General features: G+C 51.8%; 7 protein-coding genes across 14 annotated transcripts; 4 read left to right on the forward strand and 3 right to left on the reverse strand.

Annotated features, from left to right (window-relative positions):
* Positions 1-16,275: 16,275 nt before the first annotated feature.
* C1QL1 (complement C1q like 1) lies at positions 16,276-23,874 on the forward strand. Of its 2 annotated transcripts, none has more exons than XM_030848985.2 (2): positions 16,276-17,108; positions 22,669-23,874. In XM_030848985.2, exons 1-2 carry the CDS (start codon positions 16,512-16,514, stop codon positions 22,846-22,848), a joined length of 777 nt encoding a protein of 258 aa, XP_030704845.1. In that variant the 5' UTR covers positions 16,276-16,511; the 3' UTR covers positions 22,849-23,874. The 2 variants fall into 2 exon arrangements, with proteins under 2 accessions (XP_030704845.1, XP_060146439.1); XM_060290456.1 differs by lacking the exon at positions 22,669-23,874 and adding an exon at positions 20,554-20,735.
* Positions 23,875-41,188: 17,314 nt separating this feature from the next.
* On the forward strand, positions 41,189-52,741 carry KIF18B (kinesin family member 18B). 2 transcript variants are annotated; one of them, XM_060290434.1, is made up of 15 exons: positions 41,189-41,501; positions 42,077-42,234; positions 42,572-42,676; positions 42,884-42,994; positions 43,076-43,273; positions 43,574-43,750; positions 44,371-44,445; positions 44,596-44,696; positions 45,090-45,276; positions 45,639-45,766; positions 49,015-49,220; positions 49,445-49,997; positions 50,939-51,028; positions 51,500-51,576; positions 51,913-52,741. In XM_060290434.1, the coding sequence occupies exons 1-15, from the start codon at positions 41,189-41,191 to the stop codon at positions 52,017-52,019; spliced, it is 2,586 nt and encodes an 861-aa protein (XP_060146417.1). In that variant the 3' UTR covers positions 52,020-52,741. The 2 variants fall into 2 exon arrangements, with proteins under 2 accessions (XP_060146417.1, XP_060146418.1); XM_060290435.1 differs by having other exon boundaries at positions 45,126-45,276.
* A 7,053-nt stretch (positions 52,742-59,794) lies between these two features.
* Positions 59,795-69,841, forward strand: GFAP (glial fibrillary acidic protein). Of its 2 annotated transcripts, XM_030848888.2 has the most exons (10): positions 59,795-60,269; positions 61,991-62,051; positions 62,245-62,340; positions 63,294-63,455; positions 64,632-64,757; positions 64,944-65,164; positions 65,729-65,772; positions 66,129-66,254; positions 67,502-67,587; positions 68,218-69,841. In XM_030848888.2, exons 1-10 carry the CDS (start codon positions 59,821-59,823, stop codon positions 68,257-68,259), a joined length of 1,413 nt encoding a protein of 470 aa, XP_030704748.2. In that variant the 5' UTR covers positions 59,795-59,820; the 3' UTR covers positions 68,260-69,841. The 2 variants fall into 2 exon arrangements, with proteins under 2 accessions (XP_030704748.2, XP_030704749.2); XM_030848889.2 differs by lacking the exon at positions 66,129-66,254 and having other exon boundaries at positions 59,796-60,269.
* Positions 69,842-70,394: 553 nt separating this feature from the next.
* On the reverse strand, positions 70,395-71,865 carry FAM187A (family with sequence similarity 187 member A). Its single transcript, XM_030849007.2, has one exon. The coding sequence runs from the start codon at positions 71,863-71,865 to the stop codon at positions 70,621-70,623; it is 1,245 nt and encodes a 414-aa protein (XP_030704867.2). The 3' UTR covers positions 70,395-70,620.
* Positions 71,866-71,874: 9 nt separating this feature from the next.
* DNAAF19 (dynein axonemal assembly factor 19) lies at positions 71,875-76,382 on the reverse strand. Of its 4 annotated transcripts, none has more exons than XM_060289921.2 (4): positions 76,326-76,382; positions 74,533-74,684; positions 74,000-74,132; positions 71,875-73,325 (listed from the first exon to the last, which is right to left on the reverse strand). In XM_060289921.2, exons 2-4 carry the CDS (start codon positions 74,673-74,675, stop codon positions 72,894-72,896), a joined length of 708 nt encoding a protein of 235 aa, XP_060145904.1. In that variant the 5' UTR covers positions 74,676-74,684; positions 76,326-76,382; the 3' UTR covers positions 71,875-72,893. The 4 variants fall into 4 exon arrangements, with proteins under 4 accessions (XP_060145904.1, XP_060145903.1, XP_030704869.1 ...); XM_060289920.2 differs by lacking the exon at positions 76,326-76,382 and adding an exon at positions 76,180-76,196; XM_030849009.3 differs by lacking the exon at positions 76,326-76,382 and adding an exon at positions 76,126-76,196 and having other exon boundaries at positions 71,876-73,325.
* Positions 76,367-109,408, forward strand: EFTUD2 (elongation factor Tu GTP binding domain containing 2). Its single transcript, XM_030849006.3, has 28 exons — positions 76,367-76,570; positions 79,578-79,686; positions 82,383-82,548; positions 83,207-83,285; positions 85,619-85,694; positions 86,176-86,241; positions 87,003-87,038; positions 88,176-88,266; positions 89,199-89,281; positions 91,271-91,437; positions 93,871-93,995; positions 97,441-97,504; positions 97,889-97,979; positions 99,443-99,578; positions 100,605-100,732; positions 101,634-101,827; positions 102,796-102,907; positions 103,318-103,458; positions 104,107-104,208; positions 105,394-105,476; positions 106,015-106,101; positions 106,316-106,442; positions 106,647-106,734; positions 107,356-107,474; positions 107,613-107,707; positions 108,170-108,323; positions 108,494-108,601; positions 108,933-109,408. The coding sequence occupies exons 2-28, from the start codon at positions 79,582-79,584 to the stop codon at positions 109,026-109,028; spliced, it is 2,919 nt and encodes a 972-aa protein (XP_030704866.1). The 5' UTR covers positions 76,367-76,570; positions 79,578-79,581; the 3' UTR covers positions 109,029-109,408.
* Positions 109,298-111,780, reverse strand: HIGD1B (HIG1 hypoxia inducible domain family member 1B). 2 transcript variants are annotated; one of them, XM_030849012.2, is made up of 5 exons: positions 111,628-111,780; positions 111,400-111,550; positions 110,639-110,773; positions 109,886-109,996; positions 109,298-109,572 (listed from the first exon to the last, which is right to left on the reverse strand). In XM_030849012.2, exons 2-5 carry the CDS (start codon positions 111,497-111,499, stop codon positions 109,469-109,471), a joined length of 450 nt encoding a protein of 149 aa, XP_030704872.1. In that variant the 5' UTR covers positions 111,500-111,550; positions 111,628-111,780; the 3' UTR covers positions 109,298-109,468. The 2 variants fall into 2 exon arrangements, with proteins under 2 accessions (XP_030704872.1, XP_030704871.1); XM_030849011.2 differs by having other exon boundaries at positions 111,400-111,780.
* Between the last annotated feature and the right edge of the window lie 7,010 nt (positions 111,781-118,790).

Here is a 118,790-nt window from a genome sequence, read left to right on the forward strand (position 1 = left end):
ATGCATTATTTTTCATCCAAGTGACAGCTCTGAGCATCTCCACTGGAACTGTCACACAAAAGAAATGGCATGTCTAATATTATTACGGAACGGGTGTGCGCACACGTGTGCGCGCGTGAGTGTGTGTGCCGCCAGTGTGCACCTCTGCAGGGTGGGGGCCCTGCAGGTGAGCCCGCAGGTGACACGTGTGTGCGAGCAGCGGAGGGGAGGGCGGTGTGTGCAGCTGCAAGAGAGGAAGCTGTGACGGAAACTGTGGGAGAAACTCTGAAACTGTGTGTGATGGGGGGTGCAGACTGTACAGCTCTGTGTAATTGGCTATGTAGAACTCTGGGTGCGTGAGACATCGCTGGAAAACTTGTATCCCCGGAGATGTGTGGGGTGAGCACGGGGGCGAGAGGGGCTCGTCCTCACAGGTGAGGCTGCATAGGTACGAGGGGGAGAGTGGGCTCGGTGGGGACTCAGAGTCGAGCCCCCAGAAGGTGGTGGGGAAACGGGAGGGTGAGGGCAGCCCTGAGCCCACCTACCCTGTCCTGAAGGGAAGGCGAGACATGGCGAGACACCCCTCACCACCCCGACACTCACACTGTCCCTTCTCTGACCCTGCTGACTTCCTGGCCGGAGGGACGCTGCCCGCGGGTGTGCGTGCAAAGTTCTCTCTCTGACCTTCAACTCTGGTAAGTGCTTCAGATGGTCTCATAGAATTATCGTCCCCTCTGGTGAGGTAGGTACTCTTTTTTTTTTTTTTTTTTTTTTTTTTTGTGGTACGCGGGCCTCTCACTGTTGTGACCTCTCCCGTTGTGGAGCACAGGCTCCGGACGCGCAGGCTCAGCGGCCATGGCTCACGGGCCCAGCCGCTCCGCAGCATGTGGGATCTTCCTGGACCGGGGCACGAACCCGCGTCCCCTGCATCGGCAGGCGGACTCTCAACCACTGCGCCACCAGGGAAGCCCGAGGTAGGTACTCTTATTATTCGCATTTCATGAGTGAGGTGCTCGCGGGGTGACTCAGACTCAGCAGGGCCAAGCAGCTTCCCTGACGTCGCCGAAGGTGGCAGGAGGCAAAACGTAGATTTGAACAGGCCTCCCGTGAGCCTCCACGTCTCAGGGCTGGAGAGCTGAGCGCAGGGGGTCGGGGTTAGTGGGAAGGGGTCAGCCTGGGAGGCTGTGACTGTGACCTTGGGCTTCCAGGAGCCTTCCCAGGACTTCTTTGGGGTTCCTGGGAGCCTGTCTGGACCACAGGCGTCCAGCGTGGGAAGGGGGCCCCGGAGAGCTGGTGGGATGCTCCCGAGTGGCCGGCCGGGTGGGGTGTAAGGAGATTCGCTTCTGTCAGCCACTGAGCGGTGGCGCGGGCCCTGCCGACTTGGTAACTAAAGCCAACCTCGTAAGTGGCTAATTGATTTCTGTTCCCAGATTAAACGTGCAGCACTTTACATGGCAGCAGAAGGAGGTCAGCGCTCCCCCCACTTCTCCAGCGCCGCGTTCAGAGAGACAAAGAAATTGATTTTCCAATCGATGCTCTGAGCAATGATTAAATGTTCTCTTCACAGCGGGCCTAATGAGTCCCTGAGGGGCGTGCCGGTCTTTTAATTAGAGACTCCCATGGGGGCCGGGGTAGGGGCTGCCCTAGAGAGAGGGGTCCGGCCAGGGAGCAGTCCTCACCCCCAGGGATCGGTGGGCGGCACCTCTGGGGGAGCACCGTGGCCTAAGAGATGCTGTCTAGGGGTTCCTGAGCATAGACACCCTGTGGAGGGGTCCCTGGTTGCTCAGGCCCATGCCAAGTCCTCCCTGCCTCCGCCCTCCCTCAGCATCCAGGTAGCCAGGGTTCTTCTTTCGGTCAGTTCAGCTCCTCCATCCTGGTGGAGACAGGGCGAGACAGGAAATGAATCCCCTGTAAGCAGCTGCATTTTCATTACCCAGCTGCCCCATTGGAGGACCGGCTAAAGACTTTAGAAATTCAAATGAGGCTCTCGGGGGAGAGCGGGTCTTAAACATTCCCCTGCGCAGGCGGCTTTATTGAAGGAATAAACTATTTGCAAAGTAAGATATTGAGGCTGTCAGTTTCTCTTAGGGATATAATGAGATCCTGGGAGGGAATGAGGCCGGCAGGATGGAGCCCCCGAGGGCAGGAGCCCTAGCCAGAAGCTGGGGTGAGCTGCCTGCCATGGGCCAGGCAGAATCCCTCCCCCCCCCCAGAAATTCTGTGACCACTACCCGGTAGAACCTATCCCCTCCCACACACCCACCATCCTCACCTCCCTTGTCGGCGCTCCCGAGAGAGGTGAAGGCAGGAAGGTAGTCAGAATGGCACTGCTGGCCATGGACACCCCAAGAGAGCGGAGCCCCCTGAAGTCCCAAACACACACACACATACTTCCCCACCAGCTCTCTTCCCCTGTATAGAGCTCCGCTCTCCTGGGGCAGAAGTAGAGGGCAGGAGGCAAGACTTGCGGGGGGGCTGGGGCGGAGTCTAGGCTCTGCTATTCGCTAGCTGTTGACCTCGGGCAAGTTGCTTAACCTCACTGTGCCTCAGCTGTCTCATCTCTAGAATATTAGTAGCTGCCTCATAGGGTTGTTGGGAGAATTAAATGAATTATTTCATATAAAATGCTGAGCATGCATCTGTTTTGTGAATGACACTCAATAAATAGTAGCTATTACTAAAGAGGTGGGGGAAGATGTAGAGGAAGGTAGTGACCAGTCAACCTCTTTCCCTCCAGGAGGTCCTACCTTACTCTGATCATCACCACCACTGTCACCACCACCTCCACCGCCACTTCCATCATAACCACCACCAACATCACCACCAGCAGCATCACCGTGACTCAGACAGAGTCAGACACATAGCTGTGAGAGTGAAGGGACAGTCAGAGGGAGTCAGAGAGAGCAGAACTATGTGGGGTGAGTCCCGGCAGGTTTCCTGGGGGAGGAAGCCTGTGGACAACGTACAGTCTGGGCACAATTCTTTCTCTCCTCTTCCCTTCTTCACTAGCTCCTGGGGGTCAAGATGGAGCTACCCATTTTTTTGAGCAAGAGACTAAGGACTCAGGTGCAGGACCAGAAAAGGACGAGGACCAGACCCCCGAGCTCACCACCTCGGAGCTCAAACAGGGCTGAGGGCTGAGGGTGACATTCCCTGGCCCTCCAGCTCAACGCCAGTCAGAGCGGCTGTAGCACGGTGTGCAGGCCAAAGGAGGCCCACGGTCAGATCTGGGGGAGGGGTGTCAAGTGTAATGGGTCAGGCAGCAGCTGGGCGTCTGTCACTCTCACTCTGAGCCTGGAGAAGGAGACTGAAAGTGACAGTGTAGACGGTCAGGAGGACAGCAGATACAGCAGCTCCCCCAGGGGCCTGAAGAGGTCTGTGCTCTGTGCCTCTCTCAGGGCTGCGGGGGGGATACACTGGTGGTCCGTCCATCCTCCTCAGTAAGACCTCAGCCCCAGCTGAGATCTAGAAGTCCAGAGAAAACAGCCAGGCTCTGCTTCTCACTACTGCATGACCTTGGGTAAATCAATCAACCTCTCTGGGTCTCCATTTTCCCTACTGTGACATGTGGGTGGCTTCATGATGGCAGAAGAAGGAACATGGGGCTAGGAGTCAAAGGACCCAGGGCTTAAGTACCTCTCCATGTCTTACTAGCTGTGAGCAGGTAGCCGGGTCACTTGTTCTCTGTGGCCTCAATGTCCTTATCCGTAAAAGGAAACAGCAATCATGCGTTGCTGTAGAAACGAAGTGAGCCCCACAAGGGCCTGGCACATAGTAGGCCCTCAACGGATCATCTGGAACTGAGCTCTCTTCCAGCTCTTAAAATCTGAGCATAAGATTCTGAAATGAGCTCCTATCACCACTATCACCACCTATACCACCAAAACCATCATCACCTCCACCATCACCTCCACCATCACCACCATCACGTCCATCACCACCTTCACCATCACCACCAGCACCACTAATATCGTCACCTCCACCATAAACTCCACCATCACTTCCATCACCACCTTCACCATCACCACCACCACCACTAATATCATCACCTCCACCATCACCTGCATGACCACCACTGTCACCACTACCCCCACAAATACCATCATCACCTCCACCATCACTTACATCACCAGGTTCACCATCACTACCTCCACCACCACCATTCCACAACCACCACACACACAAGAATGCTTTTTTTTTTTTTTTTAAGTGGTACGGGGGCCTCTCACTGTTGTGGCCTCTCCCGTTGCGGAGCACAGGCTCCGGACGCACAGGCTCAGTGGCCATGGCTCACGGGCCCAGCCGCTCCACGGCATGTGGGATCCTCCTGGACTGGGGCACGAACCCGTGTCCCCTGCATCGGCAGGCGGACTCTCAACCACTGTGCCACCAGGGAAGCCCCAAGAATGCATTTTTATAATTGAGAGCCAGAGAGGGGAAAGTGAGATGAAGAAAGGGGCTGTTTTTCTGGAATATGCAGGTGGTCCAGGAGGCAAAGCCAGGTCTCTCCACCCTCTTACCTGCAAATAAAGAGGCTTCCCTCAGAGCAGAACCGGACTCCCTGGGAGGACTGCATGAAGTACAGATTCATGGTGCATGGATTGCCGGGACTTCCCACACCCCTAAACCTCCCCCAAGTTTCCTCCCCCTGCCAGTGCAGAGAGATGCAGTGCATACTTCTGGCAAAGGGGCAGGGGAAAGGGCTGGCATGAGTCGAGGCCCCCACTCTCTGCCAGGCACCATCTTTGGTGCTTTATGTACTTAATCTCATTTGATGCTGATAGTACCCCTGTGATGGGTACCAGTCACTGCGTTTTAACAGAGAAGGAAACTGTGACTCAGAGAGACGACTGATTTGCCTGAGGTCACCCAGGTAGTGTGTGTCCAAGCTGAGGTTCAGTCTCACATTCACGCTTTTCCCACCATTCTTAGAGGGTTTGGCTGCCCAGGAAAGCAGACCTGCAGAGGCAGGAGAGGGGTGAGAAGGAGATGTGATCCTGGGATGAGAGAGGGATTCTGTGTCATTTTCACAACATTCAGCTGCAAGACCAGGACATCTGGGTCCCCATGTGTGGCACCTGAATACTGCTCCCTGGCCTCCTGGGGGCACCAGGCTTTGTCGTGCATTTGTTTTTCTTCTTTGATCAACTCTAAACAGTGTGCAGGCCAGAACTGGCTGGCGTTTGCACTGGCTCCCAGGACGCAGCACAGGACCTGGCACCTGCGTGAGTAATCGTTGTTGAGCAGTTACTTGAAGGAACCTGTGAAAGCATGAATCAATCAGGACGTAAACACCTGATGGAAAGCTACACTGACGATTAAAACACAGGAAAACTGCAGTCAGCACAACCTTCCCTGCTTTTCATTATTATTATTTGTTTGCCTTTCTGATTTTATAGAAATGGTTGCTCCCAGATTGCAGAGCACACGCTGACCAGTTGATACCCCGGAACTAATACCCTGAGACAGACCCAAGGCGAGAAGATGATTATTTAACGCAGCACACAGGGGCACCGGGTGTGGGGACATCATTCTGTGTGCGGTAGAACAAATGGAATACAAAGTTTATGCCCAAAACATGTTTCGTTCCTCCTAGTGACCTTCTTCCCCAGCCCCCTCCTCAAGCCCCTGCCTCAGGCACCGGTTCCTGTCCACGTCTGGTGGGTGCCTGGGTGCCCAGGAGCAGAGAGTTGGTCCTGCTTCCCAAGCCCAGCTTCAGGGTCCGGGGACCTGGACAAGGTCTGGTTTCACTGCCTGCTTTTTGGAGAAGGAGATCCAATTGCCTCCCTCCCCCAACTTTGGCCCTGCAAGGTAAGGACAGCCAGGCAGGTCACTGGTCTCATCTGGGTCCCTGTGGGCGATGAGATGGGCACTGATGGGTGAGTTGGCAGCAAGGCTGGAGTGGCACAGCTCGCTGCCCTGGGCACTGCCTTCCCTGCTTGTCACCACTCCTGGCTGCCCAAGCAGCAAAGAAAACCCACAGTGACAAGATCCAGAGGGGGAGAGGCTCCAGCTGGGGGTTGCTGGTCTCACAGGCCACTGGAACAACAATGTGACAGTTTCTCATGGGGGGGGAGGGGGGGAATCCCTCTGTCCCCAGCTCCTGCCCCATCTGCCTTGACCCTTGTCAGTCTCCATTTCCTTGGCCTGCCTTTGCCTCTCTTTTTTTTTTCTTTATTTTTATATATTTTATTTTTTGGGGGGCTGTGTTGGGTTTTCGTTGCTGCCCATGGGCTTCCTCTAGTTGCATCGAGCAGGGGCTACTCTTCGTCGCGGTACGCGGGCTTCTCATTGCAGTGGCTTCTCTTGTTGCGAGCCACGGGCTCTAGGCGCCTGGGCTTCAGCAGTTGTGGCTCGCGGGCTCAGTAGTCGCAGCACGCAGGCTCAGTAGTTGTGGCTTGTGGGCTCAGTAGTTGTGGTGCCCGGGCTTAATTGCTCCGCAGCGTGTGGGATCTTCCCGGACCAGGGCTCGAACCCGTGTCCCCTGCACTGGCCACCAGGGAAGCCCTCCCTCTGTCTTACTTCAGTTATGGGCTGCTATCAGCTCTGAAGGGCTCTTGGTCCACACCTCCTCCCTCTCCCTCGTCCCCTGACCTCAGGGCCTATTCCCTCCTGCTACACACACACACACACACACACACACACACACACACACACACACACACACACACACGGACACAGACACACGCGCACGCGCACACACACCTCAGGCAAAAAACAGAAGGCTCTCTCCCAGGACCTGTGATTAAGACCTGTGAAGAGTAACTGGGATCTGGGGCTCCAGTGGGTTTGTGAGTGTGAAGTGGTGTATGTGCAAAAGTGTGAGCAGGTGTGCGTGAGAGTGAGCATCAACGTGGATGTGGGAGTTGGAAAGCGTGTTGAGGGCGGAGTCGGAGTGGCGATGGGTGTGTGAGTGCACGAGTGGGTGGGGGTGAGGGTGGCAGGATGGGAGTGACTCTGAGTGTGGAAGCAGAGCCCAGGGGCAGATGGACAGATGCATCCTCTGAGCTGGTGTTTCTCAGTGTAGAGGCTGCCGGGACCACGTCCTACTTGATCACCCCCATCTCTGCCATCCTGGGCTCCCTCAAATCAGGTCAGGGGGTGGGGAGGGGGGGTGAAGCCGCTGAGCTCCAGGCAGGGCCCCTGCCCGCTCCTTGGGCCTGTCAGCCACTGATCTGTTCCATGTTCCTATAAATATTTACAAATCCCAGCTGCTGAGGAGCAAGACATCCTCCGCCAGCTGGGGCTCCCAGCCTGGGAGCTGATGGGGAGGGAACATGGGGGAGGGGGAGGGGGCTGCAATGGAGAGACAGGCGCCCAGGACCCCCGGGTTCAGCTCCTAGTTTCGACTCAGGTTAGCCCGTGCACCTCTGTGTCTTCCTCAGGGACTGTGGAGCCAGAAATCTCCTCCTCCAGACCTCGGCCTCAGGAAGCCTGCACCCCTACCCGATGGAGAGGGGGGCCCCCTGTACAGCCAGCCTCCTGCATCCTATTCATGTCTCTCAATTTGAGGTAAGGGGAAGGGTCTTACTTTTTTAAAAACACAGAGGATTCTCCCCGAGTCCCTGGAAGGTATTTTTTTCTCTCCACTCAAAATCTTCCCCAGGACACTTTGATAAATCCATCTGGATCTTTCTAAGTTAGAGGCTGGAGGAGCTGTGGTTCAGGCACCCCCATCGCAAGAGCCCCCTCCGTAGACCCTGAGGAGAGCTGAAGCATTTTCAGCTGGTCTCACACGCTACCCCCAGGCCGCCCAGTCACTTCCAGAGCTGGCCTGGCTGTGGGAACCGGGGGAAAGGGGAGCTGGGTGGGGAGGGCTCCCTTGCCCCAGTCTGTCAGCACCATGGCCCAGGCTGGTGGTCAGACACCCTGGCGAACCAGCCCAAGACAGTAGCCCTTCTCAGGCAGAGACTGATTACCGATTATTGATCGACTCTACCTGGCGCCCGGCACAGGCCTTGGGCATTTGCATGGATTCATCGGCCATGTGCCTGGATCTCCAGGGCAGGTTTTCCCGGTAGGACTTGGCGGCAACTTCCGACTGCTAGTCCCACAAGGCATGTGCCTGACAGATGGCACCAGAGTCCTGGGTGTCCTGGGTCTCCCAGCTCAGGCAGGCCCAGCACAGACACAGGACACCCCGAGCTCTTCCCCTGTCTTGGCTAAAATTTCAGATTTATAAATGCCGGACCTTCCTGGCCCCCTGTGGGACACCCCTTGGCCTTGCCCAGGTAATACGTACATCCTGGTGTAGGTTTGTCCAGGAAGCCAGACACTGGAGTGGGAGAAAAAGAGGGACAGGGAACCCCATGATACGCTCGGCTGCGTGCGTGGAAGCAACTGGAAACTCAGCCCAAATGCGGCATTGAAGTCGGGTCGGTGGCTGGCTGCTGCTCTGCCGGAAGGTGGACGCCAGGACTGTGGCTTCCCATCTTCCTCTCTGGGGCCCAGATCAGCTGTTTTCACTAGGGTGGGGGAGCCTAACTACCCCAATTTCATAAGATGAGAAGAAGGGGCTGGATGATGCTGAAAACGGCCAATCTCCTTAGCGCAGAGCTGTGATGAGGGGGAGGGGGAGGAGGTGCAGGGCTCAGAGGCCAGAGACAGCCACTCTCCTCGTGAAAGGCAACTGGCCCCACCCCCGAGAAAACTGTGTCCTTCTCAGCCGCCAGCGAGGAAGAGCAGGGGCCGGGAAGGAGGGATCAGGAGAAAGACAGTCTGGCGCTGGCACGTGCTCAGGAAGAGAAGGCCAGTTATGGCAGTGGCACAGGAAGAGTTAAGACTGTTCCTAAAATAGCCCAGCCAGAGCCTAAGCCAGCCGGCTAGGGCCTCTCCCAGAGAGCCGATCTATAGCGGGAAAAGTCAGCCTGCTCTGTGCCCACCGCCTGCTGCCTGGCTGGGGGTGCTAATTAAGCCTCCCCGCCTCCACCAGCCCCTCCTGGTCCTGTGGGGTGGGGGCGGGACTAAGCAGAGGGGCCACATCTTCCCAAGAGACAGCTGGGACCAGGAGTCTTGTGGCAGGGCATCCCCCTGCCACACATCCTGGCCTGGGTCAGTGATGGGCAATTGAGTGAGTGATGGGTCAGCGAGTGGGTCAGTCTTTGGAGGGTGGGGACCGCCAAGAAGCTCATTGAACGCCAGCTTCTCCCAGCTCTGTGCTCCGCTCTACGTGGGGCATCTAGGGGTGAAATTGGGGCAGGGAGGGGCCAGAGGAGCCCCTCCGAGAACAAACCATGTCTCTGTTTCAGGGGCAGGACCAGCTACATAATTTACAGGCCTGCACGAAATGCAACTGTGGAGTCCCTTTGTTCAAAGATTGTTAAGAACTTCAAGATGGTGACAGCAGAGCCTTAAACCAAGTGCAGGTCCCTTCTGAGCGCAGGGCTTTTGTCAGTGAACAAGTTGTACATCCATGAAGCTGGCACGGTCAGGGTCTGTTTAACTAACGTTTACTAAACAGGCACTGCTCTGTTCCACCGCTCTTCCGGCTCTGCCACCTCAGAGCTCCCCTCTCACTCACTCCTGTCCTCAAATGCATGGATGAGGTGCTCAAAGACCGCTCTGAACTCGGAAGGGAGGCTGGGCCACCTCCGCCCCTGGCTGACTTGGGCTCTCCAGAAATATTGCTGCAGCCAGGGTTCCAGCCTTCACACCCAGCTGCCAGAAGTCTTTGAGCCGAACCCTCCACTAACACCCTGAGGGTCTTTGGGGACCACCTAGGACAGGGATGAGCAATCAGCCCCTCTTCCTCTTGCCCCCTGACCCCCACCAGTGGGGTCCTGAAAAGAGCCCCTGGGGGTCCCATCTGGCTGTGCCTCAGATGGGCCTCTGACCTAGGGCAAGCCAAGTCCCCTCTCTGGGCCTCGGTGTCCCCCTCTGTCAAAGGAGAAGTATCTAAGATATTTCCAGACCCTAAGTTCTAGGTCTCCTGGGGTGAGAATGGAAGGGAAGGTTTTTTCCTAGAAGAGACAGAGCTTCCAAAGAAAAAGCCCTCCCCAGTCATCCTGGGGATCACGAGCCTTTCTCCCTTATACCCCCATCCTCAGACCCGGGGGTGTCTTCCCCAGAAGCCAGGAAAACCAATGCCCCACTGCAGCCCGGTCCCTCCTCCACCGCCCTCTCCCCACTACTTCTCCTCCTCCCTGCCTTCCCCCAGTTTGCCTGGGAGCTGGGGCTGGGGTGCTGGTGGGTCTGGAAGAGTCAAGGCCTGAGGGAGCGGGTGGGTAGCCTGGGGACCGCGCTGGCCAGGCCGGGCGCTCCCTCTGCTGCCTTTGCAAGAGGCTCAGCACAATTGCACTGCCTGTCACTCCCACTTCCCACTATCTGTCTCTCAGGCTGACCCCGTACACCGGCCATTATATTGGTTCCTGCTGGGGCTGCGGAACCTCATTACTTATACATGCAGCTGGGAGATGCAGGCTGGGCTGAGGGTAGACGGTCCCTCCGGTTAGGTCTCCCCCCCCCACAGGAGGGGCCTTTTCAGAGCTGCCTCCCTGGAGCTGGATTGGGCTGGGCTGCCTCCCTGGAACCGTCAGGCATGAGGCCCAGAGTTCTCTGGCGAAGGGGCATCGGAAAACCTACCTGTGACCTGGGTACTTGGGCTCTGCCCCCTTCATCCCGCTCTCTCCTCCTAGGATATGGGGCTGGGGGAGGGGCTCCTGAAGGAGGTTCCTCACCAACCTGAGTCCCAGCCTGGTGTGTCCTGGCTCCCCCACCCCAAATCACGACACAGCTTCCATGCTCCCAAATGCCCCTTCTCCAAAGAGGGGCTGCGATTACGGAGGCTTTTCCCATGGAGGATCTGCAAGTGTCTGAGTTAAAATGTCATGAAGGGATTTTAAATATTTTAACAGACGACAATGAGGAGTTTTCTTTCACGTGAGAATCACAGCCTCTCTGAGCTGCCCTAGGCAACTCTCCAGCCCACAGAAAGAAATGCGAGGCTCTAAAATGTGATCAGAATCCCCAACACCGTGGCAAGCTGGTGGCCTAACTGAGCCTCAAGAGCCAGTCTCGGCCTCTAGATGCCTGGCTCCCCACCCTTGCCCAAGACAGGGCTATAGACCAGTGGCTTCAACCAAAACCCAAAAATATGCCTTGTATATAATTGAGCCTTAACCCAAGCTTTTCTTTCTCGCTAAAGGACCTAGCTTTGCTTTATCTACCGGGTATGCACCTGCTGGGCCGAGTGGTGAAGAGCCCCCACCCAGGGTCAAACAGACCCAAGTTCTCTCTCCTACTAGCTGTGTGATCTCAGGCAAGTTACTTTACCTCTCTGAGCCTCAGCATCCTCATCTCCAATATAAAGATGATAATGATTATTCCTTAGACTTCCAGCGAGTATTAAGTGAAATAGAGTATATAAAATGTCTGGCACATATTGGTGCATAGGTAATGGCAAAAACACTCATCCACCCTTCATTAATTTCATAAACATTTCAAGATCTTTCCAGAAAGCTGAAAGTCTCCTGCTCCTCATCCCACCCCCATCCCATCCAGATCAGGTCACTATCAGCTCTCGCCTGAACCACTGCAACCTCCTGCTACCTAATCTCCCTATGACACTCTTACTCTATTTTAATCCCTCCTGCCCAAAGGATATCTGAAAAAATCTGATTATCGGGCTTCCCTGGTGGCACAGTCATTAAGAATCCGCCTGCCAATGCAGGGGACACGGGTTCAAGCCCTGGTCCGGGAAGATCCCACACGCCAAGGAGCAACTAAGCCCGTGCACCACAACTACTGAGCCCCCGTGCCACAGCTACTGAGCCCCTGCACCTAGAGCCCGTGCTCTGCAACAAGAGAAGCCACTGCAATGAGAAGCCCGTGCACCTCAATGAAGAGTAGCCCCCGCTCGCCGCAACTGGAGAAAGCCCGCGCGCAAAAACAAGACCCAACGCAGCTAAAAATAAATTAATTAATTAATTTTAAAAAATCTGATATCGCTCACTCAACACTCTTCTGTAGTTTCTCATTGCCCTTAGGATAAATTATACACTCCTTGCCACAGCCCACTGAGGCCCTGCAGTCTTGTCCTTAGCACATGCTGCTCCCTTTGCCTGGAATAAGCTTCCCTCCCTCCCTCTCTCCTCCATTTCTGGCAGTCATCCTCTTCACCTTGCTATCCTTTAATCAGGGCTTAACTAAAATACCACCTCCTCCAGGAAGCTTCCCATGATTCCCTGCCTCCAGATGAATTTAGGCAACACTGCTCAGTGTTCCTATAGCATCCCACATATTCCCAGGCAGTTTGTCAAGTTGGATAGCAGTTGCTTGTTTAATTGTCCAGGTTTCTACCATATGCTGTAACTACATAAGGTCAGAAGACTTTTCACGCTCATCACTGTATCTTGTGATAATAAGTCATCAATTAATATGGGCTTATAGAATGGATGGAGGATGGATAAGTGGATGGATAAATAGATGGGAAAAAAATGATACCTCCCCTCTGTAGAGTCTTCCTACAGTCCTCTGGGAAGGGAGTTTTCCATCTGTGCTTCATAATACCTAGTGCAAACCTCTACCCAAGCCTTAGTCTCCTCAGCTATAAAATGGGGGAAATAATAGTATCTACCTGGTGGGGTTATCGAAACGAAATTATATAAGCCATGTAATAGTTTTAAATCAATGATAATAGGTTGTTACATTTAAATGAGGTAATCCATGCAAAATGCTTAGAGCAAGTTCTTGTACTACTAAGCGCTCAAAAAATATTCATAATTATCATAGCACTTATCATTTCTTCCTGCCTGTGTCCCCTGCCAAAGAGTGAGCTCCTTAGAGGTGCTGCTTAGGTCTTGATCATTTTTGGACACACCACCTCTACGGCCTCACAGTGCCCAGCTCGGTGCTTTCAGTAAATGTTTACTGAGTGAACAAGTGAACAAATGAACACAGATTTGCCAGCCGATGAGTCAGGGCACTGCACTCTTTTTCATCACTCACAAACCCAGACACACACTAATGCAAACAGTCTCTTACAATTCACACCCACTCACATTCATTCAAAGAACCTCAAAATACCACAGAACAGCCACCCAGCTTCCTAAAGTCAGCCATGCATCAAAGAAGAGACTCACCCACTTTCTTACACCCACCATACAGCACCTCAATGCCCAGTACCCCCTCCTCACCTCTGGAATGATGGGGGCTGTAGGAGGGAGGGAGCTCTCACTCACAGTAAGGAAGGCAAAGCTGGACCTTCAGCCCCCAGCACTGGCAGTACCACAGCTACAGATAGCACTGCCCTCCCTCCCTTCCCTGGGCTCACCTCTTTCCTTTTCTGAAAACCTGGGTCCCTGGGCTTGGCAGGTGGTTGAGGAAGAGGCCTGGGAGCCAGAACTCCTGGGTTCCTTTCTCATTCATCTAGTCTTGTCTCTGAACCCGGAAGCATAGGCCATTGTCCTCCTCTCCTAGGGCCAAGCACAGCAATTTGTAGGAAAAAAGGCAGGATGAGGAGATCCCATGCCCCGGGGTGGTGGAAGGGTCTTGCTGTGAAATAATTATATTAGCCATCCTTTACTTGGCGCCTAATAAGGGTCAGATACTGAGGCCAGCGCTTTGCTACCTTCATTATTACTCATTTAATCCTTATAACAACCCCTTTTCCAGAGGAGAACACCTGAGACGCTGCTGGTTAGTCTGTAGCCTAAAATCACCACCTGGGACTGGCATGCAGGTCTCTAACCCCGGAATCATCAGCGGCCAGGCTTTAGAGAACTCGGGGTGGATGGGGTAGGAGGGCTGGAGGTCCTCAGGTATTAAGCTGGGGAGACGCACCCCCGTCCCAGACAGTACCCGCCCCCCAATCAGCCAGGCCCTCTTGTCCCGGGGAAGAGGGGCTCGGAGCGCCGCGGCGGAGGACCCTTTCCCGCGGGGACCTGGGCGGGGCCGGGGCGGGGCCGGCGAGCCTGGGGGAGGCGCGGAGCCGGTGGCCCAGGCTCACAGGCCAAGATGGCTGTTAATTAAAGTGCTGGCACCGGCTCCTCTCTGCAAAGTTTGAAGCCGTTATTTTCCACTCCAGCGAAGCGGGGAGAATCCGGCTGGTCTGACAGCGACGCCACACCGCGCTAGGGGAGCGGGCGCTCTTTCGGGTCGGGGGGCGGGCCGCCTTGCAGCGCCGAGCGCGCCCCTGGACGCCCCGGCGAGCGCCGGGGGTGCGTGCTCCCGCCCCTCCGCGGCCTCGGGCGACCAGCCGCAGTTTCCCCGGCGGATTCGGGAAGGACTCCGGGTGACAGACGAGCCCCAGCGGCACAGCAGAGGAGAGAGCCGTGTGCGCGCGAACTAGGGGGCGCGGGATTGTACAAATCATACGCCGACGACCGCGCACTTGTCCCTCGGGTCACCAGCCCTGTCGCTGTTGGGGGAGTCATACTGGGGAGACCGCCGTGGGGGACGGGAGGCCGGACTGACAGCCGAGAGTCGGGACTACTCTTCCCGAGCCTGGGGGGGGGGGTGTCTAGCTGTCCTCCTCCGCCTGCACTTAACGCCTTCCTCCCTCTAGGAAGTAAACGGTACCTAGAGACCCAACTGGGTGGCGGTTAGAAGAGCTTGGAGCCAGGCTGGCGGTTTGCATCCCGGCTCTATCGCTTATTAGTTGTGTGGCTTTGGGCAAATCTCTTAACTTCCCAGAGCCTCAGTTCTCCCGCTGTAAAATGAAAGTAATGATGGGCTTTACCTCCTTGGATTGCTGTAGAGATCTGGTGTGATGGCCTCTGTGAAGCAGTCAACACAGGGCCTGGCACACAGAAAACCCTGAATAAATGCTATTGATTGAATTTTTAGCTCCTTCCTTGGCGAGGGGATCACTCTAACACGGGCTCGGCGGTGCTTGAAAGGTCCTCTCTCACAGCCCCCACCCCCCCGCCCCCGACATCCTCCTGTTCTTGTCCTCCTCCCAGCTCAGGTGGGGTTAATCAATCTCAGCTTTGGGAGGGGTCCTCTCAGGAGAAAGGAGAAAGGCTGGAGGGTCATCCTTTAGCAGCAGCTCGTGGCCTCTGCATGGCAGAGCCCTCCCGGGTAGGCTGGATAAAGGAGGGTGAGAAGGAGCAGCGGAGCAGCACAAACTGGGCCTCAAATAACGTGACAAATATTTTGATGGAAGCAGACCCCTTCTCATTTATGCAGCCTCAACACTTTACTGCACTTGAGGAAGAGGAGTGCCTTATACAGCCTGATGGGGAAAAGAGTTAGGAGCTCAGGAGGCTCGAGCTTGGGTAGGAGTGGAGAGCTGAGGGACTGGGAGAGATCAACCCCTCCTCTTGGAGCCTGGGAGAGGGGGTCACCACCCAGGGATGTGTTTGTACTGTCAGAACGGAGAAATTACCTGGGGTGCCCACTTTCTTAGGGCCTCGATTTCTGCCTTGCCTAAAAGCAGGGAGAAGGGAAGTGACCAGAGTAAGATGGAGGGGCCCCCGGCCCCACGCCCATCCCCAGGAAAAAGCAGCCTGACCTGGCCTGGAGCGCAGGCAGGAAGGAGCAGAGGTAAGGAGGTGTGGGTAGAAGATCCTGCTCCTCCTGGGGAAAGGCGGTCCCGGGAACATCCAGGAGCCAAAAAGAGAGGAGGGAGCGGCAGATGTTAGCACTCGGGATTCTGCTGGGCACCCTGACAGGCATCCCACCACCACCCCCATCTCCCGGACAGGTTGTCTGCGAGGCCTGAGGGCGGATTGGCCCCCTCCCCATCCTCCTGCCTTCCCCTCTTCTCCCCCCTCATAACCCTCTTCCTTGTCCTTCCTTCTTGCTCCCCGCTCCTTCCTCTTCTCAATCGCTCTTTGTCCCCTGAAGACCGGGGTGCCCTATCCAGCCCCTGCGAGCCGTGGCCCCTCGTGCCTCCCACTGTCTCTCTCGGCTTTCCTCGTAAGCGACCCTCGAGTCCTCTCCCTCCCAATCTCCCTCGGCGCTTTCTAGCTCTCCCTATGACCCTCTCTTCCATTCGCTTTTTCGTCCCTAGTCTTCCCTTCTCTATGCGAGCCTCTCCTATGTCTGAGACTCTAGCATCCTCTCCATTTCCGAGGCCCTGTCTCCCTCAGTCAGTCTCCCCTTTCCTCTCCCGGCTCCAGCCCTCTACTCCGCGGCCCCGCCCCACGGCCCCGCCCCTCTTGGTGGGCGGAGCCCTACCGTCCGCGGCCCAATTAGGCGCCGGCCCAGCCCTCAGCCCCACCCCTCACGGGCGCAAAGCTGCGCTGAGCGGGTGGGGCTGGATAGGGCGGAGGGGGCGGTGGCTCGAGCGCGGGGAGGCAGGAGGAATCAGGCAGGAGGCGGCGGCCGCCGCGCTCAGTTCTGCCGCGCCGCGGGAGGGAAGCGCGAGGTGGGAGCCGGCGGCTGGGCTCGGCAGCGCATCCAGCGCAGCGCGGCGCCCCGGGCCCGGCCCCATGCCCTCAGACCCGCCGGACCGCCCTTGAGCACGGGCGCCCTGCCCGCGCCCCCCGCCCGCCGGCACCATTGCCCCGACGGCGCGGCCTGGCGGCCCGGCGCTCCCCAGGCTCCGCGCCGGCCGGAAGACGCTCCTGGCAGCCGCCGCGGGCGTGGTGATGCTGCTGGTGCTGGTGGTGCTCATCCCCGTGCTGGTGAGCTCGGGCGGCCCGGATGGCCACTACGAGATGCTGGGCACCTGCCGCATGGTGTGCGACCCCTACCCCGCGCGGGGCCCCGGCGCCGGCGCGCGGCCCGACGGCGGCGACGCCCTGAGCGAGCAGAGCGGCGCGCCCCCGCCCTCCACGCTGGTGCAGGGCCCCCAGGGGAAGCCGGGACGCACAGGCAAGCCGGGCCCTCCCGGGCCCCCGGGGGACCCGGGTCCTCCGGGTCCTGTGGGGCCACCCGGGGAGAAGGGTGAGCCGGGCAAGACCGGCCCTCCCGGGCTGCCGGGCGCGGGGGGCAGCGGCGCCATCAGCACGGCCACCTATACCACAGTGCCGCGCGTGGCCTTCTACGCCGGCCTCAAGAACCCTCACGAGGGTTACGAGGTGCTCAAGTTCGACGACGTGGTCACCAACCTAGGCAACAACTACGACGCGACCAGCGGCAAGTTTACATGCAACATTCCCGGCACCTACTTTTTCACCTACCACGTCCTCATGCGCGGAGGCGACGGCACCAGTATGTGGGCGGACCTCTGCAAGAACGGCCAGGTGGGCCCGGCGGGGGCATGGGGCTGGCCCGGGGGCAGGGCATCCAGGGATCCCGGGGCCGAAGGGTACGGAAGGGCGCAGATGGAGCCCCTGGAGCGGCTTAGGCATTACAGGCGGGGATGGTCCAGGCTGGCTGGCACCCCTAACTCCTCGGTTCCTGGGCGCCAGCTCCAAGGCAAATGCCGCTGGGCACCCGTGGTATGGAAATGAGGGAGATAAATCCAACTAATAATCAGAGCGCAGGGCTCCCGGGCGCGCGGACTGGCCCTTGGGGGCTTGGCCCTTGGGAAACAGCATCTGAGAGCTGGGATTCTGGTTGATACCAGCTGGTGATGAGGGGACGGATCAGGATGGGCTCTGGGGAAAGGCAGCATCGGCGCCCACGGGCGCCTGGGCGCACCGCTAGGCGCGCAAGCGGAGAAGGCGAGCTATAGGATATGTTTTGCGCACAAAGGCAAAGGGAGCCGAGCGCATAAAGCCTTAGCTGCAATACATCCCCCGCCCTAAGAAAGGGACCACTGGGCAGATCTGACACCCTTTGCAAAACCCGGGACTGCGCGGCCCCTTCCCACCGTGTCAGAGCTAACCGCACAAAAAGACGGCCTGGGGGGGAAAGTTTTTCCTCCTGAGGCAGGGCAAAGAGGTGGAAACTCCCCCTCTTCTTTGCCTCCCAGCTGCAACTCCTGATTCCTGGGGTGCCGGGGGATCCTCTTCCTTCCCTATCCCCGTCGGAGAGACCAGAGTGGCAGGCACCAAGCTCACGAGGTCTTTGGTACCTGGGACCGGCAATGCCTCCTACTCTCCTTGGAACTGCTGCCCTGGGACCAATCTTGACCTAACCCTGCCCCAGGGTGACAGTTTTACGCAGCACCCTTCGCTTTGATTCCCCCTCCCTTCTCAGTGCTCCCAGACCACGGTGGCCTGGGGCCCCTGGGGTAGTCAAGCAGAGCATCCTTGTGGAAGAAGGTGTCTGTGCCAATCAGAACTAAAGCTAGGCTGATGGGAGTTGGGAAGGAATCTCCTGCGACTGAGACCCAAGATCCTGCTGGAACCCCTCCCACTGCAGCACTACCCTGAGGCAGACCCTGGCTTGCGGGGTGGGGGAAAGGACAGGCCTGAGAGTCAGCAAAAAGCCTACCAGGTACTTGTAAGTCTGCCCCCTGCCCTCTCTGCCCTCTCTCCCATGCCTGCTGTGTCTGGTTTCTGCCTCTCCCCTGCCTCTTTCTCCTATCTCTCCATCTCTTGTGCTGGCCTCTCTCCTGTGTCTACCAGTCCTCTGTCTCTCCCTGGGTTTCTGTTCCCTCACCCCTGGGTTTAGCCCCCCCCCTTTATTTCTTTGGTGTCTATCAGGCTTCCTGTGTCTCTCCTCTTTGTCCTTGGTTCTTGACCAAATGGGAGGCCCTAGTATCCAGTTAGGGCCATCTCTGCAGACAGTCCCACATTTCCCCTTATGAATCGCCGGTAAGGGATGCAACAATGTCACCTTCATTGATGGAATTTCTCCCTTTCCTAAAGGAAGTTTGGGCTGGCATGAAGTTGAGGTTTCAGGGGGCTGGGGGCCCAGCTTGCCTGAATAGGGAGGTGGTCACCAGGCCGCCAGTGGGCCCTAGACCCTATGCTACTTCAGGAGGGTGCCGCAGGGCCCCAGAGATGAGACAAGAGAGGCCCCAAAGGTGGTGTGTGCTTGGGGCAAGGACACTTGCTGCTGTCTCAGGGAGGTGAAACTGACCCCAAAGCCTCTTTTTACCCCCCGGGGCAGGACATCGACAGAGCCTGACAAGGAGGTGGCACCGCAGGCTGGTAGAAGAAATGAGGTGGCTTTAACCAGGGGTTTCAGAGACCCAGCATTTTAACAGTTACTCAGACCGTTTCCTCCACACACATAAAAAAATCCAAGCAGTGGGGTGATAGGCTCTGGTCCTCCCCTACATCCTTTGTGACTTCTTCCAGATTGTCCAAGAGATTCCTTTACTCTCACTGGTCATTCTTTATATTAGTTTTGAGCCCCTACTAGGAGCCAGGTTTGGGGTTCCAGAGGTTCAGTCTGCTTGCCCTCCAGAACCTTGTGGTCTGTGCAGGGGAGACAGTAGTAAACACACAATAACACAGCCCAGCGATTACTGAGTGGGAGAAGGATAGGGAGACCACGGGCACTCCTGTCCCCAGATGTGTCGGCTGGAGGGAGTGATTCAGTGGGGCCTGCCCCAGCTCAGACCAACCTGCTCTGGGGAGAGGAAGGTGAACCTGGGTCCCCAAGGTGAGGAGACACAACTAGGGAGAAAATGAAAAGGTCAAGTGTAGGGAAAGGCTGGCTCAGAGGTGGACATTCAAGTGAGCGGAGAAAAAAATGATGGGGCTGGGCAATGGGTGGGACCAGAAAAGAGGAGCTTGCTCCTCCCACGCCTTCGAGTCCAGGGGTGACCCTGGGCTCTGTGCTTTTCCTTCCTGGCTTCCTGCCCTGCAGAGAGGCTTCCAGAATTTCCTCCAGAAGGTAGAGCTGCACTGGGGCCCTGGCCCTTCCCTGGGCAACATGGGGAGACGGGGCATCACCACCTTCCTGCCCGGTGCTGAGACCCCCCTCTCTGTCCTTGTGTGAGGCCCACCAGCCCCTCTATCTAGGGGTAGCTTTGAGTCACCACTGCACAGCCTGATGGCACTAAGCCTGAGTCATCAGGACATGGGCACCGGAGGAGCCTGAGGAAGGGTCTCTAGGTTGGGGCTGGTGCCCTGGGTGAGGTGAGCCCCCTGCAGCTCCCCCTAAGACCCACAGTTCAGGGACTTCCCTGGCTGTCCAGTGGTTAAGACTTCATGCTTCCAGTGCAGAGGGCATGGGTTCGATCCCTGGTCCCTGGTCGGGGAACTGAGATCCCACGTGCCGGGCGAGGACGCGAAATTGATAAACAGGGCTAGAGAAGAGGGGGCTGTGTGGGGACAGGCCAGGGCCTATGGGAAGGCAAGTATTACAGATGGGCAGGGGCTTGGACACCAGAGTTTGAGTGAGGTGAGAAGTGGTGGGGTGTGTAAATTGGGGACCATGGTATAAAGACCTAACTGGAGATCAGCCTCTCTGATGGGAGGAGAGGGGCCCCCTGCTGTCCTCTCTGGCCTCTAATGCCTTTCACAGCACAGAACGAGTGCTTGGCATAGTAGGGACCCAGCAATGGTGTGAAAGCACAAGTGCCCTGTGGACCAGGCTGGCTGCCTGTGGGAGCCACACATGCACATCCCAAACCCCAGCATTGCTCTGGGGGTAGGGGCACATTTCCTGGGTTCTCTGCCCCCACTCCACCCCCACTCCAGGCCCCTAATCGGACCACTGCCTCAGTTTCCTTTATTGGCAGCCCTTGAAGAGGTGCTTCTATAGCACCCCCTCCTGAAAAGCCCCAGACTTGCTTTCCTGCTTCCAGGACAACCTCAAATCCCCAAACTTCCCCTCTGCCCCCAGGAGGAGCTGGATGCCTCAACTGTTCCCAGTCTTGTGCAGAGAATCAGGACCCCTGGGTTCCATTCCTGGATCCCCCGCTGTCTAAGGATGGAAGAGCATTAATTCTCCCTGCCTCCGTGGACAGTCAGGATAATCACAGCAACAATCATGGTGATGAATAAATAATAAACATAAGCGTAACAGTTCTGATGCTTGTCACATCACCAGGAGATTCCTGATGACAGATGACGGTATTCTAATGGATTTGCCTATTAAGAAGCACACTGTTTTAATGAGTTAAGGCTAAATTAATCTGGGTAATAAAAATAATTGTTATTAATAGTAATTTATTAGCAAAGATAATGAAATGCATGTGTAATAATAAATACTACCAGGATTAGGGCCCAGGGAACAATACAGGAGTTGGCTGCTTGCTTTTTTCAGCTCTTTCCTAGTAGCTCAAAGCCCATCAAGATTAAAAATTGTTTCCTTCACTGTCAAAAAGCTTCTACACTGGTGGCAGTGGTGAGGCAGGATCTTCTCATCCATTTTCTAAATGGAGAAACTGAGCTCCTTGGCAGACGGCGTCTCTTCCTCATTTGATTTTCCACCACCTTTAGCTGGACCAGGAGTTTTCCCAACTGAGTGCCCCAAACAATTCCCTCCCGGGTTGGGGAAGAAGAGCTTGAGGGGTGAGAAGGGGCTGAAAGGATCTGGGCTTTAACTGGCAGACTGCGTGCAAATATGTCGGGTCCTCCTGGTGCAGCATTGCTGCTGAGTCAGCAGCTTCGGCACAGCTGATCTACAATTCTGCCTTCCGTCCAGGAGGGAGGATGGGCCCCTCCCCTAATTTGCCTTGGTCCAGCCCTGACTGTCAGCCCTTGGGGGAGTTGCCTTCGGTGAAGGGGCAGGATGGAGAGGGGCTGTTGAGGAGCCTGGCTGAGAGAACCCCATTCAATGCAGCCTCCCCCCAACACAAGCCGGAACTTGAAGATGGTTCCTCTCTTCCCATTCTCCACCCAGAATATCCCGGAGAGGCCCCAGGTCAGATGGCTCAGGACTTGCGCTGGCCTCAGCGGTCGGAAAGGAATGCCTGGAGGGAATTCGTCCACCACCCCACATCCTCGATATCTTATGATTATAGTCTGAGCCCCCCAAATGATGTGTCAGGCTTCAAATCCAAAGGCTGGCACTCCCCTGCCCCATCGTCCTGCCTGTCCCGCCCCTCCTCCATCCAAACAAGGAGCAGCAAAGATATCAGATCAGACTGAGGATCACAGAGGGATATAAGGCTTGGCTCCCTTCTTCCCATCCACTTCCTTTCTACCACCGTGGGGTGACACAGGAGGAGCCGGAAGTCCTCTTTGGGTGGGGGGATAGTCACAGGTATAGCTACAGCTCCTTGGAGGCGGGATGCAGGCCCAGCCTGAGCCTTGGGAGGGGAAGGCCTTCCATCTCACTGCAGGTCTTCCTGCAGGCCTTCCATCTCACTGCTCTGGTGTGAAAGACTCCAGAACGGACTTCAGACAAGGCGTCCACAGAGCAGGCCCTGGTACTACGGTGGTTGCTTTCTAGTAGCCTGGCATTGATCCAGGCCCGAACCTGTAAGGCCAAGGGGCGCCCTCCTGTCCATCCACTGACATAAGAACAGGTGGATGTGGCTGAGATGTAAGGCATCATTAGCACAATAAGGCAGAGAGGAACCAATGGTGAGAGAGGGGATGGCCCTCCATCCCTTAGGGGTCCAGAGAATTCCTCTCTGCAAGGAGGGAGTTCCAGGCTGAGGCATCCCGGAAACATTGTTGAAGTCAGACAGTGAGACCTAGGGGAGTTAAGGAGGCCGATTACACCTTGACTGCCAATTCAGACCCAGATTACACCTGCCCTAGAGATCCAAGGCTCCTCTGTAACCCCTTCCCAAAACACACAGTTATGACTGGACAGGGCAGTGGTGGGATGATGGGAGAAAAGCAGGCTGAGAGCCCTGATGGGGCTGGAGGTGGGGCTTTGGGGGCTTCCAGAGGTAGCTGCCTTACCTCTGACGGTCCCCCTCCCTCCCCGACCCCACCTCTCTCCCTCCTCCTCCCCTACCTTCTCACACACACCCCTCTTCTCCTACCCCCACCAACCCCGCAGGTGCGGGCCAGCGCCATTGCCCAGGACGCAGACCAGAACTATGACTACGCCAGCAACAGCGTGATCCTGCACCTGGACGCGGGCGACGAGGTCTTCATCAAGCTCGACGGAGGCAAAGCGCACGGCGGCAACAGCAACAAATACAGCACATTTTCCGGCTTCATCATCTACTCCGATTGAGCTCCTCGCGACCCCTCCATCCCCTATACCCCCGGAGGTCCCCTCCCGGCGGGGCAGAGGATGACCCGTCCCCCTACCCACACCCCCTCGCTGCCCGCCACGGCCGCCGGCTTCTCCCGGCTATGACGCCCCCGGCCTGCCCTCACCACCGTCCGGGCCGCAGCAAGCCCTCCCGCCGTCTCGCCACAGAGCCGGGTCCAGCGCGCCCCGTCCCGGTTCCCCGGGAGGCGGTGTCGACCGCCCCTGCCCCGGCCCGCACTGTATATTTGTACAATAGGATTGTTTTTGCCCACCTGACCCACCAGCCCGCCCCAGCTGGGGGAGAGATCTCGGCGGGGTCGCTCCCCGTGCTCGGATGTGCTGCCCACCCGCTCTGGGGTGGCGCTGCCTGGGGGAGCGGTGTATCGGGGGCTGTATGGCTTCCCAGCTACAGCCCTGGCCGGCTGAGCCCCGTCTGACCAAAGCTATAATAAAACACTTCCACCCCGCTGGCTTTCCGACTGTGCCGTGGAGAGGAGTTGCAGGAGGGGACCATGAACCCTGCCCTCCTCCAGGCTGGGAATGAGTCTGCTGAAAGCTTCTCACGGATCCGTGGGGAGCCAGGCTCCAGAGCCAGAGCTGGTCCCGGAGGAGGTGGGCCGAGGGACCCAATGCCCACCACAGCCCAAGTGGGCCTGGGCAGCTGGAATAGGAAGCAGTTCAGTTACATCATCATTTTCCAGGGTGGAAAAGCTCCATCTTTTCGACCTTGAAAGTGGCATCAGCATTCCAAAGGCATAGCAAGTTTTAAATTGGGAAACCCAGGTTCTGGTCCCAGTGCCACGGTTTAGAATCCTGGCCGTGCCACTCTTTTCTGACTCAGTTCTGGGTTAGTGACAGCAGTGAAAGGAACAAGCTTTGCATTAAATGCTGGTTGACCCTGACCCAAGCACTTCACCCCTGGGCCTCAGTTTTCTCATTATAATGTGTAGGTGAGGAGACCTAACCTACCTCACTTGACTGAGAATTAAAGAGGTATCATGTATATGCTCAATAAACACAACTTTTATTATTTATGCATCACTTTAAAGTTTGCCAAAGGCTTTCATGTATGTCGTCTCACTTGAGTCTTCCAAGAGCCCTGGGAGGTTGGATGAGTAGATTTTATTCTTTTTCCAAAGAGGTTAAAGAGCTTTTAAAATAGGACACAGGGACTTCCCTGGTGATGCAGTGGTTAAGGATCCACCTGCCAATGCAGGGGACACGGGTTCGAGCCCTGGTCCAGGGAGATCCCACATGCCGCGGAGCGACTAAGCCTGCGTGCCACAACTACAGAGCCTGCGCTCTAGAGCCTGCGAACCACAGCTACTGAGCCCACGCAGCTAGAGCCCATGCTCCGCAATAGGGGAGGCCACCGCAATGAGAAGCCCACGCACCCCAACGAAGAGTAGCCCCCGCTCGCTTCAACTAGAGAAAGCCCACACACAGCAACGAAGATCCAACACAGCCAAAAGTAAATAAAATAAAATAAATAAATTTATTTAAAAAAAAAATATAGGACACAGTCCCCAAGTTCTGTGATTGCACTTGAATCCAAGAAGCCCTTGCCTCCCTGGAGACACACTAAATCTCCTTGCCTTGTCACTGCCTCCCTCACCTCCTATTACTGGGACCATGACGGTTGCACAGTTAGGGATTCCTAAATCATAATAGCTAATATTTAGAGAGCACCCACTCTGTGTCTGACACCATATAGGAACTTTTTAATTGTTTAAATTTATTTTTGGCTGCGTTGGGTCTTCGTTGCTGCACGCAGGCTTTCTCTAGTTGTGACGGGCAGGGCTACTCTTTGTTGCAGTGCACGGGCTTCTCATTGCGGTGGCTTCTCTTGTTGCAGAGCACGGGCTCTAGGCGCACAGGCTTCAGTAGTTGTGGCACGCGGGCTCAGTAGTTGTGGTGCACAGGCTTAGTTGCTCCGCGGCATGTGGGATCTTCCTGGACCAGGTCTCGAACCCATGTCCCCGGCATTGGAAGGTGGATTCTTAACCACTGCGTCACCAGGGAAGCCCCATATAGGAACTTTATAAATATTATCTGATGGAAATGTGTGTGGGGTGGGAGTGGACTGGCAAGAAATGCTCCCATGCCCTTTAACATGGATGCTGTTGTCTTATCCATTTCAGATGAGGGGACTGAGGCTCAGAGAGGATAAATAATTTGCCACGGTCACAGAGCTAGGAAGAGGCAAATGCCAGTATTTGAGCCAAAGACCATGCTCTTACCCAGCATGCCCTATTACATAAAGACCTGGGATCTCCGAAGCAGAACGGAGGAAGGATGGCTTGGGGGCAGCCCAGCGCTTCCACTCCAGCGCTGCCCTGCAGAGCCTTGATGGGATTTACAGGCATCTGCCCTGGGCAGCAGCCATGGGGTGAGCCTCTTGGAGAATCCCAAGGTTCTGCTTGAGGGAAGGGTCCCATCTGGCCTCCCCTCCTCCTGCTGGCTCAGCTGGAGAGACAGGAAGGAGGGGTGGCCTCCCTCCCAGTCAGGCCCCATGTATGGACCCTTGTCAAGGCTGGCGGACTTGAATGACTTTCTTTATCCTGTCTTCTCTCCCCGACATCCCCCTACTGCCAGCTGTGGCCATTTAATAAAATTAGCTTAATACTTGTTCCTTCCCTGTGGGGTCTGGAGATCGAAATCTGCGGGTTCCCACAAACCCAATAAAATCCCTGGCAGGTCTAGCTGGAACGAGAGTTTCCTTGGGAGAGTGATTAGATTAGCCAGCACCCCCCCGCCCCCCCACCCAGTGCCACCCACAACCCCCTGTGATTCTTTAATGGCCAACTGGCCCCAAATTACCACCACACCTGGGCGTGCTCCCCAGCCCTCTCCAGAGGCCACAGGGACTGGTCTAGGACCCCTGCTACAGCAAAAAGCATGTTAACCATTTTTGTAGGGAGAGCCAGGCTGGTTGGCCTGCTTTCTTTTCTTTCTGGTAAGTGGCTGTTCCTCATGTCATTCTGAGAGATGGGCCTGAAATCTCCATGTCGCAGATGAGGAAATCATAGTCTGAAGAAAATCTGTGACTTGTCTATGGTCACGCAGCAAGTTTGTGACACAACTGGGACAGGACTGAAGCCAAGAACCTTTTCTTCCTTTGCAGGGCACCAGGGGTGTCCGGCAGTGCCAGTTGCCAGCTGGTTGTCACTCAAGCGGCATCCCAGCTGACGGGGAACATGTTGGGGTAGTGTCTCCCCCACGAGACAGGGGCTCCCCAAGGGTGGATCTATTTTTTCCCCCCTCAGACTTGGGACACCTGAGAGCAAGGACTATGTCTCCATCCTCAGAATGGGAAACTTCCTGAAGGCAAGACTGTGTCCTCCATCAGCCTGGGTGTCCTCAAAGACAGCGTTTTGACTGAGTTGAGGGCAAGGTGTGTATCTCCAGAGACTGGGGATGAGGAGGGGCCGTTTCCTAGTTGCAAAGATTGTGGCCGTCCTCTCAGTGGCTCCAAGGGTAGACACTGTGCTTTTTCTATTAAACTAGCGCTTTCTGAGACCAGACCCTGGGACTGGAGGTTCCCTGAAGGACAAACTCTGTCTCCTCATGCAATTGGGGTCTCCTTGAAAGCAGGGTACGTGTCTCGCCTCTTCCTCTGTCAGGGGCGTGTCTGCCACAGAAACATTCCACAGGGCAGGGCTGGCTACGTGGTGGAAAGGAGGCTGGACAGGCAGAATGGTGAGCCCACTCTGGAGGAAGGAAGGAAGAAGCCTCCCCAGGCTGCCTCCCCTTTAGAAAGATGTGTGATTAATTAACGAATAATGTCCCTGCCAAAGGGGTGTGAGGATGGCAGTGCCCCTGGAGCTCACCCACACGAGAATTGGCAGGCCATCCTGTGCCCAGGCAGCTGCCAGCCCTCAGAGCTGGTGTTGCCCTGGTTTCCGGGGTCAAGGGGAGCAGAGGGGGCAGCAGGAACCCACCGCTGGGGGCTACCCTAATTGGATGACTTTGCAGGAAGGCCAGGCAGGTGCGCTCGGCTCTCCGCTTCAGCTTGCTGCAAACACATCTGCCATGGTGAGGTCTAGGGGTTAATTGCCTCCCGCCTCACTCCTGGTAACCGATATTTCATTTACTGCTCAGAGGGGGAGCTGCCTGGAGAATCAATCCTGGACAAGCATCCAGGGGACAGGGGAGGCGCGGAGGCACGGGAGCTGTGTCCTGGAGGATCTCTGAGCGTCAGAGGAGGAGGCAGGAGGCAAGGACCAATTGCTCAAGGCTATTCTGGGGCTCACCTGCATTCTGCTGACGCTGACAACAGCTCCAGGACCCCAAAGAGCTGGGAGAAAATCCGAGGGGTCCAGAGGCTGCACTACTTCAGCTAGCGGTGCTGTTTCCCCTGCCCTGGTTCCTTCTGCATGTACTTACCTGGGTACCCCTGTAAGCTGTAGCAGGTTAGATGCAGTTAATAAGGTTATTCTCACAAGCGATGAAGGTATATTTGAAAAGCGGAACTGGAGGTGTGAGCTCCTCACTTCCTTCCAGGTAATAAACCTTAAAATCCTACAAATGGGACTTCCCTGGTGGCGCAGTGGTTGAGAGTCCGCCTGCCGATGCAGGGGACACGGGTTCGTGACCCGGTCCGGGAAGATCCCACATGCCGCGGAGCGGCTGGGCCCGTGGGCCATGGCCGCTGGACCTGCGCGTCCGGAGCCTGTGCTCCGCAACGGGAGAGGCCACAACAGTGAGAGGCCTGCGTACCGCCAAAAAAAAAAAAAAAAATCCTACAAATGAAGTGATAATAAAGTGGAAGTAAAAAGTCTATACATGTTTGGGACTGGGTGGGGTTGGAAGGGTTACTGAGAGAGGGCAGCTGGGGCCTGGAGAGAAAAGGGACCAGAGGGCTCCCTGCCACCCTGCTTTCCACATGCTACCCATTTGCCCCATCTGCCAAAATTGAGAATCAAAGCCACAGAATGGGCAACTCTCAGTACACAGCTGGAAAAACTGAGACCCAGAGATGAACCCAAGTTTGCTCGGGCTGGTTCAGGGCAGAGCTAGAACCTGAGACAGCAGGACCCAGCAGACATGCAGCAGTTGGAGTCAGAAGAATTGGGCTCAAGTTCTGGCCCAGTTCAGTGTTTCAGGAAACAAAATCTCACCTATCTGAGCCTTGGGTTCTCCATCTAAAAAATGGGCCTAATAAAAATATCTACTTGAAGGGCCATTACGAGGCAGTAAGAAATTATTAATATTTTGTAAGTTGTAAAGCAAAGTACAGATGCAAATCTCCCAAGCCCTGTGATTTAAAATTCTTTTGAGGACTTCCCTGGTGGTCTAGTGGTTAAGAATCTGCCTTCCAATGCAGGGGACATGGGTTCGATCCCTGGTGGGGGAACTAAGATCCCACATGCCACAGGGCAACTAAGCCCATGAGCTCTAGAGCCCAGGTGCCACAACTAGAGAGCCTGCGCCCTGCAACTACTGAGCCAGCGGGCCCCGGAGCCCGTGCCACAACTAGAGAGAAGCCCACGCACCGCAACAAAAGATCTCACAGGCCGCAACAAAGATCTGACACAGCCAAATAAATAAATAAAAATAAAATTCTTTTGGCTGCACTTCAATGTGTGGGCCGGTGATGATCGTCACTGAAGAAAACGAAGACATCTGGGTTTTCTCCCACCCGAAGTGAGTGTGGGGCACTAAGGGAGAGATTGGTCTGAGGTACCCAGGATGGAGAGCTAAGTATTAAGAATGGAGTCTCCAATGTGGATTCTCCCACCATTCTGCTCTGTGGCCTCCAGTTTGGGGTAAGAGCACAGGGATGCCCCAGAGGACCTGGCCAACCCATCTGTTTGGTCTCTACTTGCTCTGCTCATTTTTTAAAAAATATTTACTTATCAAACAACCCATACATTGTTAGTATACACATCATGCAAGGTTAAAACATATTCAAACATCAAGATCCACATTCAGGGCTTCCCTGGTGGCGCAGTGGTTGAGAGTCCGATGCAGGGGACGCGGGTTCGTGACCCGGTCTGGGAAGATCCCACATGCCGCGGAGCGGCTGGGCCCGTGAGCCATGGCCGCTGAGCCTGTGTGTCCGGAGCCTGTGCTCCGCAGCGGGAGAGGCCACCACAGTGAGAGGCCCATGTAAGTTCTAGAGGCTGGAAGTCTGGGCTCAAGGTGCCAGCGGGGTTGGGCTCTGGTGAGAGCTCTCTTCTTGGCTTGCAGATGGTTGCTTTCTTGTTGTGTCCTCACAGAGCAGAGAAAGAGAAAGAGAGAGAGGAAGAGGAGTAAGAGAGAAAGAGAGAGAGAGAGAGAGAGAGCTTGCTCTGCTCACTTTAACATTACTGAATACCTCATCTGGGCCAGGCCCTAGCTCAGTGTGGAGGAGCCAGAAAGTGATAAGAAACCACCCAGGGCTTCAAGATACCTACAGAGATCATATAAATACATCCAGGACACGGTGCTATTAGAGAGGCAGGGAAGGCTCCCCAAACTGTTAACAGTGGTTACCTCTGAGGGAGCTGGACTAAGTGGAGGCTTACATTTTTTTTTTTTACTTATATAATGTTCAAAATGGTTTTACAACAATTCTCCCTCCAAAATCTGAGACCCCAGCCCCACCCCAGCTGTAGTTGAAGCTGTCCTTTTTGGAATAGGGAAGGGGGCAGAACCCAGGCAGCTGAGGGGTTTCTCTTCTTTTGTCCAGGGGTTTGGGGAATATTGGAGCTGGAAGAACAAATATACTCTCATCTCCGTATCAACAACTAAGTTATAACAGTAGCTTATGCACCATGCGCTGTTTTAAGAATTTTGCACGTATTCGTTCATTTTAATCTCACGATGATTCCGTAAGGTAGTTACTATTATCACACCCATTTTTTTGGATGAGAAAAATGAGGCACAGAGAGGTAAACCTTGCCCGAGATCACCAGGCTTCATCTTTCTGACAACAGCTCTCTTGACTGTCCATTCCCTGGAGTAGGGGAAGGGTTGAATCTCACTCCCTCCCAGCCAGAGAAGTCTTTCATCCCCTAAATCACTAGACATTTCCTATAACACCTGCCACCTGGGCAGCTTGTGCAGGGGCGGGGTTCCTGTCTCTTCCCAGACAGTAATGGGCAAATTCAAGGAGTTCTTCCCAGGCCCCCAGGGCTCAAGCCCCTTTGCTCCCTGAGTGAAGAACCCCAGCCAGCATTAGGACAACTGCCTAGGCCAGTAGAGTTACAGACCTCTCCCTGCCTGCCCAGAACCAGGGATGGGTCTGCTAGACCCTGGGCTACTTCAGCTGCCTGCAGAACACCTGCTCTTCCATGAAGCCTTCCTGGACTTCCCCAGCAGTCATCTGCCATCTCCAAGGCCATACTGAGAGCATCTTCCAAGTGGCTCACTCAGTACCTAACACGGCTTCCTCTAGTTGAGGCAAGTGGGGGCTACTCTTCGTTGCCGTGCGAGGGCTTCTCATTGCGATGGCTTCTCTTGTTACGGAGCACGGGCTATAGGCCCTCGGTCTCAGTAGTTGTCGCATGCCGCCCTAGAGCACACGGACTTCAGTAGTTGAGGCACGTGAGCTCAGTAGTTGTGGCGCACCAGCTTAGTTGCTCTGCGGCACGTGGGATCTTCCCGGACCAGGGACTGAACCCGTGTACCCAGCACTGGCAGGTGGATTCTTAACCCCTGCGCCACCAGGGAAGTCTCCAAGGACCTTTTAAAATTGGTCTACACCCGAAGCAGTGAATGCTACATCCAGGTGCAAAGATGTGCAGTGACAAGGGTACAGGTGAATGGACATGCCTCCTCTCTGCCTCCTTTGAGCACCCAGGGTTGGTAGTCTTGCCACTTGCAGATAGTGAGACATCCACACACCTCACAAGAGCACAGAGCCTGTGGCCTTTCACACCCCCAGCCATGTCAGCCCAGAAACATCTGCTGCCAGACAAGGAAAACTCCTGCACCCAGCCCTCACGTCTGGGTTCTATGCTTTGAAGTTCTTGTTAGGCCAGTACCAGGCTGCTCTCCCCTTATCAGCATCTGTGGTGTAGGGCCCAAGGGTTTTCCATTTGTGTCCACTAAGGTGGGCCTCACCAGGCCCTACCAAGCTCTCTCAGCATCACTGGGCTTGGTTGACTCCCTCACCTGCAGAATCCTTTTCCCTTGGCCTCTAAGATCCAAGGAATGGCTCCACTCACCAAACGAGCTCCACTCCTCCTTCAGACCTCAGCTTGCAAGTCACTTCCTCCTGACACCCTCAGATGTTCTCGTTATAGCCCATCTCTCATGTCATTGTTAGTCATTGTTTAATAGGCCAATTTCTCCCATAGCCTGGAAGCTCTATGAAGGTAGGAGGTGACTGTTTAGCACGCACCACCCTATCCTCTGAGCCTACTTGTCTCATATCAGTAAATACTTGTTGAATGAATGAATACGAGAACACCCATTACCACTTCATTGAATGTCTGCAAGTTGCCTTCCCTACATTATTTCTCATCTTTGTAACAAGCTAAGTATTATTTTATCCTCTTTTTTTATACAACTGCAGAAACTGAGGCTCTGAGAGGCTAAGTGACTTGCCCCAAATGATCAAGCAAGTAAATGTCCCCTTTCCACTGCCCATAGCAGGGCCAGCCTCTGCTCCTGGCCTCACCGTGACTCACCTCACCTTCTCCAGGTAATTGTCAGAGGCAGAATAGGACCAGGGCAAGACTTGGCTTACAGGGCACAAGAGGCTCCTATTCCCCTCGTCTCCTGGGCACCCCAAGCTTTCAACCACACTCCAAACCTCTGTTATAATGCACATCCCTGTGAGGGGGGAGGAGATCCCTAACCTGGAAGCCATTCTCTTTTTTTTTTTTTTCTTTTTTGCGGTACGCGGGCCTCTCACTGTTGTGGCCTCTCCCGTTGCGGAGCACAGGCTCCGGACGCGCAGGCTCAGCAGCCATGGCTCACGGGCCCAGCCGCTCCGCGGCATGTGGGATCCTCCCGGACCGGGGCACGAACCCGCGTCCCCTGCATCGGCAGGCGGACTCTCAACCGCTGCGCCACCAGGGAAGCCCTGGAAGCCATTCTTTAACAGCTTATTTCTCCTGGGTAGTGGAGATGGCAAGAATACCCTGGTTTTCTGGTAGCTTTACAATAACAGCATTTTTGCATGGTTGTTTCATTTTATTCTCACTAAACCAGCAGTGCTAGCTCACTGAATAGAGGGCGGTAGAGGTCCAGGTAGGTGAATGGAGTTTGGGCCAAATCAACCAGGGATTAAATAGTGACACTCCTATCTTGATGGCAGGCCAGCCAGGGAACTTTGCCTCCTGCTTTCTTGCATGCCTCAGACCTGTTCATGGTCCCAGTGTGGGGACAGATCATTAGAAAGTGGTGAGCAACTGACTCCCGGCAGCCATTGCTGCTTCATCCTAATCAGACTCATAGAAAGCTTACATATGCTGGAAGTTAAGAGGGTTTTCCAACCATGCTCTTAGGAAGGGCAGGATATTTGCCCCACTTTATAGATGAGGAAACTGACACCCAGAGAGGAGAAGTGACTTCCACAGTCTCAGCACTAATTAATGATACAGGCACTAGTGATTGGAATCAGACTTTCCGATTCCAGGGCAAGGCTCTCTCTTCCACCGCCACAGCCCCCGGAGCTGGGGATGAGCATGAGGGTGGCCCACCAGAATCCAAGCAGCAGACCACTGTGGAGGATAGAGACACTGCGGCCCAGCGGTGCCCTAAGGGGCCGCCCCTCTTATTCAACAATCCGTCCATGATACTCCTGGCACTGTCAAAGCCAAGCAGGTGCCACTCTCTGCCTCCACCGGTTTCTCCACATCAAAGCTTGAAGTTCATTCTTCGGATGGTCGCGGAAGAGAAGAAACCCTGGAGAGCGGCTGAAACTCCTTTCTTGGGTAAGTGGATGCCGACTTAGCCCACAGAAAAAGCAGGTTTGAAAACGTGTTTGATGTCTGGTTGCTGCATTTGGTGATGAACTCAGTCCCAGGGACAACTGAGACGGGCCGTAACCCTCCCCTTCCCCCTCCGTACCCCAACCCCATACTGGTTTCTGCCGGTCGGTCTGGTGGCTCCAGCCTCAGAGACACTGCTTCGAACCTCCAGCCAGCAGGAAGGGGAAGTGCGCAAGCGCACTGTTGACAACTCCCGCCACCTCGGAGCAGTACACTGTTACTTAGGAAACAGCCAATCAGCCATCCGGACTGTGACCAATGGCAAGCGCCGATGAGCCGACCCGGCTAATTTGAACACTCCGCGCGGGCAGGAGGTTGGCGCCGGTCGGGTGCTGGAGGGGCGGCGCTCTCCGGTGGTCAGGGTTTCCTGTCTGCTGCGGCTGGACCCGGCAGCGAGGGGCGACACCAGCGGCGGGGAACCGACGAAGGGTAAGCGCTGACCCACGACGGAGGCGGCCCCTCGGGCTCCTGCGCTCAAGTCTGGACCGGCGGACCCAGCTGCTGACGGCGGCGGAAGCCGGAGCCCGGCCTCTTTTGTGCGGGACATGGAGATGCAGCGTGAAGACCGATCTGGTCCCGGGCGGCCCCTTCCGAACAGGGTGGGGGGAGGTGCGGGGAGAAGGCCCTTCCTTCTATACCTGCACGGGAGATCGGGACCCTCTGCTGATTTGTACAGGACCTAGACTGGGCCCTCATGTCTGCATCCGGGCCCAGCCCTCTGTACATCCGCTCTGAGAAAGGTACCCCTGCTCATACGTAAGGACGAATTGGGTCCTCCCGCGCACTAGAACTAGAGACGTGGGATTCTCTGCACATCTGTAAGGAGTAGCTAAGACCCTCGCTGCACATCTGTGCAGAACTGATTGCAGAGCTGTGCCAGGGGCCGTAACTTAGTTACTGGGGCACCCAGTAAATATTTGATTGAATAAAGGAAAGAGTGAAAGAAGATCTGCATGACGGAAAACCAGGCCTTCTGCTACTGTTCCTAGGATGCCTTTCCTCTTAGCTTTGACCCTTTAAGGTACTGAAGTGACACGGGAAAGATAAGCCTGGTCTGTGTCAAGGAAAATAGGCGATTTTACTGCAGATGGTGGTTCTTCTGGTAGGGGGCGAAATGCTAGTATGTCATATCAATTCTAATAATGATGGCTAACATTTATTGAGCACTTACCAGGTTTGAGTTAACTCATTTAATCCTCACAACAACCCAATGGAATAGATACTAATATTTACATTTTACAGGTTAAGAAACAGAGAAGTTAAGCCTAGCTAAGAGGAGAACATCCACAAAATTTTTCTGTATGAGCTTCTCGTGGATGTTACACTGCTTTCACCCGTCTTATCACTATTCTTTTTCCTCTCCGGTCACACAGTCCATGCTTCAAACAACTACCAAAGTATCCAGTCCTTCTCTGCCTATTTCATGATTGAATTCCCCCACCATCAGAGAGAGATTTTAAAGTGTCTCAATTTGTTGGTTTTATGTTAACCAACCCAGCTCCATTTTATACCTTTTTTTTTTGAAAAAAAGTATGCCAGTAGCATATTTTTAGAGGTCTTAATAAAAATTATCTCTATCTGGCTACAGAGCAAATCTAAACAGTTATCAGAGTATTGTACAAACCATATTCTATTTCCACAAGCAATTAAATTTAAAATATAAAAGAAAAAGAAACAAACCCACATTTGGATATTTTTTTTAAAAAAACATTTAAATAACTCAGTCAAATAGGATATCATTATTCTAATTAAAATGTAATTAGCATGAAACAGTGATAATGCTATTTATAAAATGTGGGGAATGCAGTTAGAGAATACTTAGAGGGAAATTTATAGTCTTAAAGACTTACATTAGAACATGTATTTTTTCAATCTGAAAATGAGGCAAATATTCAATTTTAATAAGATAGAACAGAACAACAGAATTAAAGTGTAGAAAATAAAAGAAGTTGAGAGCAAAAAGTAATGCAATAGCATTTTCCTATATAATAGAGATGATTAACTTAGCCAAAAGCTGTATCTTTGAAAAGACTAATAAAAAAGCCAGACCTCTGGTAATATTGATTAAGAGAAAAAGAAAAGAAACATGGAAAAATGACCTTAGGAATGTAAATAGGGACATAACTTTGGTTACTGAAAGATTAAAAGAGAGAGAAAGACTTCAATGGAAACTCTTTTTGATGATGCTTTTGGGCAATTTTCTAGGAAAAACAACTTACCTAAACTGATTCAAGAAGCTATGGAAGGTACTTCCCTGGTGGTGCAGTGGTTAAAGCATCCGCCTGCCAATGCAGGGGACACGGGTTCGATCCCTGGTCCGGGAAGGTCCCACATGCCACGGAGCAACTAAGCCCTTGTGCCACAATTACTGAAGCCCTCGTGCCTAGAGCCCGTGCTCCACAACAGGAGAAGCCACTGCAATGAGAAGCCCACGCATCGCAACAAAGAGTAGCCCCCGGTCACCACAACTAGAGAAAGCCCACAAGCAGCAATGAAGACCCAACACAGCCAAAAATAAATAAAATAAAATTAATTAATTAAAAAAAAAAGAAGCTATGGAAATTTTGAACAAACCTAGGACTACTGAAGAAATTTGATTAGTTTAAAATCTACCTTCACACACATCAAAAAAACCCACCAAAAATATACAGGCAATTGAAATGATTCTAATCTTCTAGAAACTCTTCCAAAAAAAGAAAGAAAGGAAGAAAACATTTACAGTCTATTTTTGGGGGGGAGGCGGGGTGCCGCGCAGCATGCAGGATCTTAGTTCCCTGACCACGGATCGAACCTGTGTCTCCTGCAGTGGAAGCTCAGAGTCTTAACCACTGGACCGCCAGGGAAGTCCCCAGTCTATTTTGTGATACCAAAAATGAGGCAAAGAAAATTTCAAGCCAATCTCTTTTATAAATGTAGTTGTAAAACTCTTAGATAAAATACTAGCAATCAGAAGCCAGTGTTGTATTTTTAAAAACTGCATTATGACGAAATTGGGTTTATCCCAGGAATGTGAGAATAGTTTAACAATAGAAGATCTATTAATACAATTTACACATTTACAGATTAAAGGAGAAAACATATCCCATTAGGTACAGAAATAGCATTCAATAACGATTTATGATTTTTTTCAATGGTAAACTAGAAATAGAGGTAAATTTCCTTAAACCAACAAAGAGCAAAATGAAAGCAGGAAAGAGACAAGATTGCTCACTATTGCTGCTTTCAATATTGTACCCGAGGTCCCAGCCAGAGCTGTAAGACAAGAAAAATAAATAAAATTGATTAGAAAGGAATAAACAAAACTACCATTAGATACAGCCTTATGATTGTCTATCTATAAAACAAAAGGACACAGCTCCTTCCTCTTTGCTACCACCCATAGAAAGAAACAGCCATCTTTGGACGTTTTTCTGTAGGTACTAAGGTGAGGGGGATTAAGAGCTGCAAAAGCCCAGGTAGAAGGCAGAGCAGGCTAGGATGAAGAGTAACGCCTCTGATGACAGAACAAAGTCAAGGTCTGGCCTTGCTACTTACCATCCATGAGACAATTTCCTTCCTGAGCCTCAGTTTCCTTTGCAGAGTAGGGATGTAACAAATGTATCAATAACTGCAGAATGAGATTGCTGTGAAAGATAAACGAAACACTTGTAAAGCACTTAGCATAGTGCCTGACACATAGTAAGTGCTCAATAAATGTTAGCTATAATTGTAGTCATTTTTAGGCTTTTGGCTTCAGACTGCTTTTCTCTGGCCTCTATTCATTCACAGGACAGATATTATACAGCATCTACTGCATGCTGGATCTGGCTCCTAGGCATCTGGGGTGCACAGACTATATCAGAAGAGGGTCCTGCTCTCTTGGAGCTTAAGGACCAGAAACACAGTGTACGATTGTTGTGAAGGAGCAATGAAGGAGACCACAGTAACCGCTATACAAAAATACAACACCCAAGGGCTAAGCACTTTCCCTGCCTTCCGAGCTCCCAATATCTGCAGGCAGACCCCCCTCAAGTCCTCAAAAATTCTTCTCCAGGGGCTTCTGAGGACCTTGGGCTTGTTCTCTCTGTCCCTATGAGGATGGGCAGAGGAGGCTACCCTGAAAACAACTGAATCTTGGCTTCCCAGCCTCAGCTCCGCGGCGAACTAGCCTCCGGGTTTTAATGAGCTGCCCCAGGTTAGAAACAGGACGTGACTGTGGCTGGCTCAGAACCCTGAAGATCTTATTAAAGAATCATGTCCCTTGTACTTTGGGCTGAAAAGCTCTTTCCAACCGAGGATCAAAGCAAACTTGACAAACGTTTTCTCATTAATCTCCCATCCCCCTGGGGCAGGAGCAGATCGGTAGCTGTTCTCTCTGGCTCTCGAAGGGAGATGATGTGACATCAACGTGGTGTGGCTGGTGGAAAGACCTCCCCACCAGTCAGAGGCAAAGCAGAGACCAGGACCCAGGTGTCCTAACTGCGGCCATGCCAAGTGTCACCCTACCCGCTTCCCACTTCCCACCCCACACCCTCAGCACTGTCTCTGGAAGAAGGAAAACATCTCATTAGGCAAACAGTCAGCCTCACTGGTCCTCAGGAGGTGGAGAGGAGAGAACTGTAAAGGTTAGGCGCACTCCGCTGCCAGTGCCCTTTTTAACTTCCTGCTTTGAATGTTAGGCTGCTCTGTAGCTCCAACTCAGCTAATACAGTGTAGACTCAGATGGTGGGACCAGGCACCCTCTGGCTTCACTTTCCTGGTCACAAGAGTGGGGTTCCTGGGAATTCCCTGGCGGTCCAGTGGTTAGGACTCCATGCTTTCACTGTCGAGGGCCGAGGGGTTCGATCCCTGGTCAGGGAGCTAGGATCCTGCCAGCTGTGAGGCACAGCCAAAAAAAAAAGAGTGGGGTTCCCTGGGGGTGGGAATGCGAGGATGGGAGACAGGAATTCTGAGTGTTGAAAATTAGGTCTAGTCCACTTATCCGAAAGCGTTTGAAGCATACATAATGCTAGTTACATAAAAGGGATTATAATTATTATACAAGCATAAGGGACTGTTACAACAATGTGATCATGAGGGTGTGATATATAACGTCATTCCAAGGCAGTATCGCAGGCTCTATGGGCAGACTGCCCGGGTTGGAAGCAGGATTCATCACTTACTACCACTGGGATCTCGGGCAAGTTGCTTAACCCTCTCTGTCTCAATTTTCTCATTGAAAAATGAGTATAATAATAGTAGCTATCACGTGGGGTCATGATGGGGTTGAAAGGAGGTGAAACGTGTAAGGCGCCTAGAACAGTGCCTGACAGAGTGGACACTTACCTGTTATGTTTATTATTATGATGAGCTGATTACTGGGACAGGAATAGAATTAATTACACACAAGTAAAAAGATGATTATTGGTTGACATCTCTCCTTTGTTTTGTGTGGGGAAGAAATTAAGAAGTTTGGGGGTGAAGGACAGGAGTTTGAAGTCAACTCAATTCTGCCTCATTCCCCAAGGAAAAAATGAGTTGTTTGCTGGAGTTTTAGGTAGAAATCCCGTGTTTCTTTGCTGAATGACCCTGGTAATTGTGACCCATCAGTGGGACCTCATCTTTCCTAGGAAAGCATTCATCTATTCCTATCCCCCAGGAACAGCCCCCTGTTTCTTACCCCTGTTAACATATCCCTAGACTTGGGCTGAACTTTTCCAGGATATCTGTGACTCCTGCATTGCAGAAATTCCATCTCTACCTTTGGTAGGCTGGCTTGAAGGTGAAATGAAAGAGGAGAGAGGTCTGAGGGGAATTCAAGAGAGAATAGGCAAATAAGCTTTCGGGATTACTACCAGGGCAATATTAGGAAATCTATCCATGTCACCCTCTACATTAACAGACTAAAGGAGAAACACTGTGCGATCATCTCAGCGAGTGCCAAAAAAGCATTTGATAAAATTTAGCACCCATTCCTAATGGGTAGTGGAGGGTGGGGAACTAAATAAAGAAGAGCTAAAAATAGAAAGTAACTTATTATTACTAAGTAACCTAAGAGAATCAATGACAATCTATTAGAACTAATAAGGGTGTTCAACAATGTGGCCAGATACAAGATCTGCATACAGAAATCAGTAGCTGTCCTATGTTCTGTCAAAATGAATTAGAAAATGTAATTTTAAAAAGAGCTTATTGGGCTTCCCTGGTGGCGCAGTGGTTGAGAGTCCGCCTGCCGATGCAGGGGACACGGGTTCGTGCCCCGGTCTGGGAAGATCCCACATGCCACGGAGCGGCTGGGCCCGTGAGCCATGGCCGCTGAGCCTGCGCGTCCGGAGCCTGTGCTCTGCAACGGGAGAGGCCACAACAGTAGGAGGCCTGCGTACCGCAAAAAAAAAAAAAAAAAAAGAGCTTATTTACAATATAACAAAGACTATACAGTAACTAGTAATAAACCTATGAAGAAATGTACAAAACTCATGTGAGGAAAACAATAAAATTTTACCGAAGATTATAAAGTTGTGAATAATGAAAAGAGATACGATATTCCTAGATGGGAAGACTTCATACTGTAAAGATGCCAATTCTCATATTAATCTATAAATTCAAAATAATCCCAATTAAAGTCTTAGCAGGATTTTTCATAGAATCAGTTTCATAAGCTGATTCTAAAATCATGCACAAGACAAGATGCCCAAGAATAGCCAAGAAAAAGAACAATAAGGTGATATATTATAGAACCACAATAATTACGAGTTACGGGAAAAGGAATAGACATTTCAGTAGATCAGAATGGAGAGTCAGAAAACAAGTTCATGTTTATATGAGAATTTAGTTATGTTAAATGTGGCATTTAAATTAATGGGGGGGGACTTCCCTGGTGGCCCAGTGGTTAAGACTCCACCTGCCGATGCAGGGGAGACAGGTTCGAGCCCTGGTCCTGGAAGATCCCACATGCCGCGGAGCAACTAAGCCCGTGAGGTACAACTACTGAGCCCACGTGCCTAGAGCCCGTGCTCCACAGCAAGAGAAGCCACGACAGTGAGAAGCCCACGCACCACAGCAAAGGGTAGCCCCACGCTCTCTACAACTAGAGAAAGCCCACGCGCAGCAACAAAGACCCAACACAGCCAAAAATAAATAAATTTATTTAAAAAAAAAAACAATACAGGGATGCCTATTATCATTCAACATTGTTTTGGAAGTTCTAGGGAATACAGTAGACAACATATGAAATATTTAGTGTAAGTATGGAGAAGAAAAAGTTAAAAAAATTATTTTCTGATACATAATTGTATACTCAGAAAACTCAATGAGCTCTAATAAGAAGCACTTAAAGTCAATAAGAGAGTTTGAGGGAATTCCTTGGTGGTCCAGTGGTTAGGACTACACACTTTCACTGCTGAGGGCCCATGTTCAATCCCTGGTCAGGGAACTAAGATCCCACAAACCTCGTGGCACAGCCAAATAATAATAATAATAATAATAATAAGAGAGTTTGAGGATGGTGGGTATAAGGCAAATATATAAAAATCAATCATGTTTCAGGACTTCCCTGGTGGCGCAGTGGTTAAGACTCCACGTTCCCAATGCAGGGGGCCCGGATTTGATCCCTGGTCCGGGAACTAGATCCCACATGGGTGCCGTAACTAAGAGTTTGCATACCACAACTAAGGAGCCAAGTAAGGAGCCCGCCTGCCACAACTAAGACCCAACGCAACCAAATAAATAATTTTTTTTTAATCAATCATGTTTCTCCATATTAGCACCTGGAAATAGGGAAGGTGTTCCATTCATAAGAGCAATAAAGTACTTAAGAATTGTATTAAAAGGACAATTATAGAAACTATCTGAAGATATAAAAAATACATGAACAAATAGAAAGGTAATAGCCATATTCTTGTATGAAAACATTTCATATAAAATAAATATGTAAATTTAATATAATTCCGATTGTAATCCCAATAGAGTTTTTTTTTGGGGGGGTGGTTCTGGGATGGGGATGGAATTGATAAAATGTTCTTAAAGTCGAATAGAATAAATGACTGAACATAGCCAAGAGAATCATGAGAAAGAAAGCTGGGGTTGGGAGGGGTGTCTTGCCTTGCTAGACAAGAAGCAACTGTAAAGGAATGGAGTGGAAACAGTGTGGTGCTGGCACAGGAATGGACAGATTAGTGGAACATAATAGAAAGCCCAGAATAGGCCTCTGAAAGATATACAGTCATTGGATATGACAAAGACGGTCTTTCAGATGAGAAAGATATCTGTCAATAATCGGTGCTGGCATCAGTGTTCTCTTGAGGTATAAAATGGAGCTGAGCTGCTGAGGAGGAGGTGGGAGAAGGCCCTGAGTGCTAGGCTGAGGGCACCTGGTCAGGCCTGGGTCAGATTGGTCCTCATCTCCATCATGTCTCTGCCCAGGTGTTGCCATGGTGATGGCGGTGGAAAACAGCATGGTGCGGGTCGTGGTGCGGGTGCGGCCCCCCACCCCGAGGGAGTTGGAGAGTCAGCGGCGGCCTGTGGTTCAGGTGGTGGATGAGCGGGTGCTGGTGTTTGACCCTGAGGAGCCTGATGGGGGCTTCCTTGGCCTGAAATGGGGCAGCGTCCATGATGGCCCCAGGAAGAAGGGCAAAGACCTGACGTTTGTCTTTGACCGGGTCTTTGGTGAGGCGGCCACCCAACAGGACGTGTTCCATCACACCACCCACAGCATCCTGGACAGCTTCCTCCAGGGCTACAACTGCTCAGGTGAGCCCGTCTCCCCCTCTGCTGGGCACTGGTTGAGGAGGGCTCTGGCCGTGCGTTCTCTGTGGGCCCCCCATTCATTCTTCTCCTGTGTGGGGACCACTCCACTGGGCCACGGGATACAATAGCAGATCAGGCAGACAGCGTTCCTGTATGCGTGAGGCTTACAGTCTAGAACTGGGAGAAAACACATCACAGAATCACACCCACAAGTGTGTGGTTAAAAACCAAGAGAAGTGATATGAGGGAAAGAATTGTGGGCCTTCCACAGAGGAAGCTACCCAGGCTGGAGAAGGCTTCCCTGAGGAAGGGATAAGCTCCTACTCATAGTGGAGACCCCTTTGCCCTCAAATCCACAAGCCTACAGGGGCACCAGGAATGGACACGGAGAACTCAACAGCTGTGAACGTAGGGGATGTGGGTGGGTGGGAGGGAGCAGTGGAACCGCGCATGTGGAAGGAAGGAAAGGGGCTCGGGGAGAAGGGAAGGGCTGACCGGATGGAAATGCACTGGGGGAGCCCCTGGAGAAGGTGGATCTGGCCCTGCCGCCACCCTACTCCCTACTCTGTCTTCTGTAGTGTTTGCCTATGGGGCCACTGGGGCCGGGAAGACACACACCATGCTGGGAAGAGAGGGGGACCCTGGCATCATGTACCTGACCACCATGGAACTGTACAGAAGGCTCGAGGCCTGCCGGGAGGAGAAGAGACTCGAGGTGCTCATCAGCTACCAGGAGGTAGGGCTGTTTGCACCCCAGGACTGGGCGGCCCCATCTCTCATTCTCACAACCACCTAAAGAGGGAGTGGGGTGGAGTAAGCAGGAGGGGGGAGAGGGTGGTAGGGAGTGGGCAGACGGGGGCCCAGAGGGTGGACGCAGCTCCAAGAGAGACTGCGTGTGAACTGACCCCGCCTGTCCTACTCATAACGTGACATCATCCAGCAGAGTGCCACTCACCACGGCGTGTCTCATCATGCTTCCCTGACCCAGCAACTCAGCTCTCCCCAGCGCCTAGGGGAGAGGCTTCCTGACCAGCCTCTCCCTCGGGTCTCTCCCTGGCTTCCTTTCTCCTCAGGTGTACAATGAGCAGATCCACGACCTTCTGGAGCCCAAGGGGCCCCTTGCCATCCGTGAGGACCCCGACAAGGGGGTGGTGGTGCAAGGGCTTTCCTTCCACCAGGTAAGGGGCTGGGCTCAGGTGGGACGAGCAGCCCCACTGGTCCTCCGGGATCCCCTCCCCGGGTAGTTTGGGGATGTCCTGGATCCTGTTGGGGCAGTGGTGGTGATAGCAAGGGGGTAACATGGGTCCTGAAGAGCAGCCCTTCTGTTGGGGGAAAAGTCCCCACTGGGGAGACCACAGCCCCCTTCCTGCACATCTCATCTGTAGCCGACCTCAGCTGAGCAGCTGCTGGGGATGCTGACCAGGGGGAACCGTAACCGCACGCAGCACCCCACTGACGTCAATGCTACGTCCTCCCGCTCCCATGCCATCTTCCAGGTGAGGAGGGGTCACAGGCCAGGGCCTGAAGCTGGAGCTCCTGGTGCCCAGTGGCCCCTCACCCCTGCCATCTGCCCCCAGATCTTCGTGAAGCAGCAGGACCGGATCCCAGGTCTGACGCAGGCCCTTCGGGTGGCCAAGATGAGCCTGATTGACCTGGCTGGCTCGGAGCGGGCGTCCAGCACCCACGCCAAGGGGGAGCGGCTGCGGGAGGGAGCCAACATCAACCGCTCCCTGCTGGCCCTCATCAACGTCCTCAACGCCCTGGCCGACGCAAAGGTAAAGCTGCACGGGGCCAGGCTCCTCCCCAGACAGCGACCCAGTGCCCAAGCCAAGGCTCCCTCCCTCCAGCCCTGGGCCGAAACCTATCAAGTCTAAATTTCCTGGTGGTCCAGTGGTTAGGACTCGGTGCTTTCACTCCAGCGGCCCGGGTTCAGTCCCTGGTCAGAGAACTAAGGTCCTGTAAGCCCAGCAGCGGGGTCAACAAAACAAACAAACAAACAAAAAGCAAAGGCTACCGAGTCTAGCCTGGGTCTGTGTAGTCTAGACACTCGCTCCACGCCCACCCACTGTCCCCAGGGCCGCAAGTCTCACGTGCCCTACCGGGACAGCAAGCTGACCCGCCTGCTCAAGGACTCCATCGGGGGCAACTGCCGCACGGTGATGATCGCTGCCATCAGCCCCTCCAGCCTGGCCTACGAGGACACTTACAACACCCTCAAGTATGCCGACCGGGCCAAGGAGATCAAACTCTCGGTGCGTGCCAGCTGGGAGGGCCACCACCCTGGAGTGGGGGTGTAGGGGTGTCGGGGGAGCCCCCAGGCTGGGAGGAGGAGGGGACAGGACCCACTGGCCTCCTCTGGTACCTGGAGCAAGCGTTCCCGCAAGGCCGAGGGAAGAAGTGCTTAAAGGGGTCCTCGTCCTTAAAATATCACAGCGCTGGGACGATTGAGGCAGTCTTCTCAAGAGGGAGGCAACGGAAGGGAGTGGCCGAGTATCAGCCAGTGATCTTTGTCAGCCTTGTTTTTAGCAGCAGGCCCATATTTTTGGCAAAACAACATATAACACAGATAAAAGCAGAGTTGCCCGGTTTCCCCCGCCTCCTCCAGGGAGCCCCGGTGCTCCAGGAGCCGCTGCGGCAGAGCCCCTGGCCTGCAGAGAGCATATCGGTCAGGGAGCCGGGGTCTCGGGTTCAAAGGCAAGCTCTCCTCTTGCTGTGCTAGGAGAGCCACTGGCCTCCCTGTTCCCTCAGTCGTGAGGGTGCCTCTCGGGAATGTGAGTGAGGTGTGCCTAGCGCAGCGTCTGGCCGCCGGAAGTGGTTGCCGAAAGCTGCTTTGAATGAACAAACAGATCCCTCCCCTGTGCCCCCATCTCAGCTGAAGAGCAACGTGATCAGCCTGGACTGTCACATCAGCCAGTACGCCAGCATCTGCCAGCAGCTCCAGGCTGAGGTGAGGAGCCGCCCCGGGAGCTTGGCCGGGAGGCAGGGCGCCCGGCTCGGGGGCAGGACGGGACCGCCGGCGCGCGGCCAGGGCGCTCTGCCTGCCCCCTGCCTCCTGTGCTCACCCGGCGCTCTGAGGGGCTGGGCTGCTTCATTCCAGGTGGCCGCCCTGAGGGAGAAGCTCCGAGTGTACGAGGCAGGAGCGCAGGCCCCACAGCAGGACTCCTCGCAGCCCCCCATAGCGGACCCTCCACATCAACCGTGAGTTCTGCCACCCCTACCTGCCCCCATCCTTTCTCCAGCTTCTGCAGGGCTAGGACTCCTCGCTTCTGTTCTGGCACCTGGGGTTAGGGGTTCCTACTCACTGCCCGGCACACTGACTGTCACCTAGAATGGTCTATGTCAAAGGAGTAAATCACACCCCAGCCTATATAAGCAGCATCTACTCTTCAAAAGAAGGTGCATTTAAGGGGCGGGTGTCATTGTTTCCTAAACTAGAAAATCCCTGACTCCTTCTCCCACGCTCAGCTACTGCCCTATTATTACCCAGGCATCCACCCCTTATGGACCTGGAGCCACAGAGACCCTGCCGCCTCCCTGATTTTCCCAGCTGCCCCCGCTTCCCCCCTTTCAAACCTCTCCTTTCCGCCTTAGCCTTCCCAGCTGCCCCTCGCCATCCCGCCTCCCCAGCCAGCCCTGCACCCCAGAGCTACGCCCAGGGTCGGCGGTCCTTCAAGAGGAGAGCCTGGGGACAGAGGCCCAGGTGGAGAAGGTCGTGGAAGGGAACTCTTCAGAAAGGGAGCAGCTCCCAGAGGACAAGGACGAAGGTCCGGCTGAGGAGGTAAGACTTGGAGCTGGTGGAATATTGAAAGAAATGCCCCACCCCCAACTCACAGGGTCCCTTCAGTCCCAGCTTCTCTACCTGGATGTCTTACACCTCAGTCATTAGGAGGCTTTCAGATCCTGCGCAGGAAGAACTAGTCTGTCAGATCCTGTGTGTCTGGAAATGGGGAGGCTGAGTGTTAACAGAAGGGGAGCAGGGAAGGAGCACGGGGACCGGGAGAGAAAATGCCGCTACCAGGACCTGGTCGTTCCAGGAGCTGTCACTCCCAATCTTGGAGGAGGGACGGGTTGTAGGAGCTGCTCACGTAAAGCGAGGGAGGCCGTCCTGGGCCCTCGACCTGTGACTCCCTTCCTCTCTAGGTTCCAATCCAGGTGCCAGCACAGAACCTCAGACACCCATTGCCCGGCTCCCCTGACCTGACCCTGCAGCCCAAGCCAGTCGCGGACCACCTCCCACCACAGAACCTGGGCAGCGACCGTTCTAAGCAGTAGGTATCTTCTTGCTCCAAGGCGGGAGGCGATGGGTTCCAGGCCTCCTGGGGTGGGAGCTGGCGCTAAGTACATCACAAAAGCTCTGTTTCTGCTCTAGTTAAAGAGGCAAGTCTTTTCTCATCAACATTGTCCCTTACCTGCTGTCAACAATTAGATATTATCACCTACTCTGTTTATGTAGCATCCTCTCTATTTATTACTCCGTGTAGCTGGCAGCCCAACAGGAGGGAAGCAAAACACCGAATTCCATCCAGACAGCTGGCAAACACCGAGCTAGGGCAGGGCTGCCTGGGCTAGTGCTTTGCTCTCCAGTCTGAAGGCCAAGCTGCCTGTGCTCAGCAAGGAGCCAGCTGCCAGCAGCTGAGCAAGGGACAGCTTTCCTGAGTCAGGTGTTCGTCGTGTGTCTTCATCAACAGATTGACTGCTGCTCCTCTCCTCTGAAGTAAATACAAACCCAAAGAGAAATGGCTTTTGGACCATTCTTTCCGTGCTTAATAGAGAGGTGCAGCTAGTATTTTCTTCCTTGGCCCCCAGAACATAAATCCCCTGCCACTTAGCTTTGCTGCTGCCAACCCTACACCTCCCTCCCCAGCACGCTTCACGCTAAGCAGTGTATTTAAAGCTTCCGGACAGAAGGGCCTGTTTAATTTTATTTCTTGTTGGGGAGTGCCTGTTCCCGACTCAGCAAAAACTGCTGCAGCCTGAATAATCAGCGGCTCATTATCTGTCTCCTGCTGCCGACTCCCCGGGGCCCTGGAGTGGCAGGGATGTACTGGCGGGATGTCCCCTTGGCCCCCAGGGAACAACCATGGACTCCCACTGATGACTCAGGGTCTCTCTGCCTGGAGTCCTGCGTTGCTAGGACACTAGGGTTCTCATTTCTGCTCTGCCTCTGATTTTGTGGTTTCTGACAAGTTGCTTCAACCTTGGCTGCGATTTGGGCATCATGGTCCTCATTTTCCTTACTTCTTAGAGTTAATAATAGATACTAATAAACTGTGATGGAAGACCCCAAGTGTCAGGGGCTGCAGAACATTCTAGATCTTCTCCATGCTTGAAAACAACCTAACAACCAGATCATCGAAAATAATTTTGCTTTGGCCTTAGAGTTTAGAATCTTAGACCACCAGGGCACTGAGTAGATCTTAGATTTTCCAGTTCAGTGGTTTTTCGGAATTTTTTTTTAGCGGCAAAGCCCTGTCTTCAAATGAAATCTTATGCTGAGGTCTAATATGTAGAATGGATAAAGCAGAGCTGTTCTATTAAAAATGTTCTCTGATGGGTTTCTTGAAACCTGAATTGAAAACCCATGATATAGACTGACGGGGGCTACACGGCAAGAGGGACGGGGCCAGACCTGGGTCATCTGACATCCAGGCCAGTGGCTTTCTCCCCAGACTCCCACTTTTCTCTCTCTAATTTTCATATAATGTGTGGCTCAGGCAGATATAGAATGAGTTTCTGCTGTGTCCTTTTTAATTTATATCCTGCCTTCTTTCAAAAAGGCCTTGAGGCTGCTTTATAAAATGAGTTTGGGTTCCCTGAGCACACACTGAGGACAGAGCAGGGGGCTCAGAGATGTCCAGGCAGGTAAATGCTACCCAGGGATAAATGACTGGCCATGAATAATCCCCACCGAGATAACTGTTTATCCTTTAATCGTGGGTGTGCCTCACAGAAGGAAAATTTGCTTTCTTAGAATCTAAATTTACAACATCAATAATTACATTACCCTCGTAATTTCCTTTATTTTATTTTTTACATATATATTTTAAAAAATAAATTTATTTATTTGTTTATTTTTGGCTGCATTGGGTCTTCGTTGCTGCGCGCGGGCTTTCTCTAGTTGCGGCGGGCGGGGGCTACTCTTTTTTTTTTTTTTTTTTTTTTGTGGTACGCGGGCCTCTCACTGCTGTGGCCTCTCCCGTTGCGGAGCACAGGCTCCAGACGCGCAGGCTCAACGGCCATGGCTCACGGGCCTAGCCGCTCCGTGGCATGTGGGATCTTCCCGGACTGGGTCACGAACCCGTGTCCCCTGCATCGGCAGGTGGACTCTTAACCACTGCGCCACCAGGGAAGCCCGAGGGCTACTCTTCATTGCGGTGCGCAGGCTTCTCATTGCGGTGGCTTCTCTTGTTGCGGAGCACGGGCTCTAGGCGCGCGGGCTTCAGTAGTTGTGGCACGCGGACTCAATAGTTGTGGCTCGCGGGCTCTAGAGCACAGGCTCAGTAGTTGTGGCGCATGGGCTTAGTTGCTCTGCGGCATGTGGGATCTTCCCAGACCAGGGCTCGAACCCGTGTCCCCTGCATTGGCAGGCAGATTCTTAACCACTGCGCCACAAGGGGAGTCCTTCGTAATTTTCTTTAAATAGCCCCTCAGTGCATGTGAAGTATGTGTTAATACACACATACTCTTTCAGCATCCCAATCACTGAATAGAAAGAGCAGACTGAATGCATTTTTGAGGGTCTCCTCGGAGCCAAGATCAACATGGCCTATCTTATTTAATCTCATTAACCTAACAAGGTAGATGGCATTATTATTATTACTATTAGAGAAAACAACAGTTAACTAACCTTATAGTGCTGGGTATGTGCCAAGTACTCTTTAAACACTTTATATCTAAGATAACCCATTTGGGGAATTCCCTGGCGATCCAGTGGTTGGGACTCTGTGCTTTCATTACTGAGGGCCCGGGTTCAATCCCTGGTCAGGGAACTAGGATTCCGCAATCTGCCTATTTCATCTCCCCAGCAACCCTGTGAGATGGCTGCGTGTGTTGACCTCATTTTAGGGATGCGGACACTGAGGGTAGGAGGTGATCCGAGGTCACGCAGCTGGGATGTGTTGGAGCCGGGTTTTGAGCTGTTAGTCTGACTTGAGCCTGGCTCTTCTCTGCTACCTCCCATCGCCCCTCTGGGAAATGGACTTAAGATCACAGCACTTGTAGGTGGCAGAGCTCAGAGGAAACTCAGACCTTCCGAGTCCAAGGCCACTTAGTGCCCTTTCCCTACTTCCCAAGTACTGTCTTTGTCAGGGGACACGTTTAGTGAGTGAAGCCGCCCACCATTACCGGGGTCATCTCCGCCAGCCCTGGTCTTCAGCACGGCTGGAAGGGTGATGAGGCCAGCCAGGCAGTCCGGGAGGGCCAGTGCACGTGTGCTGCTCACCACACCTGGAGCCCTGGGGCTGGGTCCTCCAGGCAGGTCTGAGGTGGAGTGGGGATCCCCTTCTCTCTGTTCCAGGTTGGCTCTGAGGGTGTTGTGCCTGGCCCAGCGCCAGTATTCCCTGCTCCAAGCAGCCAACCTCCTGACCCCTGACATGATCGCAGAATTCGAGATGCTGCAGCAGCTGGTACAAGAGGAAAACACTGAGCCTGGAGCAGAGGCCACCGCGGAGCCTGACCCGGCCAGGGGGCCACCTCTGGCTCAGGAGCTACGTTCAGAGTCAAGTGAGTCTCAGCCCTGCTCGGCCTCTGTCTTCTGGTGCCAAGGGGTGGCTGGGGCCCCAGGTGCAGGGTTATAGTTCGGTCAGAGACTGGACCCCTAGGATCATGGACTTCTGCACAGAGAGGCCCCAGGGGTCACGCAGACCCGAGGAGTCAGGGGCTCCTGCCTGTCCGGTGTCTCTCTTCCCCAATTCTACACATTCTTCCTTCTGGCCAATCCCTGATCTCCCCTCAGCACCCTCCTCTCTGCCCAGAGTCTCCAGGATACTCCGGCCCTGTGACCCGGACCATGGCAAAGCAACTGAATGGCCTCATACACGCTCTCGGCGTCCCACCCGGGCCTGACCGCACCTCAGCTCAGGCATCCCAGCGGCCCACAGAGAAGAAAAGGAGGAGACCGAGCCCCTTGGAGCCAGACAGCCCCCCAGACCCGAAGCCCGGGACCAAGCGCCGGCGCCAGTCCCTCCTGCCCTGCCCGAGGAGGGGGACCCCGCCTGAGGCTCGGCTTCCGTGTGGGCCCATCACCCCCACGGGGGGACGGGCCTCCTCCCCCCGCCATTCCCCCAACTTCTGCCCAGCCACAGTCATCAAAAGCCGGGTGCCCCTGGGCCCTTCCACTCTGCAGAACTGCTCTACCCCTCTGGCCCTGCCTGCACGGGACCTCAACGCCACCTTTGATCTCTCTGAGGAGACCCCCTCAAAGCTGGGCTTCCACGAATGCATTGGCTGGGACAGTGTCCCCCGGGAGCTGAACAGGCTGGATCAGCCCTTCATCCCCAGGTGGGTCTCCCTTCTGGCCTCCCAGCAGGGGGTCAGGGGCCACAAGGGACAGAGGTGCTGCCCAGGGGAACGGAAGACAGCACGCTCTTGGAATTGGGACACTGCATCTCCTTCCCTTTGGTCTGACCAGCATCCAGGCCCAGGAGAGCAGAACGCGCCGTCTCTTTGGAGGCGTCGCTCCTCTCCAGGCCCTGCCTTGTCCATCTATACTTCAAAGCCGCCAGCTCTGTGCTGGTTTGTCACATGCCCCTGAGCAGCTCACAGGCGCCGCCTATGGGGAGGGTCAGCGGGGAGGAGGAACTAACACGGGGTGCCCGGCCCACTCTGTTCCTTGGCATAACCTGGGCCTGGTCTGAGTTCTGTATCCCACTGAGAAATACCTGTTTCTACCACTTCCACCCCAGACTTTACCCTCCAGCCCAGCATCTGGAACCGGGAAGGGGATCCTGAGAAAACTTTCTTCAGCATTTTTCAGTGGGAAGATGCTCTCACCCTCGGCTTCTGCCCGCGTGGCAGGGAGGGGGGAGCAGCGACCAGCTCAGGACGGTCCAAGGCCGCGAACAAGCAGCAGACTGACCTGGACTTGGGAGGCCGAGGGTGGCAGGCTGCCCACTGCTCCCCCCACCTCTCCCACAGCCCAAACCCCCTCTCAGTAACAAGCTCAGAGCCAGGCAGGTAGAAGGGTGAAACTGTCTGAACTCCAGTTCCCCGGACGCGCCAGAAACTGACACCTGGATGTTCTCCCAGAGCAGGCCTGTCGCTCAGCTGTCAGCCCAGACCGAGTGAGGCAGGGAGGGGAGTCCACCTCTTAGGAGGAAGAAACCGCAGAGGTCACCTTGTCTAACCTCCCTGCCCCGCACGCCGGGTGCCGGAGCGGGAGGTGCTGGCACTCTTCTCTGGTTCCCTCCTGATGTGCCACCTTCATCCTCCTCCCTCCCCAGCGGACCCAGGCCCCTGTTCACCGTGAAGGGCCCCAAGCCGGCAACTTCCTTCCCTGGGACCTCAGCTCGCAAGAAGAGGCGCGTTGTGAGGTGAGGCTGGGGAGGTGTGGGCAGAGGAGAAGAAGGAGCTGTCACCAGGGCAGCAGGTGCCTGGGCCAACTACAGCTGGTCCTCTGGCAGGACCAGCGTCTGGTTGTCTGAGGTTCCCTGGGCTCTTGCTATTACAGGATTATATTAGAGATGTCTCCCTCCTTTGGTAAAGGCCACAGACCCTCTCTCTACGAGGGGGACATTCAGTGTTCACTGGGTAATCCAGGGAGTGGACTACCCACCCCCCTCACCTCTACTTCCCTCCCAAACCGCACTCAGCTCCCCTCCCCTCTGCTGCCTCTCCCACCCTCAGGTCTGGCCTTGGCCAAGTGCTTCCTACTGTTGCTCAGCCTCCCCCCACTCCCAAGGCTCCGTGTCTAGCTCTTACCCTCCCACCCCCACCGCCCCCCCCCCATAGTCCAGAGGCTTGGCCGTGACCTTCCTCCCTTCTTCCTTCCTTCCCTCCCGCAGTTCCCGCGGCCACAGTCGCATCGCCCGCCTCCCCAGCAGCACCTTGAAGAGGTCAGCTGGGCCCCTGGCAATCCCAGGTGACTGGTATTTGGGGGCAGGGATGCTCTGGGTCAGAGTGGCAGATGGGGACAAGAAGTAGGAGGGGAGGGAGTTCCCTGGCGGTCCAGTGGTTAAGACTCGGCGCGTTCACTGCGGTGGCCCAGGTTCCATCCCTGGTCAGGGAAGTAAGACCTCGCAAGCCGCCAAAAAAAAAAATGTAGGCGGGGACAGGCGAGAGGAGGGCATGGGGTACTTCCGAGCATCTCAGGGACCCTGGTGAGAGAAATGGGGGATGGGGTGGGGGAAGGGAACGGTGGGATACAGCCTCACTTTTCTCCTTCCTCCCTGCGTCCCCTCATCTAACTGGCCTGCAGAGCCCCCCTCCAGTCTCCACTCCCCTGGCAACCACAGGAGCCAGAAGGAACTGTTGAGGGTTGGGAGAGCGCTGTCAGCTGGGAGCTGCTCCGCCAAGGTGTCCTGACCGCCGGCCCCTGTTGGTCCCTGGAGCCGCCTAAACCAGGAGCCCTGACCTGCCTTCCTCGGCTCGGAGCAATTAATGCCAACGCCCTCTTCCTTTACTAACAGTCCTCCCCCAGACGTTCATTCTGCTGCTCACCCTCTTTATTAATCTCTTGTTACACTCAGCTTCTCAGCGTGTACTTATTCATTTGTGAGTTTTAACGTGTTGCTATTTTAAAGGGTGCTGCCATCATTCCCCCCTGGTTTATAACACCCTCCATGCAGGAAGGTGGCTTTTGGGGGCCTTGTTGCCCACCCCCCATCTAACACAGGGCTCTGCACAGTGATGCCCGCTGTGCAGTTGAGGAGGGGTGGGCATGGGATGGGGGCATGAGGGAGTCCCAGCTTGGCTCTTCCTGGCTTTGAGAGGAAGGCGTCTTCAGCCCCATCCCCCCAGCCTGGAGTAAGAGCCCCAACCCCATGCCACAGTCCTGGCGATGATGCAGATGATGGTGGTGCCTTGATTTCCAAATAAAGAGAGTTTATCGTTTTTACCCTATTGTAAACAGGATACACACTCAGTGTAAGAAGAAGTGTAAACATTAATGCTACCACCTAGACGTAAGAGCTGTTAATACTTGGGTTTATATCTGCTGATCCTTCAGTTCTGCATGTATATATATATATATATATATATATGTATATATATATACATATATAGTTTTTTAATTATAATGACTAATAAACCACCTCCATCCTTGGTGTGTGTTTCTCTCTGTACACCTAGGTAGGATAGCAACCCCTTCCTCCTCTTCAAGAAACTTCTGAGTATAAAAAACATGCCCCCTCTGCCTCCTCCTTCAGCCTTACAGGTGGGCCCTGTCCCTTACTCCGCAGTCCCACCTTCTGCTAAGGGCCCCTGCTCCTTAGCAGGTGAAGAAGCTATCACCCCTGGAGGCCAGGTCCATCCTCCTACAGCCTGCGTGTGGTGGGTTGCCAGGAGTCCTGTCGTCAGAGAGAGCATCTTAGTGGTCCCCAGGTCTTACAAGGCTCCAGGCTGAGCCTCCACCTGCTGGAACCCATTGCAATCTTCCTCCCACAGCTCCGAAAGCTCCCCTCCACCCCCATTCGTGGCTTTCCTCTCCACTCATTCGGATTGTGACAGTTCAACCCAAGCCTACCTCTTTTTCCCCAGGAAGACGTGGCTGGCTGCATGAACGAATGGCATAACCAAAATTCCAGGAATCTGTGTTTAAATTGCTTCTGAAAACAAACACGTAAAATGCATTTAGCACTTTGTGAGTAGTGTGTAAACAATGTCGCTAATTTCAAGTGAGGCCTCTGCTGCTCTGGGTGAGCAACCTCCCCCTCTACCTGGGGCAGCCCTCCCCGCTCAGTTTCCATGCCTTTTTGGAGGAGTGGAGAGCACAGAGGGGAGCGCCGCATTCCTACCGGCTGCAGGCATCTCACACGACTTCACGACCTTATGAGGTATAATGAGGAAATAGACAAAAAGGTTAACAAAATGTGCCCGGAGTTAAGACGGCAAGTGGCAGCGCCAGGACTCAGACCAGGATCTGGTTGCACACGTGACACCAAGCTGCTTCTGTTTAGAAGTGAACAGACATCGTTTCTTTCCGCGTGCCGGGAATTTCCTCCTCTCCAATTAGTCTTCATGAGTTTCCTTCCCCTGGGTACCATGATCCCCCAGAAGCAGTCACCGCCTCACATCTGTAGCCCCCAACGGCTTGGTGTGGTGCCTTTGACCTCAGGAGACCTCGCCGCATGCTGGTTGGATCCAAATTGAATAAGTTCCTCATTTCCTGGGGCCCTCACATCTATTATCTCATTTGATCGTCACCATCACCCCTGCAAGCGCAGAGGCAGCAGGCACAGGGCAAGGTGGCTGGTAACCAGGGCCAGGAGGGCAAGCTTCGCCCAACAGGCTCCGTTGCACGAGGGCTGGGGGCAGCTTGCAAGGGGAAGAGGTCACTCTTGACAAGGATGTTCTGCAGCTGACCATTCGCTCAGCAAACGTTTGTGGCTCCGTGGTGCAGAATGTGCTCTCGGGTGACCCATTAAATGTACAAAGACTCTGCCAGTGGAGTTAAGCACACGTGGCTCCTGCCCTCAATCACGGGAGGTTGGGCTGAGATGGGCCGCTCACAAGGAGGCAGCCTGGCTGGTCCAGGGAGCTGGCAGGGGCTGAGGGGGGCAGTGAGCTGACGGCCGGCTCCCAGCTGACCCCCGTGGGCAGCGATGAGGCTCTGAGATTGGACTGTTCTCACATAGAGTCATCCGCCAGAGGCGGCAATAGATGTCTCCCCCGTCCACTGCCCTAGGTTCCCCCTCCCGGCTTCAGCCTGCCTCTTCCGCCTTGAGGGCCTACGCAGGGCCCCTCCCTCTACTTCAGGGAGTTTAGACGTCCTCTCTTCCCAGGCTCTATGCACCCACTCCAGGCCCCGAAGCTCAGGTCTGGGCTCCACCCCGGGGGCACAAATTCCTGCCCAGTTCAGAGAATCAGGCTCAGTGTCAGGAGCTGCAGACACAGAACAAGACATGGTCCCTTCACACAGAGTCAGGATGCAGTCCTTGTCACCTGAGAGTAAACCAAACCTCCGTCAGTGTTAGGATGTGTCAAGAGGAAGGGACTGGGCTTTTCCCACTGGGTCCTCCCACCGCCAGCCATCGGCTTGGCACCCACAGGGGACATCCTCACCCCATGGGGATCCTTCCTCCCTGGCAGCTGCTAACTCAGGCATCCTGCCTCCCAGACCCTTGCTCATCTGCCTCCAGTTTCCCCCAGAATGTCTCTTTGGCTCTTGGCTAGGTTTGGGGGATCCTGCTTCCCAGACAGAGTCTAGTTTCTGGCTATCTTCCCCTTCTCCACAGTTCTTTTGTGAATAGGGACCTAGAAAGTCTTGGGATGGAGTTTGTGGGTGGAGGAAGGGACCAGAGTCGTACCCAAGAGCCTGGAGACCATGGCTGTGTTTTCTAGCTCACCCCAGAGCTCCCCTGGGCTCACCCGCAGCCCTACCCCCGGCTCTTCCTGCCCATTTGAAGGACCACTGGATTGGAAATAACAGGCCGCCGGTCAGCCCTCTCCTCCCTCCAGGGACACATCTGGTCCCCGCCTCTCACCCTCCCAAAGGGACACAGTCAGGCAGGGAGACAGAAGGGAGCAGGGAGCAGAGCAGACCAAGGAAAGCAATTAAAGAGCTGGTCTCAGGGTTAGAGGCCGGGAGCAGGCTTGAGCGGCCCCTGGCTGGGTGGGGAGGCAGGAGTAGAGCAAGGCCCCGAGCTTATTAACCCCAACACAGCAGCCTGGCCCCTGGGTCTGTGAAGGTGAATGAGCTGGTGCCTCCAACGGCTGAGGGGCTGGGGAAGAGAAGGGGAAGGAGTCCAGGGGTTCAGCCAGGAGCCCTTCTGCAGCCACAGGAGTCGGGCGCTTTTAGCCGACAGAGCTGGATGGACACAGGCTCAGGATCGGAGAAGGAACCATCCCTGGCTGGAGGCAGCCATCCTCCAACCGTCCTCCAACAGAAAGGGGAGACCCCTGCGCTCAGGGAGCTCCCAGTTGACAGTGAACCATGGGTTCTCCCATTAGCTGGCTCCCATCCAAGGGGAAAGGGCAGCTCCTGTCCTGTGGGTGCCTGAGTCTGAAAGGGGAGACAGACCATACCCTTAGGTGCATCCCAGTCTGATGGAAAACATAGGTCTAGCAACGGGAGGACCCCATCTTCAGGGGGTCTTGTCCTTGGGAAGCCTCAGGCTAAAGTGCAGAAGAGACTCGCACCCATGGGAGATGCTGACACACCAAGAGGTTCTCAAGCCAATGGAGCTGTGGGTCTCAAGCCCACAAGGGCTGGGGAAGGGCAAGGATGGAGCGACAGAGCCCACTGTGGGAGTCAGGGAGGAGAGCAAGCAGGCTGGGAGACAGCCTGTACTCTGAGTCTCCTCCAGAACAGGGGGACATAACTCTCACATGTCTCCTGGGAGACCCAAAGCCACAAACAACTAGTGATCTGGGGGCAAAGGGTGCTGCCCCCTCCCCACATCCTGTCCACACTGCCAGGTAACTGCCCTTTGCAGGGGGGGCCTGCCCACATGCTGTCCCTGCCCCAACCCCAATGGAGTCAACAGGACATGGCCGCTCCCCTGGAAGACCCAGCTCCCAGCCCCCCAGGTCCACCCCATCACAGATGCGCTAACATGGAAACAGGTGAAGCACCTGGTAGGTGTTATTAAATGGAAGCTAGGATTTGTCGAGCACCTGCTGTGTCCGGCTTTTCACTGATTTTTATCTCACAACTACCTTGGAAGTAAATATGTCTAGACCTCATTTTACAGATGGGGAAATGGAGACTCAGCGAAGGTTCCAGAGTCATCCAAGATCATACAGCTATTGAGTGGCCATGGCCTTGCTCTCTCCCCTAGACAGCACTGCCACAGCAGTCAGAGGCAGTTCTAGTGAGCCCTCAAAGTGATGTACATTTGGGTTTTAGAAAGCCTGCCTAGAGCTGTGAGACCAACTTTCTTCCTGCCTCCAAAGGGCTATGTCCACCCGGCCACTCGGACCTGGTCAGCTCAGCACTGCCATCTAGTGGCCAGTTTCCTTCCTCAGAGATGGGTCACTGAGTGGATGGACTGGTCAGAGATCCATGTTCTCTCCATCCCACTCACTCTTGTTGACCACCGTGCTGTGCCAGGCACTGGGAGAGTGGCAGGAGCATAAGCGGAGTCAGTGGGCAGCAGTCAAGGGACAAAAGGGCCCCTTGAATTAGAGGCTGGCAGGTTTGGAAAACACTGGGCACTTTGCGTGCAGGTTGAGGCCGGGTGACGTGTTGATCTATCCTGGGATCAACTTGGGTCTTGTAGGCAGGAGGGCATCCTGGCAAGTTCTGACGTAGAAGATGGGCACAGGGAGTGGGAGGTCATCTTGTCCCCAACTCAGCTTGCAGTGGGGCGCAGCTTGGCCGAAGGCCGTGTGGAAGGGTGTCCAGGCATCCTCTTCTTGGGACCCGCAGCGTTCTGCCGTCTAGTCCGGAAGTCAGTCTAGGAACTGGCCCGAGGCTTTGGATGATGAGGCCCTCAGATTGGGGAAGCAGGAGAGGAGGCGCCACAGAGAATGGGGCCTGAGTCAGGCTGGGAGGAGGCGGGTAGAGGTGGAGGCCGGGAGCTGTGTCTGCCTGAGGCAGATGTGCATCACGGTGTGACCTAGAACAGAGGGAGAGGGGACATAACTGTCCAACAACAGGGCTTGGTTACGTTAATGCACGTAATGGAAAACCATGCAACTGTTAAAATGATGATGTAGATAAATATTTACTGATATGGAAAGATGTTCACAACATATTGTCTAGTAAAAAAAAGCAAGTTACAAAATAATTTGTACAGCATGAGCCTACTTTTAAAAACTGAATTTATATGTGTAGAAAAAAATCCGGTAATGTTTATATCTCCAGGTGGCAAAATTATAGCTAATTAAATTTTGTTTTGCTTATCTGTATTTGCTGATTTTTCTACAATGAAGGTATAATAAAAAATAATGAAGGTTTGACAAACAACCATGACTGAGTCTATCTATTTCTTTGCTTTGCTGTGTGGACAACTTCAGATAGTTAAGGGCTGAGTGTGGAGCTGGGTCTGAAGGTTGGATGGGAGTTGAAGATGGAGGGAGAGGGCCTGGGTGGGTGACAGGGGCCCAGCGAGTGGCTGAAGGGGTTAAAGAGGGGGTCTCATCTGCTGCTGCCGAAACGAGCTGAGCCTCTGTCTCCCAGACACAATTACTGAGAGTCCCTGACAAGCCCTTCCTGCTCTATTACATCTTTTCCCTCCAGTTCCGCTTTGCGCTCATTTCAACTAGATTTCACTTGTACAAAGAGAGAAGGCCACACACTGTGACTTGCCCTGCAAGCTGGAAGGGCAGCCTCTCCAAGCCACGGAGAGGAGTTGGGGCAAGGGTTTGTCCCCAGTCTTGTTCTTCCTTTAATGTCACTCCCCACCCCCATCCTTCCCCGGCCCCTCAACCCACAGCAGGATCAAGTGACTGGGTGCCCCCTCCTCAAGATTCAAGATTCCCCTCCCCATGACACTGCTCAGGCCCAGGGTCAGACTCTGCTAAAGAATTAGGGATTCTCACCTCCTCTCTCTGCTTGGGACTCATGGGGAAGTCTTGGCGAGCAGCCTGTAACCTGCCCGAATGAAAAGCATCTCCCCTGGCGTGGACGAGAGGGCATTGCCCAGACAGGAGCTCAGGGGCTGCGCTGGCTCTGACAGCTGGGGAGGAGGCGAGTAGCCAGACCCTGTCTGCAGAGCTGGAGACCTGGCAGTGCTGCGCTACCCCCAGGGCTTCCCCTTGTGCCCACTGAATGACTCACCTTGGCACAAACACAATGGTCAGGGGTGGGCACAGAGCCTGCTCCCTGCTGCACCCCAGCCCCCATCAGATGCTTTCCGAGAAGCTCTTTGAGCAAGGGGCTTGGGCTGCACCCCACCCAACAGGCTGGCATCTTGGGATAAAAACAGCACAGCCCCCTGCAAGGGCTGCCCTTGTCACGCGACACCCTCACCGGCAGTGGAGAACAAGGCTCCATTCAGCAAGTGCTCGGGAAAAGGCATCAGAGGCCCAGGCGTGGGCAGTGGGCAGTGGGGCGGTGCGGGGGGGGGGCAGGAGAGGAAGGCTGCCCACTTCCCAGAAGTCCAGGGACACAGATGGGTGAAGGGCCTGGGCAGGACCCCAGGGGACCAGATAGAAGGTGTGATTGGATCTGAAATCTCAAGGGGCAACAGGGCCCAGGCCCCAGGCTCCCAGTTCAAACCCACCGGCTCCTAGGTTCCCAAACCCACCCATTCCCCAGAAGCCTTTCCCAGCTTCTCAGCTCGATGCGTGGGAACTTGAAGGAGATAAATCTCCAGTGTGAGAGTGAGGTGGCCAGGGAAACGGGGTGTTACAGGAACAAAGATGGGAGTTGGGACAGCCAGCTCATTCATAAGTGCTTTGTGGAGCTGTCAAGGCCTGCGCTCTGGGAGGGGGTGTGGGGAGGCTGGGCAAGGGAGGGGTGAGCCCGATGAGGCTGAGGCTGGGGCTTAAGGGTGACCCGGGGGAGGGCCAGAGAGTACAGCGCCTGCCCCCACTTACCCTGTAAGGGGCTCCACGTTCCTTCCATCATTCCCCCACTGCTAGACATAGGCCTCAATTGACTGACCCTCCAGACAAAGGGCGGTTCTAATTCCGGCCCACAGCCCCGCACCTGCAGATGGGGAGAAAGCAGGAATGCAGAACATCTGTATTCAGAGGGGAGGACTCCAGGAATCTGTTGGGAATGAGGCTGGCAGGAAACTGTAACATAGGCTGTTCCTTGAAGATGTGGAACAGGTTTGTCTTCCACCAGATTCCCAGCATCTAACAGGCACTGAGTGTGCCTGAGAATGCTGAGTGAGGAAAGGCCTGGGTCATAGGATCTAAAAGTTAGAAGACAGGTCAGAGGTCATCTGGTCCAGCCCTTCCTTGACCCACCGTCCCAGTGAAAGGGTCTCCTTGTCCAGTGGTCAGGGCCCCAGACGCAGCATCGGCCCCGGGAACTGCCCACTAGCACCTCTGTCTGGAGCCAGGCTGGGGCTGGCATGCTCAGGAGGCCCTGTCTCTGGGCACAGTGACCTCGGTGGGCATGAGAGGCACTCTCCTCATGGCTGGGCTGCGGCCCAGCCCCACCCACTTAGGCTATGCCAGGGGGTGTTGCCAGGGGCAGCCTGGGCCGGGCCAGGCCAGGTCCTCCTCCATAAAGGCAGCACATCCCAGGAGCAGGCAGAGCCAGGACAGGATGGAGAGGAGACGGGTCACCTCAGTGGCTCGCCGCTCCTATGTCTCCTCCTCAGAGATGGGGGTGGGGGGCCGCCGCCTGGGTCCTGGCACCCGCCTGTCCCTGGCTCGAATGCCGCCTGCACTCCCGGCCCGGGTGGACTTCTCCTTGGCCGGGGCGCTCAACTCCAGCTTCAAGGAGACCCGGGCCAGTGAGCGGGCGGAGATGATGGAGCTCAATGACCGCTTCGCCAGCTACATCGAGAAGGTGCGCTTCCTGGAACAGCAGAACAAGGCGCTGGCTGCCGAGCTGAACCAGCTGCGGGCCAAGGAGCCCACCAAGCTTGCCGACGTCTACCAGGCGGAGCTGCGCGAGCTGCGGCTGCGGCTTGACCAACTTACCGCCAACAGCGCCCGGCTCGAGGTGGAGAGGGACAATCTGGCGCAGGACCTGGGCACCCTGAGGCAGAAGTGAGGAGGGGGCCGCACAGGGGCGTCACGAACAGGGAGCACTGAGCCGCCCCCCACCCCCAGAGAGGGAGCACCTGCAGGCCTGCAGGGTCTCGGGCAGGGGCTCTGCCTCCCTGCTCCCCAGTTTCCCACCTCTGGGAGGAGAGGGTGGCCCTTGCTCCCCAAGATGAGGGTGGGCCTGGGAGGAAGCCCAGGATCTCAGGGATCGGATTCCCAAAGACCTTCAGGTACTCTCAGCGCCTCCCCGCTGGGGAAAGCTGTGTGGGACAGTCAGGGACCCCCAGCGGGGAGGGTCTCTGCGTCTCACTCACTGCAGGGCCTTGTTACTGCGGTCGGGGAGCGCACCTATTCTGAGCCTGGGTCTGTCTAGAGGGGGAACCGGAAGGGAAGGTTGGTATGTACCAGGAGGACTGGGCTGGGGCTACAGGAAGAGAGGGAAAGAGCAGGGAGAATAGCGGCTTCAGAATACAGGAGACTCTGCCTGTCGCCAGCTTATGACCCTAGTCAAGACACTTCAACTTGCACAGCTGTAAAGCGGAGATCTTAATAAAACCCATTTCCAAAGGTCAGAGGAAACCCCAAGGGCATGGTCCTTGCTGGGCTGGCAGGGCATGCCTGTGTGACTTCAAGTGCGGGAGGCCGTGTGTGTGTGTGTGTGTGTGTGTGTGTGTGTGTGGTGTGTGTGTGGTGTGTGTGTGTGTGTGTGTGGTGTGTGGGTGTGTGTGTGTGTGTGGTGTGTGTGTGGTGTGTGGGGGTGTGTGGGTGTGTGTGGTGTGTGTGTGTGGTGTGTGTGGTGTGTGTGTGTGGTGTGTGTGTGTGTGTGTGTGTGGTGTGTGGTGTGTGTGTGGTGTGTGTGTGTGGTGTGTGTGTGGTGTGTGTGTGGTGTGTGTGGTGTGTGTGTGTGGTGTGTGTGTGGTGTGTGTGTGGTGTGTGGTGTGTGGTGTGTGTGTGGTGTGTGTGTGTGTGTGTGTGGGGTGTGTGTGTGTGGTGTGTGTGTGGTGTGTGGTGTGTGTGTGGTGTGTGTGTGGTGTGTGTGTGTGGTGTGTGGTGTGTGTGTGTGGTGTGTGTGTGGTGTGTGTGTGGTGTGTGTGGTGTGTGGTGTGTGTGTGTGGTGTGTGTGTGTGTGGTGTGTGTGGTGTGTATGTGGTGTGTGTGTGGTGTGTGTGTGTGGTGTGTGGTGTGTGTGTGTGGTGTGTGTGTGTGGTGTGTATGTGGTGTGTGGTGTGTGTGTGGTGTGTGTGTGTGGTGTGTGGTGTGTGTGTGTGGTGTGTGTGTGTGGTGTGTATGTGGTGTGTGGTGTGTGTGTGGTGTGTATGTGGTGTGTGTGGTGTGTGTGTGTGGTGTGTATGTGGTGTGTGTGGTGTGTGTGGTGTGTGTGTGTGGTGTGTGGTGTGTGTGTGTGGTGTGTATGTGGTGTGTGTGGTGTGTGTGCGTGTGTGTGGTGTGTGTGCAGCAGTGAGTGTACATTGGTGGAAGCGCCTGTGTGAGCAGGAGCAGGTGCAGCAACCCTGATAAGGCACCTTGGTAATGAGTTAGAGCAAAGGCCCTTGTCTGCTCACCCACCTGGCCAAGTCCATCTGCCCCTCACTCCTCTTGCCACTCACATTGGTCCTGGGAGGGAGCGGGGGCGGTTCTCTGGCAGCCACCTCCAGGGAGGTTAGGGCAGGGGTCCAATAGTCCTCAGAAGAGCCCGGACCCAGGAATGTGTCCCCCTACCCCAGGCTCCAGGATGAAACCAACCTGAGGCTGGAGGCTGAGAACAACCTGGCTGCCTATCGACAGGTCAGGGTGGTAGAGGGGAGGGGCCGGGGGGGGGAAGTGTTGATGGCAGCCCACCCAAACACAGCCCCCAAGCCCAGCCCTCCAGAGCAGTGTGCTGCTCCCGGCAGCCACAAAAGGAGGGATCAGATAAGACTAGGGAGTGGGGTGGAGGAGTCTGGGGTCAGAGGGGCCCTTTGCTTCCTCCCTACTCCAGGAGGCAGATGAAGCCACCTTGGGCCGTCTGGATCTGGAGAGGAAGACTGAGTCTCTGGAGGAGGAAATCCGGTTCTGGAGGAAGATCCATGAGGAGGTAAGGCCAGGGCAGAGGGAGGAAAGGCCAACAGAGAGTGGAACTGAGGAAAAGAGACAGAGAGACAGAGACTGAGACAGAGATATTCAGACATAGAGAGGAGACAGACTGACAGAGAGAGAAAGAAAATGAGAGAGAAAAGACAGAGAGAGATACAGAGAGAGACTAAGGGAGATAGAGATAAAGACAGGGCCTTCCCTGGTGGTCCAGTGGTTAGGTCTGTGTGTGTCCACTGCAGGGAGCACGGGGTCCATCCCGGGCTGGGGAATTCACATGCCTCGTGGTGCGGCCGGGGTACAAAATGATAGACAAGAGAGCATCTCCCGCCCCTGGTAAAATGCACACAGACACACACTCCACTTACTGAGAATTACAACGGGCCTCGTTGCCTCCTGTTTTTCTTCACTACAGCCGTGTGAGATAGGGACCGTTCCAGTGTTATCTCCTTTTCACAGAGGAGGACACTGAAGCCCTGAGATGTTAAAGAACTTGCTAAGGTCACACAGTTAGTCTCTCTGACTCCATTCCCTCTGCCATCTGTCTCCATTTAAATGAGAGCCATACATAAAAACACACACACAAACAAACGAACAAACCCCCTGCCCTCGCTGAGCTCTGACTTCAGATAATGGATGCGGAATCCAGGGCCTCAGGGAACCTGGGAACCCACAGGCACACCCACACCACAAGGACTCAGTCACTCTCCTACGAGAACACAGGCACACTTTCAGCGCTCCTGCCTTCCAGGCCTGGGAGGAGGACACCATGAGACCCCCAAACTACCCCCGCCTCCCTTAGCCTGGGCCATGCCATTTCCTCCAACTAGGAATGCCCATCTCCCTTAGCCAAATTCTGTGTCCGAGGGACAGACAGAACAGGGCATGATGCTGTGGGGAAACCCCAGGTGCAGCCTGGTCCCTGAGCCCTGGCATCCCTTCTCTCACCCTGGCCAGGAGGTGCGGGAGCTCCAGGAGCAGCTGGCTCAGCAGCAGGTCCACGTGGAGATGGATGTGGCCAAGCCCGACCTCACAGCAGCCCTGAGAGAGATCCGGACACAGTACGAGGCAGTGGCATCCAGCAACATACATGAGGCGGAGGAGTGGTACCGCTCCAAGGTAGCCCTGACTTTGGGCCAGCCTGCCTCCTCCAGGCAGCCCTCCTGGCTCCATACAAAAGAACTGGGGAAGGAGGGTGGAGGAAGCTGGGGGAGGATCCTCTCTGAGTGACTGACCTTCACCAGAGAAGTGAGGTGACTTGCCCAGGGCTACACAGGCACTATTATTTCCAATAAGTACTTATTAGTACTTATTGCTATTACTATTAGCCAACACTCTTGTGTATTAGGCCCTGTGCTTTGCATGGATTATTTTACCATGAAGTAGGTACTGTTCTTTGATAGATGAGAGAACTAAAGTCCAGAGAGGTTAACCAACTTGCCCAACGTCACACAGCTCCTAAGCAGTAGAGCTGGATTTCTAACCCTAGCTATCTCACTTGGAAGCCTGCATTCTTGATGTGTCTGTATCCTGGGTTATTGAGCATCTACTACATCTCCAGCTCTGCCCAGGATACAGAGACATGTCTGACCAGGGAGATGTTATGTCACTCAATAACGAGGTCTACGGAGAACACAGCAGGGCAGAGTTTATATACAATGTGGGGACAGGAAGGATATCATAGAAGGGAGGGCACTGGGGCCAGGCAGGACTGGAAGCCTGTGAACATAAAGTAAAGAGGAAAGGGGCGTTCAGAGTGCAGGACAGAGCCTGAGTAGCGGCCGAAAAGCACAAAGAGGTAGGGGCCCAGAGATCCTGGGCCAGGGCGTGGAGCTGAGGAGTGTAAGTGGCAGGAGCCAGTGATGGTTCTGAGCAGGGCAAGACGTGATGGAGCCCTGAGGGCTTCACTGCAGCAGGGCTATTAGAATACAGAGCTCTGCTCACCAGAATCCCCTGTGTAAGGTGGAGAAGGACAGGGTTCGGTCACGCGGATGGAGCTGCCAGTGCTGGAGATTCTGGATTCCGCGGCAAACACTGTTCATTCCTGCATTCCCTGACCAGTCATTGTGCTAGGTGCTAGAGGCGTAGCAGTGTCTTCTGTGTCCCCGGTCCACGGGCCGCAGTCGCTGCGAATAATCCCACCCAGGGCCATTGGCTGGGGTGAGCTGAACAACAACCTTGGGGTCCCGCCCATCTCCCTGATCCTCCAGACATCTTCCTCCCCACGGGCCCGCACAGCTCCCGCCATAAGCGTCCCCAGCCCTCCCCTCAGCATAAAGCCCTCTCCCCATTTAGTTTGCGGACTTGACGGACGCCGCTGCCCGCAACGCGGAGCTGCTCCGCCAGGCCAAGCACGAGGCCAACGACTACCGGCGCCAGCTGCAGGCCTTAACCTGCGACCTGGAGTCCTTGCGCGGCACGGTGAGCGCGGGCAGGGCCAGAGGCGGGGCGGAAGGGGTCCGCGAGCGGAGGCTGGCGAATCGGAGGACGGGACCTGCCGCCCTAGGAGGTGCTGGAAAAGGGCCAGGGTCTGGGACCAGGGCTGGGGGCGGAGCTCTGAAGTTACTCGGGGCGGGGCCTCGAGAAACCAGCCGACTCCACCCACAGAACGAGTCCCTGGAGAGGCAGATGCGGGAGCAGGACGAGCGCCACGCGCGGGAGGCGGCGAGTTACCTAGAGGCGCTGGCCCGGCTGGAAGAGGAGGGGCAGAGCCTCAAGGACGAGATGGCCCGCCACCTGCAGGAGTACCAGGACCTGCTCAGCGTTAAACTGGCCCTGGATATCGAGATCGCCACCTACAGGAAGCTGCTGGAGGGCGAAGAGAACCGGTGAGGCCTGCCTAGCAGCCCTCCCTGCTGGCCCCTCCCTGGAGTTGCTTTGCTCCCTTCAGGGACTGTCTCATTCAGTCTTGCGTCCAGCTCCCTCCTATCCCAGTGCCCAGCACAGTGCTTGCCTGACACACAGTTGGTATTCAATGAATGTCTGATGAATGAGTGAACGGATTCAATTCAGCCCATGTTGATTAGGTCCCAGAGTAAGGACTCCGGTAACCTCCCAAACTGAGGCTCACTCCCCACCCTCCCAACAAAAATCGGACTTCTTTTCCCCTGACCAGTGTCTTCTGCCTCCTGGGAATTCTCTTCGCCACTCTTCTTTCCCCTCTGCCATCCTCCAGGCATCCACTCTCTTTTGAAAAGAGATGTTCCCCTCACAATATCCAGGCCCCTTGCCGGCTTTGGTAGCTCCAAGGAGTGTGTTTGCTGCTGGGGAAGCTGAAAGATGGGGTCGGCCTTTCCTGGCAAGGAAAAAAGCCTCAAAGCTGTCATGAAATCCTGGCCTGGGGATATCCTCGGGCAGCCTGGTCACCCCTCTCTCTCTCTGCTGTCTTTCAGCATCACCATTCCTGTGCAGACCTTCTCCAACCTGCAGATCCGAGGTCAGTAGAACAGGGTCTTGTGGGCAGAGTGTTGGATTCCTGCCCCCTTCCCCAGGCCTGTGGGTTGCTGTTCTGGCCTGGGGCCCAGGACCAGGGCCTGGGGCTCTCCATGGGGACCTTCATGATTCACCGCAGAACTTCTAGCCAGAACACACCATCCCAGAGCATTCGAGGTGGGGCTTGCAGCCTGCTCTGCCCTTTGTCCCACCCCACACCCCCATCCCCACCCCCCATTCCATTGCAGAACTGGGTGACGGTCTCAACCTCTGTCCTATCTGCAGATCCCTGATTAAGCTCTGCCCATCCAAGTGTTTGATGTTTGTGTGTTTTTTTTTTTTAACTGCTTATCACTACAGGGGGCAAAAGCACCAAAGAAGGGGAAAGTCACAAGGTCACAAGACACCTCAAAAGACTCACAATACAGGTTATACCAATACAGGCTCACCAGATTGTAAATGGAGCCCCCGCCGGCTCGGCTCTCGGTTAGCTGCCTGCCCTGCCTGCCTTCTAGACACGGTGCTCTTCCCAGCTTGATAGGGAGCGAGCCTCACCAAGCCCACTTTCCCCATCCTCTTGGGCTCCCTCCTCCCAGGTTTCCTTAAAGGGCCAAGCCTGTGTCATTTTCCCAGCAACCTCAGCACCCAGCCCAGGACCTGGCACAGGGTAAATGTAGGTTAAAGTAGCAGAGTTGGCCGGTGTTCAAGGTGATCAGTCCTCGGATGCGCAGATGAGATACTCGGGGGCCTCTGAGCAAATGCCAGCCTCTGCCTCACCTCTTTCCCATCCCTGGGAGGGCCCCTAGGGTCTCGCTGTGCCCGGCGGCCAGGCTCTCTGCCTGATTTGTCTGTCCCTGAGGCTCCATTGCTCAGCTCAGTGATGATTCAACCTAGAGGGTTATTTCCCCCTGGACTGCTGCTCTTGGAGTGAATAAAGTTTTATGTCCCCTGCTCTTAATTTTAACTATTAGTGAGTGTGACATGTCATATTTTTCTCTCTGAGGAGGGGAAAAGAGAGTGTATGTGGCCCTCAAATGATTCTTAGCTAAGGAAAAATAAATTCTTCTTTCTTTTGGGCTAGAAATTTAGGAACACTAGCTATGCATGTCCCAGGGCTTAGTTCAGCATCAGAAGGGTTAACCAGGCAGACCAGGTAAAGGCAATACTGCCAAATGCCAGATAGAAAAGGCTCACTAGGGCCCAGAGAAGAGGCAGAGAGAAGTAGGAAAGAGGAAGGGGGACAGGAAAGGGACCCACGTGTATTGAGCACTAATATGTGCCCGTTGTTTAACTGACTCCTCACTCCCACGTAGAAAAGTAGACAACAGCATCCCCATTTTGCAGATGAGGACACTGAGGCTGGAAGAGGTAAATTAACTTGCCCACAGTCACGTGGCTGAGCTGGGACTCAAGTTCTGGCCTGCCTGACTTCAAAACGCACATGCTCCTTCCTTGGCACGGCGCTGGGTCGTCAGGAAGCCAGGGGCCAGGTGAGGGCTTGCAGAGGGGCTGAAGTGCAGCCAGGCCAGGAGAGTGAGCAGGGCAGCAAGGACTTGCCCAGCACCATGGGGACTTAGGAGGTTGCCAGCCCCTTTGGAAGAGCCTATGCCCTCTCTGCCTGATTGGCTAGGCTTTTGTACTCATGATTGGGGCTTTCATGGTGAAACCGAGGGTGGGAGAGGATGTCTAGTGCCCTGAAAGCCCATGGAGGCCTCCTCTCCTCATGCCTGCAGAAACCAGCCTGGACACCAATTCCGTGACAGAAGGCCACCTCAAGAGGAACATCGTGGTGAAGACCGTGGAGATGCGGGACGGAGAGGTGAGGAGGGTGGATCCCAGATTCTGGCCCCAGCAGACTCTGGAAGAAAGCTTGACTGGTACATAGAAGGTTGTTGATAATTCGCAAAGAGCTCCTCTGGGAGGCTCTGCAAGAGGGGAAGGAACCCGGATGTAATTCATTTCCCCAGCCCCTCCACTGGCAGTTCTAAGGGGATCCTGGGTGCCTAGACCACTGGATGGGGTCCTGACTCCAGCTTTCTCCCTGTCTCACCCTCAGACTCAGGTGCCCCCATGCCAGGCCTGGGGGAGAGAGAAAGAAAATTAAAGTTAGTAGCTTTCACTCCCAACTTTCAACTTGCAGCTTGGTGAAAGGAACCTGGCAGAAGAATGGGATGGGGGGATTGGTCATAACCCCCTCCCCATCACACCAGCAACAGTACCAGCTAATCTTACAAGATCAGCTCACCATGTGCCAGGCACGGTGCTAGTTGTTTGCCCGTGTTACCTCATCTCCCCCTCTGACTGCTGCATGGGTGTGTTCCGGCTACTATCATAGAAAAGATGACCCAGGAAGGCGGGGGACTTGTCTAGGTCCACAGCCTAGCTGTGGTGGACCTGGAGTCTGTGTGAGCTCCTAACCTAACCGTGGCACCTTCTCTGTCCCCTGCAGGTCATTAAGGAGTCCAAGCAGGAGCACAAGGATGTGATGTGAGGCAGGACCCACCTGGTGGTCCCTGCCCCACAGTATGAGGGGCCTGCAGCAGGAGTTGGGGTAGTTGCCTCTCCTCTGCTAGTTAATTTCCCCAGACTTGAGTTCCCACCCACCCCAGCTGCTCCTTTTCCCCCTCAGTCTCTATGTCAGCTTGCTGCCCTAGGCTCCATCAGCATTAAGCCTGTCAGACAGCACCCACCCAGCACCCAGCAACTCTAACAGGGCACTCACTCCAAAGGGGCAGCCTGGAGGGGCATGGCCAGCAGTTTGGGTTAGAATTGGGAGGGAGGAGAGAAGTTGGGGAGGGCAGGGAGACCTAATAAATCACCCTCCGTATCCCGAATCCCTGTTGTCATGCCAACTGTTGCCAGAGCCGGAGGTGTCTGGGGGTATCTGGAAATGGGGCCTTTGAATTTCCTCAGGCTGGTGGAGGAAATCCGAGACTCTGAGACAGGCAGGGGAATCCCCACAGGCAAGGAGGCCTTGGCCAGGGGCTTATTCTTCTAGACTGACTCTGACCAGTCTGAGGATGGGTGGGGCTATCCTGCCACCTGGAGTAGTCGTCAGACAGAATTCCTGGGCTGCCCAGATTGCAGAGGGGCCTCCTGAGTGAGGGTTCAAGCGGCTCAGCCCCACTGAGCTGCCACGTGGGCATGCCGTGGGCCCGTGGGAGCTTGATTCTCAGCATTTGGGGGAACTACAGTGTAAGTGGTGAGGGAAGGGGTGCTGGGAGGGAGTAGAAGGGGGCCTGGCCCCGAGCTGTGGGCACAGAGAGGTCAAGCCCAGGAGGACTCCCCCCACCCCATACAGGTTGGAGGGGGGCAGGTAGAGATGGTAGAGGAGGCGGTTGGGATGAGGCCAGACATCAGAGTGGGGGGCTGTGAGTGAGCAGTTACACTTGGCCTCTGGGTCGTGGGAATCAGGAAAGTGACTCATCCTCTTGAAGATGGTGAAACAGGAAAGAAAGAGGCTGCTGGTCCTGGGGGCAGGGCCCACTTTGTCCCAGCTCTAAAGGCCCTCTCCTGGCTGCGTAATCCCTGTCCACCCAGGCCTGGGAGCCGCTGCAGCTGCCGCCTGACCCCAGCAAATACTGCTAGGCAAAGCCTCTGCTGCACGCCCGAGCCCCTCCTCCCCACAGTGACCGCTGCTCTCTAAGCCAAGGCCCCTGTTGTCCCCTCATAGTCAAATACAAAACGTACCCCCGTGTTGTAGGTAGCACCCTATTTCATAATTTGGGAACCCGAGACGCACGCAGAGTGAAGACACTGGTTTGTGTTCCTGAAGCCTAGAGGCAGGACAGCTTGGGGCAGAGACTTTCACCCCGAGCACCTGTTCTGCGGCCCATGGGAAGACTGGCGGGCACGAGATGATCAGTGCCCACGAGAGGAGCTCAGAGGCCCGCTCCAGGGTCCCCATCTCCCTCTAAGGCAGAGGGAGGGAGAAGTAGGAGTCCCTCCCTCTTTCTAAGACTGGTGCCCTTCCCCTACTCCCTCCTGCCACCCACTGCTGCTAACCTTCGGGGCACCATTGCTGCCTTTAGTCACTGACATAAATAAAGACAACTGCTGTGGCTTTCCCCAGAGTGGACTCTGATCTGTTCGGCAGAGGCTGGGGCTGGGGGAAGGGGGCAGGAGGTAGCCTTGGACAAGACACAACTTGCTTCTTATCACTGATCATCTTGGGACACCCAGCCACCCCCAGCAGTGGCCACATGACAAATCCCATCTCCAGCCCTGCTCTGCCCTGCAGCCCTGCTGCCGGCCCCCCACAGCCTTTGCTTCCCACCCCTTTTCTCACCCCCAGCCCCCGGCCTGGGTGCAATCCGGCAGGAAAGTCCTGAATTCAGTCTCCAATTTCCTCACCCATTTCCCCTGTTGTAGTCTCTACCTGTATTCCCAAACTCACCATTTCTACCTGCCAGTCCCAGGATGAGGCTGGGAAAGAGGATACACACCAGGTACCCCGACTCTTTTCTTCCTCCCTCTGCTACCCCCAATTCAAACCGCCCACTTAGCAATCCTCGAAGGCAAGAAAATAAAGCACGTTAAACACTGTTCAACACCAGACAGGTGATAAATGTTAGGTTCACAAGAATTCTTCCTTCTCTGAAGTCAGAAGACACGTGCACCCTGGCTACTTCCATCTCGCTCCAGTCCCCCATCTCCCACCAGCCTCGGGCCTCCCCACTTCCCGGATTGGGTCTCAGACTCGCTCATGACAGCAGGGAGCAGGTTATAGCTAACAACTTTGTCCACATGCCCTGCCACACATCCCAGCTCAGGATGCCTATCCAGAGGCATCTGGTACCATTTAACAAACACATTTGAGCACAACTGGTCTTCAGAGCTGGGAAGAGAGAGCCTAGGGGGAGAAGTTGGGATAACAGCGGAATAAGTAACAGCAGCAACGACAGAGGTGAATAGTGATGAAGACTGCCGTGATGAGCAGGTAGCCTATCAGGGTGAGCACCAGGGCAGCCCGAATCTCGGGGTTGGAGAACGAGACTGGGTAGCGGCCTCGAGATGTCACGCCCAGTCGGAGCCCAGCGATGCGCACGCCCTGCCGCCAGCAATAGTAGATGCCCCGGTCTTCCAGCTGGGTGAAGCGGATGTGGAGATGGTTGCCGTGGTCGATGAACACCCTCATGGACCTGTTGACGCCCTTTAGGTACTGCGTGCGGTAGAGGTACTGTTGGTCCTTGTCCCAGGCCACGGCATGCTCCGGCCGGGCCCCGGGACAGGAGATGATTAGTCCATGGCCCAGCCTCTGCTGGTGGAACTGAATGGGCACCGGGGGCAACCAGGGCCGGCTGCCCACTTTGGCCACGTAGCTGAAGAGGGCCATCACACCCTCCTGGATTTTCTTCTTCTCCTCGCAGGGCACCAGGCAGCTCCGAAGCAGCAGCTCGGGGACGTGGTCTCTGGCCTTGGCCCGGAGCTGCCTGGGCACAGCCCGTGAACCACAGGACACCACGTCGGGCAGTGTCTTGCGGTAGCGGGGGGAGAGGCCTGGGCTCTGCAGGTAACACAGGCCAATGCGCCACTGCTCCCCGCGCACCCCGCAGCGGTCGCAGGGGGTCCACTCCCAGAAGGTGGTGAAGACACGGAGGCTCCCGTGGTACTCATCTGCAAAGGGCTCCTGGCCCTGGTCCTCGAAGGTGGCCACCATCCTCTCACTGCTCTGGATGTCCACGTCGTAGGCGTAAAAGTAGTCCCCCTTGCGGGTGCCGCAGAAATACAAGCCTGAGTCCTCGGGCTGCGCCCGGAAGACCAACAGGCTGAACATGTGGATGCTGAAGCGGACCAGCATGTCGCTGCCCACGCGCACCTGGGCTGCCTCCGTCAGGACCCGCCCATCAAAGTCCGTCAGCACTTTGGTGTGGCCGCTGCCGAGGTGCTTCTGATAGTACCAGACGACAGCGGAAACCTCCTCGGGCTTGCAGTGGCAGGGGAGCTCGAAGCTCATGTCAGCCAGGTAGGCTGCATTGTCAAACATCAGGAACGCTGGGCAGGGGGTCCTCTGAAAAATGTTCTCCTTCTCCACGATTTCAAAGGCCTGGAGGCTCCCCAACACCCACAGGAGCACAGTGGCCTGGGCCAGGTTCATGCCTGCGCGAGGGAAGAGTCAGAGGGGGCGGGGCAGAACCTAGGCACTAAAGGCCTATGAGGCTTCTAGAAATCACTGCTGGGAGGAGGCATCTAGATGAGGAAAGGATTCAGCAGCCAGGAAAAGAAGCAACAATCTGCAGAGGAAGCTGCCACAGACAAGGCAATTTATTCCCAGTGGATGTACAAGATGCCCTTCTAACGTTCCGGACGTGATCTTGAGGGAAAACCATTCTAGAACCTGGCCCTTTGTCCCCTTTCTAGAACACTGGCACTCACTCAAGAATGGATCAGGGGAAGCCAGAATAAGAAGCAAGGGCCCAGGTACCAGGACAGGGGAATCTCTGCCTCTCTGTTCCAGGCCCTGCCCTGCCTGCCCGGTGGAAAGGTCCTCCCTTTGGTTAATCCAGGAGTTGAAGGCAACCCTCCTACCTGCACATCTGGCCACCTGAAGATGCCTGGGAGGCTGGCCAGGCCTGAGCTGATGGCTTGGGGTTTTCCCAGGCTCAACCTGCACGGGAACTCAGCCCCTGGAGCTGGAGAAAAATACTGCACCTCAAATGAGGTAGCATTTGATCGTTTATTGATTAAATGTCCATTCTGTTGGTTTCCAGTTACAAATACTCTTGTTAAGAGCTATGGAGATCAGTATTAGTTTATCATGGAAGATTAACAATTTTGCTTTTTCCTTTTTTTGAGTGGAGGCTATAACTGGTGGTACCGGTGTTTGGTTGAGTGCTCACCCACCTCTCAGGGCCATGGGCTAGCAGACTGGCAGACTCTAAGGGTGGGAAGCAAACGTCTTTCAACTTCTTGGGCCCTTGACCATCCTGTGGATCTAACAGTTCAGAATATGGAGCCCCCAAGAGGCTGGAGGAAAAGGGAAAATTCAGTTACTGCTTTTGTTGTGAAACTTCCAAGACCAGAGGGAGTTAGGTGTGGGCTCTTCACTACAGTCTTGCAGAGCCCTCGAGACAACGAAAAACGCCTCCAGTGACCACTGGGGGCCTCTGAAGGTAACTGCTCCCATCAGTCCACATGGTACAGCCTCAGCAGCTCTTGCAGAAGACTCTCCTCCTCCTGAAGCCCACCAGGCTGCTCCCCCAGATCCCGCCCCTCCAGGCTGGGGGTGCCCATGGCCTGCAACTTCTGAAACAAGGCTCTGCAGCGCTCTCTCTCCGCATGGCTCATCAGGCTCAGGTTCAGGGTGAAGCGGCCGGTGCCGGCCAGGCTGCGCAGGATTCCCAGCACCACCCACCGGTCAGCTGGCCTCACGTGATCAGCCAGCGCCATCAGCATCTCCCCTAGGAGTCCAAACCCCACATCCATCTGGAAGAGGCGGCCCAGCTTTGGGCCCCCGAGCTGCAGCAGGGCCTCGTAGCGCTCTGACCCACTCCGCAAGTATCGCCGCCAATCACGGTAGAACTCAGCCGAGGTCTCGGGCTGGAGGCGTGTTTTCTCCTGGATCGCAAAGGAAGGAAAGAGAGTACAGAGCTCCTCCAGCTGCTCTGTGACAGTGAGAGTGAGGGGAGCCTGTGGATTTTCATCTGAGCTCTAGTATCACTCTCTGAGCACTGGCAAGGCTGCGGTCCCTGTGGGCCTCATTTTCAGATGAGGGAACAAGGGATGGGATGGGGAGGGAGGGTCCCAAGGAACCCAGGCTGTGATTTGAGACTCTCAGTTGTACCAGACTTTTCCTACTGATGAATGTGGACATAGCCCTGCTCTGTAAGACTAAGTCAGAGTTTACTCTGGGCAGGGCAGGAGAGGGGGTAATTGGAAACCTCGGGAGGAGAGAAAGGAACTCCAGATGAGTATTAAGGATATGACAGGCTGGATCTCCTTCCCGACACTGCCAGAGGGTCACAGGCTCTATACCATAGAACTCGAGGCAGAGCAACCCAAAGCTGATCTGGGAGTGGGACAAGGACTGAACGACAGGGGCCTGCCGAGCCCACATTTCTGACTTGTTCTGGTTGGTTTGGGCCTCACCACCCGTTGGTTGCTTTTCTTTCTGGGATTGGAGGCAGAAACCTGCCTCTGTTGGCTTTACATGAGAAATAAGGAAAACATATGTGTTATAAGAAAACAGGGTTGGAGGTTTAAGGCAGAGAATCCTGCTGGGCCTCACCTACCGGGGAGATTTCAGTGGTTTCATCCTGGGAGGGCCTTCCCTGAATAGTGTGACAGTTCCAGGGCACAGTCTTCTTTCCTCCTATCTTGTCCTTCGGCTCCAGCGGCTTCAGATGTGATGCAAGGACAATACCCCTACAGGCAAGGGACAGAGATTAGGGGATGGACCTAATGCCATCTGTAGGTGTGAGGTGGCTGGACTTTGCGTGATACCGGCTGAACCTGTTGGCAGGCCAATATGACAATGATAATAACAACAAGAGCAACAATAGCTGACACCTTTTGAGCACTTTCCATGTGCCAGATATTGTGCTCAGAATCTTATGTGCAATAACATTTAATCATGACGGTGGTTACTCTCTCTTATGGATGCGGAACAGAGGCTCAGATAGGTTAAATAACTTGCACAGGATCACACAGGTAGCAGAAGGTACGGCCAAGACTGAGCCCACAATTGTCTGACTCCAAGTGCACGCTCTTATCCACTATGGTAAACCATAACAGGAGAGCCTGAGAAAAGTGGCAGTAAGCCGACCTGAACTCCTCATAGGAAGCCACCCTCTGTTCCACTGCCCGTAACTTGGCAGCATTTTCCCGTTTGTACTTCTCATCAGCAGTGAGTGCAGCCTGCAGCTCTTTCTCCAAAGCCTTGAAGTCAATGATGTCATTCCTTTTCATGGCCTGTGCCTGGGAAGGCAAAGGGAATGAATGTCAGCAGAGGGTGAATAGCAGGGGTGGGGGGTTGCATCTGGATTCTTTGCCAGCCCACAGAATGACCCCAAAGCTGTCAAACTCTAGATGTCTAGTCACTTATCTTGAGGAGGGTGTTATAAAAATCTAGTTCTCTATTTTACAGAGGGAAGCTGAGTTGCACAGTGAGGTCTTGCTTAAGATTTGTTGCCACTGAAAATAGTCTTGACTTTCAATTTAGTGCCTTGTCTTAATTTTGCTCTCTGCCTCTGAAAATATTTTTTAATTAAAGTATAATTGACATACAATGTTATATTAGTTTCAGGTGTACAACATAGTGATTCAACATTTATATACATTACAAGATGATCACCACAGTAAGTCTTGTTACCATCTGTCATCATTTAAGGTTATTACAATAATATTGACTATATTCCCTATTCTGTATATTACATTCTCATATATTTTATACCTGGAAGTTTGTGCTTCTTAACCTAGTTCGTCCACCCCACCACCCCCTTCCCCTCTGGCAACCACCAGTTTGTTCTGTTTTGTTTGTTCATTTGTGTTTTAGATTCCACATATAAGTGAAATCATACACTATTTGTCTTTCTCTGTCTGACTTATAATATCCTGTAATGCTGTATAATACCTTAGCATAACACCCTCTAGGTCCATCCATGTTGTTTTAAATGGCAATTTTTCATTCTTTTTTATTCTGCCTCTAAAAATATTTTAGCATTGGTGCTTTGGCTGAGGAAGCATTTGGATTTCAGAATTCAGCCCCTTCACATTTCCACATGGACTCACTCTATAGCGAGTTGTGATAGAGGCCCTCACACAAAAGCAGAACTATTGTAACCTACTCTTGAGCCCTGGGATAAAATTCCACTCATTGTTAAATGTCTTTAACGAGGAATGATACTTTCCACCCAAACCAGATTCAGTGACTGAGCAGGAAATCAAGTAGAGGTGGCAGAAGAAGGGGCTCAATGATCCCCGTTTCCAAATCCCTCTGTCCAGCCAGGGCTGGAGCACAGATTCCTAGGTTCTTGGGCAACCTCTTTAGCTCTGCCACTGTACTTCTGCAGCCTCCGCATATCTGAGGCTGATTGACCCGTTCTACACGGAGATCACCTATATGGGTTCTAGTCTTGGCTCTAGCATTTCCTTACTGTGAGACCCCTTTGACCATCAGACTCCTAGTGCACTAAGCTAGATTACGTGGTGAAGTCATCATCAACAGCCCTAGGGCCGGGAAGCTTGAGGTCTACAACCAACCCCTCCCTCCCCCTCCACCCCAACATGGGTAAGCTTGAAGACCAAGAAGGAGGCTGGGTTGGCCAGGAACTGAACTCAGGTGTCCTGGCTCCTGTCTAGTTCTGAGCCCTTGCCAGTCACTGAATAAATAGAACACCTAATCCTCCTGCCCCCTGACCTTCACCCCAACAGCCAGCACCCTGGTTTCCTTTCTTTGGGGATCCCCAGTTACCGCCAGATCACGTCTGCTCAGCGTAGACCACGCCCAGCAGCTGTGGTTGCCCAGCAACTGCTCTAACAGCCTGCCCACGTGACCTCCCCGAAGGCCCCCGTCAGGGTAGCCCCGAGGCGCCTGATCAGATTCTCGCCTCCTCGGACCTTGTTTTCTTTGGAGCAGCCCACGCCTTGGTTTGGGGACCCACAACTCCGCCTCGCAGGTTCCTGTGTCCGCGGCCGGCATTCTTCCGAGCTGGTCCACAGGCAAAGGGCTGTCCTCCGAGGCAGAAACGCGACCGCGGCGCCTGCGGGGTCCTTCCGAATAGCGGGCGCAGGCGGTGCGGCGGCGTTGGACGGAAGCGCGGTCTCCGGCGGCCTACTCGGAGTTTCTGGCTGAGCAGCGGGAGGTGAGTTGACGCGGGTCCACGGCATGGGAAGGTTGCTCCTGTGGGATGGGAAATTAAATAATGGCAGATGTGGAGGAGACGTTATATGCTGTCTTCTCCTTTCACTTTACAGATGAGGCGGGAAAGGGAATGAAGGCCCTACCACACCGCCCTCACACACACACACAGATTCCGGGGTTCTCTCCTGTCCATCTTTAAAACCCTTTCCCGGGGCAGGGGTCGTTCTTGCACTGTCCCTGCACCTGTCTCACTCCCTCTTCCAGCTGTGCCGCCTTCACCCTACTGTTTTTCTTGGAGAGCCTGCGTTGTAGCGGGAAGCTGCGGTGAAGTTTGGTACCGAAATTAACTAATTTGTGCAACTGTGGGCAAGTCAGCTATCTTCTGGGTGCCTTGTTGGAGTCACTCATTTAGTCATTGAGCAAATGCTGATTGAGGTTCTATTTTGTGCCAGGCACCGTTCTAAGTGAAAAAAAAACAGTCCTTGCTTCAACTGTAGTTGGAGAGATGACAGTAAATACACGAATAGATACGTGTCAGTTAATGATAAATGTTAATAAAAATAATAAAACAATGAAAGTGGGGGTTGGAGAATGTGTGTATAGGTGGAGCTTTTTTTTTTTTTTTTTTTTTTTGGCGGTACGCGGGCCTCTCACTGCTGCGGCCTCTCCCGCTGCGGAGCACAGGCCCCGGACGCGCAGGCCCAGCGGCCATGGCGCGGCATGTGGGATCCTCCCGGACCGGGGCACGAACCCGCGTCCCCCGCATCGGCAGGCGGACTCTCAACCACTGCGCCACCAGGGAAGCCCAAGGTGGAGCTTTTTTTAGAGTGACAAGGGAAGGCTTCTCAGAGAAGGTAACATTTTATATAGTAGAGAACTGGGTGAGATGAAGGAACAAGGTATACATGCCCAAGGGGAGAGCATTTTGGAAGAGAATAGTAAGTGCAGTGGCCCTGAAGCAGAAATGAGGTGGGTTGTTCCATGGACAGCCTTCTGTAAAAATTTCTGCAGTCATTTCATGGGTGTCTTGGGAGAATGAAATGTGCACAGATGTGGTAGCTCTTTGGAAGTAAAAAGAATCTCTATGCATATGAAAGTTTCTATAATAATTTACATTTAATTATTAGTGCTTGGAGCTCTTAATTCTCTATTTTATCCACAGTTAGCACTCAACAGGGGCATTGAGGGAGGTGGCGGGATTAACCTCATGAAAGAAGTATCAGTATTTCAAAATTAAACATTCTGTTCAGTTAACATTTATCCAGTTTCTACTTAGGTGAAGCGCTGTCTTGGTCATTGGCAGGTGGGCACAAGGAACGCAGGGTTCCTGTATTCAAGAATGGCCAAAAAATAATGCTAGCTAACATTTATTGAGCCTGGAACTGTAATAAATTGTTTACACAGCCTATTTTGCTTAATTCTCATAACCCTTTATGCAATGGGGATTAATCACTTTATTTTCCAATTAAAGAAACAAGCTTGGAGAGGTGAAATAACCTGAAATGACATAGTTATTAAGTGACAAAGTTGGGATTCAAATCTAGGTCTTCCAATTCCAGAGCCCTGACCATTAACCCACACTCTGGTCTGTTGCCTATTACTGTAAGCTGTAGAGGTGTTGGTGAGGGTAATTAGTACCGTTAACTACCATTCATGACAGAATTAAATGCTGATAAAGACACTAAAGGCTACAGCAGTATAGGAGAGTGAGAAATTGAGGCTATAGGAAGGCTTGAAGGAGGTGGTATTTGACCTGTTACTTTGAGTAGAATTTCTGGAATTGAAGTGGAGACAACCCACAAAATACTTATTAATTACAAAGAGAAAGCATGTAACTTTACAATGGAAAGGCCTGGTAGGCACCACCGTAATCAGTGGTGAAGTTAACATCACCACTGATGGGACAAATTAAAATCATATGCCACTTGTTAGAAGATGCACTGAAAAGAGCACAGCATCACTTCTGTGATATCCTTGCCAAAAAATGCATAACCTGAATCTAATCATGAGGAAACATTGGCAAACTTAAATTAAGGGACATTCTACAAACTCACTAGCCTATAATCTGCAAAAGTTTCAAGTCACAGAAGTCAAAGGAAAGACCAAGGAACTGTTCCAGATTGAAAGAGACTAAAGACATGACAGCTAAATGCAAACATGGAATCCTGGATTGGCTCCTTTGCTGTGCAGGAGATTATTGGAACAGTCTGTGAAACTTGAATGGGGGCCTGTGGGTTAGGTGGTAGTAATATGTCAGTGTTTTCTGATTTTGATGGTTGTATTGTGGTTATGTAGGAGAATGTCCTCGTTTGTAGGAATCACATGCACTAAAAGCAGGGGTTGGCAAACTTTGTCTGTCAAGGGCTAGATAGTAAATATTTTAGACTTTGTGGGCCATATGGTCTCAGTGGCAGCTACTCTGCTCCGCTGTTACAGTGTGAAAGCAGCCACAGACAATATAAAAGAATGAGCATGGCTGTGTTCCAATAATGCTGTTTTTATAGATGCTGAAATTTGAATTTCATATAATTAATTTTCACGTGTCATGAAATATTATTCTTTTGATTTTTTTCAACTATTTAAAAATAATAAAAAACATCGTACCTTCAGGACTGTTTGAACATAGTTGGCAGGCCAGATTTGGCCACAGGCTATAGTTTACCAACTGCTGCACTAAAGTATGAGGAGGCGATGAGACATTGTGTCAGCAACTTATTTGCAAATAATTTAGGAGAAAGAAAGTTATGTGTACTATTTTTGCAACTTTCTGGTATTTAATTATTTTAAAATTAAAATTTGTTTAGTATTAGAAAAAAGAAGTGGGTGAAGTATATGTAAACAGAAACAGGAGTGGAACAGACAGGAGGGGAAGATGCAGGCCTTTGGAGGAGCAGTCAGTGGGTTGATGTAACTGGAGAGGAGACTGTGTGTGGGATATGGTCAGCCACAGGCTAGGGCGGAGGCCTTGATTACCTTGCCAGCATCTAACTCTTCTCCTTGAATTTTAGCATCATGGATACTGACTTGTATGATGAGTTTGGGAATTATATTGGACCAGAGCTTGATTCTGATGAAGATGATGATGAATTGGGCAGAGAGACCAAAGATCTTGATGAGGTAAAACAAATATATACTTTTTTCATCTCTCTTTTTTAAGAAAGCAATAAAGTAGTAACCATAAATTTGTTTTCTGTGTCTATGAGTCTGTTTCTGTTTTGTATATAGATTCATTTGTGTTGTGTTTTAGATTCCACATATAAGTCATATCATATAATATTTGTCTTTCTCTGTCTGGCTTCACTTAGTATGATATTCTCTAGGTCCATCAACACTGCTGCAAATGGCAATATTTCATTCTTTTTTATGGCTGAGTAATATTCCACTGTATACATGTACCACATCTTCTTAAATCAGTCATCTGTTCATGAGCACTTGGGTTGTTTCCATGTCTTGGCTGTTGTAAATAGTGCTGCTATGAACCTGGGGGTGCATGTGTCTTTTTGAACTAGTGTTTTTGATTTTTCCATCATCCCTTCTCATTTACTCTAGATGTTCACCCCAGCAATTCTCCCCTCTCTCCCATGTCATTAGTTTTCTCTCTCTACTAGATCATCCCCATCAGCATACAGATATGCTGTTGTTTCATCATAAAATCCTTTCACGACCCTATAGCCCCCTGTCGTTACCTCCCATTTCCCTGTTTCCCAATGCGGCACATCACAAAAGAGTTGTTACTTGCTGTCTCCAAATCCTCTCCTCCCATTTTCTCTGAATCCAAGTTTTGTCGTTTTGCCTCTCCCATTCCACACAGACTGCTCTTGTCAGGGTCATCGGTGACCTCTGCCGCAGACCCAGTGCTCATCCTGCTTGACCTGTCTGCAGCATCTGGCCCAGCTGATCCCTCCCTCCTTAAAATACTCTCTTCCCTTGGCTTCCAAGGAATCCCCTGGTTTTCCTTCTCTTCTCTGGCCGGTCCTTCTCAGTCTTTGCCGCTGGTTCCTCCTCATCTCCCTGACCTTTTAACTGTCAATGGGCCCCAAGGCTCCATTCCTAATACCTGTTCTCTATCTACACTCACTCCCCTGGTCATCTTATCCAGTATATCAAATCCCTTCTATTCCCTGAGGACTCTCAAATTTATATCTCCAACCTGGACCTTTCTCTTGAACCTCAGGTTTGTATGTCTAGCTTTCTACTTGGCATCTCTACTTGATGTCTAATATGGCATCTCAAACTTAGCATATCTAAGACCTAAACACAGAGCTTCCCCATCCCCTCTCCCCTGCTTCTGCCTCCAACCTCCTCTTACAGTCTTCCTCATCTAGTAAAGACAGGGCCATTCCCCGGTTGCTCAGGTCAAAAACCTTGTCTCTTTTTTTTCACTCCTACTCTGAATTCACTAGAATACATTTTTTACTCTATTTTTAAAATATATGCAGAATCCAACCTCTCCTTCCATCTTCACAGCTACTCCTCTGGGCATAAGCCACAATCACTGCCATCTCTCTCCTGTATCACTGCAGTAGCCTTCCAACTAATCTCTCTCCTTTTAGTATATCTCAGTATGGGAACCAGAGTGAGTCTTTTAAAACAAAATCCTGATCATATTACTCCTCTGCTCAGAACTGCTAGAACAGGACTTCTTAGCCTCGGTACCATTGAGGTTTGGGGCCAGATAATTCTTTGTTACAGGGGCTGTCCTGCGCTTTATAGGATATTTAACAGCATCCCTGGCTTCTACTCACTAGGTCTCCCACACACAGAGCCAGCTGTGACAACCAGAAACGTCTTCAGACATTGCCAGATGTTCCCTGGGAGACAGAATTGTCTTTGGCTGAGAAGCACTGTCATAGAGTAAAGTTAGATTACTTAGAATGATCCAGAAGATCCTACATGATCACCTCCTATGAGATCTCAGCTTATACTGTTCTCCCCATTATTTACTGAACTGGCTTCCTTGCTAATCCTCAAAGTTGCCAGCGTACCCTTGACTCAGAGCCTTTGCATTTGCCGTTTCAGCCAACTAGAATGCTCTTCCCCACTTACTTGTAGAACTTACTCTCTCTTCCCTCAGATTTTTGCTCAAATGTCCTCACCTCTCTTTTTTGCATTGCTATATTACCAATACCTAGAACAGTGCCTGGCACATAGTAAGTGCTCAGCAGATATTTGTTGAGCGAATGAATTAACCAGGGTGTTTTGGAACATAAAGGGTTATGTAGTAGCCACTTTTAATCATTTGAAAGACTTTTTAGGAGAAGAGGGCATAGCTTTGTTCAGTGTTGCTTGTGACTGTGGGTTTTAATTTATAAGGAGGTGAGTTCGATGTCATTTACAAAGACTCACTTTCCAACAGGGAACTGGGCTGTCTTGTGAGTGAGTACTGTTGTTATTGGAAGTATTCAACAGGGACAGGAATACGTAGAGAGAGTTCATTCATTTAACATGCTGTGTTCCAAGGACACAGAGATGAATAGTGCTCAAAGAACTCCCGTCCTATGGGATTCCTAATATGTGAGGCATAGGGCAATATCCAGAAAAGTGCCTCCAAGCTTGATCCATTTGTGACCAATGGCCTTCATTTAAGAAAGGGTCCATTTGAATCAGGAGAGCCGTCCATACCCATAGCTTACAGTCTTCTCTTTGTGAAGGATCATGCAAGAGTGGAACCTGCCCCACTGACGGTAGCACAGAACTCAAAATAAGAAGCTGTCAGGCATGTGAAGTCATTGCTCTTAACTCGTGTAGTGTATGAGTCATTGAGCAGGAAAAGTGCATGCCTCTTCCAACCTCCTTCCGTCTCTTGCTTTTAGGTCGATGATGATGATGATGACGACGAGCTGGGAGATCATGATGAAGACCACCCTGGGATGGAGGTGGTGCTGCATGAGGACAAGAAGTACTACCCCACAGCTGAGGAGGTATATGGTCCTGAAGTGGAGACCATAGTTCAGGAGGAGGACACCCAGCCTCTCACAGGTGAGTCTGGAGGCACTGGGCTGTGAGAGGTGAAATCGAAACTAGAAAACTTCATTTCATAGCCATCAGCAGTCTTGAAAGTTCAGTGAATGAACTGACTAGTTTTTCTTTCAGGTGGTATTTCTGGATTGAAATTCAATTAACCCTGTTTTGATATTCAACAGAACAGCTTGTTACCAAGCAAATAAGTGTTACTTCTTTCTTTATCTAATACTTGTTTGGGTTCTTGAAGACGGTTTTTAAGTTCTCCCTCTGGTCTGATACGTTTTTCCATCCAAATAATACCAGTTTCTTTAACTAGTCCTCACAATGCTTATTTTCCACTTCCTTAATAATTTTCATTGATCTTCTGGGAAGTAGTTGCATTTTATAAATACAAGGAGAGATTTTGAACTGACATTGACCTCATCCTATATCCAGTCCCTCTCCCTTCCTCCCACAAAATGAAGTCCAAACACCTCAGTCCACAATTCAAGATCTTTCAGTGTCTCATGCCAAGCAGCGTTCCCAGAACTTTCTCAACCTGAGTGGTCCTCGAGAACAACATAAATTGATGTCGTATATCATCCATTCTGAAAGCTCAGTCTAATGGAATAGGGCTCTGTATTTTTATGCCTTACGCCTACCTGCACATCACTACTTTTTTTTTTCCTCCTAGAACCCATTATTAAACCGGTGAAAACCAAGAAATTCACTCTGATGGAGCAGACGTTACCTGTCACGGTATATGAAATGGAGTAAGTTATAAGGTCTTGCAGCCTCTCTGCACGAACATTGTAGGTTCAGTTTGTTCATGGAGGTAGGAGGTGGTTTGTGGTTGAAGTAACCAGTGAATTTTTGGGGTGGTGGTGGTGAGAGCAGTGGCATCCGTTTGTGCCTGAGTCATTTTGCCGACTTCTCTCTATGACCAGGTTCAGCTCTGTCGCTGCCTGCTGCCAGATCTAGTCTGACAGATTTCAACTTTATTTATGTATTTATTTATTTTGGTGGGTAAAAGGGCATATCCCTGAGCTCTTTATTATTTATTTAATTTTAAAAAATTGAGGTATAGTTGATTTGCAATGTTGTGTTATTTTCCACTGTACAGCACAGTGATTCAGATTCTTTTCCCTTATATGTTATTACAAAATATTGAGTATAGTTCCCTGTGCTATACAGTAGGTCCTTGTTGGTTATCTGTTTTATATATAGTAGTGTGTATATTTTAATCCCCAACTCCTAATTTATCCCTCCCCTCCCCTCCCCTTTCCTCTTTGGTGACCGTCAGTTTGTTTTCTCTGTCTGTGGGCCTATTTCTGTTTTGTAAATAAGCTCATTTTTATCTTTTTTTTTCTTTTAGATTCCACATATAAGTGATATCGTATGATATTTGTCTTTCTCTGTCTGGCTTACTTCACTTAGGATAATAATCTCTAGGTCCATCCATGGTGCTGCGCCAGTGAGTTATTGTGAAAGCAAAAATCTCTTCCTACAATTTGCCAAAATTTTCCTTCAGCTTATATCGTTGCTGAGATATTTAGGCTCAATCTTAACTTTCTTCTTGGCTCTCATCCGGACCTCAGCCATTTTCTCTTCTTCCAAACCTTTAGTTTGGTATTAGAAGCCAGCCTTTGAGACAGAATTGGGTATTATAATTGTCAGTGTTGGGGCCACCAGAGCCTGTTTTGACACGGTATGGTTGCTAAGTGTTTTGGGAACATAACAACTCTTTATTTTGAAAAGGAGGCACAGGTAGTTAGATATGTGTAGAATAATGTAGACTCCTCAAACTGCAAACTGTTTTTGAAAATATTTTCATTGATGAAATGCACTTATAAGGCTCTCATATATTGAGGAGCTTGTGGCCCGTTATTAGATAATGAAACTTTTTTTTTTAAAACATGTTGACATCTTGTATGTCCGAAGGAGTAAGGTCCCTTCTGAAATGGTCAGCTCACCTGCCATCATTCACACTTTTTTTTTCTTTTTTAATATTTATTTATTTGGTTGCACTGGGTCTTATTTGCAGCTCACGGGCTCCTTAGTTGCGGCAGGTGGGCTCCTTAGTTGTGGCATGTGAATCTTATGTGGGATCTAGTTCCCTGAGCAGGGATCAAACCTGGGCCCCTTGGGAGTGCGGAGTCTTAACCACTGTGCCACCAGGAAGTCCCCCATTCACACTTTTTTTTTTTTTTTTTCCCGGTATGCGGGCCTCTCACTGTTGTGGCCTCTCCCGTTGCGGAGCACAGGCTCCGGACGCGCAGGCTCAGCGGCCATGGCTCACGGGCCTAGCTGCTCTGCGGCATGTGGGATCTTCCTGGACCGGGGCACGAACCCGTGTCCCCTGTCTCGGCAGGTGGACTCTCAACCACTGCGCCACCAGGGAAGCCCCATTCACACATTTTTGAAACAACCTTTCAGTTTTCTTCAGAACTTGCGTCACATTCTTTTGTGTTCTCAGTGGTGATTTTTTTAAAAAATCTCCAGTCTTTGAAAGCAGGCTTGATTTTTCAGAGCCAAAAGTCATCTGAAGGCTATTTACCATAAGTGATGCGGATGATAAGCAAGAAAGGCAGGGTTGGTTTTGATCAGAATGGAACTCCTCTGCTCATCATTAATGAGATGAGGTTTTCTTTTTTTCTTTTTTTTTTTTTGAGATGAGGTTTTCTTGGAAGCCTTGTTAACCAGCTGTGACGACAGTTTCAGAAGCAAAGCTCCCAAAGTGATTTGAAGTCCCCTTGGCATCAGTGGTATAAATGTATAACATCTAGCCTGAATGTTTTGAACTGAACAGTACTCATGTATGTGTGTGCTGGTATTTGGTTTTTTCTTCTTGCTTGCTTTTCAAATTTCATTATTTTACTGTTGAAATCTCCATGACGTTTCACAGGTCGTGTCTCCTCATGAATAAGTCCGTTCCGTTCCCAAAGACAGAACCGTATAGAGGTAGAAACTCACTTCTGCCTCTGAGCATTCTCCAGTTGGTCTGAAAGTTGTTCCTGGCCGAAAATACCTAAAACACCTTTGTACCACCCCCCCATTTGAAAACTTTTGGCAAAGTCCCTTTTGCTCTTTTCCCTTCTCCTTTCAGTTTCTTGGCAGATCTGATGGATAACTCGGAGCTGATCAGAAATGTGACCCTTTGTGGTCATCTCCACCATGGCAAGGTGAGAGAGCTTTCGGCTACTTGGAACAGGGTTGCTCTTCGTTTCTGCTAATTTTTTCAGCCCTCAGAGTCACACGTTGGGGTCTGAGGCCGTAAGGCTGGACCTCCTCACTCTGGGGGGCCTCCATGCCTATTGTGAAACTGAGCTGTGAAATTCTAGCTTTTCCTGAGCAGCAGATGGAAAGCTAAGCCACTTGCATGCCTGAGCCTTGTGTCTACATCTGGACAGAAGAGGGGAAATTGAGCCTTACTCTGATTTTATAAGTTTTCATTTCCTGGGGGATGGTTGTCTAAGAAAGATTTCATCTTTCATTTGAAAATAATCCTGTGGCTTCATGTTAATTCTTTGCTGTGCCATAATCCTCCCTGCTCTCTTCTTCCTCTCTTTATCCCTAAATTATGTGGTGTAGTGGGAACTGGGAGAAGGGTAGAGTAGATTTTTCTCTGTGGTTTGCAGAACTTAACTTTCTCTTCCCTTTCAGACATGTTTTGTAGATTGTTTAATAGAGCAGACTCACCCGGAAATCAGAAAGCGCTACGACCAAGATGTGAGTAGAAATTCTGTTGAAGGTTTAGGATGAACCATTCAGAATATACAGGGATGGGTGTCTCTCTCCTTCCCCTTTCTTCCACTTTCCCACTCTCACTGTAAATAATGATGCATATAATATGCTGCTTTATAATTGTAATTTCTGTTAATAGACCTTAAGAAAATAACTTCAGCTTTCTCAGAAACATAGAAATACTAGTGCGCAGTATTTTTGGATGATCTGTTCTGTGCTTGGGATCCCTCCTCTGTTCTGATATATCCTGACTTCGATAGCCTATTCTTTCCTGTCATAGTATTAATAGCCTCTCTATAAATATAATACAGTTGGACCTTGTTTTCATGATAAAGTTAAGCGCCTGTGAATGAGGCCAAGTGGGGCTGCAAGTCTCAGTGCAATAAATGTTCAATCTTGGCCAGATTGACTGTTTTGACGTTCAGGGTCCCATGAAGGCTGGGTGTGTCTCCCTGTACCACCGTGAAAAATTCAGTGCATTTGATATAATTTAGCTCTTCCGTCATACCTGGTCTTTAGCGACTTCCTCCACTCCCCAAAAAACCACACACCCAGGAGCATTTTCCATCTGGGAGGGTGCTGGTCTCATTGTCTGAAATTTCTGTAGGGGTACCCTGTTTTCTTCCGTCTGTTCTCCTCCTGAGGCAGAGACCCTTGAGCTGGGAGGTGGTGAGGGAAAGTGATTGATGGTTTGTGTGGGAGAGGAGTCTGAATTCAGGAGGTAATTACAGTTCTTTTTTTTTAAGCTGTGCTACACTGACATCCTCTTCACAGAGCAAGAGGTAAGTGTGCCTTTGGAAGTCTGATTGTTGTCCACAGCAGGCCCAGCAGTAGTAGTTTTGTAGGGAATGTAGAAGAGCTTTACGGTAACATTTTGGTCCATACCACACACCTCCCCACCCTCACTCCCACCCCTCATCTCTTTATCTCCCTGCTTCTCTCGGTCATCCTATGATCTATAACTTGAAAGAGAGCTGGGTAGGCAAACTGTAGGGTAAAAGGGGGGACCGTCCTACCCTGGGCTGGATTTAATTTAGCCAAGTAGGGCAAATGCTAAGAGGTCATGTGTACATTTATGCTATAAGTTCTGCAGAAGCTAAATATGATTTTTAAAATGACATCGTCCTTAAAATCTGTAACGTGACTCCATCCATATGTTGATCTTTCTGGGAGTAGCTTCTCCTGGAGAATGGGTTCGTCTGTCTTTGGGCTTCTCTTCTGTATAAAGGAGTGAGCATACATTTTTGTCTTTCCCATTCCTACTGGTTGGTCTTCCTTTCCATCTGGATCTTTGTCCCTCCCCTCGAATCCCTTGTTTCCCCCTCTTCTTTATTTCTGTCTCTCTTAAATGACCACATGGAAAGCACAAGAGTGTAAGTACTGTGATTAACCAAAGGAACCTTGAATGGTGCTGGCATATGTTAAGCACTCAACAGATACTAACTATTGTTTTTTTATTTATATGTTTGACTGGAGTTGTTTTAATACTTATTTTCTGTTACAGCTTTTATAGTATATTTTTAAGAAAACCTAAAGTGCTGCAGATTGTTTCTTTTTACTTGTACTGTGCTAAATTATTTTTGTTTACAGTGTATGAGGAGGATAAGATTTTAGGACTCTGGATTCTCTATTAAGGTTTAATACTGCTTTGCTAGCTTGTTCATTTTTTTATTTTTACTTTTTTGTATTTGAACCAAATCCCCACCCCGTGCCCCCGCCGCCCCAGTGCTTTTTAACATCAAGATTGTTCATCTTTAAGGTCATTCTGGTTAGAGACCTAGGTAAAAATCATACCCATTACAAGGAGAGACATCAGTGTAATTTACTAGCAACTGGAAAGATCCAAGAGCAGAATGAATCCCTCCTGCATAGGAAGAAGCCTTGATCACTCTCGCCCTCTTTCTCTCTGCGACTTTCAGAGGGGTGTTGGCATCAAGAGTACTCCTGTGACAGTAGTCTTGCCAGATACCAAAGGAAAATCCTACCTCTTCAATATCATGGACACTCCAGGTAGGACATTCCTTGACTTTTTACCATCAGAACCCCGTCCTGTTTGTTTCTTTTGCTTCCAGAACAGAGCAGAGCATTATGTCTTTGTTTTTACATTCCCTTGCCTTCATTGAGTTAATTTTCTTTTTTAACTGTCTCCTTTGCCTCTAACTAGTTAATTAGCCAGCAGTGTACTGCAGGCCTTCTATTTTGTTCCTCTCTTGACTCTGCTGTAGAAGATTTAAATTTGGGGGAATCTTATTCACTTACTCATTTCAGCCTGTGTCAGCCCATGCTAGACACTGGGGCAACAAAGCTGAGTTAGACATGGTCCCAGCCTCAGGCAGTCTCAGTCTTTTGAAGGAGACTATGGGAGCACGCACCGATGGCTGGGGGACATGCAGGTTACCATAGAAGCAGCATACCTCACCCTGTGGCTGACTTTCTCTTTGGGAAGGACCAACTCAGGGTTCCCTTTTTTTAAATAGGAAAATTTGGGTTTTGACAGATTGGCCTTCTTTGCCCCATCAGATGCCCGATGCCCTCGTACCTCTCAGCCCCTGACCCCTACCCGCACCCACCACCACCACCTTGCCAGGAACTGGCTCACGTGCTCCAGGCCCTCCTTTGCCCTGTTTCCTGCTTCCAAATTGTCTTCTGTCCCGCAGAACTCTGTTCACTGCTGATTAGACTGGTTTAGTCTGCGAGTTGAATGTGTTGTGCCCTCCTTGATAAGATGCTTTCTTTATGTTTGGGGGCCTCCTGTATAAAAGCGTAATCCAAGGATGTGACTCTAACGTAGAACTTGGCACACTGCAGGGAGCTGTGGGGAGAAGAGAAGGCGGTATTTGTGGGTTCACATGCTTTGCAGTGCCCCACAGACCACGTACAAGTTAATTGTGCCTCATCCTGCCACCACACAAGTGGCGACTTACTTGGTATTTGCTTTTCAGGACACGTGAATTTTTCTGACGAGGTCACAGCTGGCTTGCGCATCTCAGATGGAGTGGTCCTTTTCATCGATGCTGCTGAGGGCGTAAGTCTGCGTCAGTTCCCTCAGGACCCCTCTTCCCTGTCATGTTTGCCGCACACAATGCCCAGAGCTCTGAGTGAGCTGGGAATTAGAGAACGTGAGAGTCTGTGGGATTAAGGCTCACCTTTGCTCTAAAATTAGGGCAACAAATGAAAGTCAAAATTAATTCTCAGTGAGTCCCTCACTCCCTGCCCAGTGAAGCTCAAAATGATAGGACCCATTGTCATTCAGAAACACAAAAATGACAAAGGTAAGTAAAAGGGAGGGAGGAGAGTTTTAAATGTTAATGAATTTGTCTAAGGTAAAGAGAGATTAGAGTTAAAAGGCCCAAAGATTAGGTAATTTGGCTAACCTCATTCATGTTGTCATCGGTGAGATAGCCAGCAGAGGGAGCCAGGGTTACCTTTTTAAAAATTGACTTCATCTTGGAGTAATTTCAAACTTACTGAAAAGTTGCAGTAGTACAGAGAACACCCTTATTTGTAATTCTTTGTCTGTACATGTACATATGCACTCACACGTATGTGTTTTCCCCTTGAACCATTTGAAAATAAAATATTTCAGAATGTATTTCCTAAGAACAAGGACATTCACTTACATAATCATAATACACTTACCAGAATCTGGGAATTCAACGTTGATACAATATTGTTGTACAGATCTTTTTCTGTAGACCTTAGTCAGTCTCACTAATTGTCCCAATAATGTCCTTTATAGAATTTTTTTTCCTAATCCAGGATGGTGCATAACATTTAGTTTTCATGTCTCTTTTAATTGGAATTCTTCTTTTACCTTTCTTGGTCTTTTATGACATTGGCATTTTTGAAGTATATAGGCCATTTATTTTGTAGACTGTCTCTCAATCAGGGTTTGTCTAATGTTTCCTCATGATTAGGTTCAGGTTATTTGGGGCAGGAATACTATATCAGCACAGTTGTGTTCTTATTAGTCCATCACATCAGAAGGCCCATGATGGTGATGTTAGCTTTGATCACTTGGTTAAGGTGGGTGTGCCAGGCTTCTCCAATGTAAAGTTACTGTTTCCCCCTTTGTAATAACTGATTTGTGGGGCGATACCTTGAGTCTATGTATACATGTTATTCCTTATCAAACTTTACCAGTTTTATCATCCATTGGTCATTCCTAGCTTATTGATATAATAGTTGCAAATGGTGATTTTCTAACTCTTACTGTTTGTTCTATATTTATTGGTTGGAATTCTGTTGTAAGGAAGAGATTTCCCTTCTCCATTTGCTTATTTATTATCCGTATGGATACATGGATTTTTATTTTACTTGGTGGGTTATAATCCACTAGTATCTTTATATCTTTTGATACTCTAGTTATCCCAGATTTGGCTAGTGAGAACTCCTTCAGGCTGGCTCCTTTATCCTTTTGACATGCCCTGTCTTTTTTCAGGCACAAAAAGATGTCGTAGACTCATCTTGTACTTTCCCTGCCCCAATCCTGGAATCAGCCATTTCTCCATAGAGCTTCGGCTCCTTATAGTGAGGACAGATACTTAGAAACAAAGATCAGAGTGTGTTCTTTGCTACTGGGACACATTGCTTCTAGGACTTTCCACTGAACACAGATAATATACACCCATACGTATCTGTAACTGTTTCTACACATACATATTAAAAACTATTAACACAGTAGAAGAGAAGAAAAAAATCAATTTATCCTAATACCCACAATTCCATTTCAGCACCACAGCTTCTTCCCAAGCCTTCCTTGGTTCCTTCTCTGGCACTGAGAAACCTGGCTCCCAACATCATCAGTGTATTTATTCATTTCTCAATCCTGCAAGGTCACCTCTTAAAATTCCTGAATCTGCCATTGGGCAAGATACCCTCTGCTTCCCCCCAACAATCTATTTCCTCTTTTCCACATTCTTCATATTTTTAAATAGCACCTTTTTTGGCTCTGCTCTGGACTGTTCTGCCCTCTTTGCTCTCATCGCCACCTTCTGAGCCTTGTGTCTCTCAGGTGATGCTGAACACAGAGCGGCTGATCAAGCACGCCGTGCAGGAGAGGCTGGCGGTCACCGTGTGCATCAACAAGATTGACCGGCTGATCCTAGAGCTGAAGCTGCCCCCCACTGATGCTTATTACAAGCTGCGTCACATTGTAGATGAGGTCAACGGACTAATAAGGTAGAGGAACCCTGGGAGTGGACTTCCTGTCCTCGGCACTCTGGTTTTTATAAATCTTAACCTTGAACACCTCTGGGGGCAACTCTGATTCCTTGGCATGCATTGACAAGCTTGTTGGACACAGCTAGAGGCGCATTCTGTGGCTCTGCAGGGATTGACTCCACCGCCTTGGCCTCGTTAACTCTGCTCCTTAACCAGATATGCAGCTCGCCGCACATCGTCAATTTAGTACTGCAGTCAGTACCCTGAGCTCTAGAATCAGTCTCGTCTTCACAGAACCAACCATGTAAAGTTGGGCAGAGTCCTTAAGCTCATAGAGCCTCAGTTTCTGCTTCTGTAAGAAGGGAATAGTAATATTTGCCCAATGAGATGTTACAAGAAATTAAAGACAGCCAATGTAACACACTTAGCACAGTGCTCAGCAGACAGTAGCTGATTGGTGAGTAATGTTAGCTGCTATTATCTTACTGGTACAGACTCAGTAAGAGAAGGAACTGTTGGCTTTTATTTCTTGTTGAAGCTGCTTTTCAACAAGATGGATTTGGGGTTTATGAGTGCTGGTTGGGAGACCTTAGAATATAGTACCAAGGTGGCTTTGAAGAATAGCTTAAATATAATTTTTTTTGGCCACACCGCACAGCTTGTGGGATCTTAGTTCCCCCACCAGGGATCCAATCCGGGCCCCTAGCAGTGGAAGTGTGGAGTCCTAACCACTGAACCGCCAGGGAACTCCCTAAATATATTCTTAAAGACAGTTTTATCTGTAGGCTGAAGGATGTACTGGATGACTTTTTGAGGCCCGTTGAAGGACCTGGGAGGAGGCTGTCCTCCTGAGAGAATTCCTCTCCAGCTGAGGATCAGGGACAGTCTCGTGGCCGGGGACAGGTTCACCTTCAGACACCCCACCCCCACCACCCCCCAGTTTGTAATGCTGGTTTTCAACAGGGGTATCTTCTCCCTGTCACTGGAAGGGCTGAGAATGACTGGAGCCCATATAATGGCCGGAGTCCAAAAGATGAAATGATAAACTTCTCTAAAGGGGGGACGGCTTGGACAGGGCTAAATCCTGATCTACCAGAGTAGGAAGTCAAGAAGTCACATCTCAACCACCAAACAAGAAATAGCAACATGGGGCTTCCCTGGTGGCTCAGTGGTTAAGAATCCACCTGCCAATGCAGGGGACACGGGTTCAAGCCCTGGTCCGCGAAGATCCCACATGCCGCGGAGCAACTAAGCCCGTGCGCCACAACTACTGAGCCTGCGCTCTAGAGCCTGCAAGCCACAACTACTAAGCCCACGTGCCACAATTACTGAAGCCCGCCACCTAGATAGAGCCTGTGTTCCGCAACGAAGAGCAGCCCCCACTCGCCGCAACTAGAGAAAGCCCGCGCACAGCAATGAAGACCCAATGCAGCCAAAAAAAAAAAAAAAGAAAGAAAGAAATAAAAAGAAATAGTAACATGAACATATTATTTAGAAATATCGAGGTGAATGCTCTAGAAGCACCTTTAAAAGAGTTGAAAGCAATTGCCTCTGGGGACCGTAACTTGGGAGTATGGTAGGGGAGTACTCTTTATAAGCCAGTACTTTTATTTCTAAATTAAGAAATTCCAGGGACTTCCCTGGTGGTGCAGTGGCTGAGACTCTGCGCTTCCAACACAGAGGGCCCGGGTTCGATCCCTGGTCAGGGAACTAGATCCCACATGCCGCAACTAAGAGTTCGCATGCTGCAGCTAAAAAGATTCTGCACGCTGCAACTAAGACCTGATGCAGCCAAATAAATAAATATTTTTTAAAAAGAAAAGAAATTCCGTAAAGCAGGGTGTCAGAAAGGCTAGGGTTGTGGATTTGATCCCTGTGTACAGCTGGTTTTGTTATAAATGCTAGTGAACTTGGGGTGCTGTGGCTTCTGCATGGCTTTTAAGACCGAACGTTTTAACGTGAATTTGTAAAGCAAAGTCAAACACGGCAATAAAGAGTAGGGCAGTGAGAGCAGGGGGCAGAGTTGCTTTTTCTTCATTCATTCATTCATTCATTCATTTACTTACACTGGTGTTTCTGTTTGTGAAATTGAGATTTCTCTAAAATGTTGGATTTCTCTAATCTTATCACATTAGATTAGTTTCCTGTGTTCCAAGGTCTTTGTCTCTGTCCTCCAAGTTTCCCCTTGCCCGGCGCAGTTAACTTCTTAAAGATCACGCAGAATGTTTCCAGCTCTGGGAAATCACTTTGTTACTGGGGGTTAGGGTACAGCTCCATCATGTCACTTTCTTGGACCAGGCTGTTGGCAAAGCTGAGTGTATTACGCAAGCCCCTTCTGAGGGTGAGGGCTGGAAAGAAGCTGTGATATTGAGTCCCTGCGCCCTTCACCCTTGGCATCGCGCCGGCATTGCTGCCCAGCTGGCTCTGCACTCACAGCTGTCTCTGTTTCAGCATGTATTCCACTGACGAGAACCTAATCCTTTCCCCGCTCCTGGGCAACGTCTGCTTCTCCAGCTCCCAGTACAGCATCTGCTTCACACTGGGCTCCTTTGCCAAGATCTACGCTGACACCTTTGGTAAGCTCTGGCTGGCAGTCTGTCTCTCCAGCTTCCCCAGAGTCATGTGTGCCTTTCCTGCTGAATGGCTTAGAAATGAGCTTCATGCCAGAGTTCCCTGTCGGAGGGAGGCATTTTATCAAGTGTTGTCTTCACATCTGGGGCTCTTTTTGGCACCTAGGCTCCTTCCTCAGGCTAACTGCTTTCCAAACAATAAATAGAAGGATAAAGGTGCCTGGGAAGAAGTGGGTGAAGAGGGAGCTCAAGTTGGGAATAAGAATCTCTCCTAGAGTGAAACAGATTTTGTCAAGAAGGAATTATCCATGGCCCCAAAGCCATTCAGGCCTCTTTCTCAGAGATGGAATTTCTCTCACCGGTTGTGCTTCTAGCTGTCTTTCCAACTGTATCCAGGCAGAAGTTTTGTAGGCCCACTTGAGAACTCCAGTTGGATTTGCAGCCCACTGGGACGTCCAGTGGAATGATTTTATAGGCCCCTGGAGCCACAACACCAGAACCCTGGGACCAGCTCCCCAACTCTCAAGAGGTTCCCGTGCGCTCCACCTCTGTGCCTCCCCAGTTCCCTCAGATCTAGTAGGAACCATGTCCTGGGTGTCAGTCTGCAGCCTGTGTGTCTGTACTTCCTCACAGAGGTCTTTGTCACCCCCATTTTTGGAGCTGAGGAGACAGGCTCAGTGAGAGGCCTCACAGCTAGTCAGCACTGGCGCTGGGGCACCAATGTTCTCTCCAGTCACTGGTCCTGCCTACTCTAAAACGTGGAAACGTTTGCTCTGGTGAACATAATGGACCAGTTGAAACTTGGTCTTTTTTAAAATACGTACATATTTACTGCATCCTTATTTAGAAAAGTGGAAAATACAGTAAAATGTGAAGGAAACAAAATTCACCCATAACCTCATTACCATAACCACTGCAAACATTCTGAGATAGTTCCTTCTTTCTCAGTTCAGTGTTTTACATAAAAGAGATCATAATATATATATATATATACATATAGTATAATAGCATAAGGTAAATATTCACTTAGCATTAGATCACAATAATTTGCCTGTTAAAATTTATTGATAAAAATGATTTTATGGGGCTTCCCTGGTGGCGCAGTGGTTGAGAGTCCGCCTGCCGATGCAGGGGACACGGGTTCGTGCCCCGGTCCGGGAAGATCCCGCATGCCGCAGAGCGGCTGGGCCTGTGAGCCATGGCCGCTGAGCCTGCGCGTCAGGAGCCTGTGCTCCGCAACGGGAGAGGCCACAGCAGTGAGAGGCCCGCATACCGCAAAAAAAAAATGATTTTATGTAACTGCCTATTGGTCCGCTGTATAGATGTACTATAACTTATTTGCTTTCTCATCATTAGACATATATTTTGGTTGTTTCCAAATGGCTCTTTTTTAAAAAATGTATAGATAGACAGTAAATGAAATTCACCTGAACAAAGTTCCAGGTTATGTTTCTGAATGTTCTTTGTATCAACATATGAAGCAAAATCCAAGATTGTTTCTATAATTATAATGTATTGACGGTTCAGTTTCTGACTGAAAATGGCTCTGAGCCTCAGGAGAGATTATTACTCACCCTTGGAACCCACTGTTAGTTTCCGAAGAAGCCAGCTGTGAGCCCCAGCATCATTATGAAAGCCACGTATGGACTTCTAGAAAGTCAGCACTGGAAGGAATCAGAGATCACTGAGTCATTCCCCATCGTTTTACATGTGGGAAAACTGTGCCCAGGGACACAGAACTTACTGATGGGGTTGGGACTAGAATCCACTTTGGTGCTTTTTTTATCACATCATCCTGCCAAAATTGATACCATGTCTTCTTACTAGGAACACAAGGCATGATGAATAATCTCTGGCTCCTGGGAACTTCATCCAGTGGGCAGACAGAATCCCACAGTGATGAATGACAGTGTAAGGTGGTGTAGGCTTAGTGCCTGGTGGCTGCCGTAGGCAGGTAGAGCTCCAAAGGCCCAGGGGAGGCTGCGTGAAGGAGATGGGGCTTTGACGGTGGAGTGGGGAGCCAGGATGTCCAGACTCGCTGGGCTGGGAGGGGAGGCATGGAGGCAGGTGGTGTTGGCCCACGGGCGGCTGTTCAGGAATAGTGGACTGTTCCATCCAGGAGAAGAGTTCAAGTAAAACTACTGGGAGGCTGGGCTGGGGCCACAGTGGGGAGGGTTGGAATGCGAGGTTAAGGAATTTAGACTTTATCCTGTAGGCAGTTAGGAACTAGTAAAGATTGGGGTGGGGTGATATGTGCAAAGCTGATGGAAGATAGGCCAGAGAGGAAAGGATGAGGGAAGGGACACTTATTTAGACATTTTCGCCAATATGCAGATACAGGATTGTGATTATTGGCCGGATGTTATCTTTGAGGTTGAAAGGGGGCAGGGGGATTGGAGAGGTGTTCACTCATTCTTTGAGTAAGCATGTATTAAACGTCTGTTACGCACTAGGCCTGGCTCTTGTGAGTGCTCGGGCAGCTCACTCCAGTGATTATGATACAGTGTACGTTAAGTGCAGTAATAGAGGTGTGGAAAAGAAACAGCGGTTCACGGAGGAGAGAGGATGAAAGTAACTAATGTGGGAAAGAAGGGAAACGTGGTCATTAACCAAGTGGGCAACAAAGATTTTGAGCTTGGTTGTAGTGCCGATGATGGCCTCACTGAAAGGGAGCGAAAAGTCTGAGAGAACGTGGCTTTAGGGAAAAGGTGATGAATTTCCTCTGTGGCTTCTCGAGAAAGAGATTGCAGTCTGACATCTGGGTTAGAAACATCCATGAGACAGCTGGTGATATCAGGGATCTAACTGAATGTTAGAGGAGCTCTGGACTCAGAAGATCTTGAATTTTAAAAGCCACAATTGCTTACTTCAGTCTGATGAGGATCTGCAGTTGCAGTCAAGCTAAAAATATCAATTGGTAAAAGATGACACCACGGTTAGCTTTGGTGTTTTCTCTCCAGAGGGCTGGGTGTGCGCCTTCTAGAGGTTGAGGGCTAGTCGGAGCCTCAGCGTGGTGCTGCAGCTGGGAGGTTGCCCACACTGGCAGCGGAGTAGAGCTTCTGTGGGTCAGGAAGGAATGAAGGAACTACTAAGATCCACTGCAGGAAGGGGCGGTAACAGGTGCACACACAGGATAGCATGTAGGCAGTTGAGCCTGTTGCATCAAAGGAAAGGATATAAACTGTATCCTTGTCCATAGCTCAGGCACAGGCTTGCTGGAGATGGAGCTACCTGAGTGCTCATTTTGGCTCCAGCATCGCCTTGTTGACTTTGGACCAGTCGTGTCCCTTGTGCCTCAGTATCCTTGTCTGCCTGCCTGGGTTGAAACAAATGTCTGGACCTTGGAGGGGAAGGTGCAAGAATTCCTCAGCTAGAAACCACTTGTGGCACATGAAACAATTTTAAACAGTACTTTGCTAGGTAGACTATAATTGTATGGCTTCTCTTACAGGTGACATTAACTACCAGGAATTTGCTAAAAGACTCTGGGGTGACATCTACTTCAACCCCAAGACGTAAGTAGAGTGCAGGAAGTGACTCTCTAGAGGCGTGATCCATTTTCCCAGTAAGTGCAGACAGACAAAGAGTTCCTAAGATTAAAACCTACTTTTTTATTAGATGTGAACTACCATCTTTTCTCCTCTAAGTGAGCTGACTTCATGAGCTCTAACACGGTGAGAGGCCATTTCCCTTGAAGTCTCCACAGCTCAGCCCAGGCATTCATGAGCGTCATAACCTATGCCCTCTCAGGAGTCTCTGTTTGGAGATTGTATGATTTCACACATTCCTTCCCCTCAAGACTTGGCCTTGCCCAGATTCAGAAGTTAGGAAATACACCCTTGGGGTTGGTGACACTGCCTTCTCCCTCCTGGGTCTCCCATAACTCTTGATCTCTTCAGGCGAAAGTTCACCAAAAAGGCCCCAACCAGCAGCTCCCAGAGGAGCTTCGTGGAGTTTATCTTGGAGCCCCTCTATAAGATCCTCGCTCAGGTGAGTGTGTCAGGCCCCTGGCTCAGGTCTGCCCTTCTAAGCGCAAGGTGGAAGAGCTGGTGAGCTTGGTCTTCGCCCTGCCCCTGAACCTGATCAGTTTTGTATTAACTCAGTATGAGGGAGGTTGGTCACCAATCTTCTGGATCTAGAACACTACAGTCCTCTAAGTCCTGTTGAGATCAGAGTAAAGGGGGAAGATAGAAAAGAAAAGGCACAGCCTGGAGAAATGTACAAAGATTTTGACTATTCGAAAGAATGTGACACTTGAGAAATTATAGTTTCAGTTATGGGGATTTAACTTAGAGATAATTGTTTCACGTGAACGTCCTCTAGTTTTTATTTTTATACACATATAAAAATATATTTTAAATATATATATATATATGTTATAGTGTTATTTATACCAGCAAGAAAAGGGGAAAAAACTGGAAATACTTGTTTATCGGTGAGAATCTGATTAAATGAATTACGGTACACCCCATAAAATGAAGTATTTTGTAGCCATTAAATGAATGGCTGTATGAGCTTGATTCTAATGACTATTCTGGGCACGTATGTATGTGATGTTTGTCAGATTGAAAAGGGTGCATCAGACAGTGGTAATGATGTAGTTAAACATGTGGGATGCTCCAAGCAACTATACGCCAATGAAAATAAATAAACAAACAAACAAACATGTGGGATGCTCCAAAGAAAAGAATATAACATTGCATTTGTATGAATTTGTGCTACCTAAAAGGGTAATAATGTTATACAGGAATTTTCATACATACCTTTCTCCCAAGACAGTTATACTTTATGAATGTTATGTGTTTATGCAAGTGTTTAATAAGCACTGTGCACAGTGAACACACACACATACACAAAATGTGCGTGGCCATTCCACTGACAAAATAGTAAAACATAGCAACAAGACAAAGTACCACGATTAAAATTTATTAGTGCTGGAAAATACTTCGTATCTTGTGTGAGACCAGAATGGATTAAAGAAGAAATTTATAGAGTCCATCTCCGTAGAGTCCTTGAGTCTGCTGAGGACGGTTTAGCTTGGCCCCATCCTGACAGCGGATGGACTGCTAGGTGACCTTTTTTGGTTCCTTCCAGTGCAGTGATCCTCTAAATCTGAGAAATCTCTAAATAGGGAAGGAAGGGTAAGGGATTTCCTGAGTGAGGTGAGATACTGCTTTTTGGACACCAGGGGGCAGCACTGACAGTCCGTTTGAGAGGGCCAGGTTTATTGGCTGGTGTGGGCATTTAACTGAGCTTGCTACACCCACTGTTGGTTTGCAGTGTAAGTACCAAAGATTTCCCTGAAACCAAATTGATATCCTTGCCAAGAGCTCTCCCTGTAGAAGAGAACCCAGTGCAGTGACCCTTCCTCCTGCCCTTTGGCCCCCCTTGTCCTCTGTACCACCACACTGGGGCTATCATTCGAGCTAACATGGTGTCTGTTTCTGTCACAGGTCGTGGGTGATGTGGACACCAGCCTCCCGAGGACCCTGGATGAGCTTGGCATCCACCTGACCAAGGAGGAGCTGAAGCTGAACATCCGCCCCCTGCTCAGGCTGGTCTGCAAAAAATTCTTTGGCGAGTTCACAGGTAAGGAGCTCGTCGTCATCACCATTTCCTCCACATGTATCATGGGGACCTTTTCCTTACCCCACAGTGGTGTTTGGAGATCTGAGCCTCTGTTAAGTAAACTGCAGGTCAGGATGCAGGGCACCTGGGTTTCTTCCTAGCTGCTTTGCTTAGAGGATGGTACAAAGAATTCTATCTTGGGAAAACAAAAGCAATTAGATTTCCCTACCAGGAGGAACATGCAAGTAAAGGGGATGGGGAAGCAGATTCTGAGGTTCTGGTATTTTTGCCAGAGGGCAGTCAGGAAGGTGGACTCGTGGGTATGGTAAAATAGTGGGAAAAGCCCCAGGCTGGGACTTGGGAGATGGGTTATAGACTCCAATCTCTCTTTCCCCAAGCTTCTCTTTCTCGTATTTTAGTCACGCAGAAGGCAGGTGCTGTAGTAAAACAAGCCCCAGACTGGTTGGGAAAAGACCTGAGTCTTAATCCTACTCTGGCCCTGTCCCATGGGGTGATCCCGGGCCAGCCACTCAATCCTTTTGTCACTCTAATTTCTCATCTGTAAAATAAGGGAGGTGGGAAAGGTGATGGCTAAGGGCCCTCTCAGCAACCTCTTGATTCCGAGTCTGGTAGGAATTAGGTATCTGAATCCCTAAAGCGCGTAATTTTAATGGTTCATTCTGGGCTGGTCATCATTCTGACATAGGAGACCCCAACTAAAAGCAGACATGCTAGGCACCCCAAGGTGCCAGTGCAGGTTCTCTCTTGTGTGGCTTATTGGCTAAAGTTTTTGTCACCTGAGTTCCAAGGAACTCCTTAGACCTGCTTCTTGCTCTTCCCTGGCATCAGTGTGATTCCAAATCTCTTAGCAGCATATGCCCAGGAAACAGGGTATCACTTCTGCCTAGAATCATAGGACCATAGCTTTTAGAGCTGAAAAGCAGTCCCTTCACTGTTAGTTTTCTGACCATCATGAGTGGATCAGAACTCCCCACTTCCTTCCCCCATGAGAGTGTATAGTAATGGCTTTCTCTTCTCCCTCCACAGGCTTTGTGGACATGTGTGTGCAGCATATCCCCTCTCCAAAGGTGGGCGCCAAGCCCAAGATCGAGCACACCTACACCGGAGGTGTGGATTCCGACCTCGGGGAGGCCATGAGCGACTGTGACCCTGATGTAAGGGAACGTGGCCCCCCGGTTCTCTGATTTCCGTCCCCTACTGTATGGGGAATACTCTTTTCCAGTCACAGGAGTAATGCCCTCTTTTCCATCCTTACATGGCCTTCCCAATGGCCGTAGTCAGAATGACCTGAATTCAAAGCCCGATGTTACCACTAATGCTGGTGTGATCTTGAGAACACTGTTTAGGCTTTCTGAGTCTAAGGGTCTTGGTCTATAAAGAGATGATAATAATTTGTGTGTGGTAGTTATGAGAAGTAAGTAAGATTAAGCAAGTGTCACGGTTGTGTTTAGCGTGGTGCCTGACAGGTAGTAAAGATTCAACGAATGATAACTGATCTTGTCAGTCCTGGCTTTTAATTTTTGATTGATTGATTGCCGCACAGCACACGGGATCTTAGTTCCCTGACCAGGGATCGAACCCGTGCCCCCTGAAGTGGAAGTGCGGAGTCTTAACCACTGGACCACCAGGAAAGTCCCAGTCCTGGCTTTTAAAAAAACCTTTCCTAGTCATTCCTTAGGCAATCTAGTTTCTTGGCATAAACGTTACAGCCAGTCGAGAATTGTGAGTTACTTCTTTGGAGGAAATTTGGGGCAAGTTAGTCTTATAATCTTGCAAGTTAAAAGTGCCATTCTACCATCCTAAACCTGCTTCTCTTTCCCAGTGCCCTCATCCCCCCCAAGAAAAAGGAAGATTTATTTTGCTATGCCTGTGACATCTATTAACTAAGCAGGGGTGGGCCTTGGTTGGAATTTTCCCAGGAGATTGCCACATCTTCTTCTCGGTCTGGGCTGCCTTCTCGTGGAGCTCACGTCATTGCTAACAAGGAAGGTGGAGACAGTGGTGCTTACCCAGAGAGTCTGTGTGGTTGAGGCTGCACCCTGTCCCCACCTCCAGGGTCCCCTGATGTGCCACACTACCAAGATGTACAGCACAGACGATGGGGTTCAGTTTCATGCCTTCGGCCGGGTGCTAAGTGGCACCATCCATGCTGGGCAGCCTGTGAAGGTGCTGGGAGAGAACTACACCCTGGAGGATGAGGAGGACTCCCAGATATGCACCGTGGGCCGCCTTTGGATCTCCGTGGCCAGGTACTGCCAACCAGGGCCCCTAGGGGCATGCCTGGGCCTCTGCACTGGAACTGCCCCGGTGAGCTGAAAGGGGTGGTCCTCCTTGGAAACACAGTAGCTGCCTGGCCCTATCTTACCCCCCTATGATGGGGGTAAGATGGACACTCCTTCAGCAGATCTGTTGACTTCTGGTTCTTACTGTCCAAGGTTGCTAGGGTCACAAGGCAGCTACTGTTGAGATAATGCCAAGAGCCCTGCCTTTGCCTTTGGATGGTTTTGTATAAACTCTTGTAGCAGGATTTCCATGTTCACTCATCTTAATCTTGTCTTCCTCTTCTGTGTTCTTTAAATCATAACCTTTATGTTTCTTCCAAAGAAATTATTTCCCAAACTCCACTGACTATTTTTTGACTAAGATAAAGACTTTGCTGGATCCCTTGTAGCATCCCAGTCTGCAGAATTAAACTTCGCTTGCGTGTCTGGGCTGCTCGTCAGTTCCTCAGTTTGGCGTTTTAGCTAGAAAGCCGAACCGAGGCTGTCCTGTTCCTGGGGTGGCTGCTGCACCTTGCCCACAGCCCCTTTTCCCCCCAAGTTCACCCCATTCTCTAGAAGGCAGAAGAAAATTGAAGAGCTAGGAGAGCTGCAGTATCTTCTGTGGTGCTTTTGGCAACTCCTTACATTCTGCCCCTTGGGCAGTGGTTTGCTTACTACCAACATCTAACTGGAATTAGATTTGCCTGTTCTGTCCTCATGTTATACCTTGCATTTTTCTTTCATGGCATGCATCAGTTTGTAACCACATATATGTGTGGCCATATGATTGATTGTTTATCGCATCCCTCCCCTGCTAGAATGTATCTGTTTTGCTCACCCTGCTCCTGGCTCAGTGCCTGGCACAGAGCGGGTGCTCAGTAAATTTTTATGGAATGAATAACTACTCTGGAATACTCTGCCCAAGTTCCATTGCTGCTTATTGGATGCTGCTCCAGGTACCACATCGAAGTGAACCGTGTTCCTGCTGGCAACTGGGTTCTGATTGAAGGTGTCGATCAACCAATTGTGAAGACCGCGACCATAACTGAACCCCGAGGCAATGAGGAGGTAGAGTTTTGGAAGAGGCAACTAGATTGGCTTAAGCTAGAGGGTGACAAGGAGCCGCAGCACACATGAGCAACAAGCAGCAGAACACGCAGGGGATGAACCCGGAGTCACTGCTGCTTCCTGCTGCCAGGCCTCAGCATGGGCTCAGCCTTCCAGATCTGACCCTGCTGGATTCTCCTTGTACTGAATGCTAGGAATTAGAAGGGATCCTTTTATTCTTTCCCTCCTCTTTTTGTTCTGCCAACATATGTGGGAATAAATGGCCCTTCAGGTTGCCTCCAAGCAGCGCCCTGGCTCCAGGTGGGGGGGATAGTCCGCTCCCCAGCAGGTCCTCAGCTTCTCCCTGACCTCTGCACTGTCTGTGCCTGCTCAGGGCAGGTGTCCTCACTGCTCTGCATTTTGGGTCTCAGGCTCAGATTTTCCGGCCCTTGAAGTTCAACACCACATCTGTTATCAAGATTGCTGTGGAGCCAGTCAACCCCTCTGAGCTGCCCAAGATGCTGGACGGCCTCCGCAAGGTCAACAAGAGCTATCCGTCCCTCACCACCAAGGTAGGCCCGAGGCAGCAGTCGCTGCCGAGCCCTGTGTGCCCAGGCTGAGGGGTCTTTGCTTGTGCCGCACTCTGCTTCCTGTCCATCGGGTGGCTCTGATCTGCTGCTTCCGGCAGCCTACATCAGGGACTGGTCCCTGTCTGTTGTCATCTGAAGGCAGTACAAGACCCCTGTTGGTATGTATGGGCCTGTATGCACGTGTGTGTGCATCTTACACAAGCGTCTTTAGATAGGAAAGGTGATTCCTGGAAAGTACACTTTGAATTGATTTTCCAGAAAACACACAGGGAAAAGTGAGTCACTCTGAGCCTGCCAGCATAGCTTTCTGAGGAGTTGGCCAGGGCTACAGGGTCAGCTTATATCCACAGACAGAGCAGGGTTTTCCCTAAATGGCTAAGATGTTAATTCAGTCCGTGACCTCACACCCAGTAGCACTGTGCTCGGTGGTCCGGGTGTCTTGAGGACTGACTCATAGGTCACTGCTCCCCACTGATCCTTCCTGAAGAGGCTGGAACCAACACTGACCAGTGGCTTTTCTGATAGTGGGCTTGGGCACCTCCTTCTGGGTTCTAGCCTTGATGCTGTCTCTGTCTGTGTTGCTGCCACAAGAGAGTCCAGGCTGTGACCACCAGGGTCCTTGTGTTTCAGGTGGAAGAATCTGGTGAGCACGTGATCCTGGGTACTGGGGAGCTCTACCTGGACTGTGTGATGCACGATTTGCGGAAGATGTACTCGGAGATAGACATCAAGGTAAAGCAGCCGCTCCTTTCTTTGGCGCCTGCTTGGCCAGGAGCTTGGCTCACAGCTCCAGGCTGATTTTACAAGCAGCCAAACCCTTGAGTCCCCAGGAAGGCCCAAGGGGAGAAGGGTGGTCCAGGGGAGGAGATCTGCGTGGGAAAAGCATGACCTGTTGCTCCCTGTGTGGGAAGGATTGGAAATCCGGTTTGCCTCCTTCGGTGGGGATTATTCTCAGTGTCAAACGTTCAGAGTCAAGCCTCCCAAGCCAAAGTTATTCTTGATCTTTTGTTAAGAAAACGGTTGCACAGCTAAGCCATCTGTGGGGATTAGGGCTCAGAGTGGATGGTTTCGAGGAGAGCGTGGGGACTGGCTCTTCTGGACTTGTGGTGAGGTCTCAATGTAGCCCCTCAGTTAAACTGCCCGTCGCACAGCCTTGGTCTCAGTGGACAGACGCATTTTCTCCAGGGCCATGGGTGGTGGTCATGGGAGTGAGTGCCCTCAAGTGCCCCTCTTAGCCCAGGGCTGGTGCTGTAGAAGACGCTGCGTTTTTCCGGGAGTAGGCCGTGTGGGGGCTTCTGGGAGGAGCTGTGCTGCCCCGAGGTCATGGGCTGAGGATGGAACAGGCGCTCGCCAGTCAGTCTGTCGAGGCAGAGCTCTGACAGACCCACGGTGTTCAGTGAATGCCGGTGGGACGGCTATATGGTTGTTGGAAGATACCTTGGGAGACTATAATTTAGGTCTTAAACTGATCTCCACTTACTCTTGGCTCAGGAATATAAATTGTGCACTACGCTAAGTTTTCCAGGCTTCTTAGTTTAGGTGCAGACTTTTAGCCTCAGGCTGCTATGGTACTTGTCACTAACACTGATTAAGACAGGGGTTCTCTGGGCTTCCCTGGTGGCATAGTGGTTGAGAGTCCGCCTGCCGATGCAGGGGACACGGGTTTGTGCCCCAGTCCAGGAAGATCCCACATGCCGCGGAGCGGCTTTGCCCGTGAGCCATGGCCGCTGAGCCTGCGCGTCTGGAGCCTGTGTTCCGCAACGGGAGAGGCCACAGCAGTGAGAGGCCCACGTACCGCAAAAAAAAAAGACAGGGGTTCTTGCAGAGGTAGCGTCAGGGGAACCTTGGAATCCCCTCTGGCAGAAGGTTGTCCTTCCAACAGTTAGACCTTGCCTAACAGTTTATTTTGTTTCTCAGGTGGCTGACCCCGTTGTCACGTTTTGTGAGACGGTCGTGGAAACATCCTCCCTCAAGTGCTTTGCTGAAACTCCCAATAAGAAGTAAGCTGGGGGTCATAGTGACCCTGGGACTCACAGGGGTCGCTTTCCCCTGCTCCCGGCTCTACCCCAATCACCAATAGAGGCCCCTAAGTCTAGGGATGAGGGTGCTTAGGATACCTGAGCTTTACCCCAGCCCTCTCATTATGCCTTTGGACATGATGCTGTGGAATTCTTTGCCTTAGCTACTCCCAGTGGTTTCGTAATTGCCACTTTTTCTCTCTGTATAACATGACCACCTTAAAATTTTCCCTAGCAGCAACTCTACTGTTTCACCGTTTAATAACTAACACTGTTTAAAGCTTTTTTAAAAAATGCCCCAAATTTTACTTTTTTAAAGAGTGATAGATTCAAATGTAAGAAGATGAGCCCTTTTGCTCTACTCTGCTCCTGTGGCTTTCACTGATGTCACTGCCTTAGCTCTTTCCTTTGTCACCCTTTCTTAGGAACAACCCTTCTGACCCTGCTCAGAACCCACTTCCTTTCTGACTGGAGGGTCAGCCTGCTGACCCTCCTCATTACCCATTTCCTTTCTGACTAGGAACAAGATCACCATGATTGCTGAGCCTCTTGAGAAGGGGCTCGCTGAGGACATAGAGAACGAGGTGGTCCAGATCACATGGAACAGGTGAGAGTGTGGCTCTGATTCCAGGGCCGAACAGCTTACCTGATGAGTCTCTAGCACGACACATCCCTCCCTCTAGGAATTGATTTTGTCTCCACTGTCCTGGCACAGTGTAGGTAGGCTGAGGCGACTGTCATCCAGAAAAGCCGGATCTGTGGCCTCAGGAACGGGCAAGCACAGAGCCGTCTGACATGACCATTTTCTCCTCCTCCCCCAGGAAGAAGCTGGGAGAGTTCTTCCAGACCAAGTACGATTGGGATCTGCTGGCTGCCCGTTCCATCTGGGCTTTCGGCCCTGATGCCACTGGCCCCAACATCCTGGTGGATGATACCCTGCCCTCTGAGGTACAGAAGAACTAAGGGAAGCCCTGTGGCCTTCTCTTAGTTCTTGAGTGGAAGAAACTACAAAGTGTTCTTATTTTTCCCGAAAGTATTTTGTATCTTCTGGTGAAGAAGAGTATTCTTTAACTGGTGTACCTACTCCTTCTCCCTCTAAACTCTTCGGCTGTTGCCAGGGTCACTGCTAAGGGGCCCTCGTGTTTTGTGCAGGTGGACAAGGCTCTTCTCGGCTCGGTGAAGGACAGCATCGTTCAAGGTTTCCAGTGGGGAACCAGGGAGGGGCCCCTCTGTGATGAGTGTAAGTCCACCAGCGCCTCTGCCTTTGCCACCCCAGGCCTCTAGGGTCCTTGCATCTGGGTGTATGAGGTGGGATGGGCTCATCTTTGGGACCCAGCAGAAGCAGCAGCTTGGGGCCCACAGGGCCTTCCCATGTCCTGGGCCAGCTTCCTCCTTTCTCCTTCCCTATTCTGGTGCTACTGCTTGGTACATCTTAGAAATGGAAGTCACGTCTAGATTGACATTGGCTCCTCATTTCTGGAATGTGTTTCAGGAAGGGTATCGGGGGGATGGGATTGGAGTGGTTTATAGACCAGGACTGGACTTAGTAGAGACAAATGTGCAATTCCTAGAACTTATTCTACATCCCAAAATAATTAAATATCTGGAAAAGAAACACATAAACTTCTAGGGACACGTTATGCTGTCTGAACGTGGCCTGAAACCAACTCTGAGAACATATGCTTACCTTCACACCTCCGCATATGCTATTAGAACGCGCATCTGCAGGCTGAGTCTGTACCATATCTTTCATGGCTACAAGATAGCTGCAGTGCTGCAGGAGGCTCCCTGCTGCTCTGCCCGTGCGCCCTTGACTAGCACCAGAACCACTCAGCGGTCAGCTCCCCCTTCTCCTTTCCAGTGATTCGAAATGTCAAGTTTAAGATCCTGGATGCAGTCGTTGCCCAGGAGCCCCTGCACCGGGGCGGGGGCCAAATCATCCCCACGGCCAGAAGAGTCGTCTACTCTGCCTTCCTCATGGTGAGCGAGTAGGGCTGTCCTGCCGCAGGGCATTAAGTGGGGCCTCGAGGCTACTGTCCCCCAGCCTTCTCTTTACCCGGGTTCTTGGTCCTCAGCCTTCCCCAAGCTGAGGAACCCTTCCTTCTGGCTCTCTTGCAGGCCACCCCTCGTCTGATGGAGCCCTACTACTTCGTAGAGGTCCAGGCCCCCGCAGATTGTGTTTCTGCTGTTTATACTGTCCTGGCCAGGCGCAGGTGAGCCGCCCAGGCACGTAAGGGAGGGGGCAGCGAGCAAGCCGCCCAGCAAGAGGCAACCTCGCTGTGGAGGAGGAGGGACTGGACCCCACACTCTCCACTTCTGAAACCAAGGTTTTTAGAAGGAAGTAGGGAAGGAATGAGGCAATCCCCAGCCTTACCACAGATTATAATTTGAGATTTCTCCTTGGGCTCCCCCCTCAGAGAGCTCCTGCGGCAAGTATTCCTTGGGTGTGTCAGTGGTGGGAATGTCTACAGGTCCTTGTCTCGTCAGTGTTGCGCTGTTGCCCAGAGGTTGCTGCCCCTTTGACTTCCACAGGGAACTATGCCAAGAGCCGTTTCTGCCCTCCGTAGCGCACTTGTGGCTATTCTTTCTTTGATGGTCAACATTTGGGGGTACGCTACTTCTCTGCTTTTGGCCTCTTCAGGACTAGGGACTCAGCCTTTGTTTTTCTGTCTCAGGGGGCACGTGACTCAGGATGCACCCATCCCAGGCTCCCCTCTCTACACCATCAAAGCTTTCATCCCCGCCATCGACTCTTTTGGCTTTGAGACCGATCTGCGGACTCACACGCAGGGGCAGGCCTTTTCCTTGTCTGTCTTCCACCATTGGCAGGTAAGGAAACAACGCAGCCTGGTCCCCACCTCTGCAGGGCCATGCCCTCTGACCTGTTCCTCTCCAGGCCTCAAGGGGGATCGCCAGCATCCTAGATGAGGGCCTGCTTCTAGGCCGGATGCTCTGGGAGGTCGGCCTGGACCATCTGATGAAACCACTCTGCCTTTCAGATTGTACCTGGTGATCCTCTGGACAAGAGCATTGTCATCCGTCCCTTGGAGCCGCAGCCAGCGCCCCACCTGGCCCGAGAATTCATGATCAAAACCCGTCGTAGGAAGGTACGTGTCCCTCAGACCCACGGCCTTCCCTCCACCCACAAGGGTCTTGCCAGGAGTTGGATCTCTCTTCATTTCTTGCTTTTGGAGCCTTCTCCCAGAGACTGAAAGCATTTCACAGCACAGCGTGGAGAGTCACGATCTGTATAGGCTTCAGGCACTCAGACCCGGGGCCGCGTGCCTGGGAAGGGAGTGCCTTCCCCTGCCCTGGGACAGTACCCTAGAGGCAGGGCTCCCGAAGCAGCTCAGCCGACACTTGGCCCCCGCCCGCTCCCCGCACTCAAGCACAGCTCGGTCACGCAGGGCTCATCCTTGCATTTGCCCCACTCTGCAGGGCCTGAGTGAAGACGTCAGCATCAGCAAGTTCTTCGATGATCCTATGTTGCTGGAGCTCGCCAAGCAGGATGTTGTGCTCAATTACCCCATGTGAGCGCCGGACACCTGGCGGCTCCTACTGCCTGCGCGGGGCTGCATCCTGGACTTCGGAGCCAGGACCTGGTGGGGCTCGGACTCCGTGCTGTCAGAGCGTGTCTGGGACTGCTGTGGCCGCCCTTAACAAGCCCAGAGCCTCCAAGCCTCCAACCCAGACGGAGGAGCATTTGGCTTCCTGGTTCCTCCTGTGGCCTCTGCCTGGCTCCATTCCCAGAGAACAGAGAGGAGCTTGGGCCCAGGGAACGAGAAGGGGATGGAAGTGTTGAAGCCCAAGGGGGCCCTGTCCTCGGGATTTACGTGGATTTTTATTTTATTTTGTTTTTTTTGTATAACAGTTCGACCTTAGACATGGTTTATAAATGAACAGAACATTCTGGCCTCTGCCTTGCTCCGTTCTTTTCATCCCCACCGCTCCGCCCCCTTCCCTCCAGCACAGGCTCATCCTGGCACTTGGGTTCTGGATCTGTGTTGTCTCCCACGAGGCCGCACGGACTCTGCTCCCAGCTGCAGCCTTCTTCCTGCCTGGTCCCCAGGGAGGCGGCCTGTGGGGGGAGGAACGCCTGCCTCTTCGCTCAGTGTTCCCATGAGCACTGGGGCCTCGTTACTGTCCCCAGCTCCCATTCCTGGTGGATGGCACCTGAGGGGGCTTGGGAGTTGTTGGGTCTCTGGGATCAGAGGGCTGCACCTCCTCCTCTGGCCCTGAGGATTCTCCTTGCCCTGGAGCTGGTGCCAGAACTCCGATTTCCAGTCCTTGGCTCTAAGTCCTCCTACCAGCCACTACCAGTCCCTTACTCTGCTCTCGTCTACGTGAAGAAGAGACTTGATTTGCCTCAAACTCCTTTATTAGGTGCATACCAGGGGTTGATCGAAGAGGTCTGACTGCCCCAGGCCTGCAGGAGTCCCACTTCTCCCCAGCATCCTGCGCGGTTCTCTTGACGTAGTCTCTGTACATCGTGTACACAGCACCTGTGTGAGGGAGAAGGGAAAAGGCCCCATGACATCGCACCCTCCACCCATCCTCTGGCTCTCTCAGGTGTCCCAGAGTCCTGGGGGTCCAACACTAGCTGTCCCCTTGAGAGTCCAGCTTTGCTGCTTATTTTCCGCCCTAGGTCACAACAGCTGCTACAAACACCTGGCTGCACAGCCTGGGGAAACATCCCATTGAACACTTGACAAAGTACTTCACGTATATTATCTGTCTGAGAAACCTCACGGCAGTACATGAGGGAGGCAAGCTGGGGTGGGTATCATCATGTCGCACGTGGGGAAACTGTGAGAGAGATTTGTCCACTGTCGCACAGCTAGTAAGCAGCTGTCTGCCTTTTGATCCAGAGAGGAAAAGAAATTCAGCATAGGTTCTGCTGCATGTTTTTTCTCATTTCTAGGACAAACTCACGGAACAGACTGTGCATCTTCCCCTGGAACACAGGAAATTAAACAGGGAGCCCTGAAACTGTCTCGGTATGAGGGCCTCACCAAGGACTGGCTGTGGAGCCTGGTATAGGGAACAGGGACTGAACTCGTGGTCCCTTAACTGTCAGGACCCACAGCCACATTTTGCCTAATCAGTTCTGCCCTCATTCTCCCATGAAGCCACCAGCTACTTACCCAGCATGATCACACCCACAGCGCAGGCCTGTGCTGCCACTCGGGTGTGAATCAGGTGTGTGGACATCTTGGTGGAACCACGAGGCTTCAGCCGGTAAATCCTGTTTGCTGCCACCACCACGCAGCCTCCTAAGCCTACGTGGGCAGAGAACGTGACCCCTTGGACCTCAGTCACCAAGTACGTCGCTCTCCTGGTGAAGAGACACCTCACTAGGCAGGCTGGGCACCTGGATAATCAGCTGCCTTCCTGCTGCTGCTTTGGGGCTGGCAGTGGGGTGAGGAGAGGCTATCATTAGAACATTGAGTTGTTTCTTCTCAAAGATATTTACAAAGTGCTTCCCTCCAATGACTCCCCTCCTCCCTGTACAAATAGCCCATCATCATGACTCTCCCACCCCCCTTAGCTCTTCTCCAACTGCTGCCGGCCCCCACAGCTGTTTTAACCTCCCAGGGCCAGGGGGAAGGGAGCCCTGGGGGACCCCAAACTGCTCTGCCCATCCTGAGGCTGGTGTTGGTATCCCATGCGCTTGGTTGGCTGCCACCTCCAGCCATCCAGCCATCCAGACTCCTTCGTTTCATCGTCAGGATGTGCCCCTTAGTCCCTCGGCACCTTTGCTGTTGGCTCACTTCTCTTCTAGCTGTTGATTATTGGTTGGGTAGGACCACTTGAGTTCTGTGCTTCATTCTTTGAAAAGACTAGGAGACATGCTCTCTGAGAGAAGGCCCCCTCTTCGCCTCCCATTCCTTCGTCTCCCACTCACCTATAGGCACCAGCAGAGACTCCCTGGTCTTCCTCAGGAACTTCTCAGACATGCTGTCCTCACCCTCAGGTGGTGCCCACCAGCCTTTGTTAGCAGACATGATCCTGACCCCAGATGTTAGCAGCTGGGGCTCCTAGGCTTCAAACCAGTCCTAGAAGGAGGCAGGAAGAACTCCAATTCCCAGTCAACGGTGGGAGGGAAGAAGTGGACTGCTGAGACCTCTCTTACCATGCCCAACACAGACACTACTTAAAAAGATGTCCTGGGTGTCCTGTCTCAGACGGCTGGAGCCATTTCTCGGTCTCTTCCTCCCAACATCTGCCTCTTCTCCAGATCATTCCAGCTTCACTGTTTTCTCTGCCTCCCCCTCTACCATCTGTGTCTCTATGGGTGTGATCCTTGGGCCAAGAAAAGCAGCTGGAAAAATCCACAGATGAGGGTGGGAGGAACAGGCCTTTAACCTTGGGTCCCCCACTGGCCTTGAGTCTGTGATGGTTATCCCTGATGGAGCTGCAGAGGAAGATCTGGCCCCAGGCAGCCAGAGCCATCCCAGTGTTACAGCACCGGTTACCGAATCACCAGAGCCAGAGATTGAAACGATTAGGCATGGATCTGTGTATAATTTTTTGTGTAGATTTTGGATGTTAAGGCTAATGGAACAAATTCTGGTCCCTGAGCTGTTCCCCTGTCTCTAAGTCCATCTCTTGACAGGTTCTTTGCAGGTACCAACCCCCTGCCTTATCCCTGCGCTGGAACCCGTACGGCTCTAATTGCTAACACTGTAAATGTCCGCTCTGATCAAAAACTAGATGGAGTCCCAGAGTCCTGGTCCTTAGACCAGGGATTCTGCCTGCCGGTTGCCTTCTAAGTCTAACCACGAGACAAAGTCCCTGCTTGAGGCGACTTCTATTCCTAGTTGCCTCTCCTCTCCTGGAGGAGCAAAGACTGCTGGCCCCACAGGTCCTCAGCACGCCGGTGCTTACCCTAGGAGACGGCTAGAAAGTGGAGTGCAAGCAGCCCAGCCAGGGCTCAGCGTCTGCTGTTTTGAATCGGCCAAGAGCTGATGATGGAGCTGCAACTATGGGGGCAGGGAAGCAGTGTCTGGCTTCATGGAGACTTTGAAGTCAGGAATGGAGAGGGGAGGAGATAGGACAGGGCATCAATCTTAACGCCCCATCTGCTGAGTTCCAGGCTGGAGCTCCAAGCACTGGAAAGTAATGAAAGATCAGATGGAGGGGAGCCCTTACCTCAATTCAGTCTTTACATTCCTCTGGACGTAAGTGGCTGGATCAGAGACGGACCTGATTTGGCGAACTGAGATGGGAATATAGAGGCAAGGATGGGTAGAGATCCTGGGTTCTCCCGCAAGTTGTACTGCCTTAATTGTGCCTTAATTGTGAGAGACGGGCTGTCTGGTCTTGGTCTTGATCCCTCCAAGGATGTTTTCTGGGCCAAAGAGATTTGTCCAGGAGTTTGAAACAACTGGGACTTCCCTCACATCTCCAGACCCCTTCATACTGCCTGTGGGGTGATGCTCACTCAGAATACAGAGATGACAACGACCAGCCTTAGCACCTATTCTATTTCAAGTATTTATGTTTCAGACCTTTCCACTATTCTACACAGTAAGTAGCAGCTTGTTCATAGACCAGGAACTGGGCTTCTGAGAGGCTAAATGAATTATCCACGAGTACACAGCTAGTAAATGGCAGTGTCATGATCTGAACCTAGGTCTGGCTGGCCCCAAAGTAGCTTCTTGCTAAGAAATGGAGAAAGATCGGATGCACTGTGGAGAGTCCCACTCCATCCCATGCCTTTGTTCCTCTCCTAGCCCGTGTGTCTGTCCTAAAGGGGCTTTTCAGCACTGGAAATGTGTCCAGCAGCTGATGTCTTTCTTTTCTCTCCCGAGCCCTCACTGCTTCAGGGAGAGACCCAGGGTCACAGCATCTCCCCAAGGCCTCCGCATATCCCCAGCGTCCATGGGAACTCTCCTCCCAGTCATTCACACACACTCCTGTGCTGCCTCTCCTGGTCCCAGCAGTGGCCTGAATTCTCCAGAGATCAATGCTCTAGGCCACAAGTGGGAGGATGGAAATGTCTGGATGAGACAGTGCAAGAATCAGGACCAACTCCAAGCCCTTTAGAGAATGGAGGCCAAGCTATGGAGAGCGAAGTTCAACTTCTCCCCATTGAGATGATGTCGATGCTCCCACAGCATCTCAGCCCAGAACCAAGAAAATAATAGTTGCTATGATCTTCTGAGCACCTGTGAGCCTAGAAATGTGCTAATTGCTTTAAGTAGGTTATTTTATTTAATCCTCACAACTATTATTCTATTAGGTATGTGGTAGGTACTATTATTTTTATTCCTATTTCAAAGATGAAAAACTGAGGCCTGAGTTAAACATCTTGCTCAAGGTCACAGAAAGTGACAGAGAAAAAAGGACCATATTTCTAACCATTCCTAAAGTCAAATCTCACTACTCTGGACTAACAGGAGAATGACTGTAAAGTGGGGGGAAAGTCTTTAAATAGAAGAAACAAAATTGCTTTTTATTTCAAGGACCTCTGAGAACACACAGTAATTAAAACTTCAAGGACCAGATTTCTGTAGAGTCCTGTTTTAGTAAACAGATAAGATAAAATTATGATAACACTTTTGTTTAATATGCCAAGTCTTTAATAATTACTTTGATTTAAGCCTTTCTACATTAGTAATTTGCTTAATAAACCTCTTCCAGATCAGGTCACACTAATAGAAATTCTATTAGAGGGGTCTAATTGAATGATGCAGACAGACTTAATGGGTCCGGAGTGCAGGCCAGAGTCAGACGGGGGGTCAGCTGCTTGACCAACCACTCTCTGAATACTTGGACTTATGCCACTCAACCTCTTTTGAGTGTGTGTCATCATCTGTAAAATGGAGGTAGCATCTACCTATAGGATCGTTGTAAGGGTTAAATAAGATGATTGTTAGAATTCCCCTGCACACTGCCTGCTTCTCTTCCTCCAGAGCAAGTGGCAGGGATGGGTAACAGGCTGGGGGAGAAGTGGAAAGTCCCTGACAACAGATGGGAAGGTTCCCATGTTCTGGGTGGTCCTGAATTCAGTACACTCTCCTCTCCAACCCCACCTCCTCCTTGTTGGAGGGGCTTCCCTGCCTAACTGGAAGCTTCAGGCTTGTTCTCCTTATTGTGTGGGGGGAAGGGAATGGGGAGGGGAGGGGGACTTGGACTTGAGGCTGTACACAATCTAAGACACAGCTGTGCTATATATAGCCTGAGGGAGCTGAGTGACAAGAGGGGGGAGGTGAGGGACGCGCAGCTTTTGCCTTGAGCTAAGGAGTGCTGTGAGTGAGGGGATGATGATGAATGAACTGGACAAGGAACAGAGGATGCTCTGAGTTGGGGTTGGAATGGGAAGGACCCAGGCTGAAGGGCTGGGGTAATCACAGGGGAGAAAACATTGGGCCATATAGTAGTATCTGGGGGACTTGAGGGGCAAAGAGGGGGTAGCAGGAACAGGCAGAGGCAGTGGAAGTTTCCAGATGATGTGGCTAGGCTGAGGCAGCCTCTAGAGGGTGCCTGGGGTGGGGAGGGTGGGACACCCCCTCTCCTTCTAAAAACAGGCACTGGGTTCCAAGGACCTCGCAGTATTTGTCCAAGGACAGCCTCAAGAGCCACAGGCTTGGGCCAGGACAGTGCCTTTGGTACCCACTAATCATTCTGGAGGGGCTGCTCACATATTTTTAAAGATTCTAAGAGGTGTGGATAATAATAGCAATTTGGAAGGCTGAATCAGACTGTAGCGATGCTGACACAGAATCATGTCTTGTGAAGGAATAATTTTGAGCTGCAGAAGACACCAGTATAGACCCCTGTACTAACAAATGGTTGCTCCAGAGGAGTTGAAATGTTTTGCTGAAGTTCTTGTGTTGGGTGCTTTTGAATACCCAAATTACCCAAAGTGCACTATGGGAGGGAACTAATTGTCTTGAGAGCCTACAAGATTTAGGGTACTTCATATATTTAATCTTCACAACAGCCCCAACTGGTAGATATCATTATCCCCATGTTATAGATGAGGAAACCGAGGCTGAGAGAGCAGGTAAATGGCTGCACTACCCAGCCAATAATGATAACCACTACAGGGAATTCCCTGGTGGTCCAGTGGTTAGGACTCCGTGCTCTCACTGCCAAGGGCCTGGGGTCGATCCCTGGTCGGGGAACTAAGATCCTGCATGCTGCATGGTGCGGCCAAAAAAAAGAAAAAGAAAAGAATGATAACCACTATAGACCACTTTACAATGAAAAATTAACATATGACAATGTGATTTCCTGTACATTTCATCACATCCTCACACCATCTTAGAAATACACATAAATGAAAGCACACAGCTGGGCAGAGCAGACCTCTGAACCCAGGGCTTCCAGACACTCGAGGACTGCACACCCACCGCACTGCCTCTCACCAAGGCAGGGTAGGTCCTGAGCCAGCGCACTGTGTTTTGTTTTTTTTTTAATTTTTATTGGTGTATGGTTGCTTTACAATGTTGTGTTAGTTTCTACTGTACAGCAAAGTGAATCAGCTATAAGTATACACATATCCCCTCTTTTTTGGATTTCCTTCCCATTTAGGTCACCAGAGAGCACTGAGTAGAGTTCCCTGTGCTACACAGTAGGTTCTCATTAGTTATCTATTTTATACATAGTATCAATAGTGTATATATGTCAGTCCCAGTCTCCCAATTCATCCCTCCCCCCCACTGTGTTCTGAGCGTGTCCAAAAGTCCTTGTTTGTGGGTGGTACCAGAGGAGGTCTCTTCAGCTCCCATACCCTTCTCCCCACCCCTAATTCCTGAGCATACTTCATCTGCCCTTCATTTGCAAGTAAATTGACCTTAACTTGAAATCCAGCATTAACTACACAAGAAACAGCTAGCTGGGCTCTGGGAAACACTGGGGGGAGTCATCTTACTGTTCCTTCTATACTACTTGCATTACCCATTCCAAAAAATCTGCTTCAAACATCCCTGTGGCAGGGAGGAGCAGTATAATGTGTCTCACAGGTTAACTGAAACTGCTGGGGATTATGGGGGCAGGGGGTTGTGCTACTAACACCCCCCGCCCAATAGCACAAGTAATCAAGAACTTCTAATCCAGCCAGTCTGGGGCAAGCAGGGCTTCCTGTTGCCAACCGGGAGCTTTCCCAAATCCTACCTCTCTGGGCCTCTGCTCCCATCCCCCTGGACAGAAGAATCTGCTCCGAGTTTACCAGCCAAGTGGGGACCCTGGAAAATGTGTAATGGAAATAGTGACACACTGCAGCCTTCAAGTTGACCCTACAGTTTCCAAACCACAGAGCCCCAGGGCGACTCTCAAGTTCTCAAACTGGGTTTTGATTCTTTCCTGCCTGGGCCCCATGTGAATAAAAAGTGACATGGTTCTCACAGCACCCGGCTCTACCACTCCCTGCCAGAGGATGGAAACCAGACCCATTTCCCTGTTTGAAACTTGAGGCTTTTTTTCTTCCCTCCCGTAGCCTTTCTTATGTTAGCAATGGCAAGCCTTCCTTCACTCATGCACTCTGCATACACTTGCCAGGCTCCTACTGTGTGCTGGGCTGGGCTCAAGGAGCTGCGACACAGCGGCCCTGCCTTCAGGGAGCTCACGTTCTAGCAGTTGCCCTGGTTTGCTCCGGACCATGGTGAATGCCTGGACCTCTGGCTTAGGTTTCTGGCCTCAGCTTCCCCACCTGTAACTGGATTAAAGGATGTCAGTAGCTGGCAAGGTGACAGAGGAACGGACGAAGAGTCCTGACTAGGAGACAGAGTCTTTGGCTACATTTCTGTTTTTTTAACTATCTGCAGTTAAAACAACTTAGCTTCCCTGGGTCTCATTTCCATCTTTATTTTTCTATTTTATTTTGAAAAAATTATTTATTTTTTAAATTTATTGGCTGCATTGGGTCTTTGTTGCTGCGCGCAGGCTTCTCATTGTGGTGGCTTCTCTTGTTACGGAGTACGGACTCTAGAGCACAGGCTCAGTAGTTGTGGCGCACGGGCTTAGTTGCTCTGCAGCATGTGGGATCTTCCCAGACCAGGGATCGAACCCGTGTCCCCTGCATTGGCAGGCAGACTCTTAACCAGGGAAGCACATCATTTCCATCTTTAAAAGGTTGCTCTTGGGAATTCCCTAGCAGTCCAGTGATTAGGACTCCACACTTCCTGGCAGGTTCATCCATGAATTTATAGGAAAATAATACCCAATAAACATTTGAGTATATATATATATATATATATATATATAAAAATATACAATACATATTTGTTTATAAATATTATATATACATATATAACCAAATATTTTAAAGGTTTTTATTGAAGTCAACATGCCACAGAAAAGTGTACTATCACTATCAAAAGAGAACGGCTCAAATGTGGCAACTAAAGATACCTGTATATCGTGTATTCAGCATCCAGCTCAAGAACAGAACAGGAACAGGCCCCCAGAAGTCCCCTCAGGCTCCCTTCCGATAAGTATCCTTACCCTAGGATAACCACTATCCTTACTTCTAACAGCACAGATTAGTTCTGCCTGTTTTTGAACTTTATATAAATGGAAAGTTTTGTGAGATTCATCTATCTTGCTGCGTGTAATTGTAGATTATTCATTCTCATTGCTGCATAATGTACCATTGTCAGCATATAACATTTTATCTACCCTTGCTATGGTTGATGGGCATTTGGGGTAGTTCCCAGTTTTTTGGCTATTACAAATAGTGCTGCCATGAATATTCTAGAACAAGTATTTTGTACACATTTCTGTGAAATTTCGGATTCACAGTGCATTCCCAGTTTCGGCTTTAGTAGACACCGCCAAAGAGTCTTCCAAAGTGATTTGTAGCGATTTACACTTGTACTAGCAATAGATGAGAGTTTTAATGTTGTAGTCAGTATGGATGTTGTCTCCTGTGTCATCTTAGCTAACATGTTCTTTATTCCTGTTTTCACATATTTACAGGGTCTTCACACTTGTCATTTTAAATACATTTGTAGAGAGGGAACGTGATAATGGGGAGGGGACGGAGACTGGGGCATGGCAAGTATAGGGGGAAGATAATTTAAATACAGAGGCCAAGCAGCTAACGAAAATCATTCAAGCAGCTAAGTGGAGACAGCGCCTGCCCTGGATGGACAGATGTTACTCAGAAGTAACTGTCACGTGAAAAGAGAGGCTCAAAATGAGCGAAACTTTTGACTTTTTAGAGAGAAGTCAAAAAGACAGATTTTTAAAATGTGGCAACTAATTCATAATTTTGGAAAACATCATACTAGCCAAACAAAACATCTGTCAGTGGGCCAGATGCTCAGCCCTCAAGTTTTCAGCCAC

Source organism: Globicephala melas, chromosome 20 (genome assembly GCF_963455315.2).
Source record: "Globicephala melas chromosome 20, mGloMel1.2, whole genome shotgun sequence".
Taxonomy (NCBI): Eukaryota; Metazoa; Chordata; class Mammalia; order Artiodactyla; family Delphinidae; genus Globicephala; species Globicephala melas.

Coding starts and splice junctions, on each gene's coding strand:
- C1QL1 (XM_030848985.2), top strand. CDS start 16,512: ATGCTGCTGGTGCTGGTGGTGCTCATCCCCGTGCTGGTGAGCTCGGGC. Junction 17,109..22,668: donor ACCTCTGCAAGAACGGCCAG/GTGGGCCCGGCG, acceptor CCAACCCCGCAG/GTGCGGGCCAGCGCCATTGC.
- KIF18B (XM_060290434.1), top strand. CDS start 41,189: ATGGCGGTGGAAAACAGCATGGTGCGGGTCGTGGTGCGGGTGCGGCCC. Junction 44,697..45,089: donor GCGGACCCTCCACATCAACC/GTGAGTTCTGCC, acceptor TTTCCGCCTTAG/CCTTCCCAGCTGCCCCTCGC. Junction 45,277..45,638: donor ACGAAGGTCCGGCTGAGGAG/GTAAGACTTGGA, acceptor CTTCCTCTCTAG/GTTCCAATCCAGGTGCCAGC.
- GFAP (XM_030848888.2), top strand. CDS start 59,821: ATGGAGAGGAGACGGGTCACCTCAGTGGCTCGCCGCTCCTATGTCTCC. Junction 62,341..63,293: donor GGAGGAAGATCCATGAGGAG/GTAAGGCCAGGG, acceptor CACCCTGGCCAG/GAGGTGCGGGAGCTCCAGGA. Junction 65,165..65,728: donor CTGGAGGGCGAAGAGAACCG/GTGAGGCCTGCC, acceptor GCTGTCTTTCAG/CATCACCATTCCTGTGCAGA.
- FAM187A (XM_030849007.2), bottom strand. CDS start 71,865: ATGAACCTGGCCCAGGCCACTGTGCTCCTGTGGGTGTTGGGGAGCCTC.
- DNAAF19 (XM_060289921.2), bottom strand. CDS start 74,675: ATGAAAAGGAATGACATCATTGACTTCAAGGCTTTGGAGAAAGAGCTG. Junction 74,133..74,532: donor GCTTCCTATGAGGAGTTCAG/GTCGGCTTACTG, acceptor CCTTGCCTGTAG/GGGTATTGTCCTTGCATCAC. Junction 73,326..73,999: donor AAACCACTGAAATCTCCCCG/GTAGGTGAGGCC, acceptor TTTGCGATCCAG/GAGAAAACACGCCTCCAGCC.
- EFTUD2 (XM_030849006.3), top strand. CDS start 79,582: ATGGATACTGACTTGTATGATGAGTTTGGGAATTATATTGGACCAGAG. Junction 83,286..85,618: donor GTCACGGTATATGAAATGGA/GTAAGTTATAAG, acceptor TTCTCCTTTCAG/TTTCTTGGCAGATCTGATGG. Junction 99,579..100,604: donor ATTCTTTGGCGAGTTCACAG/GTAAGGAGCTCG, acceptor CTCCCTCCACAG/GCTTTGTGGACATGTGTGTG.
- HIGD1B (XM_030849012.2), bottom strand. CDS start 111,499: ATGTCTGCTAACAAAGGCTGGTGGGCACCACCTGAGGGTGAGGACAGC. Junction 110,774..111,399: donor GTCTCTGCTGGTGCCTATAG/GTGAGTGGGAGA, acceptor CTGCCCACGTAG/GCTTAGGAGGCTGCGTGGTG. Junction 109,997..110,638: donor TGTGGGTGTGATCATGCTGG/GTAAGTAGCTGG, acceptor TCCCTCACACAG/GTGCTGTGTACACGATGTAC.